Source organism: Syngnathus scovelli, chromosome 3, assembly GCF_024217435.2.
Source record: "Syngnathus scovelli strain Florida chromosome 3, RoL_Ssco_1.2, whole genome shotgun sequence".
In the NCBI taxonomy this organism is placed as follows: domain Eukaryota; kingdom Metazoa; phylum Chordata; class Actinopteri; order Syngnathiformes; family Syngnathidae; genus Syngnathus; species Syngnathus scovelli.
In genome coordinates, this window is record NC_090849.1 from 8,213,824 (window position 1) to 8,358,002 (window position 144,179).

At 44.9% G+C, this 144,179-nt stretch overlaps 1 protein-coding gene and 1 long non-coding RNA gene across 3 annotated transcripts; both read left to right on the top strand.

Annotated features, from left to right (window-relative positions):
- Positions 1–4,509: 4,509 nt before the first annotated feature.
- Positions 4,510–22,492, top strand: LOC137840192 (uncharacterized). The gene is made up of 4 exons (XR_011086678.1): positions 4,510–4,693; positions 6,645–6,706; positions 6,793–6,821; positions 21,769–22,492. It is a non-coding gene; the product is annotated as an uncharacterized lncRNA (long non-coding RNA).
- Positions 22,493–24,343: 1,851 nt separating this feature from the next.
- npr3 (natriuretic peptide receptor 3) lies at positions 24,344–112,928 on the top strand. Of its 2 annotated transcripts, XM_068650195.1 has the most exons (9): positions 24,344–25,376; positions 85,020–85,142; positions 85,265–85,440; positions 87,793–87,928; positions 88,677–88,771; positions 88,860–88,977; positions 89,063–89,147; positions 100,707–100,768; positions 112,538–112,928. In XM_068650195.1, the coding sequence occupies exons 1-8, from the start codon at positions 24,713–24,715 to the stop codon at positions 100,762–100,764; spliced, it is 1,455 nt and encodes a 484-aa protein (XP_068506296.1). In that variant the 5' UTR covers positions 24,344–24,712; the 3' UTR covers positions 100,765–100,768; positions 112,538–112,928. The 2 variants fall into 2 exon arrangements, with proteins under 2 accessions (XP_068506296.1, XP_049572403.1); XM_049716446.2 differs by lacking the exon at positions 100,707–100,768 and having other exon boundaries at positions 24,349–25,376.
- The last annotated feature ends 31,251 nt before the right edge of the window (positions 112,929–144,179 follow it).

The window sequence follows — 144,179 nt, forward strand, 5'->3', positions numbered from 1 at the left end:
CTGACAGCACTCAATCTAGTGAGCTGGTGGGAAACTGTTACTAATGCACAATGAAATTCTGCAGTGATACTTCTGAGTAAAAAAAGGCTAAAAAAAATTATTGTGGAATAATTAGGGGGTTAAATTTTAGTTGTTGCAAATCTGCAACACCTGCCTGAAGAGGGATATATACTACCATATTTTTTTAATGCAAGACATAACAAAGCATTTGTGTTTGAATCTGTATCTATGCAGTATTTGAGAAAAGGTGCGTAATTTGTAAATGGGATTTCTCTACTGGTAAAGAAAGTAATGAATGAATTAAACATTCAATGTTACATAGACTTCAACATTTTTGTAAATCCATTACAGTATATTTATAGTTCAGTAGTTGTTCATTTTGAAGTAAAATGCATTGTTCCTCAGGAGGCTGCGCAAAGTCAAGGAGGAGGCCTACAGGAGTGGCGACCGGGACCTGTTCAAGCAGACCAGAAACACACTGAACCGAGAGGTCAGGAAAGCCAGGAGGTGTTATGGGGAGAGCCTGGAGAGACACCTCTCTGCCAATCCTGATCCTTCAACAGTGTGGAAAGGTCTGCAGGGCATCACGGGCTTCAAGAAACGAACCCCCCGTCCTGTGGAGAGCCCAAGGCTTGCTAACCAGCTAAACAGGTTCTACTGCAGGTTTGATCGGTCCTCCCACACAACAGGACCTCCTGCAGCACAATCTACATACTCACCTCCCCCCACAACTGCTCTGTCCACACCTCAATCACCGTGGTCACCGACTCTCTCTCTTGCAGAGGCCGCGCCCGCAGTCCAGATCCGTGAGGAGGAAGTGCGCCAGATGTTCCAGAGACAAAAGATCAGGAAGGCACCGGGCCCAGACGGCGTGTCACCGCCCTGCTTGAAAGTCTGCGCTGAGCAGCTGGCGCCCACCTTTGCACGGATCTTCAACCGTTCCCTGGAGCTGCGTGAGGTGCCCTCGTGCTTCAAGAGCTCCACCATTGTTCCAGTGGCCAAGAAGCCCGCCATCACAGGTTTGAATGACTATAGACCTGTCACACTGACATCTGTGGTCATGAAATCTTTCGAGAGGTTAGTGCTGAACCACCTGAAGGATGTCACGGGTCCCCTGCTTGACCCCCTTCAGTTTGCCTACCGGGCAAACAGGTCGGTGGATGATGCGGTCAACATGAGACTGCACTACATCCTGCAACACCTGGACACCCCGGGAACGTACGCCAGGATCCTGTTTGTGGACTTCAGCTCGGCGTTAAACACCATCGCTCCTGACATACTCCAACAGAAGCTCATCCAGCTCGCGGTGCCTGCCTCCACCTGTCAGTGGATCACCAGCTTCCTGACCAACAGGAGACAGCGTGTGAGGCTGGGGAGCATCACATCTGACACCCGGACCACCAATACTGGAGCCCCTCAGGGGTGTGTCCTCTCCCCACTGCTCTTCTCTCTCTACACCAACGATTTCTCCGCAGGTGACTCTCCTGTGAAGCTCCTGAAGTATGCAGACGACACCACTCTCATCGGACTGATCCAGAACGGTGACGAGACTGCGTACAGACAGGAGGTGGAGCGGCTGGTCCACTGGTGCAGCCAAAACCACCTGGAGCTGAACCCGCTCAAGACCGTGGAAATGACAGTGGACTTCAGACCTTCACCACTTTCACCCCTCACTATCCGCAGTAATACTATTCTCTCCACAGACACCTTCAAGTTACTGGGAACCACAATCTCTCGGGACCTGAAATGGACCGGCCACATAGACTCTGTTAGGAAGAAGGCTCAGCAGAGGCTGTACTTCCTGAGACAGCTCAAGAAGTTCAACCTGCCGCGGGAGCTGCTGAAGACCTTCTACACTGCCATCATCCAGTCTGTCCTCTGCACCTCCATCACTGTCTGGTTTGGATCGGCCTCCAAACAAGACAAGCACAGACTGCAACGGACAATCAGGACTACAGAAAAGATAATTAGAATCAACCTCCCATCTATCCAAGACTTGTACCTGTCCAGGACCAGGAAACGTGCAAGTAACATCTCTACAGACCCTTCTCACCCATGTTGCAGTCTGTTTGAACTACTCCCCTCCGGACGGCTTTATAGAGCTCTGTATGCTGAAACCAGCAGACACAGAGACAGCTTCTTCCCACAGGCTGTTGCTCTGATGAACTCACACCACTCTTAGAGTCTCAGAGTCATTACTGTGCAATAACATCCTGCTCTCCACACCATTTTTGAATTGTCTACACAGTTTGTACTATGTATCCTCTCTGCATCCATTGCAGCCTGGTCATCCTAGAAGAGGGACCCTCCCATCTGTGGTCTCTTCTCAAGGTTTCTCATTTCCCCTAGCTGGAGTTTTGAGTTTTTCCTTGCCCTCTTGGGAGTTTAAGATCAGGGGATGTTTGAGAATATCTGCCATTTTTCACATGTCCTGAGTGTTGTTGTTAGTCACCTAAATGTTGAACAGAGGCTGTGATTTACCGAAGTCAAATTCCTTGTTTGGCCCGCTCAAACATGGCAAATAAAAACTCTTGAATCTTGAATCTTTAGACAAGTTTGTTTTGAAACATTTGTTTATGTACACATTTTAAGTGCAATATATTTAATTGAATCATTGTTTAAACAATTTTTTCTCCTACATACCCATTCATGAACTACACCACTACACCACTGTATTTTAATGTTACTCATGATAAGGTAGGACTTTGTGTAAAAAGTTTGATAGCCATTGCTCTAAAACATCTAAAAACTTGGGACATTAAGAGGTTAGGCTGAACTCATTATTAACTGCTCGAATGTTCTTTCTTCAGCACACCAAGGTTATTATTAGATAATTACAACTTTGTAGAAACCATTTGGGGAGGAAATTTCTGACTTTTAGCTAGTTCTGACCAACAAGTGTGCAAAGCAAGGCCCATACAGTCCTGGACAAATGGTTTTGATGTCTCAATCTCAAACACTTTTGAAATGAACTACAACAGAGACTGCGACTCATGATCAGTGACTTTTTCCCTCACATTTTCTTGTGGATGGACGGATCAATGAGGCAACTAACTAAAGGCACTGAGACTGAAGTAATTAGTAATTACTGTACAGTAATCCCTCGCTACTTCGCAGTTCATCTATCGCTGTCCCGTCCATGCCAGAAGACGTCCATGCCAGAAGACGGACGCTCGGCCGGCAACTTCCCTCAGCCTTCATTACAGTAATGTCTGTCACCGGCTCCCTCTTGTTACTATCTGATGTATTTAAGCCCTGCCCGTGTGTTTCTCCCTGTCAGTGTCTACTGTTGCTTTCCGTCCGTGTTCGCGCCTCGTGTTCCTGTCCTGCTCGTCCATTTCCCCCCAGTCTTGTGTAGAGGCTCGCAGTCAGAATCTGTTCCGTGTCCGAGTGGAGTTCTGTTTCCTGTCTGCTGTCCGTGAGTCTCTGTCCCGCTTGTGTCTTTGTTCGCCCCCCTCCCTTCCCTTCAATAAACCCTCGTCCAAGCTGCATTTGGTCGCCCTCCTCCACTCATTCTTGCCAAACGCGGCCTCAGTCCATCGCGGATATTTTTCAAAACACTTATTGTGGATAGATTCGGTGCATTGCGGATTTTTATATTTTATAGAGGACAAAATTAAATCCACCCATCCATCAATTTTCTATACCGCTTGTTACCACCGTCAAATATGAAATATTAAACCGTAAACCAGCTATAAGTTGCATAAATAATGTACAGCAGTTGTATTGCTTTGTTTTAAACAACCATTGATCTGTGTGAAGTGCGGTTATTTCTGTAACTGTACGGGTCCAGCGATGTGTTCTTTTTAGGTCCACAGGTGGCAGCCGTTAGCAGAGTGGCGGAGGACTCAGGTGCAGCTCATCAGGTTCATTAGGGGAAGGCTTTTAAGGAGCGTGCTGCTCGTGGCTCGTCGCCTGAGTGTGTGCCTATGTGATCTCCTCCACGGTTGTGCCTCTAGCTCCTTGATCTCGCTCCTAGTTCTCGCCATTGAATTCTCTGACCAAATTTTGTGTGTTCCACGCTCTTAGATTTCCTCCACGGACCATCGCCAAGATCCACCCTGCTCTGGCCGAACTCCTCACCCTCCGTCATCGCTGCTCCCGCTCCGTGGTCCTGGCTCAGCTCCTCCCGCTCACCAGCCACCGTATCACCTCCATTAAAGACTCCTTACTTATTCTAGACTTCCGAATTGCTTTTCTGCATGTGGGTCAGAACAATCGCTAAAACAATGACAGTAACCTGATATAGAAGTCTATAGTAGGTGATTCCATAGACCTCATATAGATGCCTAAATTAAATCCATCAAATATTAAATATTGAACCTTAAACCAGCTGTAATTTCTATGAACAATGTAGGAATGTGTTCGTCTGTGTGCCTTGCAATCGACTGGCAACCGGTTCCGGGTGTCCCCTGCCTATTGCCCGATGACCGCTGGGATAGGCTTCAGCACGCCCGCGACCCCCGTTGGGATAAAGCGGTACAGAGAACGGATAGATGGGTGTAGGAACGTTGTATTGCTTCGTTCAAAAATTTCCGCTAGGAGGCAGCAACGTGCATAAATTGTGCACCACCGTAGAAAAAAAAAAAAACACCCAAAAACAAGAAGTGTGCAGCGCAAGTTTGAGCTCAAGGCGACTCGACACTTCTAAAAGCCAAAATCAAAAAAAGACACTAAGGAAGGTTGCTATGAGGTGAGTCTTCGAGGTTTTTCAGTAAGAGTTGTTGTTTTGTCCTGCAAAGTTTGTCTTTTCATTATCAATCGGTTTGAAGCTTGGACTTAAAGGGCTAGAGACATCCCTTTTTTTTTTTTCAATTAGAACAGAATTTGATAGAATGTATAAAGTGAACACATTTGCCGCATTTGAAATTAAAAATGGACACCGATTACTAAGAATAAAGCTGAAATGAAATGCCAGTTTATCGATCGGGTCCCGCACGAAGCCAAACTGGCGGCGCCATTACTGTGACGTCACAAGTTGTACATCTGGATGTCAACAAACCCAAACAACATGGCAGATGATAGCGACAGCTCCGTTTCTAGCGGCAATATTAGCATCATTTTATCCGATTCAGAAACCTCTTTTGACGCAGAATATGATGAACCTAGCAGTTCACTTGGGCTGAGCTGAGCATATTTTCTGAATTGTGCCCCTCCCGTCACTCTGGTTAGGTTGGCATAGTAAAAAGTGCTCTTGGGGGCTTTAGAGTGCCGAGTTGATCTCAGCACATGAAGACATGACCACCTGCAACGTTTGGTTTAGGTTTTATAAGCATTTTTAATTTTATTGCTTAAATCGCATTTTCTCGACGAGCTGAGCACGTTTTCTGAATTGTGCCTCTCCCGTCACTGTGGTTAGGTTGGCATAGTAAAAAGAGTAGAGTGCCGAGTTGACCACTGCGCATGGAGATATGAACATCTGCAGCGTTTGGTTTAGGTTGTAGGCGCATTTTTAATTTTATTTCTTAAATCGCATTTTTCGACGAGCTGAGCACGTTTTCTGAATTGTGCCCCTCCCGTCACGCTTCGACATACTTTTCAAAGTCAAAGTCTCCTTTATTGTCAATTCCTCCGCATGTCAAGACACACAAAGAGATCAAAATTACGTTTCTCACTATCCCAGGGTGACAAGACAGAGTTCACAACGCACATACAAGTAAACAACACAGGAAAATTAAAACAAGAAGATGAACAATAAGAGTGATAGCACGCTAGCCGCTCCCGATGCACAGCAGAGTCCGGAAACATAAGACAGAGTTCACAACGCACATACAAGTAAACAACACAGGAAAAATAAAACAAGAAGATGAACAATAAGAGTGATAGCACGCTAGCCGCTCCCGATGCACAGCAGAGTCCGGAAAGATGACAGTCAACCAGGCCACTGTGAACACGAGCACACAGCAGGCACGCACCGTCTGGTTCGTGGATCCTATCAGGGGAACTCAACCCATCTTGTCGTCCCGCGAACGAATGTACGCCAGGATAATGGAAGGCACGGCTAGGCGAGCTGGGTTGGCCGCAAACCTGGCCCGACGTCTCCGCGCTGGCCCCTCTTCTCTTTTTGTTTACATTCACTGAAGCTAAACGCGTACAACTTGAGACGTCATGAGACGTCACTTCCGGCTGGCGGCTTGGTGCAGTCGAACTCGTCTGTGCGGCAAATTTAAATGATATTTTTCAGAGCAACAGCTTCCTTTTCGTTGTTTCGAGCGTCAATTTATATTTATAAGCCCATAAGCTAACTAAAACCGATTTATACATATACCGGTGTCTCTAGCCCTTTAAGTTGTAGCTTGCCTGCTAGCTCGTACTACGTTTTCACTACGTGGCTAGTTGCTGTAGTTTTAATAGTTTGGAAGAGAAGAACTTCTGACACAAACGTTAATGGGTTCTAAACGTTACTTAATGGTAGCTAAAGTGATTTTGCGACAAATTCCAAAAAGTTTGTTTCATGTCATGTGTATGGAATGGTTTTCTTAAGTAAATAAAATCTCAAGTGCTTAAAATCTTTTTGAAAGTTCATAACTGTATGAGTAGACTACATTTAAAAAACGTTATTTTTGACAAGAGGTTATGCCGTATGCATTTACAATTCAAATGTGAATTCAAAACTAATGTTAATAATGGCATTGCTTTTGCAGATGTCAGCAGCTCGCATTCAAAAATCACCATGGCTATTATAAAACAAAAACAAGATCAAACAGTAAGTATAGATCACAAATTTGAGATTTGATGGCATGGCAAAGATGTAATTTCTGTTTTTACCCATGTTGTGATTGGTGACTCCAGATTTAGCTCAAGGAGTGGTACGTGGAAAGGTAGGTTTTTATCTTCTGATGTCATTAAAATGTGTACCTAATTTTGTTTTACGCTCAACAGAGCTTGGAACTCTAAGGCAAATCACTACAAAAGTAAAAACTGTGTTGAGTCATGCGATTAACAGCGGTTAATAGTAAAATTGTCAAATCAGACGTTATTTTTCCCCTTTAACAACACAGACTCCAAGTCTGAAGAAAAGAGGAGCATCTATATTAAAAACTGACCTGACTCCTCCATGTACAGATTGATTTTTGACATTCTTAATGTAGAAGTACATATAAGACGACCCTCTCTTTTTCAAGACTCAAGTGTGAAAAAAGACTTTTTGAACACCAAATTAATTTTTTATACAGAAAATGATTACATCTGAAACAAATTATTATAACTATATTTGAGAGAAAAAGCATGTTATTTTGCCTCATTCAAATCATGCAAAAACTATCACATCTCAATATCTGAGCATTTAAATATGTAAATTAAAGTGCAATCATATATGTAAATGAATGGGTTCTGGTTTTTGAATCATATTCATCACAATAATGCAACCAATGCAGTTGCGCGGTCGGTGGTGCGCTACGGTTGCGCGTTCGGCGGTGCGCTGCAGTTGCGCGATCGGACAAAAATTTGCAAATGAAAAAATGCTTAAAAAAGGTGTTTTGTTTTTTTTTTCTTCTGGGAACGGATTAAATTTTTTTCCATTATTTTTAATGGGGAAAATATTCGGAATTCGATTTTCTCAAACCGCCTTCTGGAACGAATTGTGGTCGAAAACCGAGGGTTGACCAGCTCAGTGGGCCCAGTGGTAGAGTGTCCGCCCTGAGACTGGAAGGTTGTAGGTTCAAACCCCGGCCGGGTCATACCAAAGACTATAAAAATGGGACCCATTGCCTCCCTGCTTGGCACTCAGCATTAAGGGTTGGAATAGGGGGGTTAGATCACCAAATGATTCCCGAGCGCAGCACCGCTGCTGCTCACTGCTCCCCTCTCACTTTAACTTTTTTTTATATATGGAGGACTACAATATTAACACGCCACTCCTAGATGACCTGGCAGAAGTCCAAAATGTGATTGACCATCAGCTAAAGGCCGGAAAAGGAGCAGGACCTGATGGTGTGAGCCCAGGTGTTTTCAAACTTCTGCCAAGAGAATGGGTGATGTTTCTATGTACGTATCACTGCTCCCCTCTCCCCCAGGGGATGGATCAAAATCACATGGGGATGGATTAAATGCAGAGGACAAATTTCACCACACCCAGATGTGTGTGTGTGTGTGACCATCATTGGGACTTTAACTTAACTTTAACTTAACTTAACCATGGCAACATTAAAACAAGGAAACGAATGGAGACGGATCGTGACAGTCTAACTGTAACTGTAGTCTTGAAACAAATCTGAATAAGGAAAAACATTGCAATGAAATAATGCAAACTGCTACCGCTATTGTTGGGGAGCCTGAGGACTGTATAGGGGGTTGGCTCGGATGGTTATGCTCTTTTCGCCACCGGGTGTTGGTCAGAACACAGGTGGGAAGACGTGGTTCAGTTTTGATTGCTTTACTAAATTATTGGGAAAAAAGGAACAGGCACTGTGGCTTATGGGGCAGCTAGGCAAACTGGCAAAAGGGTATAGGCACACGTTTGGTTGTAAGGATGTGTGAGCAGGTGTGTGTAGTGTACATGGGTGAGTCTTTGGGTGTATGAATGTGATTCTTGTGTGTGTGATTATTGTATGAACACACACACACACACACACACACACACACACACACACACACGTTTCATACAATAATCACACACACAAGAATCACATTCACACACCCAAAGACTCACCCATGTACACTACACACACCTGCTCACACATCCTTACAACCAAACGTGTGCCTATACCCTTTTGCCAGTTTGCCTGTATGCCCCTATGAGCCACAGTGCCTGTTACGTTTTTGCCAATAATTCAGTAAAGCAATCAAAACTGAACCACATCTTCCCTCCTGTGTTCTGACCGACACCCGGGGGCGAAAAGAACATAACCATCCGAGCAACCCCCTATACAATCCTCAGGCTCCCCAACAATACCAGTAGCAGTTTGCATTATTTTATTGCAATGTTTTTCCTTATTTAGATTTGTTTCAAGACTACAGTTACAGTTAGACTTCACTTTGATGGTTAATGCAGTTATTGCAATTTTGTTGTTTTATCACAGTAGATTGGTTTATTTACATTTCAAAAACCAGAAGCCATTAATTTACAAATGTGATTGCACTTTAGTTTACATATTTAAATGTTCAGATATTTACACGTGATAGACAGTTTTTGCTTGATTTGAATGAAGCAAACATGCTTTTTCTCTCGAATATATTGTTATAATCCAGTGGTTCTTAACCTGGGTTCGATCGAACCCTTGGGGTTCGGTGAGTCGGTTTCAGGGGTTCGGCAGAGCCTCCACTGCAGAGGGCCGAACACACCTGAATGTCGTGTAAATTCGCAATAACGCATATCTGAACTGGTCTCGCAAAGGCAACAGCAGAAGTCACACTGATTTGCTGGTATGTCATTTGTTTTGAGTTCATGCATTGTGTTGGTTTTATTCTTTGAACAAGGTGAAGTTCATGCACGGCTCATTTTGTGCACCAGTAAAAAAACATCTATGTCTTGAATCCAATTTTTTTTTTTTCCACTAAAGAGGGGTTCAGTGAATGCACATATGAAACTGATGGGGTTTGGTACCTTCAACAAGGTTAAGAACCACTGTTATAATGATTTGTTTCAGATTTACTGTAATAATTTTCTGTATAAAAATTAAATTTGGCGTTCAAAAAGTCTTTTTTCAAACTTGAGTATTGAAAAAGAGGGGGTTGTCATATAATCAGGGTCGTCTTATATTATTATTGTCATTTACAATATTTTTCAGAAAGTAATAGTTTGTGTCACGTCTACAGGTTTATGACTTCAACAGTATTAACATGGCCACTTCGTAATATTTAATATTAAGTAATTTTTACTTTTGATTTACTTTTGACTCACAGCCCCACGTGATAAATCGCTGTTGTGATGCCAGTTCAGCTTGGAGCTGCTTGACTTTATCAGCGCGGTCACTCCCTGTTAGCTTGTCGTATGTGTTAGCATGTTTAGTCTGATGGTGTCTCTTTAGGTTGAAATCCTTAAACAAGGCAACAGTCTCTTTACGAATTAGACAAACACAATTGCCTTGATTTTCAGTGAAGAAGTATTGTAATTCCCATTTCTCTTGAAAGCGACGGCCCTCAATGTCAACTTTCCTCGTATTCTTTGCAGTCGGCATGGCAGAAATGAGCGGAGAGGGCTGGTGCTGCCACCTTTTGGTAATAGGAGGAATTACAGTTTCAAGTTTCATGATTTTTTTTTTAATTCAGTTTGACAGTGCAGGCAGGCCATGAATAATACATTATAAGACCGAAGCTGTGGGCCGTATGAAATATGACCGGGGGCCGGATTTGGCCCGCGGGCCGGACTTTGGACATGCCTGTTCTACATGAAAAGTATGTACCGTATTCGCCCGAATATAAGACGGCCCTGATTATAAGACGACCACCCTTTTTCAAGACTGAAGTTTGATAAAAAAATAAATAAAATTTTGAACGCCAAATTACATTTTTATACAGAAAATATTTACAGTATATCTGAAACGAATGACAATCTGAATAAGAAAAAAAACTTTGCAATAGAATAATGCAAACTGGTTTAAACTTGTGGGCGGCTCGGTGGGGCACTGGGTAGCACGTCCGCCTCACAGTTAGGAGGGTGCGGGTTCGATTCCACCTCCGGCCCTCCCTGTGTGGAGTTTGCATGTTCTCCCCGGGCCCGCGTGGGTTTTCTCCGGGCACTCCGGTTTCGTCCCACATTCCAAAAACATGCTTGGTAGGCCGATTGAAGACTCCAAATTGTCCCTAGGTGTGAGTGTGAGTGCGATTGGTTGTCTGTCTCTGTGTGCCCTGCGATTGGCTGGCAACCAGTTCAGGGTGTCCCCCGCCTACTGCCCGATGACGGCTGGGATAGGCTCCAGCACGCCCGCGACCCCCGTGGGGACTAAGCGGTTCAGAAAATGGATGGATGGATGGTTTAAACTTGAGAGTAGCTGAGATCTGTCATGTCAGAACATTCCTTCTCACAAACATCCTCTGCCTCGCTGTGCTCAGTGTCACTGTTCTCACTCCCATCCTCTGGCTCCGCTGGCTCCTCCCATAGCACGTCATCCTCACTGCTGTCCAGGGCATTTGATATGCATCATTTTTTGTATTGTATGTTTAGCTCTTTGGCTATTTCCATGGCCTTGAGCTGAATGGGCATCCTGTCCTTTCGTTTCTCGCACACCCTCCTGTCGAACTCTTGAAAGCGGCCGCTCTGAGGACCACGGAAAGCTTTTCTCTGACTGTGAGCATTTTTTAGGCGATCTTTTTTAGATCTTTTTATGACACCATATTTCACAGCCTCTTGGCAATTGTTTGAAGACTCTGCCTCATTTATCACTGTTATCTTGAAGTTTGCGTCATAACTTCTCCTCAGCTGCAGGTCAACCTGGCCGATCTTCGACTCACTTTTCTCCAGATTGTCGCTACGTTTCTCTATTTTCTGTTATCTCTTCTTTCATTTTCTTGCGTTTTCTTTCTTACCGCTATTTTTTATTTTTCTTCTTCGTGCTACCGCTATATTTATTTATTCTATTTTTCTTCGCGCTTCCACTATTTTTAGTATTTATTTCATTTTTCTTCTTCGCAACGGGTTCGCATTGACCTGGGGAGTCTCGTTCAGCATTCACTTTGAAGGTATCTGGCGCCCTCTAGTGTTGTGAATGTCTAGGGCCCGAATATAAGACGACTCCCACTTTTTCAGTCTTATTTCAGCAAAAACCATCGTCTTATATTCGAGCCAAAACGGTATATATTTATATATTGTAACTTAGTAGTTTCGTTCTATTAAAATAGCCCACATTTTTTAATATTGTATGTATATCTTTACATTTTTAAACATATGATTTAATAACATTGCACAATTATATTTGAGATGGTTAGATGTTTGAAACAATGTTTTTATTTAGGTTAAATTATCGTTTTGGTTAATCTGTTACTGAAACCTATTTTTATATTAAAAAAAAAGACGATGTAAATTTTCACCCCCTGGACCATCACTAATCAAATGCATTTTCACAACATCCTGAAACTACACAAGGTAAGGATCACAGATCAAATGTATTGAAGAGAACCTCAATGTTGAATAGACGTCTAGATCAGTGGTTTTTAACCTTTTTGGAGGTACCAAACCCCATCAGTTTCATATGCGCATTCACCGAACCCCTCTTTTGGGGGGGGGGGCGTGGCGTTAGTACCGTACCCTATCAGTTTCATATGCGCATTCGCCGAACCCCTCTTTGGAGAGGGGGGGGGGGGGGTTATGACATACCAGCAAATCAGTGTGACTTCTGCTGTTGCCTTTGCAAGACCAGTTCAGACATGCGTTACCCAGGTTAAGAACCACTGGTCTAGATGTTCAAATGATCACTAGCTATCAGTACGATTAGCGCTAATCGCGGCAATAGCTATTAGCCATCATTCGAATGTCTACGCCAGGAGTCAGGAACCTTTTTGGCGGAGAGAGCCATAAATGTCCAATTTTTAAAAATAATTTTCCGTGAGCGCCATACCATTAAAAAAAAATAAAAAAAAAATAGGCTAAATACAATTAAATGCATGTATTTTAATTAAGACCAACGATTTTTTGAGTGTACGAATGTATTCTTTTTAATAACGTTTTTATAGCCAAGAAAAAAATAATCACCATTAATGAGACTTCTGGGGCTGCATCGTTTTGCTGATGGCTTTGTAGTCCGGTTGATATGCGATGAGGTTGAGCTTCATGCAGGCGTTGAGGCTCTCATAAGTTAGACGTGACCTTAGGTTGGTCTTGATGTGTTTGAGATGAGAGAAGGACTGCTCACATGTATAGGTAGATCCAAACATGGTCAATACAGCAACACTCACTCGCTGCAGTGTGTGATATGTGACTGGAAGCGCATTCCATATTTTCACAATCAGCTCGTCTGCATGTGGAAGCTTTTTCATTTCTGTCCACTTGTGTTGGCTGGCCAGTTCTGCTTGCTGTCATGCAAGTTTCTCCAACTCTTCAGCGACTTGAACTTATTCACCCACATCAGCGGCCTTCAGATCAGAAACTTCAAGCTCAAACTCTCCGACAGACACACCAGGGATGTAACTCAGCTCCGCTGCATCCAGTACGAAAATCTCCAAAACGTGCTTTGAGCGACTGCAGATTAGATGTCAAGCTAGCTAGCTGCTGAATATCAACATGTTGAGAGGAGTCTCTTGTTGTGCAGGCATCTTTAAATTCCCTCAGTTTTTCAAAGTGCAGTAAACGGCCCGTCTCAATATCCACAACGAAGAGCTCCAGCTTATTCTCGAATGCAGACACAGCTTGTGGATGCGACTGTATTTCCAATGCCTTGCATTTTCACACTGAGTTGGTGGCGAAGCGGAACGCGGCTTCGGCGGTGGCTGAGGCAAAAACCCGGGCGTGGGAGGAGTTTGGCGAGGCCATGGAGAATGACTTCCGGACGGCTTCGAGGAAATTCTGGTCCACCATCCGGCGTCTCAGGAGGGGGTAGCAGTGCAACATCAACACAGTTTACAGTGGGGATGGCGTGCTGCTGACCTCGTCTCGGGGCGTCGTGAGTCGGTGGGGAGAATACTTCGAAGACCTCCTCAATTCCACCTACACACCTTCCATTGTGGAAGCAGGGCCTGGGGACTCTGAGGCGGGCTCTCCAATCTCTGGGGTTGAAGTCACTGAGGTAGTTAAAAAACTCCTTGGTGGCAAGGCCCCGGGGGTGGACGCGATCCGCCCGGAGTTCTTAAGGGCTCTGGATGTTGTGGGGCTGTCATGGCTGACACGCTTCTACAACATTACGAGGACATCGGGGACAGTACCTCTGGATTGGCAGACTGGGGTGGTGGTTCCCCTCTTTAAGAAGGGGGACCGGAGGGTGTGTTCCAATTACAGGGGAATCACACTCCTCAGCCTCCCTGATAAGGTCTATTCAGGGTTGCTGGAGAGGAGGGTCCGTCGGGAGGTCGAACCTCCGATTCAGTAGGAGCAGTGTGGCTTTCGTCCTGGCCGTGGAACAGTGGACCAGCTCTACACCCTCAGCAGGATCCTCGAGGGTGCGTGGGAGTTCGCCCAACCAGTCCACATGTGTTTCGTGGACTTGGAGAAAGCGTTCGATTATGTCCCTCGGGAGGTTCTGTGGAGGGTACTTTGGGAGTATGGGGTGCCGAGCCAACTGATGAGGGCGGTTCGGTCCCTGTATCACCGATGCTAGAGTTTGCTCCGCATTTCCGGCAGTAAGTCGGATTCGTTCCCAGTGAGGGTTGGACTCCGCCAAGGCTGCCCTTTGTCACCGATTCTGTTCATAACTTTTATGGACAGAATTTCTAGGCGCAGCCGAGGCGTTGAGGGGGTCCGGTTTGGGGACCTCAGCATCACGTCTCTGCTTTTTGCAGACGACGTGGTGCTGTTGGCTTCTTCAGGCCGTGATCTCCAGCTCTCACTGGAGCAGTTCGCAGCCGAGTGTGAAGCGGTCGGGATGAGGGTCAGCACCTCCAAATCTGAGTCCATGGTCCTCGATCGGAAAAGGGTAGAATGCCCACTCCGGATCGGGGATGAGATCCTGCCCCAAGTGGAGGAGTTTAAGTATCTTGGGGTCTTGTTCACGAGTGAGGGGAGGATGGAGCGTGAGATCGACAGGCGGATCGGTGCAGCGTCGGCAGTAATGCGGACTCTGTACCGGTCCGTTGTGGTAAAGAGAGAGCTGAGCCAAAAGGCAAAGCTCTCAATTTACCGGTCGATTTACGCTCCTACCCTCACCTATGGTCACGAGCTATGGGTCGTGACAGAAAGAACGAGATCCCGGATACAAGCGGCCGAAATGAGTTTTCTCCGCAGGATGTCCGGGCTCTCCCTTAGAGATAGGGTGAGAAGCTCGGTCATCCGGGAGAGACTCGGAGTAGAGTCGATACTCCTCCACGTTGAGAGGAGCCAGATGAGGTGGCTCGGGCATCTCATCCGGATGCCTCCTGGACGCCTCCCTGGGGAGGTGTTCCGGGCATGTCCCACCGGTAGGAGACCCCGGGGACGGCCCAGGACGCGCTGGAGAGACTGTGTCTCTCAGCTGACCTGGGAACGCCTTGGGGTCCCCCGGGATGACCTGGATGAAGTGGCTGGGGAGAGGGAAGTCTGGGAGTCCCTCCTGAAGCTGCTGCCCCCGCGACCCGACCCCGGATAAGCGGAAGAAGATGGATGGATGGATGGATGGATGGATGGATGGATGGATGGATGGATGGATGGATGGATGGATGGATGTTGATTCATCCAAAGCGAGGGAGAAGTAGACTGCTGTGTTTATGTCCCTCACTTGTGTTTCCTCCACTTGATTTGCCATCATAATGGCCCAATCATGAACGGTTCTTGCTGACAGAGGCATTGTCTTTTAACCGTTTGAGTATCTTTTCTTTATCCGTGAAGTCGTCAAAAAGTTCATGAGCCACGTCAAGCATAAATGTTTTGAAATACTCGTCATCAGTGAATGGCTTTCCGTTCCTCACAATTGCTAATGCGCCAGCAAAACTAGCTGAATTAAAGTCACCTTGTCTGGTCCGTACACGGAGTTGCTGTTGACTAGCTTGCTCTGGAGCTCTTCACACGCATTCTTTCTGCTGTCCCCAGCTGGGTATTTGGTTGCAAATGTCGCATGTCATGTCTCAAAGTGGCGCTTAATATTGGAGCGTTTCATTGATGCAATTTTGTCACTGCATATGAGGCACATAGCAGAGCCTCATCTCTCCACAAATGCGAATTCTTCACTCACTCTGAAATGTTCGGTAAGCGAAGTCGTCGTCGAGCGTCCACTAACCAGCAGCAGGTGTGAGTGATTTGGCCAGATTGTTGGGTGTGGTCGTGCGTGTGTGACAGGAGTATTGGCAGTTAAGATTGGCTGATATGACGCAACCGTGGATTTCAGCGGTAGAAAACAGATGGGATGAATTGCAAACGTGATCATATTTTATATTTTGAAAGCTAATTTAAGATTTTGATTTCAGTAGGTCTATGTTTTACTTTGATAATATTACAAAATTATTTATTTTATTAATTGAGTAAACAAATGTCAGATTTGTCCGCGAGACAGACGCAGTCACCAAAAGAGCCATATATGGCTCGCGAGCCATAGGTTCCCAACCCTTGGTTCCGCAATAAACGTCTAAAACAATTTCACATACAGAGGTCGAATAGACGACTATCCCATAGACGTCTAAAAACCGTTCACATATAGACGTCTAATGTGAAAGTTTATATTATAGACGTCTACGGGATAGACTATTAGACGTCTAACAGACGTCTAACAGACGAATATGTGAAAGTTTATACCAGACATAGGGAAACTACAGACGCAGCCCGCAGGCCCGTTTAATCCGGCCCGCCAAACCGGAATGAATTTTGTTTTGGGTCATTTTCCCTTCAATGATTGCATTTCCCCAGTAGATAGATAAACGCCCGCCCGAGCATTTACTCCCAGAAGCCACGTCAGAAAGCGCGGTGCACACTCACAAGTGCGTGTACGTACTCCGCGCTCTATGCCTATCAGTGCCGAATTTCGAGTGTGGGCTGTGACGCATTCTCAAAATTCACGCACTGAACTTTAAGACAAAGTTTTACGCCAAAGCCACCCACAAACCTTCCCCTGGAATCCTTCCATCAAAATGAGTGGCCCAAGGAAAAGAAAGGTGGACACAGAGTGCCGAGTGTTTGAAAAAAAGAGTGGACCATTTGGCTCGACCTACGTGTGCCGAGTGTTTAAAAAAGAGTTGACAACAAAATATTTTTTCGCTGAAGTCCGATCAATGCCGGTTTGTCTGATATGCCAAGAAACGGTTGCAAGGAGTACAACATTAGCCGTCACTTTGCTACGAAGCATGCTAACTACGCTAGCAGTCAACACATGAACGGGCGGCTACAGCGGAGAGGTTGACAGCTAATTTGAAAACTCAGCAAAAAAAATTTCACCGACAAACTGCAGATGAAGTACAAGGGCAAGTTTTTGATGCACCACCTATTTTCGACTAATCTTAACTTTTAAAGTTTTTAAGGCCGACTTTAAGGAAGTGTTTCCCGTTTCCTCACCTCTGTCACCAGGTGAGTGAGTTAAAGCTCTGCTCTGATTTTCAGATATCTGTCACGTCTCGTCCCCAACTGCTCCACTATGTGTCTGTTGTCTTGGTTTCTGTCTGTGTGCTCGCCCCTCCCCTCCTGTGTGCCCATGATCAGTGTGATTGTTCCCACCTGCCTCTCGTTACCTGTCGTGTATAAAAGTCCTGTCTGCCCCTCTCTCCCTGTCGGATCATTGGTATTGGTATTGGTATTGGTTTTGGTTTTGGTTGCTGTCGTTCGGTGTTGTCGTCCTGTCTTGGTGCCATCATGTCCTGCTGTCTTCTTGTTCCACGTCCCGGTCAGTCAGTCAAGTTATTGTTTAAGTCATGTCAGTTTACCGAGTCTGTATTTTGAGTTGCTGCAATAAACCCTGGTCCAAGCTGCACTTGGTCGTCCTGCTCCATGCTCCACAAGCGATCCTGACAGAATGATCCGACCATCACAACGACCAGCGCTTGGACCCCCCTCCACCACCAGCTCCCGCTGCGACGCCCGATCGTCGTCCGAGCTTGTTCCAGCGCCATGGGCTTGCAGCTGCCATCGGATCTTGCTCCAGCGACGCCGGACTCACGGCCGCCATCGGAGTTCCTCCCGGCACCATCGCCTCTGCGACCGTCGTCGGACTTCGCTGCCGCGACGCCGGACCCACGGCCGCCGTTGGAGTGCCTCCCGGCGTCATCAGACTCACGGCCGCCATCGGGCTCCACCCCAGCGTCGCAGGACCCGCGAACGTCGCCAGACATCCAAGCCAGCTGCGTCGGACCCGCGATCGTCCCTGGCTCCACTCCCACTGCTGCGGCGCGTGATGGCTGTTGCTGCCGCGCAGAGCCCCGCCTTCCGAATGTCGCCGATCACTGTACGGACTTTGTGAGTGGCCGCCGATCGCGGTACAGACTTCCCAAGTCGCCGCCCCAGTGCGGTTGTGTTTCCGCGGAGTGCGGTTCTGTTTCCCCAAGTCGCCGCCCGTGTGCGGTTGTGTTTTCCCGAGTTTCCGCGGAGTGCGGTTCTGTTTCCCCAAGTCGCCGCCCGTGTGCGGTTGTGTTCCCCAAGTCGCTGCCCGAGCGCGGTTCTGTTCCCCAAGTCACCGCCAGAGTGCGGCTCTGTCCCCTAGGTCACCGCCAGAGTGCGGCTCTGTCCCCTAGGTCACCGCCCGAGTGCGGCTCTGTCCCCTAGGTCACCGCCCGAGTGCGGCTCTGTCCCCTAGGTCACCGCCCGAGTGCGGCTCTGTCCCCTAGGTCACCGCCCGAGTGCGGCTCTGTCCCCGCAGTCGCCGCCAGAGTGCGGCTCTGTCCCCGCAGTCGCCGCCAGAGTGCGGCTCTGTCCCCGCAGTCGCCGCCAGAGTGCGGCTCTGTCCCCGCAGTCGCCGCCAGAGTGCGGCTCTGTCCCCGCAGTCGCCACCAGAGTGCGGCTCTGTCCCCGCAGTCGCCGCCAGAGTGCGGCTCTGTCCCCGCAGTCGCCGCCCGAGTGCGGTGCGGCTCTGTCCCCGCAGTCGCCGCCCGAGTGCGGTGCGGCTCGGTTCCCCTAGTCGCCGCCCGAGTGCGGTGCGGATCGGTTCCCCAAGTCGCCGCCCGGGTGCGGTTCGGTTCCCCAAGTTGCCGCCCGAGTGCGGTTCGGTTCCCCAAGTCGCCGCCCGAGTGCGGTTCGGTTCCCCAAGTCGCCGCCCGAGTGCGGTTCGGTTCCCCAAGTCGCCGCCCGAGTGCGGTTCGGTTCCCCAAGTCGCCGCCCGAGTGCGGTTCCCCAAGTCGCCGCCCGAGTGCGGTTCGGTTCCCCAAGTCGCCGCCCGAGTGCGGTTCCCCAAGTCGCCGCCCGAGTGCGGTTCGGTTCCCCAAGTCGCCGCCCGAGTGCGGTTCGGTTCCCCAAGTCGCCGCCCGAGTGCGGTTCCCCAAGTCGCCGCCCGAGTGCGGTTCGGTTCCCCAAGTCGCCGCCCGAGTGCGGTTCGGTTCCCCAAGTCGCCGCCCGAGTGCGGTTCCCCAAGTCGCCGCCCGAGTGCGGTTCGGTTCCCCAAGTCGCCGCCCGAGTGCGGTTCGGTTCCCCTAGTTTTTTTTTTTTTTTTTTTTTTTTTGGGACGTCGGGAGACGTCCCTTGTGGGGGGGGTTCTGTCACGTCTCGTCCCCAACTGCTCCACTATGTGTCTGTTGTCTTGGTTTCTGTCTGTGTGCTCGCCCCTCCCCTCCTGTGTGCCCATGATCAGTGTGATTGTTCCCACCTGCCTCTCGTTACCTGTCGTGTATAAAAGTCCTGTCTGCCCCTCTCTCCCTGTCGGATCATTGGTATTGGTATTGGTTTTGGTTGCTGTCGTTCGGTGTTGTCGTCCTGTCTTGGTGCCATCATGTCCTGCTGTCTTCTTGTTCCACGTCCCGGTCAGTCAGTCAAGTTATTGTTTAAGTCATGTCAGTTTACCGAGTCTGTATTTTGAGTTGCTGCAATAAACCCTGGTCCAAGCTGCACTTGGTCGTCCTGCTCCATGCTCCACAAGCGATCCTGACAATATCGGTCACCGTATTGCCGTTATTGATTAGTAATTTCTATATTAGTACTTTATTTAGATGTATTCTTTCACTGATTCTTCAAGATGACGTATTTAGTCAGAATGTTTGCCGTTTGATGTGATTTCGCCTCATTAAATAAAGATCTTTCATAAATCTGACCTGCAGGCACTGAAGTGATGGAAAGTTGTTCATAATAACAGTGTCGTATTTAATGAGACTCAGTACTGATAGTAGTTTTTTGGTGAAATATTTTTTTAATGCTGTTAATAAATGCATTTGTTTCCAAAAAGCGTTTTTTGAATATCCATGCTTTACTTCCCTACTAAAGGCCAAAACCTTTTACGCAATGACCTTTACATGTCGTTTATATTACTTCACACAAACACTACATCCATCTGCTCCTGGTTCGGCCCCCCGGTCAAAATTTAGAACCCAATTCGGCCCGCAAGTCAAAAGGTTTTCCCACCCCTGGTCTATACTATAGACGTCTATGGGATAGACGTCTATTAGACGTCTAATAGACGTCTATGTGAACGTTTTTTAGACGTCTACGGGATAGACTAGACGTCTAAATGCTAAATAAATATTTATTTAAATAAGAATATTTCTGCAAGTCAGTTTGACTCTAAAAAAATTCACTTAAGTGTTTAAAAATACAAAAAGTGTTTAAAAAACAATAATGTGTATAAAACTACAATAAAGGTTCACAAAAGTCTTGTGCGGATATTGCAAAAATATATTTACTCTTATTTTCTTTATTTGCCTATTTATTTAAATAAAGAATGTAGCTAAAAATCAGTTTGACTTTAAAACTAAAGTTCTTAAAAATACAAAAAGCATTTAAAAGTACAATATACAGTGTCTAAAAATACAATAAAATACAATAAAGGTTCACAAAAGTTTTATGGATATGGTATCAATATATTTTCTCGACATCGCGGATTTTATCCTATCATGGGTCTTGGAACCAATTATCCGCGAAAAACGAGAGATTACTGTATAGCCATTCGCAATGCTGCTTATCCTGTTCAGGATTGTGGGTTTAGCTGGAGCCTATCCCAGCTGACATCGGGCGAAAGACAGACTACTGAACTGGTTGCCAGCCAGTCGAAGGGTACACGCAGAGGCAAACAACCACCACACCCAGTTAGTTAGTTAGTTAGTTTATTGACAAAAGTATAAAACTTTGGGTCAAAATAAAAAAAGGTACACATTACAAAAGATTAAAATAAATAACACAATAGATTAAATAAAAACAAAACACAAAAATCCTTACTTCATACAGTTTTCTGTTTTTCCAACGTTGACAGGCAGACATGTAACATACGCAAAGTTTCTCTGTTAGTGCCCACAAAGAGTGAGCTCAGGTCTTTACACTCAAGTCCATATTTCTCTCTGATGTCTTGTGTGAGGGGACACACCAGTATGTGCTGTTCGTTCTGTATACCAGTCTCACATTGACATGTACGCTGCTCAGGTGGTGTGCGACTCCACCTTCCCATTTCAACACGTAATCTATGAGAGGACAACCGAAACCGTGTAAAGGCTATCCTCAAATAGTCCTCGATGTAAGGTATACTGCTGGTGCTTGTATATAGTGGATGCATAGATAAATCTGGGTCAATATCTTGGTATGTCTTATATCTTTGGATTGTAGTTTGTAAATCATGTCTCTTCGGTCACTCTCAATATGATCTTGTTTAGCCATTATTTCAGATATATGAGAATACATGATTTGGTTCGCATTCTTTAGCAGTTGAATAACATATCACAAGGGGTCATCAGCCATGCCATTTCACTGCTGCATTTTGTTGAAAAACCTGGCCTGCTTTTCTCTCACTAGGGATTGTAAAGAGGGCGTCCTGCTTCCAACAGGCAGGTTAGGTTAGAATAGAATAGAATAGAATAGAATGCCCTTTATTGTCATTTTACAACTTAGTTGTACAACGAAATTCGGATAGCTGCAATTTAAAAAAAAAAAAAAGGGTTAGGTGTAGTACCCCTCACCCCAAGTACGGATATCACTCCAGTCATATAGAGAGCCTCAACAAACTTTAAGGGAATCTGTAACCGAGCCTCACACCCATACAAGACAGCTGATGAGAAAGCAGCCTAAAAAACCTTACGTTTTACACAAAAAGGAGCATCATAATTGGTGGACAAGAAGATAATCAGTTTGTCTAAATTCTTTATCTTCTCTTTTACATGTAGGGCAAGTGAGTTTCGGGCATTTCCATCTGCAGTGAAGACAGCTCCAAGATATCTACAACTGTCACAGTGCCTCACTGTAAACGAAGCAAGCTGGATACGTTGCCTGTCTTCATCAGATCCTAATACAACCATAAACTTTGTTTTACTTTCATTAACAAGCATGCCGTGTTCATCACAATATTCCTCCAGATATTTCAGTTTTTCAGTTAGCCTTTCTTTTATCAATTTTAATTTATAAAATTTATAAAAAAAATTATAAAAGTCCCAATGATCGTCACACACACATCCCTTGATGTTGCCAGGATAACGGTGTCATCCATTAGCATTAAGACATGAAGCCATTTAAGGAAGCTGTCATCTCCACACTGTTGTTTTATCTTTCTAATCAGCATGTCGACGAACATCACAAACAAGAAGCATGAAGTAGGGGATACTTGCCTCATTCCGATCGATGCTGTTATTGTAGTGGAGCCCAGGCCCTTTAAGACTTTGAACATTTTCCCTCTTGGGATCCTGTCATAGGCTTTAGAAAAGGCTATGAAGTCAACATACAGTTGTAGCTTTTTTCTGACACAATGTCCAATGATAAGCCTAAGTGCCACATAGGCGTGCACATGGTAATTATCAGAGTGCGCCAACATTCTGATATTAGTTATATTCTTGTAACTAACAAACATAAAAATCAATTTTTTAAAATATTATCTAAATGAAATCTATTGGGGCAGCCTTCTTATTTGATTGTAATAAAATAGACAATTTACCTTTTTTAGGTAAATTGTTTTTTAACAAAATATAAAAATCAATTTTTTTAAATATTATCTAAATGAAATCTATTGGAGCGGGCGCTCACTGTCGCATTGCTTTAAGAGCGTCTTTGTGTCGCATTGCTTTAAGAGCGTCTTTGTGTTTTAGGATGGCTTTACTGCTCCCACTTGCTTTCTTTGGAGGCATGCTCATTTTAGGTTGAGCTCCAGCCTGTTCCCAGAATGGTTTATACCAGGCCATCAGTCTGTTATTAAGCACATAGTCATACACCTTTGCTACACTATTGATCGCACTTATGCCCCGGTAATTGTCACAATCAAGTCGGTTACCCTTCTTAAATAACATGATCAATCTAGCAGGGGCCCAGTCCTTTGGATAGCCAGTTAGAAATATGGAGTTCATGAGCGTACATAGAAACATCACCCATTCTCTTGGCAGAAGTTTGAAAACACCTGGGCTCACACCATCAGGTCCTGCTCCTTTTCCGGCCTTTAGCTGATGGTCAATCACATTTTGGACTTCTGCCAGGTCATCTAGGAGTGGCATGTTAATATTGTAGTCCTCCATATATAAAAAAAAGTTAAAGTGAGAGGGGAGCAGTGAGCAGCAGCGGTGCTGCGCTCGGGAATCATTTGGTGATCTAACCCCCCTATTCCAACCCTTAATGCTGAGTGCCAAGCAGGGAGGCAATGGGTCCCATTTTTATAGTCTTTGGTATGACCCGGCCGGGGTTTGAACCCACAACCTTCAGTCTCAGGGCGGACACTCTACCACTGGGCCCACTGAGCTGGTCAACCCTCGGTTTTCGACCACAATCCGTTCCAGAAGGCGGTTTGAGAAGTGAATCGTTCGAATTCCGAATCTATTTTCCCCATTAAAAATAATGGGAAATATATTAATCCGTTCCCAGAAAAACAAAAAACCCACACATTTTTTAAGCATTTTTTTGTTTGCGAATTCTTGTCCGATCGCGCAACTGCAGCGCACCGCCGAACGCGCAACCGTAGCGCACTGCACCGCGCTGGTCGCATTATTGTGACAGAGCCGTCGCTGAAATTTATCAAATATTTTTAAAGTCCTGATGTACTTTCCAAAATTTAAGTGGACCTCAGTGCGCAGGGAGCTTAATTTGGTCTCATAGCGCAACCTCAGCGCGCCGGGCGCTCACTGTCGCATTGCTTTAAGAGCGTCTTTGTGTCGCATTGCTTTAAGAGCGTCTTTGTGTTTGGATGGCTTTACTGCTCCCACTTGCTTTCTTTGGAGGCATGATTAGCGGTTAATACAATCCTCAAAGTAACAAAAATACAATGACAACGGAGTCACTCGGGATCCGGGCCGCGCGGTCGGGTTTTCTCGGGTCCTCTCGGCTCATCTCGCGAGGTTCGACCTCCAAAATTTGTTCGACAACCGAAGCAAAAAAAATCTCGAATTTTTCGTTCGAATTCTGATTTGTTCGAGAACCAAGACGTTCGAAAACCGAGGTTTGACTGTAGTAGGGTTTCTCCATCCACATGCACACCGTCACTGAGCGAGAATTGATCCTACACACGAGTCAGTGTCAGCCTGCACCATTAGCGACTTACTATGTCAACTTGTTTTATTTTTTATTATTTTTTTTATTTATTTGAATCGTAAACGCCATACTTTTGGAAACCACCAAATCTTGAATGTTTGCCTTCAAATGCATTGTGGACGGCAAAATCCCCAAATGTCTGGTCCTAACTATATGACAATAGTGAAAACCGTGTAATTGGGCGTTTAATAAACCCTGGCTCTCAGTGTGATTCAGGTACAGTCTTGTAGCTTTAAGAAGGAGGTGGGGATGGTTCCAATGACGCACGACAGAGCCCAAAAAGATGCTTCAAAACTCCAGGCGACGGTCAGTCAGCGTGTGTGCACGGTGACCACTGGCAGAGATTTATCGAGCAGGCAAACAGTTAAGCAGATAACTGGCAACAAATTGAGGACTCCTCGAGGGACATCTCAATTCCAAATAAAACACGGACTTTTGAAGAATTTTTTTTAGTCATATAGTTTATCACCGACTAACTGTGTTTAGTCTCGGTGGATCTTTCACTTTGCGACTACAAAACAGGCAGGGGGTGGGGGGAAGCGGTTGAGCCTCTCGTCCAACATTTTTTGTTTTACAGACTTGCGACTTCAACACGCAAGTTGCAGCATGTTACTTTTCATTTCGCCGTGGGTGTACTTTTTTATTTTCTGTAACCAAGCTGTGATTGTACACACCTTGACCGATGAAATAGATGTTGTGGTATTTTTGCCCCAAAATGACACTTATCTTTTTTCATATGCGAGGGTCGCACCGGCGATTCGTTATGCGCAGCTGAAGCTGAAGACTACAGGAGCCCCCTACTCCGACCTCCATTTCAACATCCACTTTGAGAACTCCAATTGTGTGAATGATGCCCTCTTCCACTTGGTGGACAGGTCTTACGTGAAGAAGCCTGATCTGATTTTGGGTCCAGTATGCGAGTACGAGGCGGCAGCGGTGGTGAGACTGGCGTCCCACTGGAATATTCCAGTGATCTCAGCAGGTGCCCTGGCCGCAGGTTTTAGCAATAAGGATACCGAATTCTCCCACCTTACGCGCATCGCACCATCCTATGTAAAAATGGCAGATACATTCAGTGCAATGTTCAAGCACTTCACGTGGAAGACCGCCGCCTTGATCTATGAAGACGACAAGGAGGAGCGCAACTGTTACTTCACTGTGGAGGGAATATATCATCTAATGACTGACCTAACCATTAAAACATTTACTTTTTCCCATGATGACCCGCTGGACACTGACGACATCATCCAAAGCATCTATGACACTCAAGGTAATACTTCAATTTGTTATGGAAATCAATCAATCAATCAATCAATCAATCAATCAATCAATCAATCAATCAATCAATCAATCAATCAATCAATCAATCAATCAGTCAGTCAGTTTGTCTAAAATGTTACTCTATCCTTAGCCAATTGAAGTGTAACTACCGTAATTTCCGGACTATAAGTCGCGCTTTTTTTCATAGTTTGGGTGGGGGGGCAACTTATACTCAGGAGCGACTTATATATGTTTTATTTCACAAATTTTTACTTGAGCATTAAGACATCACTTACTTACAAGTATAGTTGACCACTTCCCATGTTATTTTTAGTATAGTTGATCACTTCACATGCTTTTATATCTTTATCTTGAACATATTCAAACCATAAAAAATAGAGAAAACATCAAATAAAGCAATTAACACTTTAAAGCACCATATCCAAGTCCACTGTCTGCTGTATGTACACTTGCTCTATTTTTGCTCCTCTTATATTTATTATTATTATTTATTATTATTTGGCCCGTTCTCAGCTCTTTGTTTGTGTTTGTCACGTTAGCATACCTATCGTTTAGCCTGTTGTTGCTATTTAATGAATTGGAGCGACACCGATGGTTTTATAAACATGTTATTCATGTAATAGTTGTCCTTAATCACTCTATATGTTACGTCAGGCCCGTTCTCAGCTCTTTGTTTGTATTTGTCACGTTAGCATACCTATCGTTTAGCCTGTTGTTGCTATTGTTTAGCCTGTTGTTGCTCGCTCATGACTGTTTTTGGTGTGGGATTTTGTCGAATAAATTGCCCCCCAAAATGCGACTTATACTCCGGAGCGACTTATATATGTTTTTTTCACTTTTTGGGGCATTTTATGGCTGGTGCGACTTATACTCCGGAGCGACTTATAGTCCGGAAAATACGGTACACCTTTTTTCCACTATGTAGAACTAGAATTATATTTAAAAGGAAACATGTAAACAAACCCAAGTTGGCGGTAGACAGAGTGAAGCAAAAAACAAACAAAGAAACACCAAAATACAAATTGATTCCAATCTGATTATGAATGTTTTTCTGACTGCAGTCAAGTCAGTTTGCACTTGAGAAGTCAAGCCAGCCTCCACAACTTTCATTCATACTATGTACATTACAATAACACGCTTACAAAGCGATGCAGGCCACCAAAATATAATTCAAAATAATATCTTTGGTATTAGTCTCGTTATGATGGACATGAGTCACTCCTAAAACACAAAAGTTTTGATAAAGCTCTGGTGTTGTATTCAAGAATATAGGTCTCCTGAAATCAATGCAAGTGCATCAAATGGAACCGAACCAATTTGTTCCACTTTAAAATATATTGAGATTTACTTACATAATCATCTTCATCATCTTGTGTTGAAAAGATCCATCTTTAAAGGAAATGCCATATTTACAGCACTGAGAAGTTCATTCATGTGCATTTAAAATGACATCAAGAAATTCGTATTACTCTCTCGAATTGAGCAATGCCATACTGAATGGAATTGTAATTACATAGAATGTAATCTAAGTGACTTCCACTTTAAAATCAAAGCTGTCTTTAATCATAACGCTCCCCATGTATTGAGATATCTATTGAATTGTCTTTTATTGGGGAGATGCATGCTCCTATACACTTCACATTTTCAATCACATGTCACACGTTGGGTCGTTCTTTTTGGATCAGCAAAAAGAAAACGACAAATAGTCAATTTATTTGACAAAACACAACATTAAAAAACAACAACAAAAAAAACATTCAACTCAAAATGTCAAGTTTAACACATGAACACAGCTTTAAAGTGCAATATGTATAAGAGTTGAGATGTAAAAAAAGAGAGTGAAATTTAAAGTAGCATTAGTCCACATCATTGAAAAAGAAGAAACGTAAAAAAGAAAAATATATACTACATCTTTTACTTTTGCCTGATTCGTTGTGACTGGGATAATAGCACTGTGTGTCTTCCACTTGGACCTTTATGTGCCTCTCATAAAGGGTGTGTGTCTGCAGAATGGAGTTATTAAAAGTGAAGATAAGACATTACACTTGATAATGATTGTTTTTCATTTTGTTTAGATAAGAACTTTTCTTAAATTTTAATTGTGCATAGCAACAAACTTCAGTTCATTATTGAGAAACATTAGTAGGTGAGATTTGGGGCTATGGAATGTCACAGCACTTTTGCCTGGTAAAACAGCACATTTGAGTCACTCTGGTTTGAATCCATAGGAACTGCAACTGTGTAAAGCTTTTAGCAACAGAGGTAAGTGTGCAGATTCATTTTCACCTATTGAAATGACTTGGAGAAGTAGTCTAACGGTTGTTGCCAGCTGAAAACTACTTGTGCTGTATTAGACAATGACAGGGTTAAGTAGGATTTTTTTTTTTTTAGCACACCTAACTCCTTCATTGTCAGCTATGAAAAAAAAAAGAGAAAATTTGAGTGCTTGCTCATTCAGAGCATTCTCACTGATCTTTCAAGGCTCACAGAATTTTGGCTTTTATGCATATGAGTAAACGCAAAGACTCCCAAATAAAAGATTGAACTTTTTTTTCATCACACAGTGAAGTTTGCTTCTACCTTATTCTATTTGCAACGAATGTTTAGTAATGGTTTCATCCAAATCACCTATTTTGGACCACAACACGCAGTAAACATGCTTTTAGTGGAAGGACATTATTAGGTTCAGAATCAGCAAAAGGATCAGCAGACAAAACCAGTGAGGCAGAATATTGAGTCTTTTCTCGCGAGGAGTGCATTCAGACTTACAGCAATCCGACTACACTAAAAATCTGTTTACACTCCTCACTCCTTTTATTTGGAATGCCCTACCCACAATGTGAGACTAGCCCCAGATAGGTGGGGGGAAGCGTGGGCTTTGTCTCATGAGAGAAGAAACGAGATTCTATGTGAAACAAGAAGTCACAGACAAGACACCATGAGAAAAGAGTGCAAAGACAAAATGCCATGTGCAGACATCAACAAAATAGATTGAGCTATCAACAACTTTCTTGGATTCCCAGAGGTGTAGAAGGTCAGGAAGCTCCAGACAGCATTGTATGACTTGTTGTGGACTGGTGGACGTCGGCAAGGCGAAACAGCAAGCATTCTGTGCAATAACTTTATTAATAAGTACTCATTAGGGAACGCATGATAACATATATATACAATTTATCTAACAATTCCCCCCTGTTTTATCATAAGTTCCCGGAGACCAACTCATCACCCATATGGCCACTTCAAAAAGATTTTCAGCCAAGGGATCACATTTCGCAAGAACTAACTTACACTCGAGAGGAAACTGAGTCTTAATCGGCAAAGCCAGGTTCAGGAAACAAACCGGACAGGTTTACCACAATAGATTCGCTCACCGGGTCGTCGCTGACCGGGTCGTCACTAGAGAAGGAACCCCCGTCGATCGAAAGGTCATCCCTTTGGAGCAACGGGAAAGTCTCAGCTGGTGGAGAGATAGCAGTTGTAATTAGCCTGTTAATTAGGGATCGGAGACAAGGGATGCGACAACATCCACACAAGGTCAAAATGGCAGAGAAAACGGCAATGGAGACCAGGGCAGAGGAAACCAGGGTGCGGTACTTTCCGAACACGTTCAACCAGTCGGTCCAAACCTCTGTGTTCACCCCACTGTGTTCCTTCATCTTCCGGTTCAAGGTCCGCAGGGACAAGCTTCCGCCGGCTGCAGTATTATTTGGAATAAACGTGCAACATTGCTCACCGAACATGGCGCAGACACCGCCCTCTTTTGAGAGTAGCATGTCAAGGGCCATTCGATTCTGGAAAGCCATGAGGGAAGTAGCGGCCAGTTGGGAGTGGACCGCCTTGAAACCCGCCTCGGACTAGTTTCCAAGCCTCTGCACGTTGTAATGGACGTAGTTAATCCTGTCAACATTTTTGTTAATAGTACACCACCAACACAGGGCGGATTCAAAACCAGCTGCTATCGGATTCACCAGCTTATACTCATCCGGTACTCCTCTAGGAACACCAATGGCGTCTATGTAAGTTGGATTAGCTGCGCCCCGCCATTCAGCGTTTCGTTTCGTTCTCGGCCAGAACACGGGCACTACGGACTTAGTAAAAGATGTTAGATCATAAGAGGACATTCAAAGTCAAAGTCAAAGTCAAAGTCAAAGTCAGCTTTATTGTCAATTTCTCCACATGCCAAAGACACACAAAGAAACCGAAATTTCGTTCCCCCCTATCCCACGGTGACAAGACATGGCTCACAACAGACAAACAAGTAAACAAGTATAACAAAAGCGTGCTGAATAAATAATGAATAAATAACACAACAATAAATAAATAAATAAATAAATAAATAGGAGGAGCAGAAAAAAAAGGAGCAAGTGCGCGTACAGCAGACATTCCCGAAAATAGCGCAACAGTGCCGCACGCTACGCAGAAGGGGGTAGCGAGTTCAGGGCCCTAACAGCCTGGAGAAAGAAGCTGTTGGCGAGTCTGGTGGTGCGGGAGCGCAGGCTCCTGTACCTCTTCCCAGAGGGCAGAAGGTCAAACAAAGAGTGAGCCGGGTGACTCACATCTCTGGCAATCGAGGTTGCCTTGCGGGCGACATGGGAGGTGTAAATGTCCTTCAGGGAGGGTAGCGAAGCACCAATAATCTTACCAGCCGTATTCACTATGCGCTGCAGGGCCTTCAAGTTCTGTTCAGTGCAGTTACCACCCCAGACAGCGATGCAACTGGTGAGGACGCTCTCATTGGTGCCACGGTAGAATGTAGACAGGACTGCCTGAGGAGCACATGCACGCCTGAGCTTCCGCAGGAAGTACAAGCGGCGCTGAGCTTTCTTCGCCAGTGACGAGGTGTTTTCGGACCAGGAGAGGTCCTCACTGATGTGCACCCCCAGGAACTTGGTGCAGCTCACCCTCTCCACCACAGCACCGTCGATGATCAGCGGCAGGTGTGTTGTGTGACCCTTCCGGAAGTCAACAATCATTTCCTTGGTCTTATTTACGTTCAGCAGGAGGTTGTTGTCCCTGCACCACGTGGTCAGAAGGTCAACTTCCGACCTGTACCGAGTCTCGTCGCCCTTCGTGATGAGACCCACCAGAGTCGTGTCGTCAGCAAACTTCACTATGCGGTTGTCGCTGTAGGTCGCAGTGCAGTCATGCGTCAGCAGGGTGAAGAGCAATGGACTGAGCACGCAGCCCTGGGGGGCTCCCGTGCTCAGCGTGATGCTGGCGGAGATTTTGTCGCCAACACGCACCACCTGAGGCCTCTGACAGAGGAAGTCCAGTATCCAGTTGCAGAGGGAGGTACTGAGGCCCAGCTCGTCGAGTTTGCAGATGAGTCGCTGCGGCACAATGGTGTTGAAGGCAGAGCTGAAGTCCACAAACAGCAACCTCACATATGAGTCCTTTCTCTCCAGGTGGGTGAGGGCCGAGTGGAGGGCATCGGTATCAAATGAACAGGAAGCAACAGGGTTACCAAAGCGCAAATGCCTGAGCTGTTTAAAGGCAACCTATCATAAAGTTTGTTACTATTACACCAAAACCAAATATCACTACGAGCAATGGGCAAAAAAGGGGCAGTGACATTGGTCATGGACCCACACCATGGAGTAGGTAGGGCGCCGAGCTTCTCACCGGTACCAAGTAATCTAATGCATGTAAAATTACCCTTAGCTACATCGGACGAAAAAAGGGGTTTATATTTTGTCATAGAGGCAACAGGGTAAACCTTATCCCATTTAAAACAATCATGAGTGGGTGAAATGGATGAGTTTAACATTAAAACAACAGCACACTTAGGAACCATATTTGCAGGTATGATTTTCAAAAGAGGTCTCGGACCCATGCATGCAATGCAACTAGTGTTAGCCATCTTTGCAGCTTGCTCAGCCATAAGAAGCCAGTTGTTGGTTTGACCGCTTATTCCTGTGGAGGCTACAAAATAGCTGTCTACATCAGTGAGGAGCATACTTGTGATTTTTGCTCCTGCTGACAGGGTGTAATTATTTATAACGGGACGGTCTGCGATCGACATTGTTTTATTAATGCAAATAGCAATAGGAAACCGAGGACCGATTCCAGAGGACCAGGCCTACAGTTGAAAACCCCAACAAGAAGTGTTAAACAAGGTGGCATTTGGAGGACGAATTCGACCATCAGGGAGTGTAAGAGTCAAAAGGAGGCTTGTGCCCTGATTCTGCAAAGTTACTCGTTTAGCAAAGAACACAGCCTCTTCATTGGAACCAGAGAGCCAAAAAATTTGCGTTTGTGTGGTGACAAGGGTGCCCGAGTCGGTGCTAACTGGGTGACTAGTTAAATACCACCAATATCCGAGCTATTTATCCCCAGTAGTGGGGTGACCATTTCAAAACCTTTCAAACTTTTCATAAGTAAAATAATAGAAGAAGATGTATTAGGAGCCACAGTGAACATTAATGAGTTATTGTAAGTCCAAGATAAAAGCCATGGCACGCAAGTTGGAACGCGGACGGTTTCTGGAATACAAACAACATGATCAAAAGGGGATTTTGTGTTGCGCTTATGTCTAGCAATTTTTCCCCATGAGCCATATTGATTAGAATCAGCGTTGGTAGTTGCCTGAGAGAAGAATGTTCGAGGCTCATGGTACTCTATCCATACAAATAAAATAACCCCCGAAAAAAAACTAACAATCCCACAACCCAGCAAAAGCAACCAAAAGCACATGGTAGACTTTGCGCAGGCTACAGCCCGATTAAAGCACTTTACGAATGACTCTCTAATGCTCACATTTTGGATCTCCTCAGAGTCAACACCCTGAGCTTCGGGTTGGTGTGTTGGAAATTGGCTTCTGCTAGCTTTCGTGTCAACCCTGGATCTTGGCACCAGGATCAGGCACTATTACCAGACTTTGCTCACCTTCCATTCTTAGGTTGGGTCTGCGGAGATCACCTTTTTACAATAAGATAAATGCAGAAAACAAATAAATGCAGAAAAAACAATATTCTTTCCCTTCACATTTATGTAATTGGATATAAACCCCTCCGTGAGTCATCACCCCTCCGTGAGTCGTCACCTTATCGTGGTGGAGGGGTTTGCGTGCCCCAATGATCCTAGGAGCCATGTTGTCGGGGGCTTCAGGCCCCTGGTAGAGTCACCCATGGCAAACGGGTCCTAGGTGAGGGGTCAGACAAAGCACGGCTCACCCAAGCCCCTTATGATGAAAAACACAAATGGACTTTGTTTTCCCTCGCCCAGACGCAGGTCACCTGGGCCTCCCTCTGGAGCCAGGCCTGGAGGCGGGGCTCGAAGGCGAGCGTCTGGTGGCCGGGCCTTCGCCCATGGGGCCCGGCCGGGCATAGCCCAAAATGGAAACGTGGGTCCCCCTTCCCATGGGCTCACCACCTGTGGGAGGGGCCGAAGGGGTCGGGTGTAATGTGAGCTGGGCGGCAGCCAAAGGCAGGGACCTTCGCGGTCTGATCCCCGGCTGCAGAAGCTGGCTCTTGGGACATGGAATGTCACCTCTCTGGCTGGAAAGGAGCCCGAGCTGGTGTGCGAGGCAGAAAGATTCCGACTAGATATAGTCGGACGAGCCTCCACGCACAGTTTGGGTTCCGGTACAAGCCCTCTCGAGAGGGGCTGGACTCTCTTCCACTCTGGAGTTGCCCACGGTGAGAGGCGTCGAGCAGGTGTGGGTATACTTATTCCCCCCCGGCTGGGCGCCTGCACATTGGGGTTCACCCCGGTGAACAAGAGGGTAGCCTCCCTCCGCCTTCGGGTGGGGGGACGGGTCCTGACTGTTGTTTGTGTCTACGCATCAAACGGCAGCTCAGAGTACCTACCCTTCTTGGGGACCCTGGAGGAAGAGCTGGAGAGCGCTCCTTCCATCGTTCTACTGGGTGACTTCAATGCTCACGTAAGCAATGACAGTGAGACCTGGAAGGGCGTGATTGGGAGGAACGGCCCCCCCGATCTGAACCCGAGCGGTGTTCTATTGTTGGACTTCTGTGCTCGACACGGATTTTCAATAATGAACACCATGTTCAAACATAAGGGTGTCCATGTGTGCACTTGGCACCAGGACACCCTAGGCCGCGGTTCGATGATCGACTTTGTAGTCGTGTCATCGGATTTGCGGCCGCATGTTTTGGACACTCGGGTGAAGAGAGCGGCGGAGCTGTCAACTGATCACCACCTGGTGGTGGGTTGGCTCCGACGTTGGGGGAAGATGCCGGTCCGACCTGGCAGACCCAAACGCTCTGTTAGGGTCTGCTGGGAACGTCTGGCAGAATCTCCTGTCAGGAAGAGCTTCAACTCCCACCTCCGGCAGAGCTTTTCCCACGTCCCGGGGGAGGCGGGGGACATTGAGTCTGAGTGGACCATGTTCCGCGCCTCCATTGTTGAGGCGGCCGACCGGAGCTGTGGCCGTAAGTTCGTTGGTGCCTGTCGTGGCGGCAATCCCCGAACCCGCTGGTGGACACCGGTGGTAAGGGATGCCGTCAAGCTGAAGAAGGAGTCCTATCGGGCCGTTTTGGCCTGCGGGACTCCGGAGGCAGCTGACAGGTACCGGATGGCCAAGCGGAACGCGGCTTCGGCGGTTGCTGAGGCAAAAACCCGGGCGTGGGAGGAGTTTGGTGAGGCCATGGAAAATGACTTTCGGACGGCTTCGAGGAAATTCTGGTCCACCATCCGGCGTCTCAGGAGGGGGAAGCAGTGCAACGTCAACACTGTTTACAGTGGGGATGGCGTGCTGCTGACCTCGACTCGGGACGTCGTGAGTCGGTGGGGAGAATACTTCGAAGACCTCCTCAATTCCACCTACACGCCTTCCATTGCGGAAGCAGGGCCTGGAGACTCTGAGGCGGATTCTCCAATCTCTGGGGTCGAAGTCACTGAGGTAGTTAAAAAAACTCCTCGGTGGCAAGGCCCCGGGGGTGGATGAGATCCGCCCGGAGTTCTTAAAGGCTCTGGATGTTGTGGGGCTGTCATGGCTGACACGCCTCTACAACGTTGCGAGGACATCGGGGACAGTGCCTCTGGATTGGCAGACTGGAGTGGTGGTTCCCCTCTTTAAGAAGGGGGACCGGAGGGTGTGTTCCAATTACAGGGGAATCACACTCCTCAGCCTCCCTGGTAAGGTCTATTCAGGGGTGCTGGAGAGGAGGGTCCGTCGGGAGGTCGAACCTCGGATTCAGGAGGAGCAGTGTGGCTTTCGTCCTGGCCGTGGAACAGTGGACCAGCTCTACACCCTCGGCAGGATCCTCGAGGGTGCATGGGAGTTCGCCCAACCAGTCCACATGTGTTTTGTAGACTTGGAGAAGGCGTTCGACCGTGTCCCTCGGGAGGTTCTGTGGAGGGTGCTTCGGGAGTACGGGGTGCCGAGCCAACTGATAAGGGCGGTTCGGTCCCTGTATCACCGATGCCAGAGTCTGGTCCGCATTTCCGGCAGTAAGTCGGATTCGTTCCCAGTGAGGGTTGGACTCCGCCAAGGCTGCCCTTTGTCACCGATTCTGTTCATAATTTTTATGGACAGAATTTCGAGGCGCAGCCGAGGCGTTGAGGGGGTCCGGTTTGGGGACCTCAGCATCGCGTCTCTGCTTTTTGCAGATGACGTGGTGCTGTTGGCTTCTTCAGGCTGTGATCTCCAGCTCTCGCTGGAACGGTTCGCAGCCGAGTGTGAAGCGGTCGGGATGAGGGTCAGCACCTCCAAATCCGAGTCCATGGTCCTCGATCGGAAAAGGGTGGAATGCCCTCTCCAGATCGGGGATGAGATCCTGCCCCAAGTGGAGGAGTTCAAGTATCTTGGAGTCTTGTTCACGAGTGAGGGGAGGATGGAGCGTGAGATCGACAGGCGGATCGGTGCAGCGTCGGCAGTAATGCGGACCCTGTACCGGTCCGTTGTGGTGAAGAGAGAGCTGAGTCAAAAGGCAAAGCTCTCAATTTACCGGTCGATTTACGCTCCTACCCTCACCTATGGTCACGAGCTATGGGTCGTGACCGAAAGAACGAGATCTCGGATACAAGTGGCCGAAATGGGTTTTCTCCGCAGGATGTCCGGGCTCTCCCTTAGAGATAGGGTGAGAAGCTCGGTCATCCGGGAGAGACTCGGAGTAGAGTCGCTACTCCTCCACGTTGAGAGGAGCCAGATGAGGTGGCTCGGGCATCTTATCAGGATGCCTCCTGGACGCCTCCCTGGGGAGGTGTTCCGGGCATGTCCCACCGGTAGGAGACCCCGGGGACGACCCAGGACGCGCTGGAGAGACTATGTCTCTCAGCTGGCCTGGGAACGCCTTGGGATCCCCCGGGATGATCTGGATGAAGTGGCTGGGCAGAGGGAAGTCTGGGAGTCCCTCCTAAAGCTGCTGCTCCCGCGACCCGACCCCGGATAAGCGGAAGAAGATGGATGGATGGATATAAACCATATGTATTGTCTGAAACGGATACAATGGAGTCGGGAACTTTCCTCTCTGAGGTCTTAAATTGCCTTGTGAAAAAGCTGCAAAACCGTATGTCGTATAAATAGCTTCAACTTGTTTCACCATACCCCCCCGTCGACCCCATGACTCGAAATAGCAGCCCATTTGAACAAGTTACGAGGCAAGACAGGTTTGCCCAAAGGTCACACTAAAAGACCATCAGTGTTTTTAGTTGCACCGCGCTTTTCCCAAGAGAGTCGTTCCTGGGAGGGGCTCTGAGACTGCATGTCAAGCAACACATCAGGGGAGATGTGTGACATCGAATCATGATCAGTGAGAGATGAGAGGACATGGAGCAGGCCTTCTGCAGCGGCCTTAGCAGATTTGTCAGCAAAAGCATTACCGAGAGAAACAGGATCAGAGCTTGCAGTGTGAGCAGCACATTTGCAAACCGCCACCTTTAAAGGTAGCTGGACAGCGTCCAAAAGTTGAGTTAGTAATGCGGAATGGGTGACGGGCTTCCCCGTAGAAGTTCTCATGCCACGGTTGCTCCACTGCTGAGCAAAAACGTGCACTGTAGCAAAAGCATACTGACTATCAGTCCAGACAGTGACGGACTTGTTTGCAAACAATTTGCAGGCCCCAGTCAAAGCAATGAGCTCAGCGGCCTGTGCTGACATATAGGATGGCAGTTTAGCAGCCTCCAAGACTTCGTCAGCAGTAACAATGGCATACCCAGTAAGGGTCACACCAAATTCATTTTTCTTAGAAGACCCACCAACAAAACCCACATGACCATCTGGCAGAAGTGTACCTCCCAAATCAGGCAGAGCCTTTGCAATCTGTTGAGCAGCATCGACACAATCATGGAATTCGCCGTCGTCAGGAAGGGGAATGAGACCCCTGGCACAAGGGATAGCCTTCTCATTGATCAATCGCGTATCTTAAATCATGCTTTTCCTCCGTTGAAGCGACTATGTACTTCAAACCCAAACGGCACCATTTTATAGGGAAAAAATGTGTTGAATTTATTCGTTTTCGACACAATACTGGTCGCAAATTTGCATGTAGAGCATTTTTGAGTTGTTGATCATAGACATCAGTTGAACACTCTTTCTGGTCTGTGTCTAAAGTCTTCAAACAACTCATCTTCTTTTTGTTTAGTTCGGCCAATGTCTGTGTAATTTGCTCTACGTTGGAATTTTATTTTTATCCTGCCCAATAGTTGGTCAATTTGTATTTGTAATGGCACCCCGTTATATTCCAATGGACGGCCCTGGAGATCAAAAGGACTCCAGGTGCCTTTAACGCTTGCCCAATGTTTGGTTAAGGATGCCATGAAAACCTGTTGTACTTCATCACCTCTCAAATTATAGGAAGCAATGAGTTGTTTAATTTGGGGTACAAAGACGGAAAGGATGGTTCGCTTTGCCGTGCCACAACATCTGTCTTTGTAATTTGATCATTTTTCTCATCTTCATTCATCACATTCCCAGCTACGGTTCTTAAGCGAACTTGCGCTGACACTGTGTCATCATCTTCCTATCTGTGCAACAGCAAGTTCTTTTATATCTTTTCTTCGTCTTCCTTATCTTTAAATTTTCCTCTCATCTGGGAAAATGAGAATGTAATTTTGCTTTTTAATTTTTTATTTTAAGTCTTGCAAAATTGCTATATCCTTACTGCACCGAGATAAACTGTTAAATAAACAATCTATGCTCTTCAAAATGGGACCCAAATGTCAGATTACAAATCAAACCTCCTCCTTCACTCTCACATTTTTTGATAGAACAGTCTACTTAGCTAGACACTGTCATATCATACTAAATAATGGCCTGCAAATTAAGTATAATGTTGTTGCTGTGGTCCCTCAAAACATGTGACTAGAATTTGGACAATTACTAACCCCCATCAATGCAGGGGATAAGATAATAATAATAACACCATTGATTTCTAATCATTAACCTAATTTTATCCAGTTCTATAATGTATGTTTTCTCTTACTCTCACATTTTTATGAGGGTTGGGCACTCTCCTCGTCGGACGAGTTTCTGCCCACAACCCTCATATTATTCTATAATTTCTAATTTTTACATTTAACAATGCAAATCTGATAAACCATTGTCTAGCACACCGTTTTCGTGCACCAATTTAACGCAATTCCAACCTTTATAACGAACTGATACACAAAGACAAACATACACAGAAACAAACACACAGGCCCACAACATAGACATGACAATCTTCCCAGCTGATAACAAGGGTGGGGGGAGCAACTGAAGTGCGGAGAGCCTCGCCACCGCCACGTCGCATAATGCAACCCCCCCCCACCTCTGTCCAAAATATGCATTTGTCAAGATATTTTATATTTTCGGTGTCTACCCCTTCCATTAATTTCCAATCTTTGCATTTTAATTCATGTTGGGGTAGCGACTTTTGTTTGCTATTTGATTTTCCCAAGGTTTATTTTTCTAAATTTCGGAGTTGGCAATTCGAATGGCACCTACAGTGTCCTAAAGCCAATTTAATTCACAGGACAGTGGTAAAATATTCAATGAGTGGTAAGTCTCCTTTCCTCTGCTTCCACACAAAGCCACTGTTATATATAAAGGAGAGCTCAAATGAGATCACTCTCAGTCAAACCATACACACACACACACACAATGCGCACTCTTATCGTCTCACAGGCAAGCAGGGGAGTCCGCCCTCCCGTGGATTTTAACAATCTCTTTAACCTTCCTATTGTGTAAGAAAAACTTATTTTTGCCTTTTTCTTAAAGTAGATATAAAACCTATCTTTTCATGGATAAAGAAGCCAAACCAGCTAAACAAGAGTTAAGAAAAAACACCACAGATGGCAGCAGAAAGCTAACACATTAGGAAGGTTAATTAGGAGGCCCCACGACACCTCAGCGGGATTTAACTGCTCCAAAATACCTGTACTTCTTTAGAAAACAGAGGAGTCCGCCCTCCCATGGAATTTAACTGACTTATAAGTCAGGGGACTCCATCATCCCAGCGGAATTTAACTGTTTCTAATTGCACTTGATAGGGTCTAGAATTGTCAAGGTTTTAAGTGACCTCTTGTCACTGCACTTTCATTCCTTTTAACAGAATCAATATTCATACTCACAGCCTGCTGGGCCTTCTCCTCGGATGATCTCGTCAACCACTCCGGTGTCCAGCCGACTGATCGAGTCAGCCCCGTGAAAAGGGTTTCTCTATATGCCTTGGCCAAGGACTTGCCCTGCGTCGAAAAGTCAGCCAGACCCCGAAATCGGTCTATTGAGATCCCGGACGAGCCCCCAAAAATCTGTTAGGTTCAGAATCAGCAAAAGGATCAGCAGACGAAACCAGTGAGGCAGAATATTGAGTCTTTTCTCGCGAGGAGTGCATTCAGACTTACAGCAATCCGACTACACTAAAAATCTGTTTACACTCCTCACTCTTTTTTTTTGGAATGCCCTACCCACAATGTGAGACTAGCCCCTGATAGGTGGGGGGAAGCGTGGGCTTTGTCTCATGAGAGAAGAAACGAGATTCTATGTGAAACAAGAAGTCACAGACAAGACACCATGAGAAAAGAGTGCAAAGACAAAATGCCATGTGCAGACATCAACAAAATAGATTGAGCTATCAACAACTTTCTTGGATTCCCAGAGGTGTAGAAGGTCAGGAAGCTCCAGACAGCATCGTATGACTTGTTGTGGACTGGTGGACGTCTGCAAGGCGAAACAGCAAGCATTCTGTGCAATAATTTTATTAATAAGTACTCATTAGGGAACGCATGATAACATATATATACAATTTATCTAACAGACATAATTTATGGATGATGATGCTAATATTTTTTCCTTTATTAATGCCTTTTCTTCAATAGCCATTATTGTTGGGCAGCATGGCTAAGTGGTAGGGTGTTTGTTGTGGGACCATGTCGAAGTGTTTCTTGAGCAAGACACTGAACCCCAATTTGCTCCCAGTGTGGACCTGGCACCGCCTTGCATGGCAGCAGCCTCCCATTGGTACGTGAATGAGTAAATGTGAGGCATTGTAAAGAGCTTTGGGCACCATATGGTGTAGATCAGTGGTTCTTAACCTTGTTGGAGGTACCGAACCCCACTAGTTTCATATGCGGCGTCACCGAACTTCTCGTTCGTGAATTTTTTTTTTTTTAAATTCAAGACATAGATGTTTTTTACTAATGCACAAAATGAGCTGTGCATGAACATCACCTTGTTCAAAGAACAAAACCAACACAATGCATGAACTCGCAACAAATTACATACTGGCAAATCAGAAGCTACAAGATAAAACAGGTTTGTTCGGACCTCCTCAGTGGGGGCTCTGTCGAACCCGTGAGACCAACTCACCGAAACCCTAGGGTTCGATCGAACCCAGGTTAAGAACCACTGGTGTAGATAAAGCGCTATATAAGTGCAGTCTATTTACCATTTGCATGGCAACAGCACGAATGTATGAAAGTGTGTGTGAATGGGTGAATGTGAGGCATTGTAAAGCACTTTGGGCACCATGGCATGTGGTGTAGATAAAAGCACGATATAAGTGCAGTCCATTTACCATTTATTCAAACCTAAATTATGATCAATCAATGTTGGCGGTAGCGTGTTACAAAAGTAATGCAGTACAGTAATACATTACATTTAGGCAGGTTACTTAGTGCCATTGGGGAGCAGAAGGCAAAATAAATCACTAATTACAAATAATAAAGCAATGCAATAGTTATTTACTGATAGAATTACAACAAACAGAATGCCTTACTTGTCTGTATCAGTCACGCAGCAAAAATGAATACACATACTGTACGTATCAATCAGCTAAACATATTTGATTTGACATGCTCTGTCTGTCTGTCTGTCCGTCCGTCTACCTCTCCATCTATCTACCTCTTTATCTATCTACCTCTCTCTCTCTTGCTCTGTCTGTCTGACTGTCTGTCTGTCCCTTCAATACATAAAAAATAATAGGAACATATTGGCAATATACAGTATACACATCTTTCCCTTGATTGTAAATGAATTTGAGTACATTAATACATTTGTTTATTTACAGTCGGGGATTATTTTTCACTGGTCAGTTTCGATATTTATATCTGACCGTAATTTGCCTTTTCACTGCCGTCCATTTTTGTTTGTTTAATTTATTGCTAGCAACTCGTTTGCACTATTTGGACTTAAAGTTAAAGCAACAAAATAAAGTTATTTTAACACAATCACGCCATGCCGCCCCAAAAAAAATGAGGGCTACGATGAACTCAAATCATCCATTGACTTGATACGGCAAGACCTTACCACACTCTTAGAGCAGCAAGCCACCCTGCTCCAGCTAACGTCTGAACTAACGGAGTTTAAGAAATTATCCAAGGAGAAAGATGAGAAAATCCTGTCGCTTGAACGGAGAGTAGATGCACTGGAGCAGTACTCCCGACAAGAAGACCTCATAATCACTGGTCTTAAAACAGCACACCGCTCCTATGCCAGGGCGGCGGGTCCTCCGGATCCCTCGACAGATGACTCTCCATCAGACGAACTGTCAACGCTTGAAAATCAGGTCGTGCAGTTTTTCGAGAGTAAGCATATGGAACTCCAGAAAGGAAACATTGCCGCTTGTCACACACTCCCAAGAAACCGAAAACGACCAAAAGATGCTCCGAAAATTATCATTCGGTTCGTCAATAGGAAACATAAAGTGGATCTTTTGAAGCAAGGGAGGAAACTAAAAGGAACGGGTGTTTACCTAAATGAACACCTCACTACGAAGAATGCTGAGATAGCCTGGAACGCACGCAAACTGAAGAAGGAAAACAAGATTCTCGCAACATGGGTCAGAAACTGCAAAGTATGGATTAAAAGAAATGGAGCAACACCAGAAGATGTCAAAACCCTCGTTGTGAGTGAACTGGAGGAACTGAAGATCTATGGCCTGGTGGTGGTGGTGGGGGGAACCTAACATCAATGGCTGAACTGATAACCATAAACTGGTACCTATTGGACCCTCCTGACGAGAATGGTGGATTACAGCGGAGCACAACATGGCAAACAGAAACTGGCGGGGAGGACATCCATCTCAGGTAGATCGTCCCCTTACACCCTTCATGCCATCCAGTGACACTCTCAATAATGCAGGAATTTCTGTCCCACCGAATCTAGACTCTTTATTATTTAATTAATTTGACCTAGAGAATGTTCCTGCTGGTATTTATGAGTCCTTCTTGAACCCAGATACTAATTACACTTCCCTAGAATCTGTTGAATTGTCATGTGAATATTTTTCTGAAGATATGTTTAACAAACTGTGCAATACTCCTCCTGGCCACTGCCAAACAAATGTATTCTCCACTTTCCATTTTAATGTACGGAGTATCTCTAAAAATCATGATGGTCTGCAAACCTATTTATCAACCTTAACACATTCCTTTTCAGTAATAGCTCTTACTGAAACCTGGATGGTTGATAATACATGTAGCTACCCTCTCTCTCACTACACACTCATGTAGACCAAACAAGCAAGGTGGAGGAGTCTCACTGTATGTGATTGATAATTTCAATTTCTCTCCCAGAAAGGATCTAAGTGTTAACTTTGATATGACTGTAGCAGAATCTGTGTTTATAGAACGTTCATCTTGCTCACTTATAAACAACAAAAATGAAATAATTGGATGTATATATAGACCACCAGACTCTGATAAAATCACCTTCAATGAAGCCCTCGACTCCACTCTAGAAATCATAAACAAAGAAAACAAATTGTGTGTCCTACTTGGTGACTATAATATTAATTTGCTTGAAACTAAGCAGTCACATACAGCAGACTTCCTTAATACATTATATTAAGAACTCGCTACCCCCTTCTGCGTAGCGTGCGGCACTGTTACGCTATTTTCTGGAATGTCTGCTGTACGCGCACTTGCTTCTTTTTTGCTCCTCTTATTTATTTATTTATTTTGTTATTTATTCATTATTTATTCAGCGCGCTGTTGTTATACTTGTTTACTTGTTTGTCTGTTGTGGGCCATGTCTTGTCACCGTGGGATAGGGGGGAACGAAATTTCGGTTTCTTTGTGTGTCTTTGGCATGTGGAGAAATTGACAATAAAGCTGACTTTGACTTTGATATTCCAGTAACTTTTTCCCTCTTATTAACAAACCCTCCAGGATCACAAGCTCAACGGCCACTCTCATTGACAACATTTTATTTAATTCTCTAGACTACAAAATAACATCTGGCCTGTTGATCTGTGATGTATCTGATCATCTTCCTGTCTTCCATTTCATCCACAATGATAGTGGTCCAAAAATCAAAGGTCATACTGGTGATCAAATGAAATTCCGCAAATTTACCGACAAAAACATGGTATCTTTTATATCTATCATCAGCTCTGTGTCATGGGATGAGGTTATCCTGTTGCAAGATGTCAACAAAGCCTATCACTCCTTTCTAACAATACTCACACATGCATTAGAGTCCTCATTTCCTTTAATTTCTAATCGTAAAAATAACTCTAAAGGGAAACCATGGATAACGGATGAACTAAAAAAATCTTCACGTAAAAAAAAATAAACTTTATAGAAAATCTATTGCAAATCCCACCCCTATAAATATAGAAACATACAAGAAATATAAAAATAAATTTACAGTATTACTAAGGAAAACCAAACAAACTTACCATGCTGATAAATTTACTCAAGCCTCTGGTGACATCAAAACAACATGGAATCTTATCAACCATTTATTACATCGCAAAAAATCTAAAACATCTACCCCAAATGAGATGCTGGGGAAAAATGGAGCCCATTCTAACCCAGTAGATATTTCTAATGGTTTCAATGATTTCTTTGTAAATGTTGGCGCTACCTTGGGATCTAGCTTCTCAACCTCTGATACAAGCCCCTGTTGCCTAATTAAAGGGCAGTTTTCTTTACTCTCCATTCTTGACCCTCCTAGTGTTGAGGAAGTTTACAGCATTGTCATGAGCTTGAAAAACTCGGCCCCTGGCCATGACGAGATCAGAAGCATACTTATTAAGAAAATCATCCATTCAATAATAATCCCACTAACACACATTTTCTCCTTATCTTTAAAATTTGGCATTGTACCCCAAGTAGTAAAAATTGCTAAAGTCATTCCTATTTTCAAAGCTGGCGAGACAAATGAATATGGTAATTTTCGGCCTATATCCATTCTTCCATGCTTCTCCAAGATTCTAGAAAAATTGGTTTATTCAAGATTGGCAAAGCGCCTAGAAACAAACAATATTCTCTATGACCATCAATATGGTTTCTGCAAAAAGTTTTCCACTAAGCATGCACTGCTTCAGCTTGTCAACCATATCTCAACAGCTCTTGACAATAAGAAATCCGCTCTTGGTGTCTTTCTAGATCTAACTAAAGCATTTGATACTGTCGACCATAACATCATCGCTAAGCTAGAGAGATACGGAGTGAACGATTCTGCCCTGAAATGGTTCACAAACTATCTCGCCAACAGAGAACAATATGTATATATAAATGGTTGTTCTTCCAACAGATCTAAAATACTATTTGGGGTCCCGCAGGGCTCAATACTGGGTCCTCTATTATTTTTGGTGTACATAAATGATTTTTCCATGTCTTGTTCAAATTTTCTCCCTTTGGTATTTGCGGACGATACCAACCTCATTGCCACCCACGATGATTTTAATTCCCTCATTGCAAGTGTGAATGCTGAGTTGTACGCTGTTACAAAATGGTTCAAAACAAATAAGTTGACACTCAATATAAAAAAATCTTCTGCAATATAAATAAATCTTACCCCAAAGAACAGACCAAAATTTGCATAAACAATAAAGAAATCCATCAAGTTACTAGCACCAAATTCCTAGGAGTTATAGTAGACGAACACTTAAATTGGTCCGAACACATTGATTTGGTTTGCAAAAGATCTATGAAAATGCTAGGTATTTTATGAAAAGTTTGTCCCTTGGTCCATCCTGCTCATCTCACTTTGTATTATAGTTTCCTGTTTCCTTTACTCAATTACTGCAACATAGTCTGGGCAGCCACATATCCAACATACCTCAACAAATTACTCCTCATACAAAAGAAGTTCCTAAGAATTATCTCTTTTTCAAATAGATATGAACCATCGGCACCACTGTTTAGAAATTATTCATTACTGCCAGTAAATATTCATCAAACCTGTCTACTCATTCATAAATACATATATAGGAAACACTGTCTTCCAGCCACTTTTCATAATTTCTTCACATTTGCATAAGACTTTCATTCTTATCCAACAAGACAGAGGGACAATCTTCACCCACCTTTCTGTCGAACATCACGCCATCAATATAATATCCATTTTAGAGGGCCCTCACTCTGGAATAAGCTACCAATCCATATCCGATCCATATCTGCACAGGCTGCTTTTACAAAGCACCTGAAACACCACCTTCTCCACTCATGATCCTACCAGTCCATAATTACTCCACCACACTCAGCTGATCCATACTATGGTCATCAACTTAAACCACAATTTTGACTCAGATTCTTCCTTGTTTTGTTTTGTTATTTTCTGTTTACAGTTCTTCTGTTCCCTTTTAGCTATTCCTATCTGGTGTCTCTTTGATTGCTTCGATAAGTGTCTATTTTGTTTCGCTTGTTTCTTATTTTGTATCGTGTATCTGTTTATGTATGTATACATACACACTCGTATATATGCATATATAAATATGACAAATTAATATTTAGCTTGTTATGCTTTTGTTTATTTACTTATATATATTTTTTTCTCAAACACTTGAATGGCATTTGACTGCACAGCACTTTGTATATATAACAGGAGTGGAGGTCCTTACAAGCCCTAGGCTTCGTCTCCCTCCTTGCACTGTTATTGCTATAATAATATGTGCTAAACAATAAACTAACTAACTAACTAACTAACTAACTAACTAACTAACTAACTAACTAACTAACTAACTAACTAACTAACTAACTAACTAGCTAGCTAACTAACTAACTAACTAACTAACTAACTAACTAACTAACTAACTAACTAACTAACTATTTAAAAAAACACATCTGCCAGTCTTACCTATTTTTGCGAAACGACGTACGTTGTATTATCGAAGCCTGTTCAGGTAGCTCTTGGAAAGGAAAAGTCTTCAGGAGGTTCTTGTTCAAATTATATTCATAACTTGAGCTGTAAATCGCTAGAAAGGGCCGTTGCAGCACTTGCCATGTTCGAGTACTGGCATGTTGGGAAAATGGCACATTGGAATTACATATTTTAACGTACATCAGATTAAAAATAAGTTTGAATCACAGATAGATGGATGGATGGATGGATGGATGGATGGATGGATGGATGGATGGATGGATGGATGGATGGATGGATGGATGGACGGACGCACGGACGGACGGACGGACGGACGGACGGACGGACGCACGGACGGACGGATGGATGTACATTATGCTAGCATAAAAAGTTTAAATCATGGATGGATGGATGTACATTATGCTAGCATAAAAAGTTTAAATCATGGATGGATGGATGGATGGGTGGATGGATGGATGGATGGATGGATGGATGGATGGATGGATGGATGGATGGATGGATATACAGGACTGTCTCAGAAAATTAGAATATCGTGATAAAGTTCTTTATATTCTGTAATGCAATTAAAAAAACAAAAATGTCATACATTCTGGATTCATTACAACCCAACTGAAATATTGCAAGCCTTTTATTATTTTAATATTGCTGATTATGGCATACAGCTTAAGAAAACTCAAACATCCTAAAGTATACTCGTAGGGTATTCAACTAATCACTTGAATGGTCTAATTAACTCGAAACACCTGAGCCTTGAAAAACACTCAGCTTGGTTCAGTACACTAAATCACAAGTATGGAGAAGACTGCTGATCTAACTGCTGTCCAGAGGACCATCATTGACACTCTCCATCAGGAGGGTAAGACACAAAAAGAAATTTCTCAAAGAGCAACCTGTTCACAGAGTGCAGGTTCAAAGCACATCCACAAAAAGTCTGTTGGAAGGGGGAAATGTGGCAGGAAACACTGCACAACCAAGAGAGATGACCGCAGCCTTGACAGCATTGTGAAGAAGAGTCACTTCCAGAATTTGGGGGAGCTTTAAAGACAGTGGACTGAAGCTGGAGTCCAGGTATCAAAAGCCACTGTACACAGACGTGTCCGGGAAATGGTCTACAATAGCCTTATTCCCATGGTCAAGCCACTTCTGAACTCAAGACAACGGAAGAAGCGTCTGACTTGGGCTATGGAAAAGAAGCACTGGACAGTTCCAGAGTGGTCCAAAGTCCTCTTTTCAGACGAAAGCAAGTTTTGTATTTCATTTGGAAGTCAAGGCGCCAGAGTCTGGAGAAAGGCTGGAGAGAAGCAAAATCCAGGTTGCTTGAAATCCAGTGTGAAGTTCCCACAGTCAGCAATGGTTTGGGGAGCAATGTCAGCTGCTGGTGTTGGTCCACTGTGTTTCATCAAGTCTTGAGTAAATGCAGCTGTGTACCAAGAGATTTTAGAGCACTACATGCTTCTGTCTGCTGAAAAGCTCTATGGAGATGATGATTTCATTTTCCAGCATGATCTGGCACCTGCCCACAGTGCCAAAACCACCAGTAAATGGTGTACTGACCATGGTATTACTGTCCTCGATTGGCCTGCCAATTCCCCTGACCTGAACCCCATAGAGAATTTGTGGGGTATTGTGAAGAAGAAGCTGAAAGCCACCAGACCCAACGATAAAAATGAGCTAAAGGCTGCTATTGAAGGATCCTGGGCATCCATAACACCTCAGCAATGCCACAGGCTGATTGCCTCCATGCCACGCCGCATTGCTGCAGTAATTCGTGCAAAAGGATTCCCAACCAAGTACTGAGTGCATTAATGGACATTTTCAAATGTTTGATTTTGTTTAGCTGTTTTAAATCTTTGTTTGTACTTGGTCTGAGGGAATTTTCAAATTTTTTGAGATAGGATTTTTGGGTTTTCTTAAGCTGTAAGCCATATTCAGCAATATTAAAATAATAAAAGGCTTGCAATATTTCAGTTGAGTTGTATTGAATCCAGAATGTATGACATTTTCGTCTTTTTAATTTCATTACAGAAAATAAATAACTTTATCACAATATTCAAATTTTCTGAGACAGTCCTGTATATTATGCTAGCATAAAAGATAACTATGGTGTATATATGTATTAAAACAAAATATTTTATATGATATAATTACACCATTGTATAAGTCTACAAGTCGTAGCAATAGAATTTTTTTGAATGCCTGTTTTTGTGACAATGGCAGTTTTTTCAAATTCAAGACATAGATTTTTTTTACTGGTGCACAAAATGAGCCATGCATGGACATCACCTTGTTCAATGAACAAAACAAACACAATATATGTCATCACGAATTTATATATATATATATATATATATATATATATATATATATATATATATATATATATATATATATATATATATATATATACACTACCGTTCAAAAGTTTGGGGTCACCCAAACAATTTTGTGTTTTCCATGAAAAGTCACACTTATTCACCACCAAACGTTGTGAAATGAATAGAAAATAGAGTCAAGACATTGACAAGGTTAGAAATAACGATTTGGATTTGAAATAAGATTTTTTTTACATCAAACTTTGCTTTCGTCAAAGAATCCTCCATTTGCAGCAATTACGGCATTGCAGACCTTTGGCACCCCACGCTTCCAGAAGCAGCTCCCACAAGTTGGATTGGTTGGATGGGCACTTCTTGCGTACCATACGGTCAAGCTGCTCCCACAACAGCTCAATGGGGTTCAGATCTGGAGCGTCACATTTGTGGGGTCAATTAAACGCTCAAAATGGCCAGAAAAAGAGAACTTTCATCTGAAACTCGACAGTCTATTCTTGTTCTTAGAAATGAAGGCCATTCCATGCGAGAAATTGCTAAGAAATTGAAGATTTCCTACAACGGTGCGTACTACTCCCTTCAGAGGACAGCACAAACAGGCTCTAACCAAAGTCGAAAAAGAAGTGGGAGGCCGCGTTGCACAACTGAGCAAGAAGATAAGTACATTAGAGTCTCTAGTTTGAGAAACAGACGCCTCATAGGTCCCCAACTGGCATCTTCATTAACTAGTACCCGCAAAACACCAGTGTCAACATCTACAGTGAAGAGGCGGCTGCGGGATTCTGGGCTTCAGGGCAGAGTGGCAAAGAAAAAGCCATATCTGAGACTGGCCAACAAAAGAAAAAGATTAAGATGGGCAAAAGAACACAGACATTGGACAGAGGAAGACTGGAAAAAAGTGTTGTGGACGGATGAATCCAAGTTTGAGGTGTTTGGATCACAAAGAAGAACTTTTGTGAAACGCAGAACAAATGAAAAGATGCTGGAAGAATGCCTGACGCCATCTGTTAAGCATGGAGGAGGTAATGTGATGGTCTGGGGTTGCTTTGGTGCTGGTAAGGTGGGAGATTTGTACAGGGTAAAAGGGATTCTGAATCAGGAAGGCTATCACTCCATTTTGCAACGCCATGCCATAGCCAGTGGACAGCGTTTGATTGGAGCCAATTTCATCCTACAAACAGGACAATGACCCCAAACACACCTCCAAATTGTGCGAGAACTACTTAGAGCAGAAGCAGGCAGCTGGTATTCTATCGGTAATGGAGTGGCCAGCGCAGTCACCAGATCTGAACCCCATTGATCTGTTGTGGGAGCAGCTTGACGGTATGGTACGCAAGAAGTGCCCATCCAACCAATCCAACTTGTGGGAGCTGCTTCTGGAAGCGTGGGATGCAATTTCTCCAGATTACCTCAACAAATTAACAGCTAGAATGCCAAAGGTCTGCAATGCCGTAATTGCTGCAAATGGAGGATTCTTTGACAAAAGCAAAATTTGATGTAAAAAAAATCTTATTTCAAGTACAAATCATTATTTCTAACCTTGTCAATGTCTTGACTCTATTTTCTATTCATTTCACAACGTTTGGTGGTGAATAAGTGTGACTTTTCATGGAAAACACAAAATTGTTTGGGTGACCCCAAACTTTTGAACGGTAGTGTATATATATACACAATATGAATATTTCATGACATAATTAGAACATTGAATAAGTCAATAAGTCAGCAACAGAATTTGTTTGGAATTTCAATTATTTGTTATGCCCTCTGTGGACATTATTAGCCAAATTGTATACGAACATCAAAGGTGTATATTTATATTTAACATACGTAAATCTAATTGAATATTTCATATGACACGATTAGAGCATTCATTTGCCACTGTATGAATTAGAATGAATAGATTTTTTTTAATATAGTTTTTTTGTACAAAATTGCTGTTTTGGATAAAAAGTCCCTAAACGCAAAATTTGTCCCAAATTGGGTAGTGCTTTTGAGTTGTGCTGTAAATTAAAACAAAAATATCATTTCAATATTTCATATGATATTATTAGAGCCTGGAGGCGGGGCTCGAAGGCGAGCATCTGGTGGCCGGGCCTTCGCCCATGGAGCCCGGCCGGGCATAGCCCGAAATGGAAACGTGGGTCCCCCTTCCCATGGGCTCACCACCTGTGGGAGGGGCCGAAGGGGTCGGGTGCAATGTGAGCTGGGCGGCAGCCAAAGGCAGGGACCTTGGCGGTCTGATCCCCGGCTGCAGAAGCTGGCTCTTGGGACATGGAATGTCACCTCTCTGGCTGGAAAGGAGCCCGAGCTGGTGTGCGAGGCAGAAAGATTCCGACTAGATATAGTCGGACTAGCCTCCACACACAGTTTGGGTTCCGGTACAAGCCCTCTCGAGAGGGGCTGGACTCTCTTCCACTATGGAGTTGCCCACGGTGAGAGGCGTCGAGCAGGTGTGGGTATACTTATTGCCCCCCGGCTGGGCGCCTGCACATTGGGGTTCACCCCGGTGAACGAGAGGGTAGCCTCCCTCCGCCTTCGGGTGGGGGGACGGGTCCTGACTGTTGTTTGTGTCTATGCACCAAACAGCAGCTCAGAGTACCCACCCTTCTTGGGGTCCCTGGAGGAAGTGCTGGAGAGCGCTCCTTCTGGGGACTCCATCGTTCTACTGGGTGACTTCAATGCTCACGTGGGCAATGACAGTGAGACCTGGAAGGGCGTGATTGGGAGGAACGGCCCCCCTGATCTGAACCCGAGCGGTGTTCTATTGTTGGACTTCTGTGCTCGACACGGATTTTCAATAATGAACATCATGTTCAAACATAAGGGTGTCCATGTGTGCACTTGGCACCAGGACACCCTAGGCCGCAGTTCGATGATCGACTTTGTAGTCGTGTCATCGGATTTGCGGCCGCATGTTTTGGACACTCGGGTGAAGAGAGGGGCGGAGCTGTCAACCGATCACCACCTGGTGGTGGGTTGGCTCCGATGGTGGGGGAAGATGCCGGTCCGACCTGGCAGACCCAAACGCTCTGTGAGGGTCTGCTGGGAACGTCTGGCAGAATCTCCTGTCAGGAAGAGCTTCAACTCCCACCTCCGGCAGAGCTTTTCCCACGTCCCGGGGGACATTGAGTCTGAGTGGACCATGTTCCGCGCCTCCATTGTTGAGGCGGCCGACCGGAGCTGTGGCCGTAAGGTCGTTGGTGCCTGTCGTGGCGGCAATCCCCAAACCCGCTGGTGGACACCGGCGGTAAGGGATGCCGTCAAGCTGAAGAAGGAGTCCTATCGGGCCGTTTTGGCCTGCGGGACTCCGGAGGCAGCTGACAGGTACCGGATGGCCAAGCGGAACGCGGCTTCGGCGGTTGCTGAGGAAAAAACCCGGGCGTGGGAGGAGTTCGGTGAGGCCATGGAGAATGACTTTCGGACGGCTTCGAGGAAATTCTGGTCCACCATCCGGCGTCTCAAAGTCAAAGTCAAAGTCAAAGTCAGCTTTATTGTCAATTTCTCCACATGCCAAAGACACACAAAGAAACCGAAATTTCGTTCCCCCCATCCCACGGTGACAAGACACGGCTCACAACAGACAAACAAGTAAACAAGTATAACAAAAGCGTGCTGAATAAATAATGAATAAATAACACAACAATAAATAAATAAATAAGAGGAGCAGAAAAAAAAGGAGCAAGTGCGCGTACAGCAGACATTCCCGAAAATAGCGCAACAGTGTCGCACGCTACGCAGAAGGGGGTAGCGAGTTCAGGGCCCTAACAGCCTGGAGAAAGAAGCTGTTGGCGAGTCTGGTGGTGCGGGAGCGCAGGCTCCTGTACCTCTTCCCAGAGGGCAGAAGGTCAAACAAAGAGTGAGCCGGGTGACTCACATCTCTGGCAATCGAGGTTGCCTTGCGGGCGAGATGGGAGGTGTAAATGTCCTTCAGGGAGGGGAGCGAAGCACCAATAATCTTACCAGCCGTATTCACTATGCGCTGTTCAGTGCAGTTACCACCCCAGACAGCGATGCAACTGGTGAGGACGCTCTCAATGGTGCCATGGTAGAATGTAGACAGGACTGCCTGAGGAGCACATGCACGCCTGAGGTTCCGCAGGAAGTACAGGCGGCGCTGAGCTTTCTTTGCCAGTGACGAGGTGTTTGCGGACCAAGAGAGGTCCTCACTGATGTGCACCCCCAGGAACTTGGTGCAGCTCACCCTCTCCACCACAGCACCGTCGATGATCAGCGGCAGGTGTGTTGTGTGACCCTTCCGGAAGTCAACAATGATCTCCTTGGTCTTATTGACGTTCAGCAGGAGGTTGTTGTCCCTGCACCACGTGGTCAGAAGGTCAACTTCCGACCTGTACCGAGGGGGAAGCAGTGAAACGTCAACACTGTTTACAGTGGGGATGGCGTGCTGCTGACCTCGACTCGGGACGTCGTGAGTCGGTGGGGAGAATACTTCGAAGACCTCCTCAATTCCACCTACACGCCTTCCATTGAGGAAGCAGGGCCTGGAGACTCTGAGGCGGATTCTCTAATCTCTGTGGTCGAAGTCACTGAGGTAGTTAAAAAACTCCTCGGTGGCAAGGCCCCGGGGGTGGATGAGATCCGCCCGGAGTTCTTAAAGGCTCTGGATGTTGTGGGGCTGTCATGGCTGACACGCCTCTACAACGTTGCGTGGACATCGGGGACAGTGCCTCTGGATTGGCAGACTGGGGTGGTGGTTCCCCTCTTTAAGAAGGGGGACCGGAGGGTGTGTTCCAATTACAGGGGAATCACACTCCTCAGCCTCCCTGGTAAGGTCTATTCAGGGGTGCTGGAGAGGAGGGTCCGTCGGGAGGTCGAACCTCGGATTCAGGAGGAGCAGTGTGGCTTTCGTCCTGGCCGTGGAACAGTGGACCAGCTCTACACCCTCGGCAGGCTCCTCGAGGGTGCATGGGAGTTCGCCCAACCAGTCCACATGTGTTTTGTGGACTTGGAGAAGGCGTTCGACCGTGTCCCTCGGGAGGTTCTGTGGAGGGTGCTTCGGGAGTACGGGGTGCCGAGCCAACTGATAAGGGCGGTTCGGTCCCTGTATCACCGATGCCAGAGTCTGGTCCGCATTTCCGGCAGTAAGTCGGATTCGTTCCCAGTGAGGGTTGGACTCCGCCAAGGCTGCCCTTCGTCACCGATTCTGTTCATAATTTTTATGGACAGAATTTCTAGGCGCAGCCGAGGCGTTGAGGGGGTCCGGTTTGGGGACCTCAGCATCGCGTCTCTGCTTTTTTGCAGATGACGTGGTGCCGTTGGCTTCTTCAGGCCGTGATCTCCAGCTCTCGCTGGAACGGTTCGCAGCCGAGTGTGAAGCGGTCGGGATGAGGGTCAGCACCTCCAAATCCGAGTCCATGGTCCTTGATCGGAAAAGGGTGGAATGCCCTCTCCGGATCGGGGATGAGATCCTGCCCCAAGTGGAGGAGTTCAAGTATCTTGGAGTCTTGTTCACGAGTGAGGGGAGGATGGAGCGTGAGATCGACAGGCGGATCGGTGCAGCGTCGGCAGTAATGCGGACCCTGTACCGGTCCGTTGTGGTGAAGAGAGAGCTGAGCCAAAAGGCAAAGCTCTAGATTTACCGGTCGATTTACGCTCCTACCCTCACCTATGGTCACGAGCTATGGGTCGTGACCGAAAGAACGAGATCTCGGATACAAGCGACTGTTCCAGGCATGTCCCACCGGTAGGAGACCCCGGGGACGACCCAGGACGCGCTGGAGAGACTATGTCTCTCAGCTGGCCTGGGAACGCCTTGGGATCCCCCGCGATGAGCTGGATGAAGTGGCTGGGGAGAGGGAAGTCTGGGAGTCCCTCCTAAAGCTGCTGCCCCCGCGCCCGACCCCGGATAAGCGGAAGAAGATGGATGGATGGATGGATGGATGGATGGATGGATGGATGGATGGATGGATGGATGGATGGATGGATGGATTATTAGAGCAAGGTGTCATGGTGGTGCACTGGTTAGCACGACTGCCTCACAGTTCAGAGGAGGCGGGTTCGATGCCACCTCTGGCCCCTCCCCATGTGGAGTTTGTGTTGCATACCTGCATGAATTTTCTCTGGCCCAGTGGTTCTTAACCTTTTTGGAGGTACCGAACCTCATCAGTTTCATATGCGCATTCACCGAACCCCTCTTTAGTGTGTGTGTGTGTGTGAGGGGGGGGGGGGGAATGACATACCAGCAAATCAGTGTGACTTCTGCTGTTGCCTTTGCAAGACCAGTTCAGATATGCGTTATCGCGCATTTCCACGACATTCAGGTGTGTTCGGCCATCCGCCGGGGGGGGGGGGCTGGGATGACATACCAGCTCTGCCGAACCCCTGAAGCCGACTCACTGAACCCCCTCTTAACCCAGGTTAAGAACCACTGCTCTGGCCGATGGAGCACTCCAAATTGACCAAAGGTGTGAGTGCGTCTCTGTGTGCCCTGCCGTTGGCTGGCAACCGGTTCAGGGTGTTTCCCGCCTAATGCCCGATGACTGCGGTACAGAAAATGTGTGTGAGTGTGTGTGTGTGTGTGTGTATGATAAAAGTGCATTTGATTTTAATTGGCGTAGCATTAACTAGAACAATGACCTCAACAAGGGAAGCGACGAGTTGAACAAAAAGTTCACAAACTGTTTATACAATTGTAATTTACAAGTGCAACAAGTACCGTAATTTTCGGACTATAAATCGCACCGGAGTATAAGTCGCACCAGCCATAAAATGCACAATACAGTGAAAAAAAACACATATAAGTCGCACCGGAGTATAAGTCGCACTTTTGGGGCAAATTTATTTGTCAAAATCCAACACAAAGAACAGACATGAACCAGCAACAACAGGCTAAACGATACGGTATGCTAATGTGACATATACACAAACGAGGAGCTGAGAACGGGCCTGAGTAACATTCAGAGTTATTCAAATAAGTATTACATAAATAACACGTTTATCAAACCATATGTGTCACTCCAATTCATTAAATCCATTGATCGTCCTTTATGTAAACAATGCCGCGTATGCGCCACATATGCACCGCTGACGTCGGACTCGTAAGTTGCATTTCTAATTATTCCACAGACCCATATAACGATATATAAAGTATATTTCAAATAACTATCATGTAACAACAATATTATCAAACCATCTGTGTCACTCCTAATCATTAAATCCATCGATCAAATTCCCCGTCCTTTATGTCAACAACGCCGCTTGCGCGCCGCACAGCTCTAGTATACAACTATATTGTAGCGTTAACAAAGTACCAGGAAACACGTGAGTTTGGTAAACGGCTCTTTATTTAACAAAACAAGAGTTCAACGAGCCAACAACTTATAAAAGTTGCTACACGAAATAAAATATATCAAATAACTATAACATAAATATGTTTTTCAAACCTTGTCTCACTCCAAATCATTAAATCCTTCAAACGTGGGGCCTTTAAATCATCTTCGTCATCCGTGATAGAATCCTTTGTCCTTATGTAAACAGCCGCCGTGCTGCTGACGTCACTTGCAGGTCAAATGACAGTAATCCCTTGCTACATCGCGGTTCGTTTATCGCGGTTTCACTACATCACGGATTTTTGAATTTTAAAAATTTGCGAAAAAATTCACATATAAGTCGCTCCTGAGTATAAGTCGCCCCCCCACCCAAACTATGAAAAAAAAACGCGACTTATAGTCCGAAAATTACGGTAGTTCGCCTATTGAGTTCACCTAACCATGTGATGCCAAGTATTATGCTATGGACAAGTCAAATCAATATTTTTCATATAACTCAACAGAACAGCTCAAGGTATCTCAAGGCACACATTAGAGTTGAGTTAAGAGTGTTGTTAACAACCTGACACATTAGAATGGTTGAATCCCCAAGGATAAAAAATTTTGGCTTGAAGAAGCGACTGCTGTGGCAGATGGCATAGTCATCATGCAAGGGAGATGCATCGGTAAGTTCCAGGATAAAGATAATTTTCAAATCCAAACAAGTTTTCCACTTCAAATTAGTCCTGAAGGAACACTTATGCACTTGCCCAGGTGTCTCTGCCACGCCTTCTCTTGGAAGGATTATTCTGGGGTCCACCGCAGCTCTTCGCCTTCGTGGCCCACTTGATGTTATCTATATTTACAAAACGTTTTTGATCCTCTCGTTTTTAAGCTTGGGAGGAAAACAAATAACATATAGGGCCACATCGGATGAGTAGGGGAGGTTTCTCCTGCACGGCAATGTATTTCTCAGCCAGGATCAGTCAGGTTCTGTGCATTATGTGCATTATGAGTTGGTGCGTTGTCATAGTGTGGTCATGAGGTCAAGGAAATTTTGAACGTGTTTGCAATCATTAAAAGTGTTTATGAATGTCAGGTGAACATCTTTGCCACTGTTTGCAACATTCAACGAAGGGTGACAAAAAACATTCGCAATGTGCACAAACCTTCGCTGCTCAGTGACATATGGGCTTTATCAATTTTCTCAGATCATCTTCCAGTCTTCAATACAGATAGTTTTGTAAACTACTTGCTAACGCGTCCACTAAGCATGGTGACCTACACAATAATGTGAGATGGCTTAAGAGGAATGCGCTCAAGTGAATATGAGAACTACAGGAGGAGATTGTGATACGAAGGCATGGGTTTGGAAAGAAACAAATTATTTTCTCATACAATATCGACAACCTGAATGCTTCACTTAATTTTTTCGTCATTTTTGCAAAAACTCAAGGACAAATTTTCAACCACATTTTTTGATTTTGCCAAAACTGGACAAATAGACTCGACTTATTGTAGAACTCATTTTACTTAGGTTGCTAATATGTACATGTAAACCCTGGATAAATTCTTTACTTGAGAGAATTCAGTTAACTCAAAGTAGTATGCATTACAGTTATTCTGAAAAAAAAAAGCTCATTGTGGGGTAGCGACTAATCCAACAGTTTTTTTCCCCTCATTTACTAATATTAAAGTTATATTTTAAATATCTCTTGTTACTCTGTAGTAAGCATATCGCCGTTGTTCTTACGTCTAAATATGGTCAAATTATTTTTTTTTCACAAATCAATACCACCTTGTCTGTAATTTTTATGTAACTGTAGCCAATTAAAAGCGGTGACATCGAACAAGCTCACAAGAGAGAGTGCACGGAAGTGAAGATGCAAAAGTTGAAAAAGGAGAAAAAGTTGCAAAGAGTGGAGCTCCATGTCCACTCGGTGCACGCCTTTGTTGGACACCCTTGAGCACGGAGGTTTAATGACGGAGGTAAACTGTGTTTTCATTAATAACCACTTCATACACTCAAGTAACCAAACTGATTGTTTTTCAGACTCAGAATTACAATTGGCTTTATTACCATTGCCAGTATAGGTGGTTGACTGCAATTGCTTATAGTGTCATAAAGTACACTTCTCTCTGCAATAAGGCCGTTACTTGTTTGTAGAAGCACACGCGTTTCACACAGTACCTTTTAGTGAGATTTAAAGCAGTTTGGTTACTTGAGTGCTGGATTAAAAGCATGCAATAAATGGTCACTTTTCCAAACTGAGCTTACTTTAGTGCAACACTGGTAATGCAATGTGTACTTAAACTGCAACAAGGAAAATAAAACTTCAAAGTGGTTTATTTATATTCTAGGGTTTACATGTACTTAGCAAACTGAGTAAAATGAGTAGTAGAACGAGACTACTTATCCAGTTTTGGTTAAATCAGTAATTGGCGAATGATAGCCATTACTTGGAAATTTTGAGGCAACGACTTACCTGAGTTTTTTTTTTAAGTAGGGTTTACAGTGTTGAAAATAGTAGGACTTCTTAACGATTGATTCTGGTAGACACATGACATTCCTCGGTCAATTTATTAACTGGCTGCTTCCTCACATTTTAGAAGTAAAACAGAATAATTCATGCAAAAATTCCAGTTGAACACTGGAATTTAATAATATAATTGTCAATTTTTGTTGTTGTCTTCTAAGTAAAGCTTCCCAATTACACTTGTATTAACAATTACTTAAATGGGCTCCAGCACACCTGCACCACTCGTGAGCATAAGTGGTTCGAATTATGGGTGGATGGGTAAAAGTAAGGTATGTTGCAAACGCAGTGTCAAACTCCCTTTTGATGTCAAAAGTCCAAAACCTGCACTGCAATATACTTTGTTTTTGAAATCTTTGTCTTTTTAGAGAACTCTCTTGGGCTTATGCAAAGTAAATCCAGTAGTTTACTTTATGGTAAACTCCTAACATTGCATGGTACTGCCTAGAAGGGCAAAGACAGCAATATCATTCTGCACATACAGTAACGATAAACAGGAAATGCATCAGTCAACTTACCCAGCAGTCATTCGGTCAACACTAACTAAGACGGAATAATTTAAATACGTTTGCACCGCTTAAATGTCTTTTCTGTGACCCTGCTCATAAGGAATCCAGCAACACACTGTATATCCTTGTTTTGGGACGAACGATATTACAAATTGGTACAACAGTCCTTTATATCAAGAAACTCTTGTGTTACAAGTTCTTAGCCAACAGGAAACAAGAAAATTCTCATTCACGGTCAATTGCACCATGTGCAACCCTCTGATAGTTTCTAACTAGTAGTAGTGCTCCAGTGAAAAACTAGTATTAGTGCTCCAGTAGAAAATAATCTAAAAGTTCTGAATTATTGCTAGTTGCTAGAATTGGCCCACAAAATAACTTACACAGCATACACAGGGCGAGCAGTGTGTGGAGAGCTCAGAGTAATTAAAGGTGCTGTAGTGCTGGCAGGACTGAGGTGAAGTTTGCCCCACTGACTCAAGGCATATTTCAGGAGGTGTGTTTAAGTGACAGAGTTGTGAGGAATGTTCCAGCCAGAGTCTGAATCTTCCTTATTAATGCGGAGGGTGTGAGTATCTGTCTGTCTGTCTGTCTGTCTGTCTGTCTGTCTGTCTGTCTGTCTGTCTGTCTGTCTGTCTGTCTGTCTGTCTGTCTGTCTGTCTGTCTGTCTGTCTGTCTGTCTGTCCGTCCGTCCGTCCGTCCGTCCGTCCGTCCGTCCGTCCGTCCGCCTGTCCGTCCGTCTGTCCGTACGTACGTCCGTACGTCCGTACCGCTTGTCCCCACGGGGGACGCATGTACCGCTTGTCCCCACGGACGTGCTGGAGCCTATCCCAGCAGTCATCGGGCAGTAGGCGGGGGACACCCTGAACTGATTGCCAGCCAAACGCAGAGCACACAGAGACGAACAACCATTCGCACTCACACTTACACTTAGGGACAATTTGGAGTGCTCAATCGGCCTACCAAGCATGTTTTTGGGATGTGGGAGGAAACCGAAGTGCCTGCAGAAAACCCACGCGGGCCGGGGGAAAACATGCAGACTCCACACTGGGAGGGCCGGAGGTGGAATCGAACCCGCACCCTCCTAACTGGGAGGCGGTCGTGCTAACCAGTGCACCTCTGAGCCGCTTATTTATTTATTTATTTATTTATTTATTTATTTATTTATTTATTTATTTATTTATTTATTAATTTATTTATTTATTTATTTGGCACAACAAAGAAAAGGTTTATACACCAAAATATATTTACATTTCATATTTTATGAAAATGCGTTTGTCACTTAAAAGTCTAAATTAAATGTTTTGCCACTATTTTATGCATAACAAAGGAATAATTGAGTCTGTGACTTGGGTTTACTTTGACATGTATGCAGTTGTTTGCCGTGCAATAGCCTTTGAAATACAAAGCATACACATACATCTCTGTAAAAACAAGTTGATTTGATTTCGATATAGCCGTTAATATTTCAGATTCCATCGATTTTCTGAACCACTTCTCCTAACTGGGGTCGAGGGTGTGCTGGAGCTTATTCCAAGTGACTTGGGGCAGGAAGCAGGGGACCCTAACCATGAATTGATTGGCAGTCAATCACAAGGCGTACAACCATACACACTCACACTTACGGGCAATTTGGAATATTCGATCGGCTTACCATGCATGTTTTTGGAATGTGGGAGGAAACCCGAGAACCCGGAGGAAACCATGCCGCCCATTTTAGATCAAAGATGGCCAAACCCGGTCCTTCCTGTTTCACATCTCTCCCTCATCCAACACACGTGATTCAAATGATCAGGTCCCCTTCAGAGCTTGCTGATTTCATTCAGGTGTGTTGGACGAGGGAGGCATATAAAACAGGAAGGACCTCGAAGACCGGAGCTGGACATGGCTGTTTTAGATCCTGTCTACTTTGTAGTTGTGCACTCCCGCTCAACTCAGGAAAAATGTTTGAGTGTTGACAATACATATGGTTTTGTGCAATGATAAAACTTAGCTACCAACTTGAGAAGAGTTGAGGAATAGGGTGCTACAATATATTTTGGGAGAACATTTCTGAACATTAATTGTCCTGTCTCAGGGACATTTTGTGGAGGATGGCTTCATTAATGTGAGCTTTCACGCGCGCTAAAAATATATATTTTCATTTTTTTAAGGCGGCGTTGGCAGTGTCGCCATTGGGTGGCCATCTTAGAACAGGGGACTGCTCTGTTGCGCTGTGCAGTAGTCATTGGTAAGTTGGATGATTTCCTCAATTAAATATTCGAGCTACTGAATTACTGGTGGATTTACGAACAAATTTGTTTATTACAAACCTTACCGACGTGGGTATGATTCATATTGAATGCTTAATTGCATTAAAAAATGCCGCATAATTGTTAGTGTCAGTTACTATGTACATACATCTATGACATTTACCAACAAAATTTGAAAATCAGTTATGTTGAGTTCTTGCTCCATTGACTGTAATGTTATGAGTGATCGATCAGCCTTATCTCAAAGTGGTCGCAATGTGGTGACGACATTTCAGACTGGCGCACATGTCAAGCCAAGTTTATTTGTATAGCCCTAAATCACAAGCAGTCTCAAAGGGATTCACATAGACAAAAATTGACAATTATTCTCAAAGCATCCCCTGATCTTAAGCTCCCAAAAGGGCAAGGAAAAAGTAAAAAAAAACCTTACCAGGGGAAAATGACCTTGAGAAGGGACCACAGATGGAAGGATCCCCCTTTCGGGATCACCAGGTTGCAATGGATGCAGAGAGGGCACAAATAATACATAATATGAAAATCGATGAAAAAGTGGATGTCCAAGTCAAAGCAAAGAGCTGCCGGAGGTGCCCTCGATTGTCCTGGCAGTGTCTTCGAGGAGGATGAGCTGCAGTTCCCTCATCCTGAATTAGTCCACGAGAATCCAGATAGCCACTGTCAGCTTGGGTGCCACCTAACCACCTCCCCAGCCGGGGAGAGGGACCCAAAACAAACTCCAGCAGAATCGGCCACTAAAGGTTAATTAAAGGCCATATCATAGAAATGTGTCTTTAAACGTGTCTTGAATGTTTCTACTGAGGTAGCAGTTCTAATATCCATTGGTAGGGCATTCCAAAGCTCTGGAGCCCGAATAGAAAATGCTCTAGACCCTGCAGACATTTTCTTCGCCCTCGGTGTCACTAAAAGGCTAGCATTTTGCGAACGAAGGTTACGAGACGGAACATAAGGAACAACTACGTTGACGAGATATGAAGGCGCTAAGCCATGCAGTGATTTATAGGTTAATAGTAGAACCTTCAAGTCACATCTTAAATGGACCGGGAGTCAATGTAAATTGGCTAATATTGGGGTAATGTGATCAAATATTCTTGTCCGTGAGAGCATCCTCGCAGCAGCATTTTGTACTAACTGTAGACTTTTGATGTGGGACTTAGGAAGACCAGAGAATAATACATTACAGTAGTCCAGGCACGACGTGACGAACGCATGTATAATAGTTTCCGCATCACCGGTCGAGAGGATCGGACGAATCTTAGCAATATTACGAAGGTGAAAAAACGCAATTCTGGTTATATTCTTAATGTGCTTTTGAAAGGAGAGCGTTTGGTCAAATATTACCCCGAGATTAGTTACAGTATCGCTCTGAGTGATAGTACGGTTATCTATAGTTATAGTGATTTCCTTAAATAAGTGTTGATAACGGGTTGGACCAATTATCAACATCTCAGTTTTATCTGGTTTAAGACGAAGGAAGTTGAGAGACATCCATTGCTTGATCTCCGCAAGGCATGCCTCAAGATTACAACAATCCCGCGGATATGTCATCGATAACGGCATATATAATTGGGTGTCATCCGCGTAGCATTGAAAACTAATATTATATTTGCGTATTATGTCCCCAAGAGGAATCATATAAATATTAAATAAAATTGATCCGAGTACCGATCCCTGTGGGACACCACACGTAACATTATAGAGCTCCGAGGACGTATTGCCATGCGTCCTCGGAGCTAGTCGGGTTCGTCCTAGTGCTGACCCTGAAATACAAACACAACTTTTAAGACGCCCTAGTAAAATATCGAAGTCTACAGTGTCGAAGGCAGCACTAAGATCGAGTAGTAACAATACAGATGAAGTGTTTGAATCCGTAGCTATGAGGAGATCATTAGTCACTTTAGCAAGTGCTGTCTCAGTGGAATGATTAGCTGTAAAACCAGACTGAAAAGAGTCATATCGATTATTGGCGACCATGTAATCAATAAGCTACTACTTTTTCAAGAAGTTTTGCTATGAATGGGAAGTTTGAAACTGGCCTATAATTACTGAGACAGTCCAGGTCAAGATTTGGTCGCTTAAGTAACAGTTTAATGATAGCGGTTTTAAAGGCTGTTGGCACTATCCCAGAGGAGACAAACAGATTGATTATATTTAAGACGGACGGTCCTAAAATTTGAAATAATTCTTTAAGTAGTTTGGCTGGAAGCGGGTCGAGTAAACATGTTGTTTGTTTAGCCGCACTAACCAGTTGTGTAAGCCTTTCAAGGGACACGCTTTTAAAATTTTAGAGGGTTATTGCATGATCATCAGCGCTGGTAAACGGCGGTTCTGTCCTCTAGTCATTGCTACTTCCACTATACCTGCTCTTGCTCTTCTGTCACAATTACTCTTGAACCATTCCTAAATTTGCTCCATACGACCTGTACGCTCTTCATAAATCCCCATTGCTTTGAACCAGGGTTCGTTCACAAACTTCCAGCCCATGGGCGATTTGCAGCCCTCAGGATGAGATTGACATCTGGTTCCATACTCTACATCAAAGTTTAATGTTAGTCTGGACCCCACATTATTTCCTGTTGTTCGTTGCTCTGGGCATTCTGGTTTCTTTTGCTTGCTTGTTTTCTATCTCAGTTATGGGTGACCATAGTGTAAAACAGGGGTCACCAACCTTTCGGAAACTGAGAGCTACTTCCTGGGTACTGATTAAGGCAAAGGGCTACCAGTTTGACATACACTTCTGAAATAGCCAATTTGCTCAATTTGGCTTTCACCATGTGTTATTATTGTCATTTGCAGTTCACGTGTGATTTTAACAAGAATAGCAAAAATACAGTCAAACCTTGGTTTTTGACCACAATCCGTTTCAGAAGGCGGTTTGAGAAGCGAATCGGTCGAATTCCGAATCTAATTTTCCCATTACAAATAATGGAAAAATTTTTAATCCGTTTCAAAACAAAAGAACCCGCCTTTTTTTAAGCATTTTTTTCATTTGCGCATATTTGTCCGATCGCGCAACTGCAGCGCACCGCCGAACGCGCAACCGGAGCGCGTCGCCCACCGCGCAACTGCACAGCGATGGTCGCATTATTGTGACAGAGCCGTCGCTAGAATTTAGAAAACATTTTCCTGATGTACTTTCCAAAATTTAAGTGGACCTCAGTGCGCAGGGAGCTTAATTTGGTCCGATCGCGCAACCGTAGCGCGCCGGGCGCTCACTGTCGCATTGCTTTAAGAGCGTCTTTGTGTTTTAGGATGGCTTTACTGCTCCCACTTGCTTTCTTTGGAGGCATGATTAGGGGTTAATAAAACCCTCAAAGTAACGAAAATACAATAACAACGGAGTCAGTCGGCATCCGGGCCGTGCGGTCGGGTTTTCTCGGTTCCTCCCGGCTCATCTCGTGAGGTTCGACCTCCGAATTTTGTTGGACAACCGAAGCAAAAAAATCTCTAATTTTTTGTTACAAGTCCGATTTGTTAGAGATTTGCTCACTCCAACTTATTTTGCAAAAACCACACAGAGACAAGGCAAGTTCTTTTAGACACCTGCAGGTGGAGACATCATTGTATCCATCACTTGCGAAGCATTTTCGATGGTCAAATCATCAAGTTTCTGTAAAACATGCTCAATAGAACAGCATCTACGCAATCCCCGCTTCATCATCGTCATCACATCCGTCATCTCTAAGGAGTTGTATATGAACCTGGGCTACAGTAGAGGACACAAACTTTGACACAGCAGACTTCAAACATGGGATAACGCAGGTCGTAAACAAGCACAACACCATCAGCACAACAAGCACAGGAGACAGCAATTTCAAAAGCAGTTGCCACCAGTTGCCAGAGAAAAACCACGAAAAGAAATCAAACTGATGTGGGACCTTGTCATTAGACATGGCCTGCTGTAAGTTCTTCAGTGAATCCATGGCGTCGTTGATGTGGGTGTCATTTTCTCCTGGTATGTATGTGCAACAGGAAGTCCCAATGATGTGGCACACACCACCTTGTGCTGCCGTCAACAAGTCCAGAACCATCCTGTTTTGCAAGACCATCAGTCTAATAGCCTGAATCTCTCTATTTTGTCCATCGTTGACTTGCAGTGAGAGATTCACAAAGGATTGAAAACGATAGTTCAGTGTCTCGATGAAGAGCGATAGTTTCCCAACCCCACTCTGGGGGAAGAGCGCAAGGACAACTTTGTCTCCGGCAGACCATACTTTATGGTCCTCTGGAACGTTCGCACCCCAGACAGGGTCATGAGGGTCAAAGGTTGCAACTGCTCTGCGTCGACGTCCAGTAGAGTTATGTGCTCCTGTCAACAAATGGTGTCGTATCCTGTAGGTGTGGTCTGTCACCCACACTGGTGCACACACTCCTGTCCAGTTGGCGGGCAGCATCGGATAAACCTTGTGACCACAAAGCCACCAGCCATTCTGTATGAAGTATGTTCCGTTCGATGGTGTAGCCATGTTGGTTGGAGAGCCCTCCCCTCCTGAAATAGCTCTCTTATCTTGACACTCATCGGTGATGTCCAGAGCTCCCATCCAGTTTCCTCCTGGAGAGCAGTCGTCGTTAATGCAGACGTGGGTCTTGTTACCTTGGATGTAACATGTGTAATTCACTCCAGCTGGTCTCTCTGTGTAGGCCACTTGTGGTATTGTTCGTCCTCTAACAGTCACATTGAGATTTGTCCAGAATAGCTGATCACAGGCACCGTCAGCAAGTCCAGGGCGGTAAGGGTCGGCATCATTGACTGCGACGGCACGGTGCTGATATCCAACTCCTCCCATGGATGCCATACATTTTGCTTCAGTGACATTCATTGCTCTGGCCTCCAAGCGAACTTGCGTGTAGGAAGGGGGGAGTTTCGAACACACATAGCATCCCTCCTGTGTGTGAGCTCTCACAGTGAACCTGACATACCGGTACCAAGTGTTGGTTTCGTATGGGTTTCTGGGGTCCCCTGACCAGTCTTCATAGTTCTCATCATGTGACCATCGTTTACCACGGGCAACATTGTCATTTGGTCTGTTCAGATGAGTCAATAGACCATAGCACGCTCCAACCACAACGCAGCAGAGGATCCATCTGGCATATGGAGCCCCGTTGCTACTAGGATGGCAGAGACACTGGGACATCCCCTCGCCTAGCGGAGTGGGGATCGATGAATTCTTCACCAACATTGAGACGCCTCGCCCTAAACGACGGGGCCCCTTTGTAGTTAGCCTTCCCCACCACTCCGAATTAGGGGTCCAGCACTCTCTGCAACTTGCAGTGGCTGAGGTGAATCCAGCTGGGCCGTTGAGAGATTTTTACCGCCGTGGGAGTAGCAAGCAAAACTTGGAACGGTCCCTCCCACCGCGGGCTGGCCCAGTTCTTTCTTTTGATGACCTTGATGTAGACCCAGTCTCCTGGATTGATGGTGTTGTCCACCTGTGAGGGAGAGAGGTCAGGCGGCAGTAAATTTGCATTTGACACATCTTTCAGTTTGAGCGTCCTGATTAGATAATCTGCCAAGGTCTGTTCTTCATCTGCTTTTTGCAAATCTGCAGGGAACACTGGTAGTCTATATGGTCTCCCATGTATGATTTCAAAAGGTGTTAGTCCTTCTGAAGTGGGAGTAATTCTCATATAGAGCTTCACTAAGTCGAGGCACTCTGGCCAAGGTCTGCCTGTTGTTTCCATGCATTTTTTCAACCTGCTTTTGATAGTAAAGTTTGCCCGTTCAACCAGGCCTGCGCTCGAAGGATGCCAAGCACAGTGGTTTTTTAACGTTATTCCAAGGTGTACAGCCATGTTCTGCACAACTTGGTTCACAAAGTGTGGACCATTGTCACTGTAAATGGTTTGGGGGATGCCATGAGTTGGTATGATGGTTTTGCAGATAGCTTTTGCCACTGTTAAGGCATCTGCGCGTTTAGATGGAACTACTTCCACCCATTTTGAAAATGCATCAATCATCACTAGGCAGTATTTGTAAGGTCCATTTTGTGTGAGTTCAATAAAATCCATATGCATGATTTGGAATGGATAAGAGGGTTTTGGAAATGAGCCTCTCTTAGGTCTCATGTTTCCTTGTGGATTATGTTTCACACAAACAGGACATGCTTTACAAAATTTTTTTAAGTAAGCATCTAAACCAAAGGTAGTGAATTGTTGATCTATGATGGACTTCATCCCTCCTGTCGACACATGGCAAGGCCCATGTGTCGCAAGCGCTGCTGCCTTAAAAAGTGATTTTGGTAAAACAGGTTTGTCATTGATGCGGTGGATATTATCTGTATCCACTATTGCACCTTTTGTCGTCCACATTCGTTTTTCCATCATTGGAGCATTGCCCTGCATATCTGTCAGTACAGTCTTATCTATGAGTTGTGTGTCCTCTGAACCCATTAAAAAAATTTCATGGCCATGTCTCCCTGCAGCTGCTTCTTTTGCAATCTTGTCTGCTAATCTGTTTCCATTTGAGACTTCATCTCTGCCAGTGGTGTGAGCAGCACATTTACACACAGCTAGTTTAGCAGGTAAAAGAATGGCCTGCAACAAGTCTTTTAACAAGGAGGCATGGGTAACCGGCTTACCGGTTGATGTTGTCATCCCTCTGCGCTCCCATTGTTTCGCAAAATAGAACAGAGTAGAAAACGCATACTGACTGTCTGTGTATACAGTGACTTCCTTATCTTCCGCTAATTGACAAGCTCTTGTTAGAGCAATCAGCTCAGCAGCCTGTGCTGACCTGGTGTATGGAAGCTTCTCTGCTTCAACAATCTGGTTTGGCAATTTCACAATTGCATAACCACTTTGATTGTTTCCTTTAGGATCTTTTGAACATGATCCATCCACAAACCACTTTTCCCCCTTGTCAAGTGGCGTGTCACTTAAATCTCCTCTGGGCAGCTGTAGATGTTCTGTAGCATCCAAACAGTTATGTGGTGTTCCATCCCCTGGCAACGGGATCAACGTTGCTGGGTTAAGGATTGTGCACCTCTTTATCACAATGTGTGGTTGTGACAGAAGTATAGCTGTGTAGGACAGATGTCTGGCTGGCGACAAAAAGTTCATTTTGCTTTGCAGCAGCAACACATCTACAGCATGTGGAACCAGCAGCTCCATTTTGTGAAAGAGCACCACATCTGCAGATTGTCTCACTGCAAGCGCCGCCGCGCACACTGCTTGGACACAGTCTGGCAAAGACAGAGCCACTGGATCCAGTTTTTTTGAATAAAATGCAATTGGTCTTAGTTTGCTGCCATGACTCTGCAGCAACACTGAGGTCATAAAACCATTCCTGCAGTCTGCTGTTTGCACAAAGGTTTTATTGTAGTCTGGCAAGATAAGAGTTGTGGTTTCTATCAGAGCCTGTTTCAGCACTACAAAAGCATCATCCGCTGCTGGTGTCCACATGATTTTTTCTGTCATTGTCATGGGAACTCCATGCACAATATCCAGCAGCGGTTGTGTTTTTTCCGCATAATATGGGATCCATGCTCTGCAGTAATTGCAGAGCCCCAAAAATGACATCATTTGTTTCTTTGTTTCAGGTTTTGGTGTATCTGAAATAATCTGCTTTCTGGTTCTTTGTATCTGTCTTCCAGAAGCTGACAAAGTGTGACCTAAATAGTTCACTTCCTGTCTGACCCATTGTAACTTATTTTTGTTCACTTTATTCCCTGTTTTGCAGAGATAGTGTAACAATGCTAAGGAGTCTGCCTTGCAAGCAGCTTCAGTTTCAGAGGCTACCAGGAGATCATCTACATAAACTAGAAGTTGGCTTTTGTTTGACATCTGAAAATCAGCCAAACAGGACATGATAGCTTGAACGAAAATAGTTGGACTATCAGCAAATCCTTGTGGCAATCTGGTGTATGTATAGCTTTGTCCTTTAAAGGTAAAAGCGAACCAAAACTGTGAGTCTGGGTGAATTGGCACTGAGAAAAATGCATTGCTGAGATCAATTACTGTGAAATACTTCTGATTAGGTTTCAAAGTGTTCAGAAGTGTGTGTGGGTCAGGCACATTGGGTGCTCTTGTTTGCACTGCATCATTCACTGCTCGTAAATCTTGTATCATTCGCCAATTAATTTTGTCGGCCTTTTGGACTGGGAAAATGGGAGTGTTGCAAGGAGAATCCGAACACTCCCTAATGATTCCTCCTGTCAAAAGATCATTTATAACAGGGGCAATCCCGTTCATTGCCTCCTGTTTTAAAGGATATTGTTTAACTCTTGGACGCCACTCTGATCTTGGTTTGATCTGTACTGGGGAAATGGATCGTAAAAGACCTACATCAGATGGGCCCTTGGTCCACAGTTTTTCAGGAAGCCCAGCCAATTCCCCCTCCTCCTTTTCATTCAAACAAATGTCAACTAGTCAGGGAAGCGCACAAGCGCCTGCTCTGCCTACAGCCACTTCACACACTGTTTGCTTCCACACGTCACAACTGGTACTGTAGCTCCACCCATCACCTTTGTCCTCATAATCAGTCACAGATCCAGCAAGTTTAATTCGGGAACCCACATCTGCCCACGTTATACTGTGAGGTTTAAACAATGAGATGTGGGGTACAGCTGACAATTTGTATCTATCTTTCTGAGGAGCGGGCAGGCGTACAGCGGCAGCCGCAAATGACCTGCGATCAGTGTACAGAGCAGTGATTGTTAAAGTTACTTCTGTGTCGCTGAGAAAACTTCCAATATAGTCATCTTGTGGATCAGTGAGAATATTCATGGTGACATGTAATTCAGTACAAGTCATTTCTGATTCAGGTTGGGACAATTGTTTTCGAGCTTCACCCAGCAATCTGCTTGGGAGTTTAGGATTTCGTTCAGGAGGGATGGCATAGGAGCAACAGATCTGTTCACCTGCTTGTGCAGCATATGAGTCCACATCTCTCACTCTACATGCTCGCATGCCATCCTTTACTGGAATTATTGCAATTCCCAACCGAGTCATCAAATCTCGTCCCAGCAGGTTTATGGGACATTTTGGGGATAGGACAATCGAAACTGAAGCCATGCTTCCAGTTTCCTTATCTCTCACTTCAACTGGATTAGAGATACTCTCCTTGTGTACCTGCCCATCAGCAGATTTCACCCAAATAGTATTTTGGGAGGCCTTTAGATTTGGGACTTTAGTTTTTATCACGGTTTTACAAGCCCCAGTATCACACAAAAACTCGACATCACTGCCTCCAATGTTTAGAGTAACATATGGTTTTTCTTTTAATGTACTCAGAATGTCCCATGCTGTATGGACATCTACTATTTCTTCCTCTATAGGAGCACCAGAGGTCAAGGGGGGGGGATCTAGTCATGCTGAGAATTTGGCCCTTCCCCCGCCCCTTCCTGCACCCTTTGATTGATACTGCTTTGCAGAACGACACACTCTTGCTAAGTGTCCTCGTTTCCCACAGTTCCAACAGTTTGTATCTGATGGGGGTTTTGATTTATATGGCGGCCTGTGACCTTGTTGGCCTCTACCTCTCCCTCTGCCTTGCTGGGACCCTTGGAAGAAGACTGTTGTATCTTCATCTAGTTCATCATCATCATTATCTAGATGAAATACATCAGAACTTTTGCCTTTTTTGATCACTTTTTCAGCATGTCTGGCCCATTGCATAGTGGTTGTCACACTTGCAACATCCACTTCCACCAAATGTTTCCTCACCCAGTTGCCTATTTCAGGGCGGAAATTAGTGAGGAGCGCATTTTTAAGCTGTTGTTGATAAGCACTCTCAGCTGTATCATTGAATGGGATGCCACTATGCACCCTGAATTCTTTTTCAAATCTCAAACGAAAATCATCAGTATCTTCGCCAGGCTTCTGTTTTATTCCTGCCAAATGACCATAATTCGCTCGTCTTTGAAATATAGTTCGCACTCTTTGCACAAGACCATTCCATTGTGCTGCATACTCCTCTCCCAATTGATTTCCCTCAACGGGATAGGGAAAAGGCCCTTGATTATTTCTACCTGTATAATTTCCCCTAACCTTTGCCCAGTCTTTTCCCAAGGAGGACATTGCAGCTTCTCCTGCCTCATGTCCATTCAGTCTATAGGAATGTATAATTCCAGCCATGTCCTCTGCCCATATAGCTGGGTCTTCAGCAACAGGGGTAACCCCTTCAACAGCTTTTCTTGCCTCTTCCAAAGTCCATGGCCGGAAAACATATGTATGTGGGAGTTGGCCTTCCCCTACATTAGGGTTTGGCACCTGTATCATTGGGCACACATCAACCTTGTCTAAATTTTGAGAAAATCTAGCAGCAGTGGTCAAACTTCTTGTTTGTACAGGACTTCTAGTAATGTGACCCTGACTTCTTTTGCTGTTATATGGGGGGGGCTGCAGGTTTGTTAAGCTTGGATACAAGTTTTGTGTACGAGCGGAAGGCCCCTCTTGCTCCTCTGCTCGAGCTGCGCCTTCAGCGTCGGCGGGAGCCGTGGCCGCGGCAGTGCGCCTGCGCACTCCGGCCTCATTGTCTTCCGGCCTGACAAACATAGTCTCAGCCTCATCACCTTTCATCTTTCTATCTTTTGTCTTTTGGATTTGTTCTTTTCTCTCTTGTGAAGCTTTCAACCACACTTTAGCACAATCCAATTCTCTTTCTTTTGTTTTCTTTTTCAGTCCATTTTTCTTTTTATCCACACTCTCTTCTAAAACATCAACTACTATCTTCCACACTTCAACTCTCAACTTCCCTTCTACTCCATACTTTTTCTTCCACTTTGGCATATATTGCATACAATTAAGAAATCTACTCGCCATGTACTTCTCATCTCCGTCAAGAGGTAGAGATTTACAGTTTTTATTTCCCATCTTGATTCTAGTAGTTCTAGGTTTTACAATCTCTTTGTCTCAAAAATATTATTATTATTATTATTATTACTATTTATTACTATTTATTTATTTAACTATGTCTTTGAGGATCCTCAATGCAGGTTTAAATTGACCTTTCAACAAATTACTAGCCTGTATTATTGCCGTGGATCAATGCTAGAACTGCTTCTTAGTCAATTTATCCTACCAGTCACACTCCCAACCACACAAACTCAAGCGCTTTGTATTTTTCTCATGGCTCGGACAAACCAAAGCCGAATCTCATAGCTCGGACAAACCAAAGCCGAATCTCATAGCTCGGACAAACCAAAGCCGTATCTCATAGCTCGGACAAACCAAAGCCGAATCTCATAGCTCGGACAAACCAAAGCCGAATCTCATAGCTCGGACAAACCAAAGCCGTATCTCATGTGCACCTGTGTTTTTTTTTTTTTTTTTTTTTTTATACGCGTTTCACAACAACACAATCACACAACTTCAGGCCTTTAACTCACTTGTCCCCTGGTTCGTTGCACTGCCGGGTCCCGTCAATCCACCTCTGTCAGACGAAGGCAGACCTAAGATGCTGGCCCAGCGAAGAATTTCCTTCCCAGGTCTTTCTTTACCAGGTCCGGCTAGTGGACGCTGGCCCGTCGACGGTGTACAGCGCGTCGTCCTCCGTCAGCCAGATGATGGGTATGAGGGTCCCGGGTTTCGGCACCAAAATGTTAGAGATTTGCTCACTCCAACTTATTTTGCAAAAACCACACAGAGACAAGGCAAGTTCTTTTAGACACCTGCAGGTGGAGAGATCACTCGCTCCAGGAATGAAATCTGAAAGGTCTCCTTCCTGCAAGGGCATATTTATTAGGAGGAACAGAGTGGGGGTATGGGTAGGCTGGCTAAAGCCCTTGCCCTCTAGTCTAAACATGTCAGGGGATGTTTTATGACCTTGTGATAAGGAGGACAAGGTAAGGTATTTATTACCTGTTGCACTCCAACATAATCCTACGATAAAGATAACCTGGAAAACCCTAACACGATTTGTTCATGAACCAGGACGTTCGAAAACCGAGGTTTGACTGTAAAATAAATAGATGCAGCTCACTGACAAGTGCCGCTATTTGAGCTAATTTTGGAACAGTCCTGCGGGCGACTCATGTGGTCATCACGGGCGACCTGGTGCCCGCGGGGACCGTGTTGGTGACCCCTGGTGTAAAATGTAATTCCGAAGTGACACCAAGTGGAAGAAAAATATATCCCATCACCTAGTCCCAGTCATGTCTTTTTTTTTTTTTAAATCTGGCGCAAAGACAAAGTTTGATTGCCCAAGAGAAATGAGAATAGCCAATTTCATGAGAAAACAGAAGACAACATATATTTTTGTGGAGCACAGCAGTCTTGAATGCACAGATAAAGTTGCAGTGCTGAAGAAATCAGCATTATGTACTCAGGTAGACATGTTGAGGAGGATGCAAAGTTTTGGGGAAATGAAAGAGAGGACTGGCTCACCACTCTTTATTTCTGAAGAAGACGAATGCTCCGAACTTTTTTCATGAAGAAATGATTAAAATTGGATTAGTTTTATGTTTTTTTAGATAATTTTACCTCTTTTTCATGAAATATTTGATGTATACCAGACACACCAACACTCTATTTCCAGGGGCCTCCAAATAAATTGAGCTTGAGAACAGGGGATGACCGATATTTATCGGACCCATAATTTATCGGTCAATACTGGGAAAACTATGGCGTTTACCATGAATCAGACAATGCCAAAATGTTCGATATTTAGGTTGATAGTGAAAGCCGTATCAAATACACTAATGTCTAACCGGGCGAAATTTTCTCGATTCTGAAAACAACATTTATTATTAATATTTAAAGGCCTAGAGACATCCCTTTTTTTTTCAATTAGAACGGAATTTGATAGAATGTATAAAGTGAACACATTTGCCGCATTGGAAATTAAAAATGGACACCGATCACTAAGAATAAAGCTGAAATGAAATGCCAGTTTATCGATCGGGTCCCGCACAAAGCCAAACTGGCGGCGCCATTACTGTGACGTCACAAGTTGTACATCTGGATGTGAACAAACCCAAACAACATGGCAGATGATAGCGACAGCTCCGTTTCTAGCGGCAATATTAGCATAATTTTATTCATTCAGAAATCTCTTTTGACGCAGAATATGATGAATCTAGCAGTTCACTTGGGCTGAGCTGAGCACATTTTCTGAATTGTGCCCCTCCCGTCACTCTGGTTAGGTTGGCATAGTAAAAAGTGCTCTTGGGGGCTTTAGAGTGCCGAGTTGATCTCGGCACATGAAGACATGACCACCTGCAACGTTTGATTTAGGTTTTATAAGCATTTTAATTTTATTGCTTAAATCGCATTTTCTCGACAAGCTGAGCACGTTTTCTAAATTGTGCCTCTCCCGTCACTGTGGTTAGGTTGGCATAGTAAAAAGAGTAGAGTGCCGAGTTGACCACTGCGCATGGAGAAATGAACATCTGCAGCGTTTGGTTTAGGTTTTAGGCGCATTTTTAATTTTATTTCTTAAATCGCATTTTTCGACGAGCTGAGCACGTTTTCTGAATTGTGCCCCTCCCGTCACGCTTCGACATACTTTTCAAAGTCAAAGTCTCCTTTATTGTCAATTCCTCCGCATGTCAAGACACACAAAGAGATCGAAATTACGTTTCTCACTATCCCAGGGTGACAAGACAGAGTTCACAACGCACATACAAGTAAACAACACAGGAAAATTAAAACAAGAAGATGAACAATAAGAGTGATAGCACGCTAGCCGCTCCCGATGCACAGCAGAGTCCGGAAAGATGACAGTCATCCAGGCCACTGTGAACACGAGCACACAGCAGGCACGCACTGTCCGGTTCATGGATCCTATCAGGTGAACTCAACCTATCTTGTCGTCCCGCGAACGAACGTACGCCAGGATAATGGAAGGCACGGCTAGGCGAGCTGGGTTGGCCGCAAACCTGGCCCGACGTCTCCGCGCTGGCCCCTCTTCTCTTTTAGTTTACATTCACTGAAACTAAACGTGTACAACTTGAGACGTCATGAGACGTCACTTCCGGCTGGCGGCTCGGTACAGTCAAACTCGTCTGTGCGGCAAATTTAAATTATATTTTTCAGAGCAACAGCTTCCTTTTCGTTTTTTCGAGCGTCAATTTATATTTATAAGCCCATAAGCTAACTAAAACCGATTTATACATATACCGGTGTCTCTAGCCCTTTAAACTTAGGGTGACATTTTTCATGAGCGCACAGTCCCATTCACTTAAATGAAAGCTGAAGTTGAGGCTCCCTTGGCCGTCACCCTGCCTGCGAGCCGTGGCACCATCTACTTGTAGTGCTCGGACCCAGGAGCTTTTTCTTTTTGAACTGTACTTTGACTTACCTGAATTGCTGGATAATTGTGTGGACTTAACACCGTCCTAATGATCCACTCTCTGTGGATCATTAGCCCCTCTCAGATTAAACAGTCCAGGAACGTTGAGTTCCTTGTAGCAAGAGTTCCTGATAGCAGGAACTTGTGTGGCCCACTAGTTTGCATTCACACTGAGCAACAGTGGGCGAGGTAGTTTATTCAAATTGTACTGATGGGTCAAGTAGGGGAAGGGGTAATGTAGAGGAGAGCCTGTACTTTATCATCCACTTACATGTCGAGTTTTTTTTTCCCCTCTTTCCCTTTTACAACGGTGAAATTATTGCTACAGTGAGACTGAAACTGACTTCACAGTAGGAGTGGTTAACAGTACCTAAACCTAAACAGTGGGATCTCATGGAGAAGCTAAAGCAGGTTCTTGCTCCATTTGAGAGTGCAACAGTCTTTTTTAGTGGCCAACAAAATGTTACACTATCAGCACTTCCACAGCTTGTGTACAACCTAAAGAAAAGCATGAAGGGTTTAGCCTTTGAAATTACTTCAGTTAAAGCTTGCCAGACACAAATGATGCAAGAAATAAAATCAAGATGGAGTGAGGTGTTTGTGTTTGACACAGAACACCCTAACACAGCCCTTCTACCAGCCCCTCTTGACCTGAGATTCAGGAGATGGAATTTTTTGTCTCATGAGGACTCTAAGTGCAAAGCACAGTGCAAACGATGGCAATTAAGGCTAAGAAGTTACTGTTGAACGATATTGCTAATCCAGAAGAAGCAACAGCAAGCACAAGCACTCCTCCAAACAAGCAAGCATCCTTCTTGGAAAAAGTGCTGGGGTCCTCTTCTGAGAATAGCAATAGTGATGAAGAAGATTCAGAAGAGGTAGTGCCACATAGTGTAGTACTGATGTATTTTTGTGAGCACCCACTTTCAAGAAAGGAATGTCCTCTAGCTTGATGGAAAACAAATCAAGCTCAATATTCCACTTTGTCTTTGCTAGCGAAGAGGTTCCTATCTATTCCTGCTACATCCATACCATCTAAGCGCTTATTTTCTTCACCAGGTATCATAGTCTCAAAGTGCAGGGCCTGTCTGAGTTCAGAGCATGTGGAACTTCTTAGATTTCTTCACAGCAATAGTGGCCTGCTTTAGAATGGGAAAGAATGTTGAGACGGAAGTTTTTATACTGTGCTAGCATTATGTTGTGAGAGTATGTTAATATGCACACCACAAATACACTTATTTATTTATTTTAGGCTGAACCTGAGTTGTCACCTTACATTTGCAACACAAAACACTTCTTGTTTACATACGGCATAAGATTTAATTTACTCAGGTATTTTATGTTTGCACTATTAATAGTCATGTAAAGAGCTTTTACAATGTTCACTGTCCAGTAAAGAATACATACAAAAGTTTAAAATCTTGAGTAATGTCCATTCATCCATCCATCCATCTTCTTCCGCTTATCCGGGGTCGGGTCGCGGGGGCAGCAGCTTTAGAAGGGACTCCCAGACTTCCCTCTCCCCAGCCACTTCATCCAGCTCATCCCGGGGGATCCCAAGGCGTTCCCAGGCCAGCTGAGAGACATAGTCTCTCCAACGCGTCCTGGGTCGTCCCCGGGGTCTCCTACCGGTGGGACATGCCCGGAACACCTCCCCAGGGAGGCGTCCAGGAGGCATCCTGATAAGATGCCCGAGCCACCTCATCTGGCTCCTCTCAACGTGGAGGAGTAGCGACTCTACTCCGAGTCTCTCCCGGATGACCGAGCTTCTCACCCTATCTCTAAGGGAGAGCCCGGATATCCTGCGGAGAAAACTCATTTCGGCCGCTTGTATCCGAGATCTCGTTCTTTCGGTCACGACCATAGGTGAGGGTAGGAGCGTAAATCGACCGGTAAATTGAGAGCTTTGCCTTTTGGCTCAGCTCTCTCTTCACCACAACGGACCGGTACAGGGTCCGCATTACTGCCGACGCTGCACCGATCCGCCTGTCGATCTCACGCTCCATCCTCCCCTCACTCGTGAACAAGACTCCAAGATACTTGAACTCCTCCACTTGGGGCAGGATCTCATCCCCGATCCGGAGAGGGCATTCCACCCTTTTCCGATCGAGGACCATGGACTCGGATTTGGAGGTGCTGACCCTCATCCCGACCGCTTCACACTCGGCTGCGAACCGTTCCAGCGAGAGCTGGAGATTACGGCCTGAAGAAGCCAACAGCATCACGTCATCTGCAAAAAGCAGAGACGCGATGCTGAGGTCCCCAAACCGGACCCCCTCAACGCCTCGGCTGCGCCTAGAAATTCTGTCCATAAAAATTATGAACAGAATCGGTGACAAAGGGCAGCCTTGGCGGAGTCCAACCCTCACTGGGAACGAATCCGACTTACTGCCGGAAATGCGGACCAGACTCTGGCATCGGTGATACAGGGACCGAACCGCCCTTATCAGTTGGCTCGGCACCCCGTACTCCCGAAGCACCCTCCACAGAGCCTCCCGAGGGACACGGTCGAACGCCTTCTCCAAGTCCACAAAACACATGTGGACTGGTTGGGCGAACTCCCATGCACCCTCGAGGATCCTGCCGAGGGTGTAGAGCTGGTCCACTGTTCCACGGCCAGGACGAAAGCCACACTGCTCCTCCTGAATCCGAGGTTCGACCTCCCGACGGACCCTCCTCTCCAGCACCCCTGAATAGACCTTACCAGGGAGGCTGAGGAGTGTAATCCCCCTGTAATTGGAACACACCCTCCGGTCCCCCTTCTTAAAGAGGGGAACCACCACCCCAGTCTGTCAATCCAGAGGCACTGTCCCCGATGTCCACGCAACGTTGTAGAGGCGTGTCAGCCATGACAGCCCCACAACATCCAGAGCCTTTAAGAACTCCGGGCGGATCTCATCCACCCCCGGGGCCTTGCCACCGAGGAGTTTTTTAACTACCTCAGTGACTTCGACCCCAGAGATTGGAGAATCCGCCTCAGAGTCTCCAGGCCCTGCTTCCTCAATGGAAGGCGTGTAGGTGGAATTGAGGAGGTCTTCAAAGTATTCTCCCCACCGACTCACGACGTCCCGAGTCGAGGTCAGCAGCACGCCATCCCCACTGTAAACAGTGTTGACGTTGCACTGCTTCCCCCTCTTGAGACGCCGGATGGTGGACCAGAATTTCCTCGAAGCCGTCCGAAAGTCATTCTCCATGGCCTCACCGAACTCCTCCCACGCCCGGGTTTTTGCCTCAGCAACCGCCGAAGCCGCGTTCCGCTTGGCCATCCGGTACCTGTCAGCTGCCTCGGTACCTGTCAGCTGCCTCCGGAGTCCCGCAGGCCAAAACGGCCCGATAGGACTCCTTCTTCAGCTTGACGGCATCCCTTACCGCCGGTGTCCACCAGCGGGTTTGGGGATTGCCGCCACGACAGGCACCAACGACCTTACGGCCACAGCTCCGGCCGGCCGCCTCAACAATGGAGGCGCGGAACATGGTCCACTCAGACTCAATGTCCCCCGCCTCCCCCGGGACGTGGGAAAAGCTCCGCCGGAGGTGGGAGTTGAAGCTCTTCCTGACAGGAGATTCTGCCAGACGTTCCCAGCAGACCCTCACAGAGCGTTTGGGTCTGCCAGGTCGGACCGGCATCTTCCCCCACCATCGGAGCCAACCCACCACCAGGTGGTGATCGGTTGACAGCTCCGCCCCTCTCTTCACCCGAGTGTCCAAAACACGCGGCCGCAAATCCGATGACACGACTACAAAGTCGATCATCGAACTGCGGCCTAGGGTGTCCTGGTGCCAAGTGCACACATGGACACCCTTATGTATGGTGTTAATGAAAATCCGTGTCGAGCACAGAAGTCCAACAATAGAATACCGCTCGGGTTCAGATCAGGGGGGCCGGGCCGTTCCTCCCAATCACGCCCTTCCAGGTCTCACTGTCATTGCCCACGTGAGCATTGAAGTCACCCAGTAGAACGATAGAGTCCCCAGAAGAAGCGCTCTCCAGCACTTCCTCCAGGGACCCCAAGAAGGGTGGGTACTCTTGAGCTGCCGTTTGGTGCATAGACACAAACAACAGTCAGGACCCGTCCCCCCACCCGAAGGCGGAGGGAGGCTACCCTCTCGTTCACCGGGGTGAACCCCAATGTGCAGGCGCCCAGCCGGGGGGCAATAAGTATACCCACACCTGCTCGACGCCTCTCACCGTGGGCAACTCCAGAGTGGAAGAGAGTCCAGCCCCTCTCGAGAGGGCTTGTACCGGAACCCAAACTGTGTGTGGAGGCTAGTCCGACTATATCTAGTCGGAATCTTTCTGCCTCGCACACCAGCTCGGGCTCCTTTCCAGCCAGAGAGGTGACATTCCATGTCCCAAGAGCCAGCTTCTGCAGCCGGGGATCAGACCGCCAAGGTCCCTGCCTTTGGCTGCCGCCCAGCTCACATTGCACCCGACCCCTTCGGCCCCTCCCACAGGTGGTGAGCCCATGGGAAGGGGGACCCACGTTTCCATTTCGGGCTATGTCCGGCCGGGCCCCATGGGCGAAGGCCCGGCCACCAGACGCTCGCCTTCGAGCCCCGCCTCCAGGCCTGGCTCCAGAGGGAGGCCCCGGTGACCTTGAGTAAAAAAATGACAAAAACAGCTTTTGTCCGATTACTCGATTAATCGCGAGGTTACTCGAATACAAAAATAATCAATAGCTGCAGCCCAGTTACTTATAATATGCTACTGAACACCAATTGATGGACTAACTAATGTTTTCATTAGAAAGAAATTTGACATTTAACATTTACATTTGTTCTCAATGTACAGATTACACTCGCAAAACATAATGTAAACGGAAACCCCCATCTTTGGCAGACTTTCATATTGACCAAAACGGTTCATCGGATGGCTCATAACCCGGCTAGAGACGATAACGGAGGGACTTTTGTCAGTCCTCAGTCCATCCTGTATATAAGCAATATGATGGCAAATCAAATGGCATTATATATAAAATAACCTTCAGCAAAATGCTGCTTTTTCTTAGACTTGGTCCTGCTTGTATTATTAGTATGTTGAGTACGGTTTTGCATACATGTGCATTTAAACCCTGACTGAGTATAATATGACAAACAATGACTTTTCAATTACAGAGAGAGTTGCAAACATGCATAGCTGAGCATATGTACGACCGGCCCACTGTCATCACAGATTTCTCCTTTATTATATCCTCTCCTGCCACCACCTTTCAATCTCCAGTCTCTCTTGATAGGTTTTCTACATATTTTTCACCTCTGTGCACCTGCCTCCATTCTTGTAACTAACAGGTCTTGCTTTGCTTTTGAAAATCAGTGTTCACCACAACTAATTATTTCTTCTAGCAAAATCCACCACCATCTTTCTCTCCGACTTTCTTTCCTTCACACAAAACCTACCCATCGCGTCCTCATAACCTCTGTACCATTCACCAACCTGTGCAATGAGGTCTCCAATCTGTCCTGGATGATTACTCCCTACCTCCTGATCCAACTCACCCCGAAACGTCTCCTTGTCCCACCCGTGGGGCATGACCACTGACAACATTGATGATTACACGATCACTTGATCAATTTCCAGCTTTATAATCAACACCCTCTCTGAGTTTCATTTCACCTTAGTAACGTTCTTTGCATACTCTTCTGTCAGAATCACCCCTATGGCATTCCTCCTTCTATCCAGAGGGTGATAAAACAGTTTGAACCCAACAACCCGCACATACAAAACATCGACACAACACTTCGGCCAGCGTTCTACTTGCATTTAATGTTCAACTCCCAATCCAACACATTTGCCTTCCACTTCTTTGTCTCCTAACCAAAACACTATAATAACCAGTAATAATTTGATTGCGTGGAAGGCTCACGCTGATACCATTGCATGTAATTTTTATTTTTTGTTTTTTGCTCTAAATTAGCCCTCAGGGTGGTGCCAAAGATAGCGCTAACTGATAGCTATAGTGTTTTTCGGAAGCCTTAATGTGCGACTTTCAAAAAAGAAGGAAATACCGAAATAGGAAAATTATGTTTGTGATTGTGATCTTGCTTTGCAGTTTGGTTTAACAAACTCTACTATCTGTAAAAAATTAAACAATAATACATTTATTTGGATAGCACCTTTTAGGCAATTCAGCACAATGTGCTTTATAATAAATCAAAATACATATACATAAAAGCTATCAAACAGACATGGGGAAATTAGGGAATTAAACCTATTTTTTTTTTTGGTATGGCGCCGCTGTGAGTGGCAGCCTCCCAGCAGTGTTCTCTCTTTCCTCTTTATTTCCTTCTTTTCTCCTTCTATTTGTCCAATCGGCGATGCTGGTGCTTTCTACCGCACCTCGGCGTGTGCAGATTGCTTCGGATTGGATATTATTTTTCCCTGGGACCAGGATGGCTGCGCACATTGGTCAGGACCGGCGTAACTCTACGACGGCTTCCTGCTCACCCGGCTGGTGCTGACTGGGTCCCTCGCCTTGGCCTCGCAGCCGCAACCCCTGTGGGGAGTCCGCTCCCTCGTGCTCGTCGGAACCAACGACCTTCGCCGTGCCAGCCCCATGGTGACCATCTGCACATGCTCCGACTGGGTGTCCTGGACGTTGCTCACACGTTTGCCTGTATTGTGATGTTCAACCGATTCCCGACCACGATCCATTGACTGCCCTTACACCTGTTTATGGACCCCGTGGAGGCTATTTTGTGTGTTTTGGGGTGTTTTTTAGTATTGAGGGGGGCTGGTTGGCCGCTGTTACTTTTTTTTTTTTCCTTTGTCTTGTTGCTTTGCTTTGATGGCTTTTAACTTTCGCACTTACTGGCTTTCTTTGTGGCGCCGTTGTGTGGCAGCCTTATAAGAGCCTATTGAACTGCGCTCATGCAATCTGTGTGTCTTTTATATACCCGCTCTGTGGTATGAATACTGCTGGGGCCTGAATTTCCCCACCCCCGGGATCAATAAATGTTCAATCAATCAAGCAATCAATCAATCAAAAAGAAAAACAAATAGGATAAACACTAAATTAAAAAAATACTTTCAAAAAGCATATGCATTTACACTAATACAATAAAATAATATAAATAATAAAATCTGCAAAAGGAAGCTTAAAAACTTTAAAAGAGATTTAAATGCATTTACACTAATACAATAAAATAATTTAAACAATAAAATCGGCAAAAGCAAGCCTAAAAAACTTTAAAAGAGATTTAAATGACGTTAAAGACCCTGCATTTCTAAAATGATTTGGGAGTCAATGTGTCAAAGTCTGGGAGCTTTAACTGAAAAGGCTTTTATCATCTTTAGTAGTTGGAGTCGTAGTCGCAGTCGTGGTAGTAGTAATGGTAGTAGTAGTAGTAGTAGTAGTAGTAATACTAGTAGTAGCCTTCAAAAGCTCCAATATATCCAAAACAGCGCCGCCAGGATCCTGACGAGAGTGCGCAAATACGACTACATCACACCGATCCTCCAATGACTACACTGGCTTTCCATTTCCTCTCGGACCAAATATAAAATCTCCCTGCTTGACCCATCAATGCATCCATGGCAACGCACCCCCTTACCTTAAGAAACTAATCACTCTCCAGTCTTCCACACGGAAACTCCGCTCATCTAACACCTACCTCCTCAAAACCCCCAAAACTAACCTCCGTTCCATGGGAGACCGGGCTTTCTGCTCTGTCTCACTGTCAGGGAACGGATGGAGCAGGGCGACCAAATGCAGCTTGGACCAGGGTTTACTGAAGGAAACGCAAATGGCAAACTGTCATGACTTAACAAACAATAACTTGACTGACTGACCAGGACGTGAAAGAAAAAAAACAGCAGGACATGACGACAGCAAGACAGTACGACAACAACAACACAATGATCCGACGGGGAGTGACACGTAGAAAGGACTTAAATACGAGACAGGTAACGAGAGGCAGGTGACTGTGATTAGTACATGGTTTGTGAGTTGACACGAGTACACAGACAGACAGAAACCATGACAACCTAGACACATAGTAACACGGCTGTGGACGAGACGTGATACTCACCCACATTGTGGAATGCCCTACCTGTCCACCTGAGAGCACCACAGTTGGTTGACATTTTTAAAAACGGTCTTAAGAATTTTTTTTTTAAAAAGGCATTTTCTGTAGCACTTTGAGATTTTTAAAAAAATATAAAGTGCATTATAAATATCATTTATTATGATTATTATTACAGTCAAACTTCAGTTTTCGAACGTCCCGGTCCTCGAACAAATTGGAATTCGAACGAAAAATTCGAGATTTGTTTGCTTCGGTTGTCGAACAAAATTCGGATGTCGAACCTCGCGAGATGAGCCGAAAGGACCCGAGAAAACCCGACCCCGCGGCCCGGATGCCGACTGACTCCGTTCGTTATTGTATATTCGTTACTTTGAGGATTGTATTAACCCCGAATCATGCCTCCAAAGAAAGCAAGTGGGAGCAGTAAAGCCATCCTAAAACACAAATACGCTCTTAAAGCAATGCGACAGTGAGCGCCCGGCGCGCTGCGGTTGCGCGATCGGACCAAATTAAGCTCCCTGCGCACCACTTAAATTTTGGAAAGTACATCAGGACTTCAAAAATATTTTCTAAATTTCAGCGACGGCTCTGTCACAATAATGCGTCCAGCGCAGTGCAGTTGCGCGGTCGGCGGCGCGCTACGGTTGCGCGTTCGGACAAATATGCGCAAATGAAAAATTGCTTAAAAAAGGCGTTTTGTTGAGTCTTGGAACGGATTCAATTTTTTTCCTTTATTTGTAATGGGAAAAATAGATTCGGAATTCGACCGATTCACTTCTCGAACCGCCTTCTGGAACGGATTGTGGTCGAAAACCGAGGTTTGACTGTATTATTAATTATTATTATTATTATTATTATTAGTAGTAGTAGTAGTAGTAGTAGTAGTAGTAGTAGTTAATGAAAACAAATAAAATGACAATGATGACTGAGCAGGAGACCGACAGGCGGATCAGTGCAGCTTCTGCTGTGATTTGGACTCCGTACCGGTCTGTCATGGTGAAGAAGGAGCTGAGCCGAAAGGCAAAGCCTTTGATTTACTGATCCGTCGACGTTCCTACCCTCACCTATGGTCACGAGCTGTGTCGTGACCGAAAGAACAAGATCCTGGATACAAGTGGCTGAAATGACTTTCCTCCGCAGGGCGTCCCGGCTCTCCCTTAGAGATAAGGTGAGAAGCTTGGCCATCCGGGAGGGTCTCTGAGTCGAGCCACTGCTCCTCCGTGTTGAGGGGCTCCAGATGAGGTGGCTTGGGCATCTTATAAAGATGTCTCCTGGACACCTCCCTTGGTGAGGTGTTCCAGGCATGTCCTACTGGAAGGAAGCCCCAGGAACGACCCTGGATACGCTGGAGAGACTATGTCTCTCAGCTGGCTTGGGAACGCCTCGGGATCCCCCAGGATGAGCTGGACAAGAGAGGGAAGTCTGGCCTTCCTTGCTTAAATTGCTGCCCTCACAACCAGACCTTGGATAAGCAGAAGAGAATAAATGAATGAATGAATATTCATATTAGAATAACACATTTTAATAGAGCTTTTCTGAACCCCAAATGATTAATAACAAAGACAAGTTGCAAAAAAAAAAAAAAAGCACTTTAATAGATACAGTGGATAAATGTACTCTATACAAGTCCATAAGTCAGACTTGCAACTTGCTGGAAATGCACACACAGAGGTAAATGTTCATGGCGGAGCTCAGAGACGCACTTTTAGAGTGAGGAGGAAACTACTGCTTTATTTCTGTGGTGACTGACGTCAATATACAGTCATGTGTTTTATTGACAGTAGAAAGTAAAAAACAAAAACGACGTCAGCTTTCGTCATGATGTATGTGTGTGTCACCGTTTCAATCAGGATATTTGAATGCACGTGTAAATGTCGATTCATGTCTGTAAGGTTATTCTGAATATTTCAGAAACCTGAATTTTGACCTTAATCAGAATATTGACTGCATGTGAACGTAGTCTTTGTCTATTGTCTTGCAGTGGTAATCTTGTGTATGGACGCCAGAAAAATTCGAGAAATTATGCTTGCTGCACAGAGGCATCGATTGACCAATGGAACTCACATGTTCTTCAATATTGAACTCTTCAATGCATCCTCCTATGGTAAAGCCTATATAACAACATAGTGTTTAACTGGTGTACATAATTCATTTTTGAGACCATGTTTCTGGGATATTTAACATACATCCCCATGATTTTGTATATGTTATGAACGTGCGTTTCAGGCAATGGGTCATGGAGGAGTGGAGACAAATTTGACAATGAAGCAAAGCAAGCCTATGCATATTTGAACACTGTGACATTGCTTCGAACAGTCAAACCAGAGTTTGAAAACTTCTCAATGGAAATTAAAAAGGCCGGTGAAAGTATGGGACTGAACAACTGCCAAGACTGTGGAAATGTAAGTATATCTACATTTAAGTGAAAAAACAATGTTGTAATGGACTGTACAGTATATCAATTGAATTGTATTAGTGTTTGCTGATACTGTATGCTTTGCTACCCTTTTCCCCTTCTCCTTCTCGCCTGTTGGCCTGCATTTATTATTCAAATTAAGTACACAGGTTAGTGTTCCTATTTCTGATGTAGTGCATCCATTTAAAAAACAAAATACATATCGGAAACAACCCACACACTTCTAAAATGCATGTCAACAATTACACTATTATATACATGTAACAAATATTTCATGTTTTCGTTGGACTGGACTTTGACTCACTGGTTTAAAACTCCAGTTTTAATGGAGTATGTCAAGTTAATTCAAATGTAGTTTTACAGCCCTTAACCACAAAAGAGTCTAAAAAGGCTTTAGGAGCCCACAGTTGACATATAGTATTAACAACATCCCATGATCTTAACTCCATGCACCTGTAATGTAGTAATTCAAGATCAAATATAAAGTGTTATGCATTTGACATCGTTTTGATTTCTTCGTATCCACAGTTTTTTCACGGTAGACACATGTACACCACAGAATTCTTTCATTACTAGAAGCCACTTTGAATCTTTTGACTTTGAATTAGAGACGTCCCAATTTAAAATTCTGTTTTGGTATCAGCACCCAGTCACTACCCTTTTGTGAGTATCGGACAGAATCAGATTCAGTTATAGGATCGGCCCGATCCTGTCTAAAGTCAAAGTCAAAGTCAAAGTCAGCTTTATTGTCAATTTCTCCACATGCCAAAGACACACAAAGAAACCGAAATTTCATTCCCCCCTATCCCACGGTGACAAGACATGGCTCACAACAGACAAACAAGTAAACAAGTATAACAAAAGCGTGCTGAATAAATAATGAATAAATAACACAACAATAAATAAATAAATAAATAAATAAATAGGAGGAGCAGAAAAAAAAGGAGCAAGTGCGCGTACAGCAGACATTCCCGAAAATAGCGCAACAGTGCCGCACGCTACGCAGAAGGGGGTAGCGAGTTCAGGACCCTAACAGCCTGGAGAAAGAAGCTGTTGGCGAGTCTGGTGGTGCGTTTTTTTTTTTTTTAATGTGTTTTTGCGACATTGACGTGATTTACGGCTGACATAAATCCTAACGCAAACATGTCAAGTCAAGTCAAGTTTATTTGTATAGCCCTAAATCACAAGCAGTCTCAAAGGGCTTCACATAGACAAATATTGACAATTATTCTCGAAGCATCCCCTGATCTTAAGCTCCCAAAAGGGCAAAGAAAAACTCAAAAAAACCCTACCAGGGGAAAATTAGAAACCTTGAGAAGGGACCACAGATGGAAGGATCCCCCTTTCGGGATCACCAGGTCTGCTGTATATCATTACTCATTACAACAAATCTTTAAATTATGATTAACTTTAAATTACTTTGGTCCAGACACCGTCTCCTAGTTTATTTTAATTTGATTCGTAAAATAAGCTAATCAGTACAACCTTATATATCATTGTTTTGATTTCCTTTCTGCTGGCCTTGTACTGCCAATCGGAGATATCACAAGAAGAAAAAAGCACTCTGCTTGCGGGTAGTTAACTTGCAATTAACTAACCCTCACCCTTTTTCTCACTCAGAGAGTATATTTATGTTGTGCCACAATAATTAACAGCGAGCTGGCGATAGAAAAGCCAAAACAAAGCATAATATGGTTCTAAATGTAAAATGTCACGAGGTATGAACAATTCAGCTTACATAAAGCTTCTCAGAATGCGATGTGTTTGCAAGTGTTGGTGACTGCTGAAAGGAAATAGGCATGACAGGGCACTGTGGCTACAGAGAGGCTGCTCATTTCTCCTAAATGGAGAGGCTAATCCTGATACGTATATTGAAGTAGTCATAAGTGGAGCTGTCCATGTAAATTTTGGTGCCAAGTGACAGTTGTTTTTGGACATTTTAACCTGTATCTATTATCTGTTATCTGTACAATGATTTCCAATGGAGAAATTGTGATCACTTCCTTCAGTGACATCATCAACCAAGACATGGAGGGAAGGGGTGTGTGGCCGTATTCCACATTAAAAGCTGTGTCTTTATCTTAGAAATACTGTATGTTCGGGACCTTGGCAATCGCAGAAAAAAATGGAATTGGTCCCCAAGAACTTGACATGGTTTCTAATTACTCAGCTGGAAAAAAAGAGGCTTGATGTAATCTCTGATATAACATTTGCACTACCTCCTATAACTCAATGGTATATTTGTGTCCTCGTGGACCCTACTGACAAACCAAACAATAAATGAAAACTACAACATTTAAATATGTTATTTTGCCTTCTTCCTACTCTACCATTTTAGGTCAACATGTTTGTTGAGGGATTCCATGATGCCTTGCTGCTTTACGCTCTTGCTTTGAATGAAGCCAAGAAAAGTGGATACAATAAGAAAAATGGATCACAAATCACATCACAAATGTGGAATAGAACCTTTGAAGGTAAAATGTACTTACATGACAAAGTTGCTTTCAGTTTTCATTTCATTGTCTGTAATGAGCTAGATACACATAAAAAAAAAAATCCATCTGTCAAGGAGTGAGACAGGGCGACCAAATGCAGCACGATCCTTTATTGAAAAGGGAAGTGGGACGCTGGACTCGCGATCTGGCTGGCATAGCTGTGCTGAAGAGTGCAGCGCATAGTCGTGGTCAGGCGGCGATCGGAGCGTGGTCAGGGACGAGCCAGTAATCGGGACAGGCGGCGATCAGAGCGTGGTCAGGGACGGGCCAGTAGTCGGGGCAGGCGGCAATCGGAGCGTGGTCAGGGACGGGCCAGTAGTCGGGGCAGGCGGCGATCGAGGCGTGGTTGGTCGGTTTACCAAAACGATTGGCAACAGAGAAAAGGCACAGGCTTAAAAGCACAGGGAGCAACGGGTAGCATACAGGAACGAACTGACAAGGGAGTGACTGGATGATAGGGTTCAAATAGAGAGCCTGACAGGTGTGGGTGATTCAGACGGTTGGGGCGTAGCCGAGCGGCAGGTGATACCGGAACGTGACACCATAATGACATTTCATTAGCATTTGGGGCTTGTACTGATTTTATAAACCATATTCTTGCGAGAAAACCTATCAAATTCCTTGAGAATTTTACAGAAAATGATTTAGAGATCAGCTGCAATATCTCTAAATATGAATAGCCAGCCATCAACCTCAGATGGTGAATGCTTTTGATTGTGGTGCACAGGAATCGCTGGCCAGGTGTCCATAGATGTCAATGGTGACAGAAACGGAGATTTCTCGTTAATGGCAATGACCAATGTTAATGCAGGAACATATGAGGTAAGATGCAGAATCAAATGACATCAGCATTTTTTCATGTGTGAAATCTTTTATGTATCCCTATAAAATTTTCATTTTATTGTTGCAGGTTGTTGCTAATTACTTTGGTGTGAATGGAAGCTTTGAGCTGCTGCCCACTTTCAATTATGACCACTTCACTCTGCAAGGATTACAGATAAAACATACGGAGATATCAGACACATCATGTAAAGAATCACTACCACAGTGCAATGTTTTTGTCAATTTATATGTATATTACGTGCTGTGTTCAATTATTGTTCTTATAACCAGGTGGACTTGGAGTGTCAGCTTTGACTGGAGTCATAGTGGGAGCTGTTCTGGGAACTGCCATGCTTACAGCATTCTATTTTTTCAGGTAAATACTGGTAAAAATGTAGTGTTACTTCATCAAATGTGTTGGGGTCCTTACAAAAATGTTAAATAACAGCTTCAATTCTTATTAAAATAAACAAGACAACCATCATGTAGCAATCATCATTTAGCAAATGAAGCAATGTAAATAATCAGCAAAAAGCGAAAAAACAATCAGAGCGAACCATCATTCTGAGATTTGTAAACAGAAGACACAAAAGGGAGCTTTTGAAACAAGGAAGGAAACTGAAGAACACACAGGTGTATGTGAACGAACACCTTACGAAGAGGAACGCCGAGATAGCCAAACGTGCGAGTGTTCTGAAGAAACAAAAGAAAATCTATTCAACATGGACAAGAGACTGTAAAATTTGGATTCGCACAAATGGTCACTTGGTGAGGAGGCGAGGGTCCTGCTTATCTGGGACCTCAAAGACCTGGAGAAATATGAAACTGCATGGCCGAATAGAACATCCTCTTGCTGCCCAGATTTATTATTTTTGAAACTGTTCGGTATCCTTCCGCCAATTGTTTTTTGGAATTACTGGAAAAAGTTGTATCCTATTGTCGCTGGACTCTTCTTGGAAGTACTCTTTTTTTCATATTGTGGATGCCTTTTTTGCATTTGAAGAGCACGGCTTGGTAGTGGTGAGTAGGTGTCTTGCCGGATTACTGGTAATTTTTCTTTTTTGGCTAGGAACGCCGACTGACTCTATCACAATCACACTTTCATTCAATATCCCCCATGAACTAAAACTGGACTTGTTTTTCATAAATACGCCTGCAGAATTTTTATACTACCATTACGCAACTTTTTGACTGGACTTCCATCCATCCATCCATTTTCTGAACCGCTTAGTCCCCACGGGGGTCGCGGGCGTGCTGGAGCCTATCCCAGCCGTCATCGGGCAGTAGGCGGGGGACACCCTGAACCGGTTGCCAGCCAATCGCAGGGCACACAGAGACAGACAACCATTCGCACTCACACTCACACTTAGGGACAATTTGGAGTCTTCAATCGGCCTACCAAGCATGTTTTTGGAATGTGGGAGGAAACCGGAGCGCCCGGAGAAAACCCACGCGGGCCCGGGGAGAACATGCAAACTCCACACAGGGAGGGCCGGAGGTGGAATCGAACCCGCACCCTCCTAACTGTGAGGCGGACGTGCTACCCAGTGCGCCACCGAGCCGCCCTTTGACTGGACTTATATTGGTTAAATTGTCTCAACTATTTGGCTGCCATTACAAATGATATGTGTGTATGCGTGTGCGTGTGTGTGTGGACGTGGAGTTGTGGGTGTGTATGGGCTCAAATTTGGATGTGGGTAGATGGGAAGACGACTGTTTGTGTTTACCTTAAACAATTACCATGCAGATACAGGATATAGATATAGACCCGGAAAGCAATTTCTTTGACTATGTAACTAGCAACTGTTGTTATTACACTGACAATCAATTCAAGGAGAAATTCAACTTAGGGCAAGATATATCAATAATACACTTCAACAGTAGGAGTTTATACGCAAACTTTGATAAGATTAAAAACTATTAACAGCATTACACCATGCAATTCAATATAATTGCCATTTCTGAGAGTTGGCTCAGCCACGACAAAGGGACCGATTTTGAATTAGAAGGATATAATTTCAACTTTGTGAAGAGGACAAATAAAAAGGGTGGAGTTGCACTGTATATAGACAGTAGGTTAGAGTATAGGATTGTAGAAAGCATGACAACTGTTATTGATGACTTATGTGAATGTATTACTGTTGAAATTGATATGGGTAAAATGAAGACTGTCATAGTTAGCTGTGTTTATAGAACACCCAACTCTAGTATTGAAAATTTCAAAGAAGTATTTGAGGCCATGGTTTCAAACACAGAGCAGAAGGTAGCCTTTTTATGTGGGGACTATAATATAGACTTCTTAAATCCAAATAAAACACCTGCGATAGAAGATTTTATAGATGCAATGTATAGTAAAGGATTATATCCGAGCATAACCAAACCAAGCAGAATTACCACCCACTCTGCATCAGTAATAGACAATATTCTTACTAATAATAATAAAGTAATTTAGAAAGTGGATTATTAATAAACGATATTACTGACCATCTGACGGTGTTTGTTATCCATGAATGTAAACATAAGAACTTAGACAATAGCAAAGTAAACATACAAAGGAGATTAAGAACAAATGGCACTCTGAACGCATTTAGAAATGATCTGATAGCTCAAGATTGGAGGAATGTTTATGAAAAAGAGGATGTTGATGCAGCCTATAATTTATTTCTAAATACTTTTTTGACTCTATATCACAAAAACTGTCCAATTCAGCGACCAAAGAAAACTTCAAAACGACCAGATAAACCGTGGTTCACTGGGGGTCTGCTGAATGCCTGCAAAAAAAAAGAAAGAATTATATAAAGACTTTATTAAACACAGAACTGAGGAGAAATAAACTAAATATAAAAGATATAAAAATTAACTAACAGAAATTCTTAGAAAATGTAAGAAAGATTATTATAGTAAACTGTTGGAAACAAATAAAAATAATATAAAGAGCACATGGAGTATTTTAAACTCAATTATAAGAAGAAAAAAAATAAGTGCCGGATTCACAAATTAATTCTTTGAAAATGGTAAGATAATTAAAAATAGTGATGAAGTGGTGGGAGGATTCAACAAATTCTTTGTGAATGTAGGGCCTAAACTGGCAGATGAGATAATCCCTCCACAAAGGGGAGGTGTATCACAATTTTTTGGAGAACGAAACCCGGCTACCATCTTTCTGAGAAATGCAGATAAAACTGAAATAATTGATATAGTTAAACAATTTAAGAACAAAACATCAAGGGACTGTGAGGATATTGATCTATACCTAATTAAATATGTAATAGTAGCTATAGCAGATCCCATAGCACATATCTGCAACCTATCGCTGAAACTGGGCTCCTTTCCCACAAAAATGAAAATAGCCAAAGTCGTTCCCATCTATAAGGCCGGTGAGAAGAATCTTTATACCAACTACAGGCCAGTCTCATTGCTTCCCCAATTTTCCAAAATATTGGAGAAGATACATATTTGCAGTTAGATTGGACAGTTTTATTGATAAGTGTGAGATATTAACTGATAGTCAATATGGTTTTAGGCCAAAGTGATCTGCAGCTTTAGCTTTAATTGACCTTGTGGAAGAACTGTCAACAAGCATTGATGACAAGAAGTTTGCTGTAGGACTTTTTATTGACCTTAAAAAGGCCTTTGATACAATTAATCATGACATTTTGCTTCAAAAATTGGAAAGGTATGGGATTAGGGGAATAGGGTTCAGTTGGATAAAAAGCTACTTAGAACTAGGGCTGTGGACTTGGTCGGATTTTTGCACCGAGTCCGAGTCCGGCCTCTTGACCACAGAGTCCGAGTCTGAGTCCGGCTGTCCATTTTTTCTGTTAATTCATGTGACTGCTTAGTCTTTATTCAAGGCTAATTTAGATCAAAATCCAAACAATTACAACAGTTTTGTGATGGCTTTGTCTTCATTAAACATATAAACGAATACAATAAACAGATACTTTCAAGTTTCAATTCAACGACTTGAGTTTGTTCTTAAGAACAAAATCGCCTCAACCAAGTCAGCCTTCATCGCGCCGCGCTGATCAGACATGATAAACTTGAGCCCGGAAAACTGGCGCTCTACGCTGACTTGGCTGATTGGCATTGCTGTTAGTGTCCGAGTCGCTGCCTTGAGGCCGGACAGATAACGATCAGCTGTAACAAATGGGCCTTCTTTCATTCGACCAAGTGCCAACATTGCCCCAATTTCTTCATCTATGTCGGTTGGCGAGGTGGCGGCCGACAAACGCCGTTGGCGCTCAATCCTGTCAAGTTCTTTTTCAAACTCATCCTCCTCCGTCGATGTGGAGCCATCAACCTCGGCCTCCATCGACGGCCCCTCCAGGGGCTGGTGGGTACGAGACCGGATTCGCCTCACAACAGCACGGAGGCCATTCTTGGCGTGCTCCATCTGCTCTTTGCTGAGGAGAATGCGGTAACGCGCATTGACAAAGATGGCTGCCAGAAAAAAAATCATTGCCGAAGAGCTTGTCCTCTCGTTGCTCCATTGAATTGGCGATTGGTGAAGCCAGAGGGGGCTGCTTGCGCAACGCTGCCTTCAAGGCCGACCACTCCTTGAGAAAGCTGCCGGGGGTGATTGAGGCCGACTGGAGCTTGACCGTGACATCGTATGGCATCTTGAGGATCGTGGCCAAGGTCTCAAGCTTCTTCCATTCTGACTCGTTAAGGAGAAGTTCCGGAGAAGCAGCCGCCAAGTCCTGGACATGTTCTCGTCGATGAAGGAGCCGTTTTGTCATGAGGTAGGTGCTTCCCCAACGGGTGGGCACATCGACGACAGGGAGAAGACCTCCTCGACGACGGAGGACAGCAAGCAGATTGGGGGTCTGCAGTCTCTTCACCACCCGTCGGACTTTATCCAGTAGTTTCATGACATGCTCCACCTTCAATCCGTCACGAATTGCCAGTTGCAGCGTGTGAATAGCACAGCGCATGTGATAAATCATTCGAAAGTCGGCATCCTGAATCCCAGCGAACTTCTCAAACTGGACCTCGTTGTCCAGATTGACGGCCCCCTCGTCCTCATCCATTTCGTTTTCATTATCATCAGCATCCTCGTCGTCCTCATTGATGAGCTGCACGGCTTTGCTCATGGTCGCTGCGTTATCGACGACGATGGAGAGGACATGCAGGTCAAAATCCTTGATGACGGCGTTGATGACATTCTTGACCGCCTCACTGTCGGTGTCCTTGATGGCAAGAGTCTTGATTTTAATCTCCCTGTCGCGGAAGTACTGGACGTTGATGCCCTCAGCCACCACCATGTGGCGGATCTGATCTCTGTCTAATCTGACAGAGAGCGGATTAGCAGCAGGCCTAGCAGTGTCCGCATAGCCAACTGCTGGAATGTGACGAGCGAGAGGCCGTCATGAACAATCAGAGAAATGACCGCCTTTTGAAACTCCTCGCGGTCCTTCTTGTATTGGATCGTCTTGCGCGTCACTTTTGCTGTCACAAACCTGAGAAAAATATAAAATCATTAGTGAAATGGCCAAATAATGTATCTGCAATTTTCGTTTTGAGTTTTGATCGATACATTTTTCATCATTTGTAAAAATGTAAAAAAACATTTCAGACTATACTTACTTCATCATCGATGTCTGAGCCGTTTCTGATGGACCAGGCGTCGCCGTCGTTTTCAGTTTTTTGTTCTCCTCTTCCACTTTTGGACAGATTTGAGTTTGAATTCATGAATTTTTGTTATGTTCGACTATAGTAATCTCAACACAATATTATACCAGAAATCAATTGTAATCCACTTATCAAAAGCTTACCTTCGCGAATGCCTCTGGGTGCTTCCTCTTGAGAGGCGCTTCAGGTTGGCCTGCTGATTTGCACCAGCAGAACCCAGCGAAAACTGTGCATTACATGTATCGTTTACGATGCACACAGCCTTCTCTTCTTGCATCAAAATACGTCCACACCTGACTCTTTCTGGATGCCATGATTATCCGAGGGACAAAATAGCTAATTATATATGCAGAACGAACACAACTGCTTTCACACTGGCTGGTTCGGTTTATATAGGATCCCTTGCTGAGAGCGCGGACGTAAAACTGAGGCGACGTTCCAATCGGACGTCGGATCGATAACATTTTCCCTGCCCTACCGGAGTTGTGCTAGTTCATAACGTAGATCACTCATGGCGTAGTCATAAATGTACGGTTGACAATTTAACCGATATAAGTGGATACATTGGAACATAACCTACACTCTAATATATTATTTGACATGGTATTAAATGCATGGCTTTACAAAAATAGTCATTGAAGCCCACCCTTAGCCCTGAGTGCCATTGGCATGAGGCAAAACGCTTGAAAACACACACTCTCGCCCAATTAAATAACCATTCTGAAACACAGGACATCTAAGATATTATTTTTTAATCATTAATTACACCATTATAGGTCAGACATTTATCTAAACACAAATAATTAGTGATGACCCCACAACTATCGAAACACATCCATGATATAAGCTGGGTGACAATCGTCCTTGACATTGGTACATAATGTAAACATTAGCCTAAGTGCAACTCAACGTGGCCGCATTGATCGTAAGCAGGGCTGTGGACAGTATTCCTACGCGCATTCTCAGCAGCATGATGAAAATAAAATTGAACGTATTTTTTTTATTGTCGGACTCGGTGGACTCGGTCAAAATCAGCACCGAGTCCGGCAAAAATGACCGAGTCCAACCAAGTCCGAGTCCCCGAGTCCGAGTACACAGCCCTGCTTAGAACACAGGCAACAGTTTGTGCAGATAGGAGAGAAAAAGTCAATGCTTTTAAATATAACCTGCGGTGTTCCACAAGGATCAATATTGGGACCAAAACTATTCATATTATATATTAATGATATAATTAACACCTCTAAGATTTTAAAATTTGTCATATTTGCTGATGACACAAATATCTTTTGTGAAGGAGACAATCTACAACAACTAATGAAGACTGTTTCTGATGAGTTTGCCAAGCTAAAACTGTGGTTTGACTTAAATACATTGTCTTAACATTAAAAAAAAAAAAATTATGATCTTTGGGAAATGAAAAATCCCAGAAGACATAACTATTGAAATATTGTGTGATAACACCAGATTAGATAGAGTTTATGAAAACTCCTTTCTGGGAGTAATAATTGACCACAGTCTCAGCTGGAAACCGCAAGTCAAACACATCTGTTCAAAATTGGCAAAGACCGTGGGGTTATACTTTGTAAAGTCAGACGCTTTCTGAACCAGAAAACAATGTATACTTTATACTGCTTGCTGTTTCTTCCTTACATGTCCTATGGTGTTGAGGTATGGGGCAATACCTACAAAACCACCCTAAAGTTGCACAATGCAGAAAAAGGCAATTAGAATTATCAACAATGTTGGCTATTGTGAACATACAAATAATTTATTTCTTAAATTACAAACATTAAAATTTATGGATTTGGTAGATGGGCGGCTCGGTGTCGCACTGGGTAGCACGTCCGCCTCACAGTTAGGAGGGTGCGGGTTCGATTCCACCTCCGGCCCTCCCTGTGTGGAGTTTGCATGTTCTCCCCGGGCCCGCGTGGGTTTTCTCCGGGCACTTCGGTTTCCTCCCACATTCCAAAAACATGCTTGGTAGGCCGATTGAAGACTCCAAATTGTCCCTAGGTGTGAGTGTGAGTGCGATTGGTTGTCTGTCTCTGTGTGCCCTGCGATTGGCTGGCAACCAGTTCAGGGTGTCCCCCGCCTACTGCCCGATGACGGCTGGGATAGGCTCCAGCACGCCCGCGACCCCCGTGGGGACTAAGCGGTTCAGAAAATTTTCAATTTTGAAATTCACACCAAATTTTCCAAAAATTTGGTTTTTCCCCTCTAATTTCTACATTTTTCAACCGATTCAACCCATTCCAACTTTATTCACTTTGTTCACCTTATGCTTACCATATTTACCCCCTTCACCCCCACTTCCACTATGCTTTCACAATTCAACCTTTGACCCCAACTTCCAGAGTGGCGGCCATCTTGGATTGACCCTGAAGTGCCCCAATGAACCCAGAATGAACCGGAAGTATCTCAAATCAAACCGAAAGTGAACCCTTAATGAACCAGAAGTGACCTTAGGTAAACCGGAAGTGACCCCGAATCAATCCGGAAGTGACCCAAAATATACCGGAAGTGACCTTTTTAAACCGGAAGTGACCCCAAATAAACCAGAAGTGACCTCAGCTAGATCGGAAGTGCCGTATTTCAACATTAAGTGCCCTAAATACACTTTTTCAAATTTGAAATTCAACCAAATTCTCCTAAATTTCGTTTTTCTACTCAAATTTCTACATTTTTCAACTGATTCACCCCATTCCAACTTTCAACTGTTCATCTTTTGCCTACCTATTCCACAACTTTCCACTTACCAAAAATTCCATTTTTGAAATTCAACCAAATTCTCCAAATTTTCGTTTTTCTACTCTAATTTCTACATTTTTCAACCGATTCAACCCATTCCAACTTTCAACTGTTCATCTTTTTCTACCTATTCCACAACTTCCCACTTACCAAAATTTCCGAACTTTCAAATTTGAAATTCAAACAAATTCTCCAAAATTTCGTTTTTCTACTCTAATATCCACATTGTTCAACCGATTCAACTAATTCTAACTTTCAACTGTTCATCTTTTGCCTACCTGTTCCACAACTTCCCACTTACCAAAAATTCAAAATTTGAAATTCAATCAAATTCTCAAAAATTTCATTTTTCTACTCTAATTTCTACATTTTTCAATCGATTCAACCCATTCCAACTTTCAACTGTTCATCTTTTGCCTATCTATTCCACTACTTCCCACTTACCAAAAATTCCAAACTTTTAAATTTGAAAGTCAAACAAATTCTCCAAAATTCCCTTTTTTCTACTCTAATTTCTACATTTTTCAACCGATTCAACCCATTCCAACCGTCAACTGTTCATCTTTTGCCTACCTATTCCACAACTTCCCACCTAACAAAAATTCTAACTTTTCAAATTTGAAATTCAACCAAATTCTCCAAAATTTCGTTTTTCTACTCTAGTTTCTACATTTTTCAACCGATTCAACCCATTCCAACTTTTAACTGTTCATCTTTTGCCGAACTATTCCACAACTTCCCACTTACCAAAAATTCCAAATTTGAAATTCAACCAAATTCTCCCAAATTTCGTTTTTCTACTCTAATTTCTACATTTTTCAACTGATTCAACCCATTCCAACTTTCAACTGTTCATCTTTTGCCTTCCTATTCTACAACTTCCCACTTACCAAAAATTCCAAACTTTCAAATTTGAAAGTCAACCAAATTCTCAGCTCTACCTTCTACAAATACAGAGCTCAATGTGTTTTAGTTGTTATTTTAAGGTGCACGCATATATTTGCTGTTTTGTATAAAATAACGTGCTTTTTCTCTTGAATGTATTGTTATAATCATTTGTTTCAGATGTAATCATTTTCTGTATAAAAATTAAATTTGGTGTTCAAAAAGTCCTTTTTCAAACTTGAGTCTTAAAAAAGAGGGGGTCGTCTTATAATCAAGGTCGCCTTCTACTCGGGCCAATATGGTATATATATACGTATATATATATATATATATATATATATATATATATATATATATATATATATATTTTTTTTTTTTTTATTTATTTATTTACTTATTTACTTATTTGACATATGTACAGTCGTATGCAAATGTTTGGGCACCCCTGATCATTTTCCAGATTTTCCTTTATAAATCATTGGTTGTTCGGATCAGCAATTTCAGTTAAATATATCATATGGCAGACAAACACAGTGATATTTGAGAAGTGAAATGAAGTGTGCAATCATTACTTGAACAAAAGTAGGCAGGTGCATAAATTTGGGCACCCCAATAGAAATATCTTCTGTATTATTCTCCCATACAGCATCCCCTTGTACAAAGCGCTCTGAATAGTTCAACGATGCACAGTGTCACCACCATCTAGATGAAGATCACGTTGTAGATCTTTGGAGCTGCTCTGTGGTTTGACTTTGACTGTTCTCATCATCCTTCACCTTCAACCAGAATCCAGACTCTCATTGGAAGCTATAGGAAGCGTTTAGAGCAGACATGGGCAAACTACGGCCCGCGGGCCACTTCCGGCCCATGGGGCCATTTAATCCGGCCCGCCAAACCTGAATAAATTGTATTATTAAAAAAAATTTGGGTCATTTTTCCTGCAATTACTATGTTTCCCCAATAGATGGGGAAGCGTCCGCCCGCGCATTTACTCCCGGAAGCCGTGTCAGAAAGCTCGGTGCGCACTCACAAGTGCGTGTTCGTACTAAATAGTACGGACCCGGCGCACTCCGCGCTCTGTTTCCATCAGTGCCAAATTTCGAGTGTGGGCGCACTGAGCTTTCAGATAAGGTTTTACGCTAATGCCACCCACAAACCTTCCCCTGGAATCCTTCCATTAAAATGAGTGGCCCGAGGAAAAGAAAGGTGGACACTGAGTGCCGAGTGTTTAAAAAAAAGAGTGGACCATTTGGCTCGACCTACGTGTGTGAGCAGACGCTCAGCCACATGAACGTCAACAAAGCCCGTCACAGATCTAGGTTAATGGACGACACCTCGGCTCTATCCTAAGAATTACCACAACAAATTTTACTCGAGACCATGATGCCCTAGCAAAAAAGGGAGACCAACAATACTATTGATTTCTTTATTATTTTATTTAGATGTATTCTTTCACTGATTTTTCAAGATGATGTATTTGGTCAGAATGTTTGCCGTTTGATGTGATTTTGCCTCCTTAGATAAACATATTTCATAAATCTGAGCTGCAGGTGCTGAAGTGATGGAAACTATTATTCATAATAACTTTCGTATTTAATGAGAACCACTGATAGTAGTTTTTGGGTGAAATATTTTTTTAATGCTGTTAATAAATGCATTTGTTTTCAAAAAGCTTTTTTGGAATATCCATGCTTTACTACCTACTAAAAGTAACATCCTTTCATGCAATGACCTTTACATGTCATTTCTATTACTTCACACAAATACTACATCCATCTGCTCCTGGTTCGGCCCCCCGGTCAAAATTTAGAACCCAAATCGGCCCGCAAGTCAAAAAGTTTGCCCACCCCTGGTTTAGAGGCTATTTCTGCAGAAGGAGGATTTTCTCTGTTGGGTTGCCCAAATGTATGCACATGCCTACTTTTGTTCAAGTAATGATCACACACTTTCTGTAAATCTTATAAACTTAATTTCACTTCTCAAATATCACTGTGTTCCAGTGGCGTGCGGTGAGGGTTGGGGTTGGTGAGGCACTGACTCAGAGTTAGATTTACAAACGTACTGTATGACGCTAAGGCACTGACTCACAAGTCAGATTTACAAGCATACATGGTTGTTATCCCATTCTTGATTAAATGTAATAACATTTTAAACACACCACTGTACATTTAAACACACCACTGCAGTATTCTTACCTTTACTTGTAAATGAAGTCTTTTTTAGAGTACCAATCCTTTTGAAACGAACATGTTGTAGTCCGTCCCGGGAGGCCCGTAGTTTGAATTAATCCTCGCAAATCTGGCGTTGGTCTTCCCTTACTTATGATTTCTTGCTTTGACTGAAAGTCAAGTTTTGATAAATGTCTTATCTTCGAGATTATATCCTCCATTTTCAGGGAAAATAGCAACGCGTTAGCACCGACTGTTGTTGGTTGATTTTCTTTTCTTTTTTTTATTCTTAATTTACTCTCCCATTTACTCGTGTCGTGAACTCTTAGCCGCAGGCTCACTATCGCCCCATCTTTGAGGCAAAAGTACTATTTTGACTATGAAAATGATCCGAATGTATAGGATATTCTAGTTTTTTACTCCACTTTTGGGAGTTTACTATTGTTTGTATTGTTGAAAGTCATCTTTCGTCAATCCCTGCCATTTCGACCATGTCACAGGCTTCGTGGCTGTTTGTCTACCGTCGATCATTGGACATGTAAGTCTGGCTGCGGATAAAGAGGTTTGTTCGGCTTCGTGCACCAACTGCACCCTTCTCTTAGAGAGGTTATCCCTGGGACGTGTCTGCCAGCTAGAGCAGAATAGTGCAATAACAGTAGATGTGGCGGAAACAGATGCGGACTGTAGTCAGCCCACTAGCCCAGTTAGCATTAGCCCCAAGCGGCTTCAAAGTCAAAGTCAAAGTCAGCTTTATTGTCAATTTCTCCACATGCCAAAGACACACAAAGAAACCGAAATTTCGTTCCCCCCTATCCCACGGTGACAAGACATGGCTCACAACAGACAAACAAGTAAACAAGTATAACAAAAGCGTGCTGAATAAATAATGAATAAATAACACAACAATAAATAAATAAATAAATAAATAAATAAATAAATAAATAGGAGGAGCAGAAAAAAAAAGGAGCAAGTGCGCGTACAGCAGACATTCCCGAAAGTAGCGCAACAGTGCCGCACGCTACGCAGAAGGGGGTAGCGAGTTCAGGGCCCTAACAGCCTGGAGAAAGAAGCTGTTGGCGAGTCTGGTGGTGCGGGAGCGCAGGCTCCTGTACCTCTTCCCAGAGGGCAGAAGGTCAAACAAAGAGTGAGCCGGGTGACTCACATCTCTGGCAATCGAGGTTGCCTTGCGGGCGACATGGGAGGTGTAAATGTCCTTCAGGGAGGGTAGCGAAGCACCAATAATCTTACCAGCCGTATTCACTATGCGCTGCAGGGCCTTTAAGTTCTGTTCAGTGCAGTTACCACCCCAGACAGCGATGCAACTGGTGAGGACGCTCTCAATGGTGCCACGGTAAAATGTAGACAGGACTGCCTGAGGAGCACATGCACGCCTGAGCTTCCGCAGGAAGTACAAGCGGCGCTGAGCTTTCTTTGCCAGTGACGAGGTGTTTTCGGACCAGGAGAGGTCCTCACTGATGTGCACCCCCAGGAACTTGGTGCAGCTCACCCTCTCCACCACAGCACCGTCGATGATCAGCGGCAGGTGTGTTGTGTGACCCTTCCGGAAGTCAACAATCATTTCCTTGGTCTTATTGACGTTCAGCAGGAGGTTGTTGTCCCTGCACCACGTGGTCAGAAGGTCAACTTCCGACCTGTACCGAGTCTCGTCGCCCTTCGTGATGAAACCCACCAGAGTCGTGTCGTCAGCAAACTTCACTATGCGGTTGTCGCTGTAGGTCGCAGTGCAGTCATGCGTCAGCAGGGTGAAGAGCAATGGACTGAGCACGCAGCCCTGGGGGGCTCCCGTGCTCAGCGTGATGCTGGCGGAGATTTTGTCGCCAACACGCACCACCTGAGGCCTCTGACAGAGGAAGTCCAGTATCCAGTTGCAGAGGGAGGTACTGAGGCCCAGCTCGTCGAGTTTGCAGATGAGTCGCTGCGGCACAATGGTGTTGAAGGCAGAGCTGAAGTCCACAAACAGCAACCTCACATATGAGTCCTTTCTCTCCAGGTGGGTGAGGGCCGAGTGGAGGGCAGAGCAGATGGCATCCTCAGAGGACCGCTTGGCACGGTACGCAAACTGGAAAGGGTCAATGGTGGGGGGGGAGAACGGACTTGATGTGCTCCATGACCAGCCGCTCAAAGCACTTCATGATGATGGGCGTCAGTGCCACAGGGCGGTAGTCATTGAAGCAGGACGGTGCAGGTTTCTTTGGCACAGGAACGATGGTGGCAGCCTTGAAACACGAGGGGACGATGGCCTGCTGCAGGGAAACGTTAAAGATGTCCGTGAAGACACCCGACAGCTCCCCAGCACAGTCCTTCAGCGCTCGACCCGGGATGTTGTCAGGGCCCGCCGCCTTACGGGTGTCAATAGCGGCAAGCGCCCTCCTCACACCGTCGGCAGAGAGGCGCAGGGGCTGCTCGTGCGGGGGGGGAGTGAACTTCAGTGGGCAAGTGCTGTTCTGAGCGTCGAAGCGAGCAAAGAAGCGGTTCAGATCGTTCAGCAGACGGACGTCGCCCTCACAGCTCCTCGGCGCGGGCTTGTAGTCCGTGATGGTCTGAATGCCCCGCCAAAGGCTACGTGCGTCCTTGCTGTCCTTGAAGTGGGTGGAGACCTTGCACGAGAACGCCTTCTTCGCTTCTTTGATGCCTCGGGACAGGTCGGCCCTCGCTGACCTCAAGCCAGCCTCATCCCCCGCTCTGAAAGCCTTGTCCCTGGCCCTCAACAGTCTGAGTCTTGCTAACCGTGATGAGCCAGTTAAGACGCATAGTCGTCCCAAGTCATCTCGGTCTACTGGCTCTCGCACCTTGGGCATAGGTGACTCCATTACCCGAAACATCATGCTTAAAAATTCAGCCACGGTAATGTGTATTCCTGGAGCCAGAGCACCCGACATAGAAGCTAATCTTAGGGAGCTGGTTCGCAATAGGCCTAGTCAACAGTGTAGTTCCACCAACACTAGCTACTCAGACATAGTGATACACGTCGGCTCCAATGATTTTAGGATGAGACAATCAGAGATCACAAAGAAAAACATAGCGAGGACTTATCTCGCCAGAAAGATAAGTCGGCATCGAGTATTTGTCTCTGGCCCCCTGCTTGGGAGAGGCACTGATGAGAGGTTTAGTAGATTAGTCTCTCTTAATCGATGGATGCCTGGTTTCTGTAAGAAGCAGGGACTGTATTTTATAGACAACTGGTCCTCCTTCTGGGGCCGCTCCGACCTGCTGAGGAAGGACGGCCTTCATCCTAACCTTCACTCTTTCAAGGAATATAGATTACTGTTTGAGCCATTCATGACAGGTCACTTTAGAGCAGGCCGGGTCACAGATGTCAAGGCCACCTGTTAGGATGGGTAAGGAGTCTGTTAAGTTAAAGTTAACTAGCGCTAGGCTAGATTCCCAGCATGCACATAGCTCCTTGTGTAGACTAGAGCATCACAGTTTGAATAGTGCCACAGTACATATTGACACACTTTCTACAGAGGTAGTAGACAAATCCAATCACTCCACCCTGATCGCTATCGTTGATGGAACGGTGCCTGTTCCAAATAATATTACATGTTTGCCGAATATTAACTATCAAATTCCTATGGTCGTATCGTCCCGCCGCGCTAATAAACATTTTAGAGGTAATGTCGGTCCTAGGGAACACAATCTTACCCGTATTCCGTTTGAAAAATCCTCCGATAGATACGAACCCTAATCTACCGATTAGACTCAAACTCGGTTTTATGAATATTAGATCACTTCATACGAAAGCAGTACTCGTTAATGACCATATGATGGAACATAATCTTAACATTTTTGGTCTTTGTGAGACCTGGTAAAAACCTAGTGAAATGCTGCCGCTTAATGAGCCCTCGTAAAAGGGTGGGATGTCGCCCTTATCTCTAATTCCGATCTTAGATTTAGGCCTCGTTCGATTAACGTATTTAAAACATTTGAAGTTCTCATTGTCTGACCCACCCCTCTATCGTCATTTTATCTTGCTGTTATTTACCGTCCACCCGGGGCATACTCTGGTTTCCTGGATGAATTTTCAGAATTCGTCACTGATCTAGTGACAAATGCGGATAATATAATAATTATGGGTGATTTCAATATCCACATGAATTTACCGTCCGAGCCACTTACTTTGGCGTTTCAGACTTTAATTGATACGTTTGGTTTTACGCAAGCCATACAGGCAGCAACGTATCAAAATGGAAATATCTTAGATCTGGTATTATCCCGAGGACTGGCAACCTCAAATATAACAGTACTGCCATACACTACTGTTATGTCTGATCACTACTTAATCAAATTTTAAATTTTAGCTCTCTGTCAAAGAGAAGAGCGCAATCAAAATTACAGCAGCCGTAATATTAACTCCGTTATTGTGACTGTGCTGACTGAGTTACTGCCGCCGGCAACTGCCATATTTCCTACATATATTGGCTCTATTGATAATCTTACAAATGAATTCAATGCGACATTGTTAAATGCCATCGACTCGGTAGCTCACTACGTCTGAAAACTCGCCATAGAAAGCCTACTCCACGGTTCACAGATGAAACATGTACGCTTAAGCAATTATATAGAAAGCATGAGCGCAAATGGCGTTTAACCAACCTTGAGGTTTTCCATCAGACATGGCGTGACAGCCTCCTCAAAAACAAAGATGCGCTTATTTTAGCAAAAACGAATTATTCCTCACAAATTATTAATCTCAATAAAAACAATCCTAAATACTTATTTGATACAGTGGCAAAGCTGACGCGGTGCCAGCCGACCTCCGATAGCTCCTTCCAGTCAGCCGACGAGTTCATGAAATTTTTCGCTCGAAAGATTGAATCCATTAGGGATGAGATCAAGATGACCGTTCCAATCGCTCAGATCATGGACCGCTGATGATCATGGACTAACTCTATCAAATTTTAAAAGTGTGTCCCTTGAAAGGCTTACGCAATTGGTTAGTGCGGCTAAACAAACAACATGTCTACTCGACGCGCTTCCAGCCAAACTATTTAAAGAATTATTTCAGATTTTAGGACCGTCTGTCTTAAATATAATTAATCTGTCTGTCTCCTCTGGTATAGTGCCAACAGCCTTTAAAACCGTTATCATTAAACCGCTACTTAAACGACCAAATCTCGACCCGGACTGTCTCAGTAATTATAGGCAGCTTTCAAACCTCCCATTCTTAGCAAAACTTCTTGAAAAAGTAGTAATGCAGCAGCTTATTGGTTACATGGTCATCAATAATCGATTTGAATCTTTTCAGTCTGGTTTTAGAGCTAATCATTCCACCGAGGCAGCACTTGCTGAAGTGACTAATGATCTCCTCATAGCTATGGATTCTAACACTTCGTCGGTATTATTATTACTTGATCTTAATGCTGCCTTCGACACTGTAGACTTCGATATATTATTAGAGCGCCTTAAAAGCTGTGTTGGTATTTCAGGGTCAGCACTACGCTGGTTCTATTCCTATCTATCAGACAGGAGTCACCGAGTAGTCCATGGTAATGCGAGCTCTGAGCTCTATAATGTTACATGTGGTGTCCCGCAGGGATCAGTGCTCGGACCAATTGTATTTAATATTTATATGATTCCGCTTGGGGACATAATACGTAAATATAACATTAGTTTTCAATGTTACGCGGATGACACTCAATTACCGTAATTTTAATTATAATATTTTTTTTTTTCATAGTTTGGGTGGGGGGGGCGACTTATACTGAGGAGCGACTTATATGTGAATTTTTTCACAAATTTTCAAAATTAAAAAGAAAAAAAGTTAAACTGCGATTAACGAACCGCGATTTAGCAAGGGATTACTGTAATTTGTGACGTCAGTGGCGCGGCGCGGCGGTTTTTTACATAAAGGACAAAGATTCAATCACGGGATGAGGAAGGGCCCCACGTACTACCGGCATCATTAGCGGCTTTGTTTGTAAGTGACACGGAGGACGAAGAGTTTGAAGGATTTAATGATTTGGAGTGACACAGAAGGTTTGAAAAACTATTATGGCTTTTACGCACGCCTGGTCCTACTCTACGGAGCTTTCTTTCACCTCGGTGGATGGAAGTCGTGGGCCGGCGCTCGGCCAGGTGGCTGTCCGGGGACGGTGGATGGGGCTCGGACACGGCTTTTATGCACGCCCGGTCCTACTCTACGGAGCTCTCTTTCACCTCCGTGGATGGAAGTCGTGGGCCGGCGCTCGGCCAGGTGGCTGTCCGGGGACGGTGGATGGGGCTCGGACATGGCTTTTACGCACGCCCGGTCCTATTCTATAGAGCTCTCTTCCACCTCTGAGGCTGGAAGTGCCACCTCCGGGGATGGAAGTCCACGCCGCCACACACCTGGAAGTCCACGCTGGTGCTTGGGGCCGTGTGGTGGTGAACTATTTATGTTATAGTTATTTGATATATTTTATTTTGTATAGCAACTTGTATATGTTTTTATCGTTACAGTTCAGTACTTGTTAGCTCGTTGAACTCTTGTTTTGTTAAATAAAGAGACGTTTACCAAACCCACGTCTTTCCTTGTACTTTGTTAACGCTATAATATAGTTATATACTAGATCTGTGGAATAACGACGAGGCTGACGTCAGGGCGCACGCACGGCGTTGTTGACAAAGGACGAGGAATTTGATTGATGGATTTAATGATTTGGAGTGACACAGATGGTTTGATAATATTGTTGTTTATATGATAGTTATTTGATATATACTTTATATATCGTTATATGGGTCTGTGGAATATTTAGAATATTTAGACGTCAGCGCCGCGGCGCATACGCGGCATCGTTTCCATAAAAGACGATCGATGGATTTAATGAATTGGAGTGACACAGATGATTTTATAAACGTGTTATTTATGTAATAGTTAATTGAATAACTCTGAATGTCACGTCAGCCCCGTTCTCAGCTCTTCGTTTGTGTTTATGTCACGTTAGCATACCTATCGTTTAGCCTGTTGTTGTCTGTTCTTAGTGTAGGATTTTGTCGAATAAATATTCCCCAAAATGCGACTTGTACTCCGGAGCAACTTATATATGTTTTTTTTCACGTTATTGTGCATTTTATGGCTAATGCGACGTATATTCCGGAGCGACTTTTAGTCCGAAAATTATGGTATATATGCCGTTATCGATGACAAATCCGCGGGATTGTTGTAATCTTGAGGCGCGCCTTGCGGAGATCAAGCACTGGATGTCACTCAATTTCCTCCGTCTTAACCCAGATAAAACTGAGATGTTGATAATTGGCCCAGCTCGTTATCACCACTTATTTAAGGAAACCACTATAACTATGGATAACTGTACTATCACTCAGAGGAACACTGTAACTAATCTCGGAGTATTATTTGACCAAACGCTCTCCTTTCAAAAGCATATTAAGAACATAACTAGAATTGTGTTTTTTCACCTCCGTAATATAGCTAAGATTCATCCAATTCAAAGTCAAAGTCAAAGTCAGCTTTATTGTCAATTTCTCCACATGCCAAAGACACACAAAGAAACCGAAATTCCGTTCCCCCCTATCCCACGGTGACAAGACATGGCTCACAACAGACAAACAAGTAAACAAGTACAACAAAAGCGTGCTGAATAAATAATGAATAAATAACACAACAATAAATAAATAAATAAATAAGAGGAGCAGAAAAAAAGGAGCAAGTGCACGTACAGCAGACATTCCCGAAAATAGCGCAACAGTGCCGCACACTACGCAGAAGGGGGTAGCGAGTTCAGGGCCCTAACAGCCTGGAGAAAGAAGCTGTTGGCGAGTCTGGTGGTGCGGGAGCGCAGGCTCCTGTACCTCTTCCCAGAGGGCAGAAGGTTAAACAAAGAGTGAGCCGGGTGACTCACATCTCTGGCAATCGAGGTTGCCTTCCGGGCGAGATGGGGGGTGTAAATGTCCTTCAGGGAGGGGAGCGAAGCACCAATAATCTTACTAGCCGTATTCACTATGCGCTGCAGGGCCTTCAAGTTCTGTTCAGTGCAGTTACCACCCCAGACAGCGATGCAACTGGTGAGGACGCTCTCAATGGTGCCACGGTAGAATGTAGACAGGACTGCCTGAGGAGCACATGCACGCCTGAGCTTCCGCAGGAAGTACAGGCGGCGCTGAGCTTTCTTTGCCAGTGACGAGGTGTTTACGGACCAGGAGAGGTCCTCACTGATGTGCACCCCCAGGAACTTGGTCCAGCTCACCCTCTCCACCACAGCACCGTCGATGATCAGCGGCAGGTGTGTTGTGTGACCCTTCCGGAAGTCAATAATGATTTCCTTGGTCTTATTGACGTTCAGCAGGAGGTTGTTGTCCCTGCACCACGTGGTCAGAAGGTCAACTTCCGACCTGTACCGAGTCTCGTCGCCCTTACTGATGAGACCCACCAGAGTCGTGTCGTCAGCAAACTTCACTATGCGGTTCTATTCTCTCGACCGGTGATGCAGAAACTATTATACATGCGTTTATTACATCGCGCCTGGACTACTGTAACGCATTATTCTCTGGTCTTCCTAAGTCCAGTATTAAAATTCTACAGTTACTACAAAATGCTGCTGCAAGGCTGCTCTCACGGACAAGAAAATTTGATCACATTACCCCAATATTAGCCAACTTGCATTGTCTCCCAGTCCATTTAAGATGTTGAAGTTAAAGTTTATTTTTGAACATGAAATCAACCAAACACAAAATCATTTTTTTCATTTTCACATAATTTCATGTTATGTCAAGAAGACAAATAAATCAACATGTTCAAAAAAGGAGAAGGAAGAAGCTAATGCTTTATTCCTACCCCTTTTATACATCATAATTCTTAACATGGTTGCTGTTTAGTTTTTTTCGAGGTACAGAAACTTGATTTATCGGAGGAAGATAATTTTGGAAATGAAAAACAGTTTATACAAGAATATTCTGGAAAGAAAAATAAATAAATAAATATATGGACTATATAGCTGAAAACAGACAAGCAAAAGATTTCAATTACTATAGTTTTCTAGTGTATGTGTGACTTCAAGGTTCTCCTATTAACCTAGAAATCATTGCATGGCTTAGTGCAAAACTGGGCAAATTACGGCCCGCGGGCCACATCCGGCCCTTTGTGCGTGTCCCTGTCCGGCCCGCATGAGGCCAATCGTAATTTAAAAAAAAAAAAATCTGTGTCGTGCGTACAATACAACTGTTTCGCTTTTATTTTGAAAGGCGTCGCACTTCCGTGTAGCGTACGTGTATGTGAGCTGTGCGTGAAGGTGAACAGTGCGAAGTAATGCTGCCCGAGAAACGTGTGCTGACCCTCAGAAAAGAAAAGTTGACAAGGAGCGCCGTGTTTTCAACAAGACATGGACTGCCAAGCCTGATTTGTGGTACACAGGTCGCTGTGTTTAAAGAATATAATTTGAGTCGCCACTACACGACCAAGCATGAGAAAAAATACATCTGTCTGATAAACAGGGCGCATCAGAGGCTGATGCATTGCTAGCAAAACTGCAAGCCCAATAAGGACTTTTTATCAAACTTCACACCCAGAGATGGAGCGGCTTTGTCATTTGAGGAAAAGTTAAAGAAGTTAAGGATAAATTGTACTGATTAATAATTGTTTTTTTATTTGACCTTTACACCACAATTTCACAATATAAATATAAACAGAATAATTGTATTATTTTAATTACCAGTACCAACTATTTAGAATAAATAATTTAGTGCATTTTACAATGGAAGAAAATTGAGCAGGTTTAAGTTATCGTAGGTGTGGCCCTCTGACACAACTCAGGTTTTTCATGTGGCCCCTTGTAAAAATTAATTGCCCACCCCTGGTTAGCGCCTTCATATCTCGTCGACTTAGTTGTTCCTTATGTTCCGTCCCGTAACCTCCGCTCGCAAAACGCTAGTCTTTTAGTGACCCCGAGGGCCCAAAAAATGTCTGCAGGGTCTAGAGCATTTTCTATTCGGGCTCCAGAGCTTTGGAATGCCCTACCAATGGATATTAGAACTGCTACCACAATAGAAACATTTAAGACACGTTAAAAGACACACTTTTTATGATATGGCCTTTAATTAACCTGTGGTAGCCGATTCAGCTGGAGTTTGTGTTTTCGCACCCACAGATGTTCAATAGGGTTTAGGTCTGGGGACATGCTTGGCCAGTCCATCACCTTCACCCTCAGCTTCTTTAGGAAGGCAGTGGTCGTCTTGGAGGTGTGTTTGGGGTCGTTATCGTGTTGGAATATTGCTCCGCGGCCCAGTTTACGGAGGGAGGGGATCATGCTCTGCTTCAGTATTCCACAGTACATGTTGGCATTCATTATTCCCTCAATGAACTGTAGCTCCCCAGTGCCAACAACACTCATACAGTCGCAGACCATGACACTCCCACCACCATGCTTGACTGTAGGCAAGACACACTGGTCTTTGTACTCTTCACCCGGTTGCCGCCACACACGCTGGACAGCATCTGAACCAAATATGTTTATCTTGGTCTCATCAGACCACAGGACATGGTTCCAGTAACCCATATCCTTAGTCTGCTAAACCCTATTGAACATCTGTGGGGCATCCTCAAATGGAAGGTGGAAGAGCGCAAGGTCTCCAACATCCACCAGCTCCGTGATGTCATCATGGAAGAGTGGAAGGGGGTAGCTTCATTTACACCAGGGGTCACCAACACGGTGCCCGCGGGCACCAGGTCGCCCGTGAGGACCGCATGAGTCGCCCGCAGGATTGTTCTAAAATTAGCTCAAATCGCGGCACTTGTCAGTGAGATGCATCTATTTATTTTACAGTCAAACCTCGGTTTTCGAACGTCCTGGTTCTCGAACAAATCGGATTTCAAACAAAAAATTCAAGATTTTGTAGCTTCAGTTGTCGAACAAAATTCGGAGGTCGAACCTCGCGAGATGAGCCGGGAGGACCCGAGAAAACCCGACCTCGCGGCCCGGATGCCGACTGACTGTTGTTATTGTATTTTCGTTACTTTGACGATTGTATTAACCCCTAATCATGCCTCCAAAGAAAGCAAGTGGGAGCAGTAAAGTCATCCTTAAACACAAAGACGCTCTTAAAGCAATGCGACAGTGAGCGCCCGGCGCACTGCGGTTGCGCGATCGAACCAAATTAATCTCCCTGCGCACTGAGGTCCACTTACATTTTGGAAAGTACATCAGGACTTTAAAAATATTTTTTAAATTTTAGCGACGGCTCTGTCGCAATAATGCGACCAGCGCGGTGCAGTTGCACGGTCAGCGACGTGCTACTGTTGCGCGTTCGGCGGTGCGCTGCAGTTGGGCGATCGGGCCTAATTAAGCTCCCTGCGCACTGAGGTCCACTTACATTTTTGAAAGTACATCAGGACTTTAAAAATATTTTCTAAATTACAGCGACGGCTCTGTCACAATAATGCGACCAGCGTGGTGCAGTTGCGCGGTGGGCGACGCGCTACGGTTGCACGTTCGGCGGTGAGCTGCAGTTGCGCGATCGGACAAATATGCGCAAATGAAAAATAATGCTTAAAAAAGGCGGGGTGTTTTGTCTTGAAACGGATAAAAAAAATTCCCATTTTTTGTAATGGGAAAAATAGATTCGGAATTCGACCGATTCGCTTCTCGAACCACCTTCTGGAACGGATTGTGGTCAAAAACCAAGGTTTGACTGTATTTTTGCTATTCTTGTTAAAATCACACTTACATATGAACTGGAAATGACAATAATAACACATAGTGAAAGCCAAATTGAGCAAATTTGCTATTTCAGAAGTGCGTGTCAAACTGGTAGCCCTTTGCCTTAATCAGTACCCAGGAAGTAGCTCTCGGTTTAAGAAAGGTTGGTGACCCCTGATTTACACTATGTTTAGTGGGTTTTATTTTAAAGTTTAAGAGAAGAAAACCACTCCGGTTTCCTTCCGCATTCCTAAAACATGCTTGGTAGCCCGATTGAGAACTCCAACTTGCCCACAGGTGTGAGTGTGAGTACGGAAGGTTGTTCGTCTCTTTGTGCCCTGCGATTGGCTGGCAACCAGTTCAGGCTGTTCCCCGCCTACTGCTCGATGACGGCTGTGATAGGCTCCAGCACACCTGCGACCCTCGTGGGGACAAGCGGTACAGATAATGAATGAACCGCCCTTCAAAACCATTCATTGACTCCAGAATGACCGTTCACAAAATATTTTACAAAACAAACAATTCAGTTCACATTCGTTCAAACTATGAATGATTTCATAAACTTGTGTTCATTAAACGCGTTCAGGTACAAGACTGGGCATCCCTAAAAGATTTTCAGTACATTTATTGACAATTTAACTGTAGCAACATGTCTTGTAATAAGATTTACTCTTTCGCAGGAAAAATTACAGGATTACCATAGAGCGTCGAGCACACAGTGAAGAGTCTGCCATTGGGAAGCACCGTCAATTACGGGAGGACTCCATCAGATCAAACTTGTCAACTGCTTAGTCACCGGCAGCCCCAAAACCTTTCTCGCAAACTTACAACTCTTTGGAGAGAGATCATCATTGCTGTCAGTGAGGAAATGCTTTTAGAAATTAAATTTTGTGTTTTTAACTTTTCAATGTTTCAAATGTTTCACTTAAAATGTATTATAACTCAGGACAACTGTAACTGTCTTAAAGCACCACTTGGATTTTTTTTTCACAGGTAAAGATTTGTGTCCATTTTATTCTGGAAAATTTCAATAAACATTTTTTGTAATGTATACACAGTATACAAAAGGTAGTTATGGCTGCAAATAATTGATCACATACTGTATATACAGGGTGCCCGAAAAAGATGTATACACCTTTTAGCAGTTTTTTTTTTTTTTTTTTTAGATTAAACCCATCGATCCAAATGATGGCAGCCAGACTAAACTTTGAAGAAAGGAAATTCATACTAAAATGTTACTGGCAGCATGAAAACACAGTAGAAATGCAAAGACAATTTAGGAGGATGTTTCAAAGAGAACCACCAACACGAGTTACCATCACTCAAATTAGAGATAAATTCGAAGCTGATGGAACTGTTCAAAACGTCTCCAAAAAGCATTCCGGAAGACCACGTACATCGACAAGTCCTACAAAGGAAGAAAGACCTTGAAACGTTTCAGCGAAGTCTAAGAAAGTCTGTGGCTTGCTTCAAACTTATCTCTAATTCGATATATACCTTTCGTTGGTATTTTACAGACTATAAGTCGGGTTTTTTTCAGTTTGGCTGGGGGTGTGACTTATACTCAGGAGCAACTTATGTGTGAAATCATGTCATCATTATATCATTTCACATGTTATTTTCACACTAAATCGCAAGAGGGCGCTCTAGCCCTGTGGAATAATTGGAACTACAGCTGACGATGAGTCTGACGTAAGCGACGTAGAAGAGGAAGCGCTGCATCTTGTACTTCCGGAGTTAGCAGAGTTGTTTATAAGTGACACAGAGGATGAAGGTTTCGTCGGATTTAATGATTTGGAGTGACACGGATGGTTCGATAAACTTGTTAGCATGTTATTTATGCTATAGTCATTTGAATAACTCTTAATATGTTACGTCAGACACATTCTCAGTTCCTTGTTTATGTGTTTATGTAACGTTATCAAACCGTACCGTTTAGCCTGTTGTTGTTTATCATGATTTCAATTTAAATTGCCTTTCAAGATGACAAGTCGGTTCTTGGTGGTGGATTTTATAAATTAAATTTCCCTCCAAAATGCGACTTATACCCCAGTGCGACTTATATAAGTATTTATCTTTATTATGCATTTCATGGCTTGTGCAATTTACCATTTGTTTTTGCACTATAAGGCACACTGGATTATAAGAAGCACCCTCATTAAATTTGTTACCTGTCGTGTGTAAAAGTCCTGTCTGCCCCTCTCTCCCGGTCGGATCATTGGTTTTGGTCATTGGTTTTGGTCATTGGTATTGGTTGCTGCTGGTTTTGGTTTTGGTTGCTGTCGTTCGGTGTTGTCGTCCTGTCTTGGTGCCGTCATGTCCTGCTGTCTTCTTGTTCCACGTCCCGGTCAGTCAGTCAAGTTATTGTTTAAGTCATGTCAGTTTACCGAGTCTGTATTTTGAGTTGCTTCAATAAACCCTGGTCCAAGCTGCACTTGGTCGTCCTGCTCCATGCTACACCACCCGAACCCTGACAGAATGATCCGACCACCAAAACGACCAGCGCTTGGACCACCCTTCACCACCAGCTCCCGCTGCGACGCCCGATCCACATCCGAGCATGTTTCAGCGGCATGGGCTTGCAGCCGCCATCGGATCTTGCTCCAGCAACGCCGGACTCACGGCCGCCATCGGAATTCCCACCCGGCACCATCAGCTCTGCGACCGTCGTCGGACTTCGCTGCCGCGACGCCGGACCCGCGGCCGCTATCGGAGTGCCCCCCCGGCGTGATCAGACTCACGGCCACCATCGGGCTCCACCCCAGCGTCGCAGGACCCGCGAACGTCGCCAGACATCCAAGCCAACTGCGTCGGACCCGCGATCGTCCCTGGCTCCGCTCCCTCTGCTGCGGCGCGTGATGGCTCTTGCCGCCGCGCACAGCCCCGCCTTCCGAATGCCGCCGATCACGGTACGGACTTTGTGAGTGGCCGCCGATCACGGTACAGACTTCCGGAGTCGCCGCCAATTGCCGTACGGACTTCCTGAGTTGCCGCCGATTGCGGCACTGACTTTTGTATGCCGCCGATTGCGGTTCTGTTTCCCCGAGTCGCCGCAGAGTGCGGTTGTGTTTCCCCGAGTTTCCGCAGAGTGCGGATCTGTCCCCGCAGTCGCCGCCCGAGTGCGGCTCTGTCCCCTAGGTCACCGCCAGAGTGCAGCTCTGTCCCCTAGGTCGCCGCCGGAGTGCGGTTCTGTCCCTTAGGTCGCCGCCCGAGCGCGGTTCTGTTCCCCGAAGTCGCCGCCCGAGTGCAGTTCTGTCCCCCAAGTCACCGCCAGAGTGCGGCTCTGTCCCCTAGGTCACCGCCGGAGTGCGGTTCGGTCCCCTAGGTCACCGCCCGAGTGCGGATCTGTCCCCGCAGTCGCCGCCCGAGTGCGGTTCTGTCCCCGAAGTCACCGCCAGAGTGCGGATCTGTCCCCGCAGTCGCCGCCCGAGTGCGGATCTGTCCCCGCAGTCGCCGCCGGAGTGCGGTTCTGTCCCCTAGGTCGCCGCCCGAGTGCGGTTCGGTTCCCCAAGTCGCCGCCCGAGTGCGGTGCCGTTCGGTTCCCCAAGTCGCCGCCCGAGTGCGGTGCGGTTCGGTTCCCCAAGTCGCCGCCCGAGTGCGGTGCGGTTCGGTTCCCCAAGTCGCCGCCCGAGTGCGGTGCGGTTCGGTTCCCCAAGTCGCCGCCCGAGTGCGGTGCGGTTCGGTTCCCCAAGTCGCCGCCCGAGTGCGGTGCGGTTCGGTTCCCCAAGTCGCCGCCCGAGTGCGGTGCGGTTCGGTTCCCCAAGTCGCCGCCCGAGTGCGGTGCGGTTCGGTTCCCCAAGTCGCCGCCCGAGTGCGGTGCGGTTGGGTTCCCCAAGTCGCCGCCCGAGTGCGGTTCGGTTCCCCATGTCGCCGGCCGAGTGCGGTGCGGTTCGGTTCCCCAAGTCGCCGCCCGAGTGCGGTGCGGTTCGGTTCCCCAAGTCGCCGCCCGAGTGCGGTGCGGTTCGGTTCCCCAAGTCGCCGCCCGAGTGCGGTTCGGTTCCCCAAGTCGCCGGCCGAGTGCGGTGCGGTTCCCCTAGTTTTTTTTTTTTTGGGACGTCGGGAGACGTCCCTTGTAGGCGGGGTTCTGTCACGTCTCGCCCCCCAACTGCTCCACTATGTGTCTGTCTTGGTTTCTGTCTGTGTGCTCGCCCCTCCCCTCCTGTGTGCCCATGATCAGTGTGATTGTTCCCACCTGCCTCTTGTTACCTGTCGTGTATAAAAGTCCTGTCTGCCCCTCTCTCCCGGTCGGATCATTGGTTTTGGTCATTGTTTTGGTCATTGGTATTGGTTGCTGCTGGTTTTGGTTTTGGTTGCTGTCGTTCTGTGTTGTCGTCCTGTCTTGGTGCCGTCATGTCCTGCTGTCTTCTTGTTCCACGTCCCGGTCAGTCAGTCAAGTTATTGTTTAAGTCATGTCAGTTTACCGAGTCTGTATTTTGAGTTGCTTCAATAAACCCTGGTCCAAGCTGCACTTGGTCGTCCTGCTCCATGCTACACCACCCGAACCGTGACATATATGTATATATATATATATATATATATATATAAACAAAAACAAAACAAAAAAAAAAATATATATATATATATATATAGAGAGAGAGAGAGAGAGAGATTATATATATATATATATATATATATATATATATATATATATATATATATATATATATATATATATATATATATATATATATTATATATATATATATATATATATATATATATATATATATATTATATATATATATCGTATTTTTCGGACTATGTCGCATTTTTTTCATAGTTTGGGTGGGGCGGCGACTCATACTGAGGAGCGACTTACATGAAATTTTTCATAAATTTTCAAAATAAAAAAAAAAGTGAAACCGCGATAAACGAACCGCAATGTAGCATGGGATTACTGTAATTTGAATTTCAAGTGATGTCAGCGGCGCGGCGACGGTTGTTTACATAAAGGACAAAGATTCGATCACGGGATGACAAAGATGACGACGGGCCCCACGCACTACCGGCATCATTAGTGGCTTTGTTTTTAAGTGACACAGAGGACGAAAAGTTTGAAGGATTTAATGATTTGGAGTGACACAGAAGCCGCACCCGCACTTCAGATTCGTGAGGAGGAGCTGTGTTAGGTGTTCCGGCGACAAAAGGTCAGGAAGGCACCAGGCCCAGACGGTGTGTCACCCTCCTGCCTGAAAGTTTGTGCCGAACAACTGGCACCCACCTTTGCACAGCTCTTCAACCTTTCCCTAGAGCTGTGTGAGGTCCGATCGTGCTTCAAGAGCTCCATCATCGTACCGGTGGCCAAGAAGCCCGCCATCACAGGTTTGAATAACTATAGACCTGTCGCCCTGACATCTGTGGTCATGAAATCCTTCGAGAGGTTAGTGTTGAACCACCTGAAGGTTATCAAGGTCCCCCTGCTCGACCCCCTGCAGTTTGCCTACCGGGCAAACAGGTCGTGGAAGTTGCGGTCAACATGGGGCTGCACTACATCCTGCACCACCTGGACACCCAGGGATGTACACCAGGATCCTGTTTGTGGACTTCAGCTCGGCGTTCAATACCATCGCTCCTGACATCCTCCACCAGAAGCTCATCCAGCTCGCGATGCCTGACTCCACCTGTCAGTGGATCACCAGCTTCCTGACCAACAGGAGGCAGCATGTGAGGCTGGGGACCATCACATCTGACACCTGGACCACCAATACTGGCGCCCCCCAGGTTTGCGTCATCTCCCCACTGCTCTTCTTTCCTTACACTAACGATTGCTCCTCAGGTGACTCTTCTGTGACGCTCCTGAAGTATGCGGACGACACCACTCTCATCGGACTGATCTGGGACGGTGACGAGACTGCGTACAGACAGGAGGTAGAGCAGCTGGTCCACTGGTGCAGCGAAAACCACCTGGAGCTGAACCCGCTCAAGACCGTGGAGATGACAGTGGACTTCACCACTTCCACCCCTCACTATCCACAGTAATACTATTCTCTCCACAGACACCTTCAACTTCCTGGGATCCACAATTTCTCGAGACTTGAAATGGACCAGCCACATAGACTCTGTCCGGAAGAAGGCCCAGCAGAGGCTGTACTTTCTGAGACAGCTCAGGAAGTTCAACCTGCCACAAGAGCTGCTGAAGACCTTCTATACTGCCATCATCCAGTCTATCCTCTGCACCTCCATCACTGTCTGGTTTGGATCTGCCACCAAACAAGACAAGCACAGACTGCAACGGACTATCAGGACTGCAGAAAAGATAATCGGGACCAACCTCCCATCTATCCAGGACTCGTACCTGTCCAGGACCAGGAAACGAGCAAGTAACAGCTCTACAGACCCTTCTCACCCAGGTTGCAGTCTGTTCAAACTACTCCCCTCCGGACGGCGTTACAGAGCACTGTACGCCCAAACCGGCAGACACAGACACAGCTTCTTCCCCCAGACTGTCGCTCTGATGAACTCACACCACTCATAGAGTCTCAGAGTCATTACTGTGCAATAACATCCTGCTCTCGATGCTTTATCTTTGGATTGTCCATATTATGTGTACTATATGTCCTCTCGGCATCCATTGCGGCCTGGTCATCCCGGAAGAGGGATACTCCCATCTGTGGTCTCTTATCAAGGTTTCTCATTTACCCTAGTAGGAGTTTTGAGTTTTTCCTTGCCCTCCTGGGAGTTTAAGATCAGGGGATGTTTGAGAATAACTGTCAATTTTTGCACATGTTGTCCTGAATGTTGTTAGCTACCTAAATGTTGTACAGAGGCCGAGATGTACCGGAGTCAAACTCCTTTTTTGGCATGCTCAAACTTGACAAATAAAGATTCATTTGATTGATTTGATTTGATTATTTCATAAATAGGGTGCACCGGAATAAAAGGCGCGTAGAATAGAAGCTATACTGCATCAAACTGAGGTTGACTAGGGTTGCAGTATGCATCCAATAACCAATGAGCCCTCAGTAAACAATCGCGTTTCTCAAACTATCTCCTATAATAGTAATCGGAACCGACTAAAGTTTGATCTAACACAATGGTACTGCTTACTTATGTTTCCCTTCCATATCGAGCCGTAAATTTACTTGAAACATTAACGGAGCAGCCTATTTTGAAATGAAAGAGCCTCGTGCGTATAAGCGCTATCATTATAGTATTAGCCACCCGCAAACTCCCATGAGCCTCAGCTCGCAAACTCCCATGAGCCTCAGCAAAGTGTCATAGCGGGCCCCTGTAAGCAATCACGTTTCTCAAACTCTCTCCCATAAAAGTGATCGGAACTGACGAAAGACCGATTTAACACATTGGTGCTGCTTATTTATGATTCCGTTACATATTGATCCATAAACGTACTCGAAAACATTAACGAAACCACCTATTTTGAAATGAAAGAGCCTCGTGCGCATAGCAGCTATCAGTATAGCATTATGCCGCAAACTCCCATAAGCCTGGTTGTGTTTATACGTAGTAGAAATGAACGCTAATGCAACTTCTTTATTCAGTAACTCTTTATTCCTCTCCTACTTGAGTGTAACATAGCAGTACCATGTCCCTGGCGCACCACAGTGCCCCCACATGTCCACATTATGCAAGACCTCCAATAACCCCCTATATATCATAGTAGCAACATACTATAATACCACATCTCCCTTTTTTCTCCAGAGATCAAAGGGTAGACTGCCTTTGTCTTGTCAGACCTTTTGCCTCTTGTGTAGAAAGGTTTGTTCCTATCAAACTTTTACAGAAGAACAATGTATGCAAAAATAACTTATTAGTAGTATATTATTAGTATAATAGAAACTACTGTTTCTTAGATTCTTAAATCCTCAAACAGTTTTAACTTAAAGCGCTCAAAACATCCCCCATAGAATTACCGAAAAATGTCCATAAAATAAAAATAACATTAGGGGTTTCTCATTGACCAAATCTGTCAGTTTATAAAGCAAGCCTACTAGGCTTAATGACGGCTCTCCTAGACCTGCTTCTGGGAGCAGGAGTCTCTGCAGGTGAGACTGGCAATGGCGTTTGCTGCTGTGGTGGTGAATCACTGTCTTGTGCAGGTGTGTGTAGAGGTATTAGGTGTTAGAGATTGCGTCTCACCACCCCCTGAGGTAAATCCACCGAGTAAGACCTCGGAGTGTTGTGGTGTTGGCGCACAGATCCAGATACCTTTGCGTTGGTTACCCATACACGTTGTCCTGGTGACAAGTCACTGAGCGTTTTGGCACGGTGACGCCTGTTGTAGTTTTCAGCATCAGTAAATGCTTTCTCCCTCTCCTTCCGGGTGAACACAACACTGTCAGACAGTGTAGGATCCAGCTGAGAGGGAAGAGTCAGCACTGTAGTGCGAAGACGTCGGCCCATGAGGAGTTGCGCTGGACTGTACCCATTCTGGAGAGGTGTTGCTCTTTATGAGCTACCTCAGTAAAAACATTTAATACACAATTAAAACACACATTTGATTACTATGGCCTTGAATTAACCTGTGTTGGCCGATTCGGCTGCAGTCGGTGCTCTCTGTCCTGCCCCCACCCACTCCCTGGCTGAAAATGACAGGAAATGGCTATCTGGATTCCATGTCGACAAATCGGGACGAGGGATCTGAGGCGGATTACCCCCCTTGCAGACACTGCCATGACAATTGAATATGGACATCTACTTTTTCTTTGGATTGTTTTATATTCTGTGTGCCCTGCGATTGGCTGGCAACCGGTTCAGGGTGTCCCCCGCCTACTGCCCGTTGACGGCTGGGATAGGCTCCAGCACGCCCGCGACCCCCGTGGGGACTAAGCGGTTCAGAAAATGGATGGATGGATGGATGGATGTTTTCTATTCTGTGTTCAATCTTGCTCACTCTGCATTCATTGCAGCCTGGTCATCCTGGAAAGGGGATCCTCCCATCTGTGCTCTCTTCTAAAGGTTTCTCATTTTTCCCCAGTTGGGGTTTTGTGAGTTTTTCCGTGCCCTCCTGGGAGTTAAGCTCAGGGGATGTTGAGAATAATTGTCAACTTTGCCCATGTCAAGCCCTTTGGGACTTGTCTAAGATTAAGGGCTACGTAAACTTGACTCGACTTGACTAAAATTTAAGGGGAGATCATTCTAGGGGAAGGACAAGGAACAGAAAAGGGAGAGTCTGCTAAGTCCTCCGCATTTCCAGTAACGTCTACGCTGCGCTCTTGAGGCACCGGGCAGCTGCGAAGGAGAGGTAAGCTGGGGTGAAGTCATTTAATGATTTGAACGAATATATTAAAATGAACTCTAAAATGTACTGCGAGCATGTGAAGGGAGGCCAGAATTGGGGTTTTGTGCTCCCTCCTACAACTTCCAGCATTTTTGATCAACTGACCAACTTGAGGGAGGATTGGCTGAATCCAAAGTAAAGTGCATTACAGTAGTCTAGCCGAGATGTAATGAAGGCACAGATTATTGTTTCTAAGTGTTCAAGATTCAAGAGTTTTTATTCGCCATGTGTGAGCGTACCAAACAAGGAATTTGACTTCGGTACATCACAGCCTCTGTTCAACATTTAGGTGACTAACAACACTCAGGACATGTGAAAAATGACAAATATTCTCAAACATCCCCTGATCTTAAACTCCCAGGAGGGCAAGGAAAAACTCAAAACTCCAACTAGGGGAAATGAGAAACCTTGAGAAGAGACCACAGATGGGAGGGTCTCTCTTCCAGGATGACCAGGCTGCAATGGATGCAGAGAGGACACATAGTACAAACAGTGTAGACAATTCAAAAAAGGTGTGGAGTGCAGGATGTTATTGCACAGCAATGACTCTGAGACGCTAAGAGTGGTGTGAGTTCATCAGAGCAACAGCCTGGGGGAAGAAGATGTCTCTGTGTCTGCTGGTTTTAGCGTACAGATAATAACGCCGTCCGGAGGGGAGTAGTTCAAACAGACTGCAACCTGGGTGAGAAGGGTCTGTAGAGATGTTACTTGCACGTTTCCTGGTCCTGGACAGGTACAAGTCTTGGCTAGATGGGAGGTTGATTCCAATTATCTTTTTTGCAGTCCTGATTGTCCGTTGCAGTCTGTGCTTATCTTGTTTGGAGGCCAATCCAAACCAGACAGTAATGGAGGTGCAGAGGACAGACTGGATGATGGTCAGTGTAGAAGGTCTTCAGCTGCTCCCGCGGCAGGTTGAACTTCTTGAGCTGTCTCAGGAAGTACAGCCTCTGCTGGGCCTTCTTCCGGACAGAGGTCTATGTGGTTCCCAGGAAGTTGAAGGTGTCTGTGGAGAGAATAGTATTACTGCGGATAGTGAGGGATGAAAGTGGTGAAGGGTCTCGTCTGAAGTCCACTGTCATCTCCACGGTCTTGAGCGGGTTTAGCTCCAGGTGGTTTTGGCTGCACCAGTGGACCAGCCGCTCCACCTCCTGTCTGTACGCAGTCTCATCACCGTCCTGGATCAGTCCAATGAGAGTGGTGTCATCTGCCCACTTCAGGAGCTTCACAGGAGAGTCACCTGAGGAGAAATCGTTGGTGTAGAGAGAGAAGAGCACTGAGGAGAGGACGCACCCCTGACGGGCGCCAGTATTGGTGGTCCGGGTGTCAGACGTGATGCTCCCCAGCCTTACACGCTGTCTCCTGTTGGTCAGGAAGCTGGTGATCCACTGACAGGTGGAGGCAGGCACCGCGAGCTGGATGAGCTTCTGGTGGAGGATGTCAGGAGCGATGGTGTTGAACGACGAGCTGAAGTCCACAAACAGGATCCTGGCGCACGTTCCTTGGGTGTCCAGGTGGTGCAGGATGTAGTGCAGTCCCATGTTGACCGCATCATCCACCGACCTGTTTTCCCGGTAGGCAAACTGGAGGGGGTAAAGCAGGGGGCCCGTGACATCCTTCAGGTTGTTCAGCACTAACCTCTCGAAAGATTTCATGACCACAGATGTCAGAGCGACAGGTCTATAGTCATTCAAACCTGCGATGGCGGGCTTCTTGGCCACCGGAACAATGGTGGAGCTCTTGAAGCACGAGGGCACCTCACACAGCTCCAGGGAACGGTTGAATAGCCGTGCAAAGGTGGGTGCCAGCTGCTCAGCACAGACTTTGTGTTGTTGAGAAAGAAAAAGCCTTACCTTAGCCAGCTGCCCAAACTGGAAGAAGCTAGATTTGACAACAAATCATCCAATTTAAAACCCAAATTTCAAGACTGTTGGCTTTAGATAAGATTTAGACGCAAGGGGTCCCAGGTCAACAAGGTGTGATGTAAAAGGCCACTGGGACTAAATGCCATAATTTCTGTTTTCTTTTCATTGAAATTTAGAAAGTTCCGTGATATCCATCCTTTGATTTCCTCGAGGCAGGACAAGAGTGGTCGTAAAGAGAACACATCCTTTTTGCTCAATAGGACATAGATCCCTTATGATGATGGATAAAATTGGACTCAGTTCTCCCTTGCCCGGACGCAGGTCACTGGGGCCCCCCTCTGGAGCCAGGCCTGGAGACGGGGTTCGAAGGCGAGCATCTGGTGACTGGGCTTTCACCCATGGGGCCCAGCTAGGCACAGCCCGAAAAGATGAGAGTCCCCCTTTCCATGGGCTGACCACCTGTCGGAGGGGCCAAAGGGGTCAAGTGCAGCGTGAGCTGGGAAGCGGCCAAAGGTGGGGACCTAGGCGGTCCAATCACCGGCTACAGAAGCTGGCTTGCGGGATGTAGAATGCAACCCCTCTGGCAGGAAAGAAGCCCGAGCTGGTGTACAAGGCAGAAGAGTTCAGACTAGACATAGTCAGACTTGCCTCCAGTCTTCTTGAGAGGGGTTAGACCAGACTTGGGGCAAACTACGGCCCGCGGGCCACATCCGACCCACGGGGCCGTTTAATCCGGCCCGCCAAACCTGAGTAAATTGTATTATTAAACATTGTTTTTTGTCATTTTCCCTGCAATGACTGCATTTCCCCAGTGGATGCAGAAACGCCCGCCCGCGCATTTACTCCCGGAAGCCATGTCAGAAAGCTCAGTTCACACTCACAAATGCGTGCACGTACTCAGTCGTACGGACCCGGCGCACTCCACGCTCTATTTTTATCAGTGCCGAATTTCAAGTATGGGCTTTGACGTCAGCATTCTTGTAATTCGCGCGCTGAGCTTTCAGATACAGTTTTACGCTAAAGCCGCCCTCAAACCTTCCCCTGATATCCTTCCATTAAAATGAGTGGCCCGAGGAAAAGAAAGGTGGACACTGAATGACGCGTATTTAAAAAAGAGTGGACAATTTGGCTCGACCGACGTGTATGAGCAGACGTTCAGCCACGTGAGCATCAACAAAGCCCCATCACAGATCTAGGTTAATGGACACCTCGGCTCTATCCTAAGAATTGCCACAACAAATTTTATTCCAGACTATGATGCACGAGCAAAAAAAAAAAAAAAAAAAAAAAAGGAAGACCAACAACACTGTTCCCACTGAAAATGAAGAGGAGTTTCTTTAGTTTTTTGTAAAAAAAAAAAAAAAAAAAGCATTTTGAAAGTAATTTGTACAAATAGCAGGGATTGAAACTAACGACCATTCTCATTTTCAAACAATGCAGGATGCTCAAGGACATTGATGCACCACCTGTTTGCGACTAATCTTAGCTTTTAAAGGTTTTAAGGCCGACTTTAAGGAAGTGTCTCCCGTTTCCTCACCTCTGTCACCAGGTGTTTGAGTGAAAGCTCTGCTCTGTCGATCGCCAAGCCACTACTGGTGGCATGACGTTTAAAATTTTTTTTTTTAAAAAATGCTGTATGCTAGAATCCAGCCCATCGCTTGATTGACATACAGGTAGGCCTGTCGGGAGGCAATCACAGTGAACCGCACATGCGCAATAGACAGTGACTACAACCCCTCACCGCATCATGTTTAACAACCGCGCACACAGAAACCGCCAAAGTTTATAAGCTTATCAACGCACGCACTCACTTTTTTCTTTTAAACAAAATAAAGTTTATAACCATAAAAAATTAGTGGGGTTGCTGGACCAAGTAAGAAGCCAAAAACGTATCACTTTTATATGGAGTGGGAGTTGGACTTTTTTCTCACAGTCATTTTCTAAGTGCGTTACAAAAATACACGCACTATATTATTTATTTATTTATTTATTTATTTATTTATTTATTTATTTTATTGTAGTGGGTAGATCTTTGTGACTTGGTCATTTTAAAAGTAGCTCGTAAGCTGAAAAAGTTTGAGCACCACTAATTTAGATGTATTCTTTCACTGATTCTTCAAGATGATGTATTTGGTCAGAATGTTTACCGTTTTATGTGATTTCACCTCATAAGATAAACATCTTTCATAAATCTGACCTGCAGCCGCTGAAGTGATGGAAACTGTCATTCATAATAACAGTGTCGTATTTAATGAGAATCACTGATAGTAGTTTTTTGGTGAAATATTTTTTTAATGCTGTTAATAAATGCATTTGTTTTCAAAAAGCTTTTTTTTTTTTTTTTTTTAATATCCATGCTTTACTACCCACTAAAGGCCAAAACCTTTTATGCAATGACCTTTACATGTCATTTATATTACTTCGGCGCCCCAGTCAAAATTTAGAACCCAATTTGGTTCGCAAGTCAAAAAGTTTGCCCGCCCCTGGGTTAGACTCTCTTCCACTCTGGAGTTGCCCACGGTCAAAGGCGCCGAACAGGTGTGGGCATACTTATTGCCCCCTGGCTAAGCACCTGCACATTGTGGTTCATCCGAGAGGGTAGCCTCCCTCCGCCTCCAGGTGAAGGGGACGGGTCAGGAGTCCCAGCGTTCCCTCTAAGCTGCGCAGCTACGCAGTTGCGCACTGGTCGCGCAGTCTATGCGCACAAGAAACTACACGCTGCGCACAAAATAAAATTCAGCATAAACTCATTTATTAATATCTAATGTTAGACGTAATCTAATCTAATTAAGTGGGCGAATTATTTTTTTCTGTGCCTTTTTATAGTGTAAATCAGTAATTGACAGGTGTCCAGCCAATGATATGATATGGTTCACTTACGCTACATAGCCAATCATAGCATTGACAGTGCCTGAAAATGTGTCCTGCCCGTTCGTGCCGTGCAGGTTAGCTAGCTAACAACAGTGTAGCGAAGTCAAGAGATGCAAATGCTAAGTGAGCTAACCCCTTAACATGGCGAAACGAACGAGCAGCGATACATCCACTCGCCAAGCCAAAGTAAATAAGAGATGCGGCGGTTCTTTTAAGATGGAATGGCTGTCCGAGTGTGTGCAAATAAAAGAACAAAGGGTGAAACTGGGTGTGATTTTCTCTTTTTCGAGTGCGAAAGGTCTACTATGCAAAACATGCAGTGAAGCCAAAGTGGCAGGCGAGTTTACGGAGGGGAAAATATGGACTGAAAAGTTTGGCTACCTCAAGCGTCACATTCAGCAGAAATGTCATTTGAAAATTGTTGGAATTGTAGAAAGACTCAAGATGGGACAGGGAATCGGTACATTATTGCGAGAGAGTGCAAAAGACCGACAGAAAAGGAACGAGCTGACACACAAAACAAAATCCGACCCCGAGCAAGTTAAAGTTCTCATTGACAATATTTCATTTATTTATTTATTTATTTATTTATTTATTTATTTATTTATTATTCTGGTGTTGCACACAGTGTGCACAGGGAGCTTGTGTGTTTGCACAGACACTTGAAAAATTAAAGGGAACAAGGATTTTAGTTCCAAAGACAATGCTTGCGGGGATCTCACAGAAGATGCATGAAGGACATCGGGGGCTAACAAAGTGCAGAGATAGGGCCAAAGCATCAGTGTGGTGGCCCGGACTCTGTGGAGCTCAACAGTATGGTCGAGTCATGCCAAACGTGTCTGGAGATGAAACAAAGCCAAAACAAGGAGCCACTTATTTCTACAGTGCTGCCAAGTCGTCCATGGAAAAGCACAAGAATCTAGAATCACAAGAACCTTGTGGTCTCCGACTACTATTCCCGGTTTCTGGAGATACTGCACCTGCCAACGACGACAACCGCGCAGGTCATACACAGACTGAAAGCTACCTTTGCTCGATTTGGCATCCCAGACGAGGTGGTCAGTGACAATGGACCTCAATTTTCCAGTATGGAATTTCGGCTCGACTTCGTTCACATCACGTACAGTCCTTACCACCCCCAAGGTAATGGCCATGCGGAGAGGGATGTCCAGACGGCAAAGAGGATTCTTAAGCAGGACGACCGGTTATTGGCACTCATGTCCTATTGGTCGACTCCGTGCACCTCCACAAGGGTCAGCCCTGCGGAACTGCTAATGGGTAGGAAAATAAGAACGACACTACCTACACTGGAGAAGAACCTGCAACCTAAATGGCCCAACAGGTTGGCTGTCAAACAGAAGGATGCTATGGAGAAGGCTAGACAATCTTTTACTACAATTGACGACATGGTCTGTCCCTCCTCAAGCTGCTCAAGCCTCTGCGACTGTACCCCTGATAAGCGGTAGAGGATGGATGGATGGATGGATGGATGGATGGATGGATGGATGGATGGATGGATGGATGGATGGATGGATGGATGGATCTGATCTGTCATAACAAGAGAAGGAAATACCATGTTTTTGTAGGAGCAGCAAATACAATGAAAACCGCAAGGGCTCTTAAATATAACCCTGTGCAACACCATTCAACAGATGGGCAGAGCGGGACTCAAAGTAACCTAAGCTAACAAAAAAGGTCCTGCCAGCTAAATAATAGCTTAACCACTGTATGCGTGCTACCAGGAATGCCAACCTGATGCTGCAAACGACCCAGCAAAATACTGTGGTCCACTGGATTGAACGCTGCCGACAGTGTTTTTTGCCGGTAGGATATCATTAAAAACATGTCACAGGGCTTACTATGTACTATGCATCATCTTGACATCTGATTGGATTGCCTCCATGACATTATGTTCATCCGAGAACAATTTTAATCATGTGTGTATCACTTTTCCAGAATTTTAGAAATTAAAAGCAACTTAGAAATTGGTCTAAAATTTGACTGCACAGCATGGTGCTCAAAGTGCTTAACAGTCTCATCCACCGATTCGCACACCCATTAATAACCACAATGTGTTTTGCCACAGCTCAAGCTTGAACATTTTCCATTCGCACTGTCTTTCTGTCTGGACCACACTGTTGCACTGTTATTGGTGCACTCTGAACAACAGTATGGCAATTTTGAACATTTTGTTCGGAATTTAAAACATTTTATTCAAATTGAGTCAGTCAGCTGAGGCGTATAGTCTGGAAAATACGGCGTGTGTGTGTGTGTGTGTGTGTGTGTGTGTGTGTGTGTGTGTGTGTGTATGTGTGTGCGTGTGTATGTATGTGTGTGTGTGTGTGCGTGCGTGCGTGCGTGCGTGTATATATATATATATACCCCTCCGCGAGTCGTCACCTTATCGTGGTGGAGGGGTTTGCGTGCCCCTATGATCCTAGGAGCCATGTTGTCGGGGGCTTCATGCCCCTGGTAGGGTCACCCATGGCAAACGGGTCCTAGGTGAGGGGCCAGAGAAAGCACGGCTCACAAGCCCCTTATGATGAGTGATATAAATGGACTTAGTTTTCCCTCGCCCGGACGCGGGTCACCGGGGCCTCCCTCTGGAGCCAGGCCTGGAGGCGGGGCTCGAAGGCGAGCGTCTGGTGGCCGGGCCTTCGCCCATGGGGCCCGGCCGGGCATAGCCCGAAATGGAAACGTGGGTCCCCCTTCCCATGGGCTCACCACCTGTGGGAGGGGCCGAAGGGGTCGGGTGCAATGTGAGCTGGGCGGCAGCCAAAGGCGGGGACCTTGGCGGTCTGATCCCCGGCTGCAGAAGCTGGCTCTTGGGACATGGAATGTCACCTCTCTGGCTGGAAAGGAGCCCGAGCTGGTGTGTGAGGCAGAAAGATTCCGACTAGATATAGTCGGACTAGCCTCCACACACAGTTTGGGTTCCGGTACAAGCCCTCTCGAGAGGGGCTGGACTCTCTTCCACTCTGGAGTTGCCCACGGTGAGAGGCGTCGAGCAGGTGTGGGTATACTTATTGCCCCCCGGCTGGGCGCCTGCACATTGGGGTTCACCCCGGTGAACGAGAGGGTAGCCTCCCTCCGCCTTCGGGTGGGGGGACGGGTCCTGACTGTTGTTTGTGTCTATGCACCAAACAGCAGCTCAGAGTACCCACCCTTCTTGGGGTCCCTGGAGGAAGTGCTGGATAGCGCTCCTTCTGGGGACTCTATCGTTCTACTGGGTGACTTCAATACTCACGTGGGCAATGACAGTGAGACCTGGAAGGGCGTGATTGGGAGGAACGGCCCCCCTGATCTGAACCCGAGCGGTGTTCTATTGTTGGACTTCTGTGCTCGACACGGATTTTCAATAATGAACACCATGTTCAAACATAAGGGTGTCCATGTGTGCACTTGGCACCAGGACACCCTAGGCCGCAGTTCGATGATCGACTTTGTAGTCGTGTCATCGGATTTGCGGCCGCATGTTTTGGACACTCGGGTGAAGAGAGGGGCGGAGCTGTCAACTGATCACCACCTGGTAGTGGGTTGGCTCCGATGGTGGGGGAAGATGCCGGTCCGACCTGGCAGACCCAAACGCTCTGTGAGGGTCTGCTGGGAACGTCTGGCAGAATCTCCTGTCAGGAAGAGCTTCAACTCCCACCTCCGGCAGAGCTTTTCCCACGTCCCGGGGGAGGCGGGGGACATTGAGTCTGAGTGGACCATGTTCCGCGCCTCCATTGTTGAGGCGGCCGACCGGAGCTGTGGCCGTAAGGTCGTTGGTGCCTGTCGTGGCGGCAACCCCCGAACCCGCTGGTGGACACCGGCGGTAAGGGATGCCGTCAAGCTGAAGAAGGAGTCCTATCGGGCCGTTTTGGCCTGCGGGACTCCGGAGGCAGCTGACAGGTACCGGATGGCCAAGCGGAACGCGGCTTCGGCGGTTGCTGAGGCAAAAACCCGGGCGTGGGAGGAGTTCGGTGAGGCCATGGAGAATGACTTTCGGACGGCTTCGAGGAAATTCTGGTCCACCATCCGGCGTCTCAGGAGGGGGAAGCAGTGCAACGTCAACACTGTTTACAGTGGGGATGGCGTGCTGCTGACCTCGACTCGGGACGTCGTGAGTCGGTGGGGAGAATACTTCGAAGACCTCCTCAATTCCACCTACACGCCTTCCATTGAGGAAGCAGGGCCTAGAGACTCTGAGGCGGATTCTCCAATCTCTGGGGTCGAAGTCACTGAGGTAGTTAAAAAACTCCTCGGTGGCAAGGCCCCGGGGGTGGATGAGATCCGCCCAGAGTTCTTAAAGGCTCTGGATGTTGTGGGGCTGTCATGGCTAACACGCCTCTACAACGTTGCGTGGACATCGGGGACAGTGCCTCTGGATTGGCAGACTGGGGTGGTGGTTCCCCTCTTTAAGAAGGGGGACCGGAGGGTGTGTTCCAATTACAGGGGAATCACACTCCTCAGCCTCCCTGGTAAGGTCTATTCAGGGGTGCTGGAGAGGAGGGTCCGTCGGGAGGTCGAACCTCGGATTCAGGAGGAGCAGTGTGGCTTTCGTCCTGGCCGTGGAACAGTGGACCAGCTCTACACCCCCGGCAGGATCCTCGAGGGTGCATGGGAGTTTGCCCAACCAGTCCACATGTGTTTTGTGGACTTGGAGAAGGCGTTCGACCGTGTCCCTCGGGAGGTTCTGTGGAGGGTGCTTCGGGAGTACGGGGTGCCAAGCCAACTGATAAGGGCGGTTCGGTCCCTGTATCACCGATGCCAGAGTCTGGTCCGCATTTCCGGCAGTAAGTCGGATTCGTTCCCAGTGAGGGTTGGACTCCGCCAAGGCTGCCCTTTGTCACCGATTCTGTTCATAATTTTTATGGACAGAATTTCTAGGCGCAGCCGAGGCGTTGAGGGGGTCCGGTTTGGGGACCTCAGCATCGCGTCTCTGCTTTTTGCAGATGACGTGGTGCTGTTGGCTTCTTCAGGCCGTGATCTCCAGCTCTCGCTGGAACGGTTCGCAGCCGAGTGTGAAGCGGTCGGGATGAGGGTCAGCACCTCCAAATCCGAGTCCATGGTCCTCGATCGGAAAAGGGTGGAATGCCCTCTCCGGATCGGGGATGAGATCCTGCCCCAAGTGGAGGAGTTCAAGTATCTTGGAGTCTTGTTCACGAGTGAGGGGAGGATGGAGCGTGAGATCGACAGGCGGATCGGTGCAGCGTCGGCAGTCATGCGGACCCTGTACCGGTCCGTTGTGGTGAAGAGAGAGCTGAGCCAAAAGGCAAAGCTCTCAATTTACCGGTCGATTTACGCTCCTACCCTCACCTATGGTCACGAGCTATGGGTCGTGACCGAAAGAACGAGATCTCGGATACAAGCGGCCGAAATGAGTTTTCTCCGCAGGATGTCCGGGCTCTCCCTTAGAGATAGGGTGAGAAGCTCGGTCATCCGGGAGAGACTCGGAGTAGAGTCGCTACTCCTCCACGTTGAGAGGAGCCAGATGAGGTGGCTCGGGCATCTTATCAGGATGCCTCCTGGACGCCTCCCTGGGGAGGTGTTCCGGGCATGTCCCACCGGTAGGAGACCCCGGGGACGACCCAGGACGCGCTGGAGAGACTATGTCTCTCAGCTGGCCTGGGAACGCCTTGGGATCCCCCGGGATGAGCTGGATGAAGTGGCTGGGGAGAGGGAAGTCTGGGAGTCCCTCCTAAAGCTGCTGCCCCCGCAACCCGACCCCGGATAAGCGGAAGAAGATGGATGGATGGATGGATATATATATATATATATATATGCATATACACATTTATACCGTATTGGCCCAAATATAAGACGACCCTGATTATAAGACGACCCCCTCATTTTCAAGACTCAAGTTTGAAAAAAGACTTTTTGACCAAATTTAAGTTTTATACGGAAAATAATTACATTTCATCTGAAACAAATTATTATAATAACAATATATTCGAGAGAAAAAAGCATGTTATTTTGCCTCATTCAAATCATGCAAAAACTGTCTATCACATCTTAATATATGAATATGTAAAAAAAAGTGCAATCACATTTGTAAATGGCCTCTTCTTGAAATGTAAATAAACCAATCTACTGTGATAAAACAACAAAATTGCAATGACTGCATTAACCATCAAAGTAAAGTCTAACTGTAACTGTAGTCTTGAAACAAATCTGAATAAGGAAAAACATTGCAATAAAATAATGCAAACTGCTACCGCTATTTTTATTCTTTGTGACAGGGGTTCGCTTTGGCCTGGGGAGTTAAGTTCAGCATTTACTTTGAAGATATCTGGTGCCATCTAGCGTTGTGAATGGGTATAATGTTTAGACCCAGAATGTAAGACGAGCCCCACTTTTTCAGTCTTATTTCAATGCAAAAAACACCGTCTTATATTCGGGCCAATACGGTATATATATATATATATATACATACGTATATATATACTATATGTATATAGTATATATATATATATATAGTATATATGTATATAGGGGCACAATATGAGCAATGAGCGATTACCTTACCAACAGTCAGTGTGGGTCCTTAGGCAAGACCCTTAACGATACCGCCTACCTCAGAGATAATGAGAGTACAAGAAACGAAAGACATGCCGGCTCAGACGTCGCCCGGACAAACAAGGTCTGCGTCAGGTGCTGGGGAACCAGAGCACCCTGATGAAAAATGGGCTACTGGAACAAGACACAAATGGGTGAGATGCGAGAATAAGGATCTGTTGGAATGCTACTACTCCAGCAGCCCGAGACCGCAAATGGCAACCTTGACGAGGAAACAAGGAAAGCAGCCACAGCCAAATACCTCCATCGAGTAAGGCAAGTCCTAAGAAGTCAGCTCAACGGCAAGAACAAGTCCCTAGCCATTAACAGCTACGCCCTACCAGTAATCAGATACCCTGCAGGAATCATACGGTGGCCAAAGGAAGATATACAGACCACAGATATCAAGACACGGAAGCTCCTAACCATGCATGGAGGGTTCCATCCCAAGTCCAGCACCCTGAGACTGTACACTAGCCGTAAAGAAGGAGGCCGAGGACTAGCGAGCGTGAGAGCCACTATCCAAGATGAAACATCCAAGATCCATAAGTACATCAGGGATAAGGCCCCAAAGGATCACGTGCTCAGTGAATGTCTCAGACAATGGGCATCAAAGGAAGATGAGGTGCTGGAGGGACCATCATGGGAGGACAAGCCCCTACATGGGATGTACCACCGAAACATAGCTGAAGTGGCTGATATCCAGAAATCCTACCAATGGCTAGAAAGAGCTGGTCTGAAGGACAGCACAGAGGCACTGATCCTGGCTGCACAAGAACAGGCCTTGAGCACCAGAGCAATAGAGGCCCAAATCTACCACACCAGACAAGATCCCAGGTGTAGATTGTGCAAAGAAGGTCCTGAGACAATCCAGCACATAACTGCAGGGTGTAAGATGCTGGCAGGTAAAGCATACATGGAGCGCCATAACCAAGTAGCTGGAATAGTGTACAGGAACATCTGTGCAGAGTATGGACTGGAAGTCCCAAGATCCAAGTGGGAAACACCTCCAAAGGTGGTAGAGAATGACCAAGCCAAGATCCTCTGGGACTTCCAGATCCAGACAGACAGAATGGTAATGGCGAACCAACCGGGCATTTTGGTGGTGGACAAAGAGCAGAGGAAAGCCGTTGTGGTTGACATAGCCATCCCAAATGATGGTAACATTAGGAAAAAGGAACATGAGAAACTTGAGAAATATCAAGGGCTCAGAGAAGAGCTGGAGAAGGCCTGGAGAGTGAAGACTTCAGTGGTACCTGTGGTCATTGGAGCACTAGGGGCAGTAACCCCCAAACTGGAGGAGTGGCTGAAACAGATCCCAGGAAAAACATCTGACAGCTCAGTCCAGAAAAGTGCAGTACTAGGAACAGCAAAGATACTGCGTAGAACCCTCAAGCTCCCAGGCCTCTGGTAGAGGACCCGAGCTTGAAGGGAAAAAGAGACCACCCACGAGGAAAAGGAAAAATTATATATATATATATATATAAAATATATATGTGTGTGTGTGTGTGTGTGTGTGTATAGATAGATAGATAGATAGATAGATAGATAGATAGATAGATAGATAGATAGATAGATAGATAGATAGATAGATAGATAGATAGATAGATAGATAGATAGATAGAGACAGTGAGAGAGAGAGAGAGAGAGAGAGAGAGAGAGAGAGAGAGAGAGAGAGAGAGAGAGAGAATATACACACTGTCACGTCTCGTCCCCAGCCGTGTTACTATGTGTCTGTCTTGGTTTCTGTCTGTGTGCTCGCCCCTCCCCTCCTGTGTGCCCAAGAATAGTTTGATTATTCTCACCTGCCTCTTGTTACCTGTCATGTATACAAGTCCTGTCTGACCCTCACGACCCGTCGGATCATTGTGTGTTATGGTTGTCTTGATGTATTTTGGTTCCTGTTGTCTTAATGTCTTCACGTCATTTGTTTCGTCTCCCTGTCGGTTAGTCCTTTTGTTATTTCGTTAAGTCATGCCAGTTTGCCGAGTCTATTAGTTTCTTTTACTGAATAAACCCTGGTCCAAGCTGCATTTGGTCGCCCTGCTCCATCCAATCCGTGACACACACACACATACTGTGCCCCTGCCCTTTGAGTATATGGATAAGAGACTGGACTACTAGCATAAAGTCAAAGTCAAAGTCAGCTTTATTGTCAATTTCTCCACATGCCAAAGACACACAAAGAAACCGAAATTTCGTTCCCCGCTATCCCACGTTGACAAGACATGGCCCACAATAGACAATCAAGTAAACAAGTAAACAACAGCGTGCTGAATAAATAATGAATAAATAACACAACAAATAAATAAGAGAAGCAAAAAGGAGCAAGTGAGCGTACAGCAGACATTCCAGAAAATAGCGCAACAGTGCCACACGCTACGCAGAAGGGGGTAGCGAATTCAGGGTCCTAACAGCCTGGAGAAAGAAGCTGTTGGCAAGTCTGGTGGTGCGGGAGCGCAGGCTCCTGTACCTCTTCCCAGAGGGCAGAAGGTCAAACAAAGAGTGAGCTGGGTGACTCACATCACTCGCAATCGTGGTTGCCTTGCGGGCGAGATGGGAGGTGTAAATGTCCCTCAGGGAGGGGAGCGAAGCACCAATAACCTTACCAGCCGTATTCACTATCCTGAGAACCCAGTGTGTTTTCGTTGTTTTGAGGCTTTATAAAATAGATCTTAAGTTTTTTAATAAGGAAGTTTGAAACTGTGGTATCCACATTTTTTAAGCTGAAAGGTGAGGCCATGTTTATTTTGCCATAAAAACTCAGGCGGAATTTCACAACTGCTAATAATTTCGATTTTTAATACTTTGCACAATAGTGATAGCTAATGTAACTCATACACCACAGGGCAAATGTATTTAAAATAGGTTTATTATCCATTTAACGGCAAAAGAAATGCGGTGGCACCACTAAGCGTATGGCTCCCTTAAATGTCATGTAATATAAAGTTGCTGGTTGTCTTACCTGTACGAGACCTCCATGCACATAGTGTTCATTTGGGCCAAATCACAAAACACCGACAGCCCTGCGACACAATAATGAGTGCAAGGAGAGGAAGGAAGAGAGGCAGAAGTGAGTTCACCTGCATCACTTGATAAGTACATGGCACAATCTATCAACCAACTTGGCAGAATTGGCAAGGTGCCATGCCAGAGCAGGGAAGAGACAGCCCTCCGGTCACACATTAGTTTGACTGGAATGAATGCATTACTGAAGGAGTCACACAGTGTAAGCCTCAACGATGAAACCTCATATCAGTCATTACCCTGTAGCTCAATCAGAAAGTTGTTTGTTGAATGCTGATTTGGACAGTATCCATTTGGCCACCATCTGTTGATTTGAATGACGTCAAAAATATTTAATCAGATAGAATGGTCACACTCGACATGGCCAAGCTGACAATCTGCAACCACTGGAATGCATTCCCTTTCAGCAATGGAAGAAATAGCTTCCTTCCTTCTTTACTTTATACTTCCTCTCATTAGTTTGTTTGACTTTACTTGGAGTACACTGTGTTACTTGCAGTGTTTTGTTGTATTTGAACCACCCTAAATGTATCATCTCATTTCATTTTGTTAAATGTTTAGTGTTTTAGAAGTAATTTAATTTGTAAAATATGAGCAATTATATTGCTACATAAATTGCTTTTTGCAAAAAAATTCATAGTATTTATCTCCAATCCACGTTTGTGCCAGAAATGGCGGTTTTCGGGGGGGAAAAAAAAACCAAGCAGTTTTTCATAACTTAAAACGTTTTAAACAATTTGAATAGGACATAAACTTTTCACCAAATGAAAGGTTACTCCATCTGTGGTGGTATTCAATTGTTTCCTGCCTCTGTGTTACGGCGGGAGTTAAGTGAACATTTTCTGTGAGGGTCTGCTGTTTTTTGGAGGAGCATATAGTTGTGATCGCTGCTTTTGACTACAGCTTTGGCCATTGGCTCTTGTTGTATTGTCTGGCTTGCTGTCCTTTCAGGTGACTGAACAAGTTCATAGAATTACTTTTACTTCCATATTACAGACAATGAATTTCTCTTCTGAACAAACTCGCTTTCAACCTTCTCCGCCAAGTGTGTGGTATGGTTGATCACACTGATTGGTCGTCATACAGATCACATCACTCCTAAGGCAGTGCCAGCAGATGCATGGCTGTCCTGTCAGTGACAAAAAGGAGCTGTCAATCTGTGCTAAAGTGTTTTACATCATGATAAACACAAACATAAAATTGACAGAAATAACAGATTGTCAGCTCTGCATATCTTAAGAGGTTCTATCTATCTATCTATCTATCTATCTATCTATCTATCTATCTATCTATCTATCTATCTATCTATCTATCTATCTATCTATCTATCTATCTATCGCCATATCGCCCTCCCCTACTTAAAGTGTAGGACATTATGCTTTGGTTTGCATGGCAATATTATCAGTTGCAGCATGAGATAAAATTATGACATACGGGTTTTTCAACAAGCAGTGAATGGAGGTATTATTTGTTAAAGTGTAAAGAAAAAAATATTTATTTTAAACAGAAAAAAACCATAAGCAGTCTCAGGTCTCAGAATTTAAGCAAATTGTTGCATTCTGTGGGATCACCCATTAACTATTAAGTTGCTCACTTTCATATCAAATGTTTTTTTTTTAAGATATTGTTGAAAAGTTATTTAAGGGTGAAAATCAAACTCTTTTCCCATATTAAATCAAATAATCAAGTACTGGCTAAAATTGGCTTCAAGGCACATTGATTCTTCTGAAAATACTGATCATGAATGGAAATATGCTCATTATACGATCAGTTTAAAGACATTTTTCATATGAGAATTGCAGTTACAGCGGTCTCCACACCAACAGTTACCTAAGGAACAGTGCGGTTTACTCAGTAGGTTCGCTCTTTCCTATTGACTTGTTACTTTGGCAACAGGAATGTCATTTAGCAATGGTCTCAAAAGAAACTTTTACAGCCTTGGAGCAATAGTCTGAGCTGCTATAGGTTAAATCAATACCAGTTGCTAAAGTTACATGGTGTCCAATTAACAATGCAGTGCCATTTACAATTCTGTAGTCCAATTTGACACTATAGCATGCTTCCCCAGTCAGTCACTCATTTTCTGACTATCCTGTTCAGTACTGTGGGTGAGCGGGAATCAATCACGACAAGGCACGTATATACAAACAACCACTCACACGAGGGAATAGGCAAGCTTGTGCATGAAGGTGCAAATTGTTACTGACAATTACGTTTGAACACATCTAGCACTGTTACATGGTGAAAGTTAAGGACAGGCAATGGGAGATCACCAGAGTGTGTCAAAATGAAAAGCAATGCTGGTGTGCGGCAAATCATACATTATCCCATTGGTTCTCAAACTTTTTCTGAAGCTTATCTTTTGGAGATGAAACAACTTGGAGTCATGATTCCATATATTTGAAAGCAGGGTTGACTACTTGAAGCGGACTTGCTCTTTAACAGGAAAAAAAATTCAGGGGTCATCAAACAATCCTGGCCGACAGTGGTTAAATGCTAAATGCTATCTTAGTTAAATATCCACCCATCCATCCATTTTCTGAACCGCGTATCCTCACGAGGGTTGTTGGAGCCTATCCAAGCAGTCATCGGGCAGTAGGCAGGGGACACTCTGAACTAGTTGCCAGCCAATCACAGGGCACACATACACTGACAACAATTCACACTCACATTCACACCTAGGGACACTTGGAAGAGGTCAATCGGCCTTCCATGTAAGTTTTTGGAATGTGGTACAAAACCGTAGCGTTCGGAGGAAACCCATGCAGGCACGGGGAGAACATGCAAACGCCACACAAGAAGGCTAAATCGAACCTGATAGAGTTTTGCCCACTCTACCTTTTATGCAAGAACCACACGTGAGACAGTTTGGCCATTTTACACTTGCAAGCGGAGAAAGCCGTCAGCACCCTGTGTGGTACAGAGGTGTTTGAAAGCAGATTCCAGCAAGAATTATATCTATACGGCTCCGGCCAAATGTGATTGTTTCTGATTCCACCGACCAATTGATCATTCTGGAACTCACAACACCCTGGGAAGAAGGCATGGAGGAGGCAAATGAGAGGAAGCGAGCCAAGTACCAGGAGCTGGTATAGGAGTGTATGAGCCAAGGCTGGAAGACCTACTGTTAAACCCTGGAGGTGGGATGCTGGGGACTTGCAGGGCGCTCACTCTGCAAAGTCCTTACAATGCCAGGCCTCACCAGTGAGGCAAAGAGAAAGGCCATCAGGTCTGCAACTGAAGCCACAGAAAGCCACAAGTTGGCTGTGGATCAAGAGGGCTGAGCCGTGGACGAATGCTGCTGGGACACAGGCCCGGTCGGGTTGCCTGGGTGAGAGTGTCTGATGTTGGAAGACCCGAAACACCCAATGACCCCAGGTTACATCAGTGATGATGTATCCCAACGCATCAGCAAGACGTACGCCTCTCACAAACAGTTGTAAACAATTCAGTCGACTCATGAGATACTCCAACTTCCTTGCTCCCAGTTTTTCAAGCCTGCTCCTTTTTTTGTCTCAGTCCTAACCAGGAGAGGAAGATGGCTTAGTTGTGGGCCTCAAAGTCCCAAAGCCTCGAATAATTTTGTTGTAGTTTCTTTTTTAAGTTACCACACAATCTGTGTGTGTGTGTGTGTGTGTGTGTGTGTGTGTGTGTGTGTGTGTGTGTGTGTGTGTGTGTGTGTGTGTGTGCGTGCGTGTGTGTGCGTGTGTGTGCGCGTGTGCGTGAATGCGCGTGTGTGTGCGTGCGTGTGTGCGTGTGTGTGTGTGTGTGATGATGATGATGATGATGATGATGATGATGATGATGATGATGATGATGATGATGATAGAACTTCATTCATTCCACAGCGGGGAAATTTACTTGTCACAGCAGCATACAAGAGTGAAAGAATACAAGTGCCAAATTTAAAAAAGGATAAATAACAGACAAGGACAAAGACAAGTACCACTAGTAGCGGTAGAGATGAAACACAATTCTATCAGGCGCCACGCATGTTGTAGTGTCTGACAGCAGTGGGAATGAAAGATCTGCGGAATCTTTCCTTCCTACACGGTGGGTGTAATAGTCTGCCGCTAAAGGAGCTGCTCAGGGACCGCACAATGTCATGGAGGGGGTGAGAGGTGTTGTCCATGATGGATTTCAGCTTAATTAACGTCCTCCTCTCTCCCACAACCTCAATGGAGTCCAGGGGACAGCCTAGGACAGAGCTCGCTCTCCTGACCGTCTTGTTTAGTCTCCCCCTGTCCCGGTCCGTACTGCCCCCACCCCAGCAGACCACAGCGTAGAGGATGGCTGAGGCCACCACAGAGTCATTGAAAGGTCCTGAAGAGAGCCCTGCACACACCGAAGGACCTTAGTCTCCTCAGCAGGTGGAGGCGACTCTGGCCCTTCTTGTACAGGGCATGGGTGTGATCAGTCCAGTCCAGTTTGCTGTTAAGGCGAACACCCAGGAATTTGTAGTTCTCCACTACCTCAATGTCCGATCCCTGGATGTTTACCGGAGTGGAGTGGGGTTCTGTCCTCCCGAAGCTTACAATCATCTCCTTCGTCTTGTTGGTGTTCAGCCGAAGCTGGTCGAGCTCATACCAGCTGACAAAGTCCTTAATGACCGTCCTGTACTCCAGATCATTCCCCTCCGAAACATATCCAACATATTCTGAGAACTTCTGGATGTGGCAGTGTGCGGTGTCGTGGGTAAAGTCCGAAGTGTACAGGGTGAAAAGGAAAGGAGAGAACACCGTACCCTGGGGGACACCTGTGCTGCAGCGCACCACGTCAGACTCACAGCGATGTAACCTCACATACTGCGGCCTGTCGGTAAGGAAGTCTGTTGTCCATGCAGCCAGGCGCCCGTCCACACCCGCTTTCTCCATCTTCACCCTGAGCAGTGACGGCCAGATGGTGTTAAAAGCGCTGGAGAAATCGAAGAACATGATCCTCCCGGTGCTCCCGATGTCCATTAAGACGCAGATGCAGAAATAGGTTGAAAACCTTGAAACAAGGAAACCAAGAAAAATGCATTAATACTATATACAGGTTCTTCACCTTCCTGTGACTTTATCAATCACATGAACTTAAAGTTTCAAATAAACAAGTGAAAACACCTAAATAGTCTTTTAAATGTAGAGTCATACATATTAGACAGTCTAAAGACTCGAAACCCACAATGAATTCACCTGTGAATGAAATTGAGTTCTTTAAGCAATGCTACGCTACACATGTCTGCCTTCCCCATGCACCGACAGTGTCAACCAGTGCACCTGGTTGCTCAATTTCTACCTGGGTGAAGCTGCCACGTAGAGCCTGGTTCACCTGGTTGGCCTAATTAATGCCCATAGAACGCAGTCGATGCCACCTCTCGTGTCCAAATGAAAGCGGTCACTGAGAGTTAAATAACAAGTAAGGGAGTGAGAGATGCAGGTGAAAGGCCAAAATTGCTTTTGACTCAACAGTAGCCATTAAATGTGTTAATTGGCAATGGTTTTCCAAAGAATCTTTGAACCCACGTGGCAACATGGTTTACACAACGATGCAAAGGCCAAAGGCATTCAATGTTGTTTTTTCCGGTCTTGCTACATATCTGCAGAGATTTATTCAGATTCTCTGATTTCTATGATGATATAGACTGTATATGATGAAATATTACATGCAGTTGTATATTGGGAAACGTTCTTAAACTACATATATACACTGTCGTGAAAATGCCATGTTTGTGTATCATATTAAAAACAGACTAAAACACTTTGAATCTAATGGTGACTAAAATTGTACACAGTAATGTGTATTGTGAAAATGCCATGTTTGTGTATCATATTAAAAAACAGACTAAAAAACACTTTGAATCTAATGGTGACTAAAATTTTACACAGTAATGTGTTGTTCTTAAATCTGTCCATCTGTATATATCCTGGGGGCCAAGCCCCACCTGTCCATGAAACTTAATGTTGCCCTTGTGTCAGTGGCTCTTTCCAATACATTTGTTCACAAGAAAAGGATGGATTAAAACAAAAGGTGCAGGTTTCTCGGTTGTTTAAAGTCCAGTTGCAAACAGCAAGAAATAAAACCTGTTGATCTTGTCTCATATTTATTGTTTTGATTTCAACCCCAATGTTTTCTGTCTACAGCAAAAAACAAAAAAAAGGAATTTAGACTTCCTAATTAGCCGTAAAACATGCATGCGCACTTCCTCATCCTGTCAGTTGGAACTGTTTTCCCTTGCTGCACCCTCAGAAAGTCAGCTTGGATCGGCAAAAGTGAACATTGTTCTCCCAACAAGATACACCACGGATAATCCACACATACATGTACAATGGCATCTACTATGCCTGGACTGAGATTTATTAAGGACAAAGTTGAACTACAGACGTTCCTGTGTTTTTTCTTTGATATTTATCGCGGGCATGTTGTGGCCAACTGATTAAATGAGTTGTCAGTTGCTGAGAAACAATCATTTCAATTACATGAAATGAACATTAAATTCTTGCTACCTAGGACAAAGTAACCCAAGTATTGCTACGTGTGACACTGCTTCTGTATTTCGACTGCTGAGTGACGAGTGGGCAGTGAGTAAGGTAAACATAGAACAGACCTGTTTTTGGTATTATTACCTTCATGGAAACCATGAAAACTCAATTGAACCCTCGGGGTTCGGTGAGTCGGTCTCAGGGGTTCGGCAGGGGTTCGGCAGAGCCTCCACTGCGGAGGTCCGAACACACCTGATTTATTGTGTAAATTTGTGACGACGCATTTTATTTGTCCTTAATAAATCTCAGTCCAGACATAGTAGATGCCATTGTACATGTATGTGTGTTCATATCTGAACTGGTCTCGCAAAGGCAACAGCAGAAGTCACACTGATTTGCAGGTATGTAATTTGTTTTGAGTTCATGCGTTGTGATGGTTTTGTTCTTTGAACAACTCATTTTGTGCACCAGTAATAAACATTGATGTCTTGAATGTGAAAGAAAAAAAAAATCACCAAAGAGTAAATGAAACTGGTGGGGTCCGGTACCTCCAATAAGGGTTAAGATCCACTGCATTATACTCAGTTGTGAGGCCATTGCGTTCCTCTGGTCGGTTAGTGTTTTCTTGTTCTAGGTCCTGTACTCTTTCTTGTGAACTTGTTCCGAACCAACGTACTGACACTGCTTTATCAGGCATCGTAAGAAACGTAGTTTTAGATGCCATCTTCTGATGGGATGACCCCACTGTTGCGTCACCATATCACCGTTTTGTCAAGCACCCCTCTTTTTGTACAGCACATTTTGTTACTTGCCTGTCACGTTTGAACAAACACATCCACGTTTCTTTTATTTTGATTCATTGCATCATGTTGTTTTACACATGCATAGGCTACGATGAAATAATATTTCCATTAATCTGACCTTATCATTGCATTAATGAACTGTTACATGGCATTCTACTGTAGTTTGTCATTGTGCGTGTCTATCTGTAAATATTGAATCATATTTACAAATCCAATAATAAACTTTGTTGATCATAAGAAATTCTTGTTAATAACCAGATTTGTTACTTTTTAATCAAACAACCATAGCAAATATTCTTCTAGTCAAACAAATACAATAGCCCAATACAAGATTTCTGTGCCACTGCTTTTTATTTTAGGGTTCGAGCTTGTAGCTGCATATAACAGGTGCCACGCTCAATAAATATTAGTAGAGAAGTGAGCATTAAAGGAATGGTTTTTTTCCAGCTTCACATTGTGGTGTGACTGCCTGTTGGAAAGTGCACACAACAGTAAGAGCCTGGGAAATGTCAACAATGTTGCCTCGTACTCTCTCGACAGGACCAGTAAATAGTAAATTCTATTCAAACAGTTACTAGCTCACTTTTCTTCACAGCAAGCATCAAGATGATGTGAACTTTACTCAGCGCCATTCGGTTTTCACAGAATGGTCTTTTTATTTAACAGTTTCTGGGAAATGTGTGTTTGTTTTTTTATGTGAGTTTTCTCTTTTTCTAATGTTAAATGACTTAAAAGTAAAACACATCAAGAAAAGTATTTTTAAATTACAATTGCTAGAGCACAAGCAATCATTCATGGTAAGTTTGTATAGCTCTCATTAGTACTTATTCAAAAATAATTAAATCCATTGATTACTTCATGTTTTTCTAAGTTTTTTTCTAACATAATGGTAAAAATGTCTCTCTCCATAATATAGACTACTCCTCACACTTCTTAGGAAAGAACCAAACTATGCAAATCAGTCATTACCAAGCAAACCAGAAGGAAGAGTCTGTCAGCACATCATCAACACCACAGTGACATCCATTGGCAGTTGTCAAACACCAATTTACTCTCTGCCTCTGTACTCTCTCATGTTGATTCCCTTTCTTCCTTTGTTCACCATGTTGTTTGTACAATGGGTCAAATTCTTCTACCCCCACATGTTTGTGTTTAGAGCAAGTAAAAACAAAATAAAAATGACATATATAGGATTGCTTCTTGGGTTGGACGAGCATGTTACTGCAGTTACTGTACATCTTAAAAACATCTATGCCCATATGCAGAGATCCTGCGGATGCTATCTCAAATGACATCCGGGAAAGGCAGAGTACGCCCTGAACTTTATTCATTCAGTTCTTTATTTATAGCACTTTCCCAACACCTTTTTCATGTCTTAAGACCTCTCCCTTTGTATGGGACAGTTTGTTTTTGTGATATTTTCAACGGCGTTTTATTACGGTATGATCTTAAAGATGGATTTAAGAGGTTTGTGACTAATCAATCTGTTTGAAAATCGCTCAAGAATTTTATGA

Bases quoted from the DNA above. Each gene is read 5' to 3' on its own strand.
- npr3 (XM_049716446.2), top strand. From the start codon at position 24,713: ATGTTACTTTTCATTTCGCCGTGGGTGTACTTTTTTATTTTCTGTAAC. The intron at 87,929-88,676 runs GTAAAATGTACT...TGTGGTGCACAG, and splicing joins GTGGAATAGAACCTTTGAAG to GAATCGCTGGCCAGGTGTCC. The intron at 89,148-112,537 runs GTAAATACTGGT...ACTCTTTCGCAG, and splicing joins ACAGCATTCTATTTTTTCAG to GAAAAATTACAGGATTACCA.